General features: G+C 42.0%; 1 protein-coding gene and 1 pseudogene across 1 annotated transcript; both read left to right on the forward strand.

Moving 5' to 3' along the window:
• Positions 1 to 11,531: 11,531 nt before the first annotated feature.
• LOC128533412 (alpha-2-macroglobulin-P-like) lies at positions 11,532 to 72,243 on the forward strand. Its single transcript, XM_053507672.1, has 34 exons — positions 11,532 to 11,644; positions 12,269 to 12,449; positions 12,540 to 12,696; positions 12,810 to 12,862; positions 13,028 to 13,048; positions 13,171 to 13,336; positions 13,424 to 13,499; positions 25,345 to 25,444; positions 25,543 to 25,636; positions 26,536 to 26,645; positions 26,769 to 26,939; positions 27,056 to 27,289; positions 27,398 to 27,610; positions 27,706 to 27,855; positions 32,706 to 32,831; positions 33,027 to 33,117; positions 33,537 to 33,663; positions 33,963 to 34,188; positions 34,272 to 34,398; positions 34,517 to 34,638; positions 34,713 to 34,764; positions 35,456 to 35,539; positions 35,914 to 36,090; positions 39,430 to 39,505; positions 39,636 to 39,792; positions 39,879 to 39,953; positions 40,082 to 40,244; positions 42,588 to 42,778; positions 43,358 to 43,573; positions 44,047 to 44,168; positions 61,514 to 61,595; positions 61,757 to 61,825; positions 71,849 to 71,954; positions 72,029 to 72,243. Exons 1-34 carry the CDS (start codon positions 11,547 to 11,549, stop codon positions 72,067 to 72,069), a joined length of 4,254 nt encoding a protein of 1,417 aa, XP_053363647.1. The 5' UTR covers positions 11,532 to 11,546; the 3' UTR covers positions 72,070 to 72,243.
• Positions 72,244 to 95,637: 23,394 nt separating this feature from the next.
• LOC128533411 (alpha-2-macroglobulin-like) lies at positions 95,638 to 135,490 on the forward strand (annotated as a pseudogene).
• The last annotated feature ends 8,689 nt before the right edge of the window (positions 135,491 to 144,179 follow it).

Here is a 144,179-nt window from a genome sequence, read left to right on the forward strand (position 1 = left end):
ATATATTTGTATGTTTAATCATGAATCATGACATGGAATGCAAATTTTAGCCAAGAAGTCACGTAAGAAAAGATCTAAGCTTGAAGCCACATGTTTGTTTGCCTAGTAAGAGTACTGAAAATCATGGTTGGAGTGCTATGAACGTATGAGCTTTTCTTAAAATTTGCCACGTTTTCATTAAACTAGCTATTGCGCACTATGCATGTACTGTACAGGTATCTGTGCCAGTGTATCTGGCCTTCTACAGTAGTTATCTTTTTGTTATATGTCAGTTTACTGACCTGCTGTAGGTTCGTAATAGATTGAAACAATACGTAACATTTGACAAAAATATATTTTTTTCAAAACCCCATTTTCAAACAGAAGTTGGGACAATTAAACACAACATAATTTCAATTAAAACTTGCAGGTTAATTAGCCTTCAGTTGTATCATGTTTTGATAATACCATAAACTTGCACCAGCCTACTGTATAACCTCAACTAAATCCAGTGGTTACAACTGCAAGGTGTACAGTATATGTATGTATACTGTATAAATTTCAACGGGTGAATATTTATATGGTAAAAACAATCTGCTAATGCTACCCTTGCTATATTTATACTATCTCTTTTAAGGTGAAGATTTCTGTATAAATGTACATTACTATTTGGAACTCTTAACTCTTATTCAATCCCAAATAATTGTATAAAATGTTAGATTTGCGAGAATAATAACAAAAGTAAGTAAATCATTACAAAAATAAGTAAACCATTATATGGAAGAGGCATTCTTTTGCAGTTTTGCCATTTTACTTACTGCAATTTTAATGTACATTGAAGTATTAATATTTAAATACTTCAATGTAAATATTTAAATTATTATTTGGCTGTTTTTGTTGAAGAACCCAGGCTTGCTACCTGTGTGGATTGAGTTTTAGAAGGGTTGTTCAAAGATCAGTGAAATGGGTTAGTGACCATATGTTGTATTTACTGGAAGTAAACAGTGTGTGTTAAACATCAACGGCAGAACGTTGAACTTTTGCATGTTGACCGGAACTGAACATACAAATTACCGTCAATTAATGGCATTGAACTCAAAAATCAACCACCTCAAAAGGTCTACATGATTTTAAAAATTCTAAAACCTTTTCATATGTACATGTATTTAGACAATTGTTTATTAGTAACAGTCAAGTGTGGAAAATGTATAGTATTTTAACCAGACCCATGGTATCACAGTTATGTTTTAACACATTAACTACATAACCCACCCGAAGTGTAACCAGGGCCATTGACCCACCCCCATGTGCAAAAGATGGAAATCCAAACTCCCTAATAAACTCACATCCACTAACCAGGATTCAAGCTCATTTAACCTTTTAACAAGTATTAGCCTGTGTTATAACACCCTGTTGCATTTAAGCATCATTTAAAGAATGTATGACACTGGAGGAATGAAAAAACCATGCAAAAACACAAATAGTAATTCTACAGTATTCGCAGGCTGTCATGCTACTTGCACTGTCCCTCTAATATACTCATTCCTAATCCTAATCCTAATTCATGTTGCGCTTCAGCTGTTATTCGGGGGTCGGTATCTTTAGCCCTTGTCAGCCATTGTAGAGGATCTAGTGAAGCTCCTTCTTTGAAGTCAGTACTGTATGTACTTCTGGGGATGGTACACAGAGCTGCAGATCCACTTGATCTTTGCAAATCTTTTTGGTCATGTTTTTGATCCACAGATGTCCTCCAATCGGAGGAGAGTGAGCCAGGTTCATGACAGTGTCGATTCCAGATGTAAATCCGAAAGTGGCATGTTCCTTGAGCTGCCCAATGCAAATGGCATTTGCTCCAATCGCTTATTAATCCCACATCTCAGAAATTAAAACGGTTATCATGCCTATCAAGCACTCTCGCTTGACCCTCAACTATCTCATGCACCCTCTCCAAGCCTGCGGGCTCTTCTGGTGCTGCAGTATGGAGAGCTGCACCACGAGATGTTATGATGTTTATAAGACCCCTAATGCAGGGCTTCTGAGGGGGTAAATGAAACAGGAATTTGGGAGAGTGCTTATGAGACGCACATGAACACCTTTCCAATTAGAAATGGTGTGAAATTGTTAATTAGAGAACTCAAAAGGGAAACAAAAGAAAACCCTAAGTTACAAACAATCCGACTTAAGAACAACAAAACAAAATACACAGGTGCATATCAATACATTAGAATATCATCAAAAATGTTATTTATTTCACTATTTCAAATAAAAAGTTAAACTAATTTGTAATATAGATTTATTAGACACAGACTGATATATTTCAAGTGTTTATATATTGAGTATTATGGCTTATAGCTAATAAAAGTCCAAAAATCAGTATCTTAGAAAGTTATGAAAAAGTTCAATACTGGAGACTCACTCTAATGTCACACTCTAATCAGCTACATAACTTAAAACACCTGAAAATGTTTCCTGAGCTTTTAAATGCTGTCTCAGTCTGGTTCAATAGGCTACACAATCTCCAAAGAACCTAGCTGTTCACAGAGTCCAAACACATCAGTGGAAAGTTGAATGGGAGGAAAAGTGTTAGAAAAAGGTACACAAGCACCAGGGATAACCACAGCCATGAGCCAGGTCATCTGCTGGTGTTGGTCCACTGTGTTTTATCAGGTCCAAAGTCAATGCAGCCATCTACCAGAAAGTTTTAGAGCAATTTATCCTTCCGTCTGCTGACCAGCTTTAGGAAGATGCTGATTTAATTTTCCAGGAAAGTGGCACCTGCACACACTGCCAAAAGTACTAATAAATAAAGGAGCGAGACACCAGACCAAATAACACAAAATAACTAAAGGCCGGTATTATAGCATCTTGGCTTTTATAACACCCCAGCAGAGCCACAGATTGATGCCTCCATGCCCTGCTGCATTGCTTGTACATGTTCATGCTTTTCAGTAGTCCAACATTTCTTTATAAACAAACTTTTTATTATTAGTCTTAAGTAATATTTTTTTTTGGGATACTGAATTTTGGGTTTTTATTAACTATAAGCCATAATCATCAACATTAAAAGGAATAAACACTTAATATATCAGTCTGTGTGTAATGAATCTATTTAATATGAGATTCACAATTTGAATTAAATTGCTGAAATAAATAAACTTTTCAGTGATATTTAGTTGTATTGAGATGCACCTGTACTACATACTATATTGTATATTGTTTTTTGTTGTTGTTTTTTTAACTGTATGCTGTACACAATTTGATGATTTGCAATTGCAACTACTGTACATGTTTATTGTGTTACTATCCTTCGGGGGAATTCATTTAGGATAAATAAAATATCTACACACTTCAATATATACACACTTCAACATAAAAAAATATATGCTTCTCTTTTAATGGTCAAAAGATGGTCAATGATGGTGTGACTACTCACATCTTTAGAGAAAACATAATACTGCACATTGATGGCATAATTCAACTCAAGATTTAAAAAAGGGCATACAGTATATAACAACTGTTGTCGTGTGTATACATTTTTGGGCCCATCTGTATATATACTACTACACGAAATTTGAAGCCTTAAAGAAAGACAAGTAAAATCGTAATCTGACTCGTGCACCATAAATTTAGGCACTCTAGCATTCGGTGAATCTTCTTTGTCTTTCGGCTGTTCCCTTTCAGGTCGCCACAGCTAGCCATTTGCCTCCATCTAACTCTATCCTCTGCATCCTCTTCTCTCACACCAACTATCTTCATGTCCTCTCTCACTGCATCCATAAATCTCCTCTATGGTCTTCCTCTAGATCTTCTGCCTGGCAGTTCAAACCTCAGCATTCTTCTACCGATATATTCACAATCTCTCCTCTGAACATGTCCAAACCACCTCAATCTAGCCCCTCTGACTTTATCTCCAAAACATGTAACATAGGTTGATCCTCTGATTAACTCATTCTTGACCCTATACATCCTTGTCATTCCCAAGAAGAACCTCAACATCTTCAGCTCTGCGACCTCCAACTCTGCCTCTTGTCTTTTCTTCAGTGCCACTGTCTCTAAGCCATAGAGCATCGCTGGTCTCACCACTGTCCTATACACCTTTTCTTTTATTCTCGCTGATACTCTTTTATCGCACAACACACCTGACACTTTTCTTCACCCATTCCAACCTGCCTGTACCCGCCTCTTCACCTCCTTTGAACACTCTCTGTTGCTCTGGACCGTTAACCCTAATTACTTAAAGTCCTGCACCTTCTTTACCTCTGCTCCCTGAAGCCTTACCGTTCCTCTTGTGTTCCTTTCATTCACACACGTGTTCCGTCTTGCTGTGGCTAACCTTCATTCCTCTGCTTTCCAGAGCATACATCCACCTCTCCAAATTTTTCTCGACTTGTTCCCTGCTCTCGCTACAAAGCACAATGTCATCTGCAAAAATCATAGTCCATGGAGACTCCTGTCTAACCTCATCTGTCAACCTGTCCATCACCAAAGCAAACAAAAAGGGGCTCAGAGACGATCCTTGATGCAGACCCACCTCCACCTTGAACTCTCCTGTCACACCTACAGCACATCTCACCACGATCTTACAGCTCTCATACATGTCCTGCACCACTCTAAGATACTTCTCTGCCACTCCAGACTTCCTCAAACAACACCACAGCTCCTCTCTCAGCACCCTGTAATACGCTTTCTCTAAATCTACAAAGACACAATGCAACTCTTTATTACCTTCTCTGTACTTCTCCATCAGCATCCTTAAAGCAAATACTGCATCTGATGCACTCTTTTTAGGTATGAAACCATATTGCTGCTCACAAATACCTCTACCCTTAGCCTAGCTTCCACTACTCTTTTCCACAGCTTCATTGTATGGCTCATAAGCTTCATGCCTATACACCTATACGCCGGCACCAATACATTTCTCCTCCATTCCTCTGGAATCTTCTTACTCTCAAAGATCTTGTTTAACAAACTAGTCAGAAACTCTACTGCCACTTCTCCCAAGCACTTCCATACCTCCACAGGTATGTCATCAGGACCAACAGCCTTTCCACTCTTTATCCTTTTCAATGCCCTTCTTACCTCACTTTTACTAATATTTGTCACTTCCTGCTCAACAATCATGTCTTCTACTTTTCATTCTCTTTCATTTTCCTTAATCATCAACTTTTCAAAGTACTCCTTCCATCTTCCCATTACCCTCCTGGCATCTGTCAGTACATTTCCATCTCTATCTCTAATCACTCTAACCTGCTGCACATCCTTCCCATCTCTATTTTTCTGCCTCGCCAAACTGTACAAATCCACCTCTCCCTCCTTACTGTCAAGCCTAGCATACAAGTCCTTACTGTATATGCTCTTTGTTTGGCCTTTGCCACCTCTACCTTCACCCTACTCTGCATCCCCCTGTAATCCTGTCTACTCTCTTCAGTCCTCTCAGAGTCACACTTTTTTTTTTAGCTAGCCTCTTTCCCTGTATACACTCCTGAACTTCCATGTTCCACCACCAAGTCTCCTTGTCCACTTTTCCCTTACCAGATTATACACCAAGTACCCTCCTACCTGTCTCCCTGATCACATTGGCTGTAGTTGTCCAGTCAACTGACAGTACCTTTTGACCACCCATAGCCTGTCTCAACTCCTCCCTAAAGACTACACAACATTCTTCCTTTCTCAGCTTCCACCAATTTGTCCGCTGCTCTGCCTTTGTTCTCTTCACCTTCCTTACCACCAGGGTTATTTTACACACCACCATTCTGTGTTGTCTGGCTACACTCTCCCCTACCAACACTTTGCACTCACTGATCTCTTTCAGATTACAACGTCGACACAAATCAGTCCACCTGAGTGCTTCTGGCTCCACTCTTATACAGTATGTCACCCTTTGTTCCTGCCTCTTCTGGAAGAAAGTATTTACTACTGCCATTTCCATCCTCTTTGCAAAGTCCACCACCATCTGTCCTTCTACATTCTTGTCCTGAAGACCAAACCTGCCCATCACATTTTTATCACCTCTGTTTTCTTCCCCAACATGTCCATTGAAGTCTGCACCAATCACCACTCTCTCACCTCTGGCGATGCTCTTCATCACTCACTCCAGAATGTCTCATTCTCTTCTAACTCACATCCTACCTGTGGTGCATAGCCACTAACAACATTGAACATCAACCCTTCAATTTCCAGCTTCAGACTCATCACCCTATCTGATACTCTCTTTACCTCTAGAACGTTCCTTACAAACTCCTCTTTCAGAATAACTACTCCATTTCTTTTCCTATCCACACCATGATAAAACAATTCATACCCTGACGCTAAGCTTCTAGCCTTGCTACCTTTCCACCTGTACCCCTTTTTCCACTGCTCTGGTTCCTGTGCTGGTTCCGTGCCGGTTTCCAATTTTGGAACCAGTGCCGCGCTTTTTCACAGAAAAAAATTGATGCCGGTGCCTTAAAATAAGCACCGAACCGGCCCCTAAACTCTGCTGGTCTAGTTGCCAGAACCCGTGATGTCACGAGCGATGGGCGGAGTTATAGGGAGCGTAAAAAAAAAATGGCGGAGACCCAAAGTCCGTTAATGTGGAGCGCAGACGAAACAAAAGCGTTTTTCCGGGAAATTTTTGACATTCGCCGAGATTCAGCGGAAATTGGAAAGTGCTTTAAGAAAAAAAAAAGTGTATGAGGAAATAGAGAAGAACTAATAGTCGCTGGCTTCACCCGACCAAATAGTGTATAAGCTAAAAAAAACTGAAGAAAGACTTTCAGCAGTTATAACACGTCGAATAAGCTGCTTTTGGATACTGAAATACATTTTTATACTAGTTTGGAGAATAACCAGTAAACTGACTTCGGCCATGGTTGTTTCTGTTTAGTGGGTGTGGCCTGTGACGTATTATCATGCAGCTCCCACTGAGCTCCTGTCTAGCGTAAATGCGGGCCGGTTCTCGGTGGTACCTGGCACCAGCACCAGTGTAGTGGAAATGAGGTACTGGTCTCCTGGACGCACAGTATATCCACCTTTCTTCTCTGCATCATATCAACCAGTTTGGTGAATGCTTATATTTATATATTATCTTGTGTCTTTTTAATATTACATAGATGGTAATCTTTACTGGTCTCAGTCAACATGAGATGACTCTGATGCGTTGTCAGTGGAAATTAGTTCCTATGTGCTGCTAGCTTTTCTCACTGCTGGTCAACTTTTTGCTGCTGATTTTGGCTATGCTAATAGGATAGTCCTCTGGCTGGTAAAGCAGCAAAATCCCTATGGAGGATTTAACTCTACTCAGGTATCCAATTGATTTTTTAGCCATTATGCAAACTCAACATAAACCTCATTGCCTAATTATTAGGTTATTTAATCCACCAGGACCAACATAAAATAATCCAATTGTGTAGGCAGTTTTAATGGCCCAATTAGGTCAGTTCTTTTAAAGTTGGATTCCCCATACTCCATGTTTTTCCTGAGCCAGAGCTGATTTTAAAGGCTCAGGCAATACCTTGTCAGTCAACATTTTGCACATCCTACACAGTGGGACAAAAATTTTGTGGAAGCTGATGAACTTCTAAAATGCCCTGTATGATTTTACACAAAACTGCATTATGCAGATGCCCAATATCCGAAATTTGTTACTAATATACAAGATAAATCACCATGCTATGTACATCATGCTTTGTTGCAAGACCCATTAAAACACACTCTTTTCAATGACATAAAAAAATACCAGTCAATCCTGTCCCAAAATCAGTGAATTGATAATAAAATAACTATCACCTTTATTTAATGCTTTCTTCCCAGAAATTAGATTGTGATGGATAATTGGGTATATTCCTGCACATCCCCATGCACACAAATTACATTCAGACGGGGTGCTGTATGAAGCAAAATGTAGAAAACGGGGGAAATTTAGATCTGGTTTTAGTTCAAATTCCAGCAGGTTCGTCACAGGAAGCTGTTGAGCCACACAAAAAAGTTGATGCTTTTCGGCCATCCTGTGGTCCCATCCTGTGCACTGTTATAGCAACAACGCCGCCATCTCCATATTAATGCGATTGCTTCAGCAAGCACATATTACATGTTTTTCGGAATATTCTCTTACTCTTTTCACCTGGACACTGTTGTAGCTCTCCAAGCTTTCACTCTCTACTCCACTAAAGTGTTCAGCTCAGGCGGCTCTAGTTCAGTGACTACAAAGTCATCAGGAGGACACAGTCATTTCTTTGATGTAAACCAGAACAAGAAGTTGCTGTACTAAGAAAGATCATTGCAGATTCCAAGCAAATACAACATTAAAGCGAAGGGTGCCACCTATGTGTCAGTGCAGGTCAGCTAGAAACATTTCCACAAATTCTTGTTTTATTAAAAATAATCACACTACACACAATATTCCTACTTAAATGCAGGTATTATAATGGACAATATCTTCTTTCCCCACTTACAGACAGCACTTTTCTACAATGTCCCTACAACTACTCAAACCAGTACATTGAGCATCATGGACACAGGGGGGAACTGCACTAAATTATTCAAACACACTCTGGCTATCAATTTTACTCTCATGTAAGAATAAAAATATATCATCAATCCTTAAACTAATATGAGAAAAGTAGGGGTTGAATTTATGCTTGTGATTCACATTGCATGACTACAAATCCCATCACAAGAAAATCTTACAAATATTTATAAATCTGCTCTGTTTATGTAAGCATAACACAACCAGTCAATGACTCTGAATATATAAATAACATGGCTACATCAGGCAGGTTTATTTTGAAGGATAGAGTAAGAATATCAATTAAAAGTCCAGAAAAAGCACACGATACAAGGTTATAATTAACGTTGCATTCCAGTCAGGAAAATAAGTATTTGATCCCCAAGTAAAAAAAAAATGCCTTAGTACTTGATGGAGAAACCTTTGTTGGCAAGCAAAAAGAGAAGATGTTTCTTGTAGTTGGTTACCAGGTTTGCACACATCTCAGAAGGAATTTTGGTCTACTCTTTTTTTTACACATCTTCTTTACATCCTCAAGGTTTCTTGCCTGTCGATTGGCAATTCAACTTCCTGCCTAAATCTTTAATACTGTTGAATTAAGGTCTGGAGTCACATCCACAATTTTCAAGAGGTTCTCATTCACGATTTTACAATACATGGCTCCACCCAATGACCCCCCCAATGTAGTAAAGTGACCCTGTACCTTTAGCAGAGAAACAGCCAAAAAGCATGATGTTCTCCCTCTGTTCCTGACTGTAAGGGAAGGTGTTCTTCGTATTCCTACTCAGCATTTTTCTTTCTCCACATAAAACAAGTGGTCCTTGCCTTGAGATCGTTCACAAGCTCCTCTCATGCAGTTCTAGACTGATCCCTCACTTTTCTCCTGATCATCCTAACCCTATGAGTCAAAACCTTGCATTGGGCTCCAGAACAAAGGCGATTAATGGTTATTATGTATTCCTCCATTTGTGAAAAAACCAAGATTATTACTGATGATCTTGTAGTCTATTCCAGCCTTGTGCAGGTCTACAATATTGTCCCTGACAACCTTTGACAGGTCTTTGGTCTTTTCAGGTGTTAGGTTTGATTTGAAGATAGATAGGTGTATTTTATACACATAAAAAGTTTTTTTAGGAGCACCTTAATTAAAATCTGTGTACCACATGAGCACATAACCAGTCTGTGGGAGCCAGAATTATTGTTGGTGGGTAGGGGATCAAATACATTTTTTCCTCATTAAAATGCAACTCAAATTACTGTATAATCTTTTATCATGTGCTTTTTCTGGATTTTTGATTAATATTCTGTCTCTATCCTGTAATATAAACCTATTATAAAAAAAAAATTATAGGCCCTTCAGTTCTTTGGAGAAACTTCTTTAGGGGATCAAATAATTATTTTACCCAGCTAGTTTTGCAGAAAGAATTGTTCCCTTTGTACTTAATTTACTATACCAATTAAAGATACCAATTTGATTTAGGTCAGTGGGACTGCAGAAACTTTAGCCTCATGTTAGTCTCATATTTTCAATGATTTGTTTGCATTTTGCATCAAATTAGGCCCCAATTACTTATGTTGTACTCACATTCCGAGTAGAAAACTTCACAGTCAGTGTGCAGAGCAGGAAATTTTATAACAACCAAGATGTACTTATATGCACCTTACTTGAACAGACAATAACAGTAGAAACAGAGGAATTCAGTTTTAGATATTTGGGTAAGGGTGCATTCTGGTGCGGTGGCTATGAATTGTATTGTGCTGATTTGACATTTATATATATGGTAATTACAGTAACAGGTGAAGGTAGCAGGTACCCAGAGAATTCTAGTCTCCCTTAATAATTTAGCCTTATTGTAACATCTGTACTCCCTCAGTCCAGGGGAAAAAGATCTGGGTCACCGGATTACTGAATTGCCGCGTTGTCTCCCCATAGTGTGTCTACGTGTGTACTTGTTTCCCAGTATCTGTATTATCACCAAATCAAGTTTACCTGTGTCTACCCCTGTGTGTCTCTATATATACCAGCCTGTCTCTATATATACTGCTTATGACTCTGTTCCCTTCCCCCAGAAGTGAAAGTTGTCTGCATAACAGGGCAAGGGGCAGCCGGTACCGCCAAGCCCTACGGGCAGATCTGTACATGGACTAAAGGACAATGAGTCATCTCAGTCAGAAAACAACTGAGTTCTAAGTATAAATAATAGTACTTGTGTGTTTACTGCCTGCCTGCAGACCCAGCCGGGGAAGTCTCGACATAGCCAGCATTATCTTTGGTTTCGTTTTGTTTGTTTTGTTTATAATTCACTTGAATAAATCTTCCTTTTTTGATCCTGCATCTGCAGTATCTACAGTACACCATGACACTCATATGTATATATATATATATATATATATATATATATATATATATATATATATATATATGGGAGGAGCCAGATAGCTTAAATTAAAAATGAAAGACAACCATACATGAATATGGAAATGGACAGCTGTGTATAACACAATGCCTTCAACATGACTGTCTCCCCTCGACATCTCTGAGGGTGTTCATAATGCAATAATCTTAGTTGATAAAGTAGGAAGGCACAAGAGAGGGTCACTCAACTTTTTGTTGATGTCCAACATTGTTTTTTTTTTTGTTTTTTTTTTAATGTCCAATACAATTAGTGTGAAGGTTGATTCTTTGTACTCTTCTACACTTTCTGTTAATTAATGCCTCGGAGAGTGTAACTGCACAAATGTATGTGGGTGCAGAACCATTTTAATAATGTGAAATCTGGCCAGTGGCCAAAAAATAATAGTAGCTCTGTAAGCAGCTACTCTTGCTATATTGATTAACTATGTAAACAATTCATTAAATTAGTTAGAAAACACCATACTTTTTTGGATCATTATATTATACAATGCATGTTATTAAGCTGTGAGGTTTCCATTTCTACTGCAATACTAGGCTGGTATAAGGGGCTTATTCTCTGTAGTCAGACTGCTGTATTTGTTTTTTCTAATTGTAGTTAATTATTAATGAGCGGATGAAGTGATAACATTAAAAAAAGCATACAGGCATAACAGCTTGGCAGTGGTGATGGACTTCATCATGGCAGACGGTCAAGTCCACATAAAGATAGCGGTACTGTTAGCCAACTTATACTTTCTCTCGGTCTATGGAAACACCTCAGAACCGTAAGTCTTATATAATTTTACATTGTTGTCATAAACTATTGCAGATCTTATAGCTATAGTATAAAAATATTATACTACATTAGATACTGTTTCTATAATTTTTCCCAATTTTTTATGCATGAGTATGTAAAACTTGAAAATTGCTTATAAAACATAAAGTTATTGGATTCCAAAGAAAGAAACTGCAACACTGTACTGTGTATTGGCAATGTGTGCAAAAATTACTTGTGTACAAAAGTTACTTAAACATACACTGCAAGCAAAACTTCACTGGTCTCCCTCAAAATTACCACAAATTATGTACATTACAGATAGTATGTTTATTAAAATAATACCAAGTGGTCAGACAGACACTCTAATGAGGACCCTTATTAATATGTAATATTATATAACTGTATAAGTTTATCTGGTTTTACAAATGTTAAAAGGTTTAAATGGATTCCAATACCATAAAGTGTCTGTAGATTTTTAACTAATTATTGATTTTGCATATGAACTTTGACATCATCAGGTCTCCTGCTCTGGCTATGCTAGTTTACTTGTATAATCTCTCTTAACTAAAAAACCTTAAGTTATTTTTTTAACCAAATAATCACCTCAAAACAATTTTTTCCTTGTCTTTAGATATTTCATGGTGACATTTCCTGCAGTAATAGAGTCTGGATCCGTTGCAAAGATCTGCATGAGTGTTTTGAAGCCTAATGAGATTCTGCAAATGAGCATTTATCTGGTTCACAACAACGAGAGCAGAACTCTTTTACAAGACAAAGTGGACAAGGAGATTCACCAGTGCTTTCATTTTGAGGTCAGAAATCCAAAGCAATATATATAATTTATTTATTTGATTTTACGTATTCTTAGTGACTCATGTTTAACAGGGAATAATTCTCCACAGGCTCCACATGTTAAAGATAATTCAGTGCAAGAGATCAAAGTAGACGTCAAAGGTGAAAGTTTTAAGACGACAGAAAAAAGGAAAGTGATGTTTAAACCCTATGGCAGGTTGTTTTTTATTCAGACTGATAAGCCAATCTACAATCCAGGCCAAACAGGTGAATCCTTTGTAATAAATACAGTAATTCCCATCATTCCTACTGTAAATTCTCTATATACCCCTAAATGTACATAAGCCACATCACATTTCTTTACCTTTGTATTTCCACAGTGAATTTTAGAATTGTCTCTACGGATGTAAATTTTATTCCAGTTGAGCAAAAGGTAAAAGCAAACTCTGTGACTTGAAAACTTAAATATAAAAAATTTAAATCAGAACTTAACTAAACTGTACAACATTATTTTTTATAAGTGCAGACTAAAGTTGTACCCATCTCAGTGTAATATTTTTAAATCATTAATTAAAATCTATTGTCTTATATTTCACAGTACACCACAGTGAGTCTTCAGGTAAAGTGGAATCATACACAATATTATTTATTGACCACTTTGTTCATTTCTAGTAGTACTATGTTATGCTTTTTCTAATGGTTTTACAACTGAGCTTATTGTGTGTTTGAGGAACGTAACAGGATAATCACCAAAACAGGATTGGTCAGTGGACAAATGTGTCATCAAGTGGTCTAATAGTGCAGCTTTTTCATGAACTAAATTCTGAAGCTCCAGAGGGAAGTTACAAGATAACTGCGAACACTGGAAATAGGTTGATCACACACGATTTTAAGGTGGAAAAGTATGGTATGTGACATAAGAAGTAACACTTAAGTTTTTACAGATGTAGCCAACACATGTAACTTGTAGTAATAAACTGCATTTCACATTTAGTTCTACCCAAGTTTAAGGTTACAATAAAAGAACACATTGTCGGGGAGGAGGAATTGAAGCTTGAAGTTTGTGCACAGTAAGTATACAATTTGTGGAAGAAAAAAAAACAAATCTCTTTTGATTATTGTGAATAATATGTTCTATTAAATACATAACATAGTGCTACCTTGAAGCTCTAGCACAAGTTTATGATATGTACAATGCCGTGAAAAAGCATTTGCCTCTTCCCATTTTTTTTTTCCCAATTTGTCACTCTATAATTATCCAGATGACCCCCAAAAATTATACATAAGCATGTGTGTATCAAACACGCCAAATTTTGGCTTATATAACCTCGGTCAGGTGACGTCGTCCAACCTGAAGGTTATAAATAGAAGTAAACCAGAAACATTTCTCAGATCGGATTTTCAGGGAACAGGGTTACAGCAAAGTAACCCGAGACATTCCCTTTCAAAGGCTACACTCCATGCTGCGTAAAAACGCTATGGGAACGAGAATACCCACGCCGCCGCACTGCAAGTGTCTGGACCCCAAGGTTGTGTAGCGTGTGCGCACAAGGCCTATAAAAACAGACTATAAAAACTAGCAAATGTGTGCGGAGAGGGCCAAACTTCCGCGTCACACACTTGCTGCACGGGAATACCTCTTGCTAGTGCAATAGATAAGGCGATCCCCCTGGTTAAATGACGCCCGAGACAGAAGACCCCTCCTCACTGGAATCACCAACGATGAGCCGTCGAGGAGAGATATTAGCTCTATGAACCACACTCTGGTCGGCCAATGGGGCGCTATCAGTAAGAGGCGCAAACCCTGTTGACGACCCTCGCCAAGACTCCAGGGAGCAAAGCTATCGGGAAAAACGCATAAAGGCGTAATCTGGGCCACGTACAGGCCAAGGCCTCCAGACCCAGGAGCGCTGGAAGAGTCAGAGAGTAGTAAAGGGGACATTTGCTGTTTCTTGCGAGGCAAAGAGGTCCACCTCTGCTACCTGAATTTAGCCAGTCAGCCAGATTAACTGACTACTTCGGGGTGGGGTTTCTATTCCCCCTGTGTTTAGAGCTTGACTGGACAGCACGTCTGCTCCCGTATTCATATGCCCTGGAATGTAAATCGCCCTAAGGGACAGGAACTTGTCCTGTGCCCAAAGCAGAACCTGGTGCACTAGCTTATTCAATCGGCGCAAGCACAGTCCGCCCTGGCGACTAATATATGAGACTACTGTAGTGTTGTCCACCCGCACTAAGACATGGTAGCCTCAACTGCTGGAGGAAGTGCTTTAGGGCCAGAAATAGAGCCATCATTTGGAGGCAATTGATGTGCCGCGCGAGAAGATGACCTCTCCAGCTCCCTTGGGCTGGACGGTCATCTAAGACCGCACCCCAGACTGTGAGGGAAGCATCTGTTGTTAGCATCCTGCGATGACAAAACGGACTCAGAGTGGGACCCAAAGTCAGAAACCGGGGTCTGAACCACATAGAAAGGGTACGAAGCCCCTGGCGTTGGCCCTCGAGTGAAATCCCCTAGTTCTTAGCCCCATCTGAGATGCCCTCATGTGCTGAAGGCCCAAAGGTATCACAGTGGATGCAGCTGCCATGAGAGCTAAGATCTCTAAAAGCGATGAACATGTCACTTTCTGGTCTAGCTTGATTTCCTTGAGGGTGTTGAGAATGGATTCGAGGCAAGCGGGAGACAGCTATGCCCGCCTTACCACCGAATCCCATGTGACACCCAAATATGTTGTCCTTTGAACAGGAAGCACGATTTTTGTGGCATTGGGTATCGATCCTAAGAAACAAAAATGAGCTAGGACGACATCTTAATGTCGAAGCGCTAGCTACTGAGACTGGGCCAGCCAGTCGTGCGGGTGAGAGAGCTAGACCAATGGAAGGACCCGATACTGGTAAGCTTCGCCCCCAAAAGCGAACCTCAGGAACCTCCTGTGTTGTGGCAATAATTCTATGTAAAAGTATGCGTTGTAGCGTTTAAACGTAATAATGACCATGAATAGCATCCGGCATTCTTCATCATTAATACGTAGGGATTACATAATAAAGACAACGAATGACGGTTACATTGTCCACCAATAAATGTAGACATTTTAATGTGGACACAATGCCAACACATCCTTCACCATTAATAAGTAATGTTTAGCTTTGGGTCAGAGTTGTATCGAATCTTTAACGATTCGGTTTAATTTGATTATTTGAATCAAAATGTATAACGTACACTATATTGACTACCCGTCTAGCGTTTAGCACAGTTTAGTGTATCTTACCAGTTCTGGTCATCACATGGCCAACGGCTATAACACAAAATCTAGTATTTAGCAATTATGAGCAAGGTAACACGATCTGTGTCAAGAACTAACCTGAGATGACCAGAAGACGTAGCTTTAGCGGTTAGCCCTGTGTAGCATGACTGGTAAACCCAAACGCGGAGTGACACGAATAGGCAGGATAATCACGCAGTTAGTCTAAGGACTCTCACGATTGGGGAGCAAGGGAAAGACACAATCTAACCCGCGCCCTATAAATACACACTCAGCAAGAAAGCGAAGCCAAAAAGGTGAGTACTCACAGTTAGATGACCGCAAACAAGGCAACATCGGGCAACTCAATGACTGAGCGTTGTACTGTGGTTTGTTTACTCCTTTTATACTTCCTGGTTCGCGACCGCATTACTTCCGGGTCCTAGTGCCAGTCGCGGCTTGAGTGTGCATGACAATCTGGGCAAATGTTTAGACTTTAAAATACATAACCAAGACAACAGTACTTTATAAAGAAACGAGAATTTATTTGACTAGTCTACGATACATGAAACTACACTACTTGAACGCACGCACACACTCATACACACACGCACATACATGCAAACAGTTTGGCAAGTGAAATCCATATTCAAATTAAAATTTTATTTGTCACATACACAGTCATACACAGTACGATATGCAGTGAAATGCTTAGACAACTGCTCGTGACCTAAGAATAAAGGAATATAAATATGAAAATCTAAATAAAGGGTAAGTTTAACTAGGGAAGAATAAAATAAAAATATACAAAACTGTACACAAAATACACAATATAGAAAATATATGGAAAATATATGAAAATATATGAATACTGTATATAAAAAAATGAAAAAATAAGCGGAAAATAAATGAAGTTATTCTAGTACTGTTCTAGTACTGTTTACTAGATCAACGAAAGTCACAAGAGCAGAGTCTTGGGTTTAATCTTACGGTTTAGTTATGAAACGAGCACCAACTTCAGGAAGGTATGCAGCTTTGTTTGTTTACTTGCGTTACGTTTCGTTCTCATCCAGTGGTTCGCCTCCAGCGAAGGGAATCACGGCGTTGCTGATTGGTTGGTGCGCTGTTGTAGAGATGATGTCAGTCCGGAAAGCCCTTCGGTGAGGCGTTGGTTGCCTGGTTACCAATGGCTGTGCTCTGGAACTTCTCCTGAGGTTTCCTTCGTTGCTGGACTTTGAAGTTCTAACACCAAGTCTCGTTGAGTGTTCTTGAAGTGCGGATAACTCCAGCAGCGGCGGCGCAGCGCCCGCAAAGGGCGGAAGCCCGAGCTGCTTGGAAGATGTTGTAGGTTGCAGTTGTGATGATAACTTCTCTTCTTCTCTACACTGTGGACTTCCTAAGGGTTTTTGTCCCTTGGGGGTCAGTCCGTCCCACAGGTGCTTAGCCACGCCTCACGTGGTTCCTCCTTCCGTGCATAAATTAGCCAGGTGTTTCGGCTGTCACGTGTGACCCATCCGGTTGGAGTTTTTAATACTTTATAAAAAGTAATTTTGCATGAGCTCTGTTCATGCTACCAATTACCCATGTTCACCAACATTCTTGAAATAAAGCCAGCTTGATGGCTTGATTGTTGTGATTGACAACAAACATTACATATCTTTACATACCCACTCATTCCTTCCTTTATCTAATAAAAAGTTTGTAAATGCTGATGACACCTTTAAAGTTATGCAGAATAATCAAACATAGGAATAAAAGGAAATGAGTAAATATATGTAAATATGTTTTGCCCTACTGGCACACTTTAAAGATGTTTAAAATAGTGTCCATGCCGTATGCCTTTGTTCATGGAAAGGCATGTCTTCCGGAGGTCAAGAGGGTGTCCAGATGTGATGAGTTTTCCCCCCCCAGCTCGGGGTGAAGCTGTAAAACTGTCTTCTTCGTTTACCGGATCGCCGATTTACACCCTCGGTTTCGGGGTCTACTTCAAAGCATCTGGCCTTGTGGAGTTTCTTAGTTTTACAGATGTCCCCCTTAAGATAGCAAACCAGATAAGGTTATCAGGATGGTGCCATGCATGCTGGGAGAGGGTGTTCAGGAATGTGATCCATTGACTGTTCTCTCTGGGAGCCCTGTTATTCGCTACAGCGTCCTGCAGATCGATTGTCACAAATCAATCGCTGGGTAGGATTTAAGAATAATCATTTTGACAGTCAACATTTGAGGCTGTATTTATTTATTTTTAGATAGCGGTTCAGCCCACGAAAATCAAAAAATTGGACACAGCCCCCCGTTCCTTAAGAAATACCGACTGTAGTAGCCTGACTCTCTGCCTGGTAGGGGACATGTGCTATGGTGGGGGGGTGGGGGTGTTGGTGGTTTGGCATCCTGGAGTACAGCAGGATATGAACGAAGGACTAACGTGCTGTTGGAGATCGTTGTTGTCCGAAACACCAAACGCGGCGGAAACTGAACACCGACCCCCTGGGGGTGCCAGAAAGGGCACCTTCTTATAGGAAAGAATGTTTTGTGCCCCTCCCCGGGGGGGGGGGTCCACCCCATGGTCCTGGGCGCATAAGCTTCAGGACGACTTCTTCGAAAAGAAGACAGTGCGGCGATTTGACCTCTTTGAGGCAGCTTGTGAGGGGCGGCGAGCCGTACCCAAGTCTTTACGAGGGGGTGCCCGGCTGCTAATGCTTTCTTTTTGCGCCTCCCATCTGGCGAGAATCAGATCTGATCGAGACTGTGTGGCCGAAAGTCTCGACTCTTGAGCATGGCGTGAGAGAAATTTCCCAAAAGCCTCTTCGTACAGCCTAGCCTCGCGAAACCTGGTGGCGACGGAATTTACAGCCTCGCCGAACAGGCCGGAAGGTGAGACAGGGGCATCAAGGAGGAATGTTTGATCCTTATCCTTGATGCCTGTCAAATTTAACCACAGGTGCCTCTCTGCTGACACCAGGAAAGCCATGGAATGGCCGATAGCACGGGCCGTCTGCTTGGTCGCAAAAAGGGACAAGTCAGTGGCCCGGCGTAATTCTGTGCATGCTCACACTCAATCACAGAGCTGCTCGTGCTCAAATCTTTTAGCAGGTCGGCCTGGTACGCCTGCAAGACCGCCATGGTGTGCAAAGAAGCGCCGGCTTGACCTGCTGCTTGAAACACCTTTCCTACCAGGGTAGAAGAAGATCTACATGGCTTGGAGGGAAGTGTTGGCTTCTTTAGTGAGGATGATGTCCCAGGAGAAAGATAGCCCGTGAGCATCTCTTCTATCTGGGGCATTGCCATGTAACCACATGCTTTTGCATCAACGATATTCGCATAAAACGAAGTCGATGGTACAAAAATACGGGATGAATAAGGATTGCTCCATGAATGAGTTAATTCGTTGTGGAGGTCGTCAAAAAAGGGAAGAGAGCGGCGTTGTGGCTCCATCTCCTGGCCACCCAACAGGAATCTGTCGTCTAGTTTTGAGCGTTTGAGAAGGGCTTGCTCCTGTGGCCAATCAATGTGCAGCCGCTCGACTGCACGCATTATGACTTCAAGCAGCTCCTCATATTCTCTATCTTCCTTAGAGGAGCGTTCTGAGGTAGCTACATTTACATTTCCACAGAAGCAAGAGAGTGAGTCTCTTCTACACACTCACGAGAAGCACCAGAGTGCGCTTGTGAAGTGAAAGGAGAGACTTTCCGATCGGAAGAGAGGGCGACAGAAAGTAGGGGAGACTCCGTCACGCGCGCCTTAGCCAGATCGGCTTGTGATCCCCAGGAATGCAGCGCGGCTCGTGGCTCTCTAAAGAACGCGAAGCAGATCAAAGTGTTCACAGTCTCCTTGAAGCCCTTGGAGAGCAGGACTTTCACCCAAACATTTGAAGCAAAAAGTGTGGAGATCGCCCTCCGAGAGGAAATTCTTGCACGGAGGGACACATCTCGCTTTAAACTCCGCCATTATATCGGTGAGTTAAACACTTTTCTTTGCTTTTTAATTTGTTTGTGACACACGCGCACAATGCGGTCATGAAGACAAAAGATCTGAGGAATGTTTCCGGTTCACTCCTATTTATAACCTGCAGGTGCGTCTCATCAGACGACGTCACCTGCCTGAGGTTATATAAGCCAAAATTTGGCGTGTTTGATACACACATGCTTCAAAACCGGCAACACGAAAAGATGTTCCCATAGCGTTTTCACGCAGCATCGAGTGTAGCCTTTGAAAGGGAACAATGAATTCTGAGCTCTACCAAGAAATGCTAAAGGAGAATGTCTGGCCATCAGTTTGTGACTGTCACAAGATGGGTAATCACAGGTTACATTTTCTTCGTTACATTTGCTTAAGTAACTTTTTGAAAAAAAAATGTATATGAGTACTTTTACTGCACCATACTGTACATTACTTTTACTTGAGTAGATTTGCAAAAAAGAAACGTTACCCTTATTCAGCTATAGTACATTCGGCTAAACTCGACTCGTTACTTTTCTAACCATTTATTCTACACATTAGATAGTCTTTGTTTTTACCAGAAGTAAAAACAGTGTATCTACCACAAGACTGTGTTTCACCAATTAGACATAACAACAGTAATCACACGACTTCATTTGGCCACAATAATCAGCCACAATAACAATAACCACATGTAGTTACATGAGCACACACATACCGGCAGCATAAGAAATCTTCAGCCATGGTTGACAGTAAAGAAAACATATTGCGGTTAGTTGAACTGTTTTATTTAATGTTGCAATGTTGAGATTATTAGCAAATATTAATTAGCTAGAGGGTAAGAAATATAAGTTTCTTACATTTGTTCTGCTAGACACAGTTTGGGATAAAGTGAGACCTCTTGTACACAAGTTCTAACGTTATTTTGTTTATCTGCTGAGCCATTTGGAGGGCAACTGAATATACAGTATATCTTAAACTGGAAATAGTTTAACCTCTCTACAGGCATTTGTTTCAAAAGCTTTATGTTGTGAAAAAAATGAGATTAGTAAATTTGTGTTTCTTGTTCCTTAATTTGCTATTTTGTAAATATTTAGATTTATTCATTTATTTCATTTCATTTATTTTATTGATTTTATATTAGAAATGTCAGAATTTATACATTATTTTATCATTTTGTCTAGCTGATTACATAATTTCTAAAAAAAAAAAAATTAACATTACGATAAAACAGTTACTTGAGTAGTCTTTTCACCGAATACTTTTTTACTCTTACTTGAGTAATATTTTGGATGAGTACTTTTTACTTCTACTTGAGTAATATTATTTTGAAGTACAGCTACTCTTACTTGAGTAAATTTTTTTGCTATTTTACCCACCTCTCGTCACAGCTTGTAAAATCATGTCTAATCCATGTACCACATGCCATTGAAGCCAGCTCCTTTTCTGTCATGCTCTAGTCTGCATCTTCACTTTTACTGGCTCAGTCATCGCTCTGAGCACACCTGCAGCCACTTTGGTCTCATCATTTTCTCCTATATAAGACACTTTAAAACTTCAACTGTTCGCCAGATTATTGTGTGCCATCCACACCACATAGTCTCGTGTTTTCTTGCATCTGCTTACTGTGATGAAGACCTTGTTGTGTTTTCAACTTACCTTTGCCCCTCACCTTGGATTAATGCAGGTTTGAATAATCAGCTCTGACTTTCACTTTGCGTTACTGTCCTTTTATATTTTTGCATGTTAAGTCCGTCATCTCTCCCTTGGGTATTCAAATGAACCCATCCAAAGTAAAAGCAGTCTTGGAGTGGCCTGTCCCGTCCTCCTCCAACATTTGCTGGGATTCACTAACTTTTACAGACAATTCATCAGGAATTAAAGCTCTGTGGCAGTGCCCCTTACTACTCTCATCTCTCTAAAACACCCATTTCAGTGGAACTCACTGGAAACTCAAACGCCGCTTCACATCAGCTCCTATTCTCAAGATCCTGGCCCCCTCAATTTGCGGTTGAAGTAGATGCATCAGAAAGGTGGAATCTTGCCCTGGAGAGCACCCCTCCCCCAGTAGACTCCAAAAAAACACTTTTTTAGGACTTTTTTTAGGACCTTTTTTAGTCAAATAGTCCCTGTGTAACAGTTTAGCATTTAATAATTAGGGTTGAAGACAGTTTAAACATCCCCCACACCTGATCCGAAATATAAACCATGCGCATACAGTCTAAAATTGGGACAAGAAAGACCTCCATGTAGTCTACATTTCTGTAAGGTTTCCCCATCTCATATATAACGAGAGAAACACTTTAGACAATCTCTTGTTGTTATGAAAAAAACATTTATTTCGAGGTTCTTGAACTTTTGGACCACTGGAACAGACATAGAAGGGAGTATGAAATCCGCTCCTAATATAGTTGATTGACACTGGTGTTTTAGCAAAGACCCGCCCCGAGTGAGAAGAAAGCTGTCGGCCATTGTTTTTCGCCGCTGGAGCAAAATGTCGCCCAAGCGAGTGTGGCGTACAGTTGTTGGGTGTAATAGCGAACACAGCAGTCGTCATTCACTACCGACATCTGAGCCGCTGAGGACACAGTGGCTGAATTTTGTTTTTGAAGCTAACGTCCCCGCCGATCTACCTAAATGCGTTCATGTTTGCGCTAATCATTTTTCACCAGACTGCTTTATAAACGCGGGTCAATATAAAGCAGGTTTCGCTAGGAAGCAGCTTTTAAAAAAATAGATCTGTACTTCCTGCTTCATCTTCACCAGTCTCGGTGAGTGTAATTTTTTTTTCTATGAATCTTTGCAGATCGCCTTTTCTAATAATCACGATGAATGCGGAGTGTAAGTTAACTTACACTCTCATACAGCATGGTCTTCTCTATGTACATCCGTCTCTATATAATTTTTAATCGTAAAATGCAGGCGATTGTCTAGTTGCAAACTGTGTACATAGTTGGAAAACTATATTATGCTTACCTTTGTAACGTTAGATGATTTATAACGATGTCTGTCAAAGATTAAGAAGTCATGTAAACACATCAGTAAACACATCGCGTTCATATCTCTCTCAGTAAGCTTCTCCGCTTTTGTTGTTGTTGCTTGCAGCAGCGTAACAGTGTGCGCAGTCCACGTGTGCGATTCCTGACAGTGATCTCTTTGAGCCCTTGATAATCAATACCATGGTGTTAGGACCTGTCCTTTTTCTTGAAGAAGAAGAAGACGAACCCCAGCCGAGCAGGGGAATAGGACAGACAGATAATTTCTGTGGCAAGACCCTCTGTGATATTGTTTATGGACTTCCTTTCCTGGCATGCCAGAGAGTCCTTTTAGAGAGGAGGTACCCAGGAGAAGTTCAATAGGGCAATCATATGTTGGTGCGGTGGGTGTGACATAGCTCAAGCCTTGTGAAACAGCTGCTTGAGGTCATGGTATTCAGTGGGAACATTGGAGATGTCCAAGGTTTAACAGGTGTGGCTGAAGTAGGAGATGGAGGAAGCGATGAGTGAAGACTTGATGTGGAACATGAAAGGCCCCAGCCTGTGATGCTTGGTCCAGTCGATCTGGCGGCCATAAAGCACTAACCAGGGGAGGCTAAGGACCAAAATGGCGTGTGACTTGTCGATAATGAAGAGGCAGAGCTCCTCACAATGATTTCTCGACATTCCTGCATGTTGTGGCTGTAAAGAAGCAAGCGCTCTTGCACAGAGACATCAACCAGTGATGTCTCTGTGCTGTAATGAGGCCTAAATCCTGACTTATACATTTAGTGGATGCTATTTCTATGTAAATATGAACGTATCTGGTCAAGGTCAGGGGTAATAGAGCACGCTCACCAAATCCATTCACTGAGGTTGTGGCCTGCAATATCTTGCGGACTTGAAGGGGTTATGGCTAGATAGCAATTTTAACGCTTTACAAATACTTTGACCTTTCAAACCTTGTGCACACACTTAAGGAGACTTAACAACCATGGGTTTTTCAGCTGTGTAAGACTGAAAATGAAAGTTATTGATGCCCACAATGCAGGAGAAGGCTACAAAAAGATAGCAAAGCATTGACAGGTTACAGTTTCCACAGTAAGTAAGTAATTAAGAGATGGCAGTTCAGGGTAACTGCGGAGGTCAAGATGAGACCTGGAAGACCAAGAAAACTCTTGGAGAGAACTGCTCATATGCTGGTCAGAAGGACAAATCAAAGCCCCCATTTAAGTGCATAAAGCCTGCAGGAAGATTTAGCAGACTCAGGAGTGCTGGTGCAACGTTTCACAAGACCTTCATGGAACAGTCAGCAGAAGAAAACCTTACCTCCATCCCCATTATAAAATCCAATGTCAGAGGTATGCAACGGAATGTCCACAGAAGCTTGATCCATTTTGGAAACAAGTGCTGTGGACTAATAAAGTTAAAATAGAACTCTTTGGCCACAATCAGCAAAGGCATTTGGAGAAAAAAAAGGAGCAGCATTACATGAAAAGAACACCTTGCCAACTATTAAGCATAGGTGTGATTCTATCATGTTTTGGGGTTGTGTTGCAGCCAGTGGCACAGGAAACATTGCACGGGTGGAGTGGAAAAATTACCAAAATCTTTTAATCAAGGGTGCCTAAACTTTTGCATAAGACTACAATATATAAGACACTTAGAAACTTTATTTTCTTGCCAGATAATTGTTACTCATTTCTTTTATTTTTGCATGTTTGGATTATCTGCTAGGACCTCTGTATTGCATTTATTGACGTAGAGACTGTCTCACTCACTCACTTATCTTCTATACCGCTTTATCTTGTATTTAGGGTCGCACAGACCTGGAGCCTATCCCAGAAACCGTAGGGCATGAGGCAGGGTACACCCTGGACAGGGTGCCGATCCATGACAGGGCACACACATACTGTACACACACTCACACACCCATTCACACACTACAGGCAATTTGTGAACACCAATTAGCCTAACCTGCATATCTTTGGACTGTGGGAGGAAACCAGAGGACCCGGAGGAAACCCACCAAGCACAGGGAGAACATCCATGCACACAGCTGTAACAATTTGACTTCTGAAGGAGACATGGTGTCAGCAGAAATGCTCAAGCACGGTGGCCAGTGCCTCCTTAAATAAGTGACAGATCTTTTCAACTCCTGCTGGTCAGCAGCATGAGTCCAGGAAGATTGACGGATTGAGAAGGCTAGGGCAGTTTTCCAGCGACTTCCGCCATTATACTCAACTAAAAATGTCAAAACATCTGACTCGCTCAAAAAAAAAAAAAAAAGGTTTTGAAGTGGGCTAGTCAAGTTCTTGACTTAAAACCAATTGAGATATTTAAACAGGCCATTCATGCTCAAAAACCCTCCAGTGTGACTGAATTAACATACTTTTGCATAGGAGAGTGGGTCAAAATTAGAGTGATGTGAAAGACTCATTGCCAGTTAGCAAAAACAATTGATTGCAGTTGTTTGCCACCAGTGGCATAACCAGTTACTAGGTTTAGTGCAATTATTGTCTCACATTGGGCCAGTCTTGGAGAGCTTTTTTCCCTTAATCAGTGAAATTATCATTTAAAAACTTTATTTTGTATTTACTTGAGTTTGTATTTTCATGGGTTGTGTGATATTAAAATGTATAAGTTGATTTAAATCATTTAAGTGTGATAAATATACAAAAAAAATACAATAAGAGGCAAATGCTTTTTCATGGCACATAAGAGAATTTTTATATGTAATATATAAACTCTGTGATATGAAGCTACACATATGAACAACCAGTTCCTGGTCAAGCAGAAGTAAAGGCGTGCGGAACATCGGGGATGAGTTATCTTTGCATAGTTTCCTTTCCCGGATTAGAGGTACTGGAGTTAAATAATCCTAACGATTGTTTCTCTTTCTTTGCCTTTCTATTTCTCTCTAATAAAATAATTTTTTTTTGTGTGTGTCTTTCTCTTAGTTGGGTCAGAATGGATGTGGATTTATTATCCTCAATGTATCAAATTTCAGGAATCAGCTTGTTGCTACCATTCTCTTCAAAGAAGAAGGAACAGGTGAGTCAGTAACCAATGTCTCGAAACAAAGAAAAATAAGAAGCTAGATATAGTATAAGACTGACTCTTAATTTTAAACTTTTAATGTATTATTATTATTATTATTATTAATATAACATTAAAATGTCATAATAGGGCTGGGCCTATGTCAATTAGTTCTTTTTTTCTACACATTTGTAGTTGCATGACTCCAAATCTGTAACATGGAAGCAACATAGAGGAGACGTTTTTCATTAGACACAAATACTGTACCTACTTTTTGCGTCTGCTGTGCAATTTATGTCGTTGGTTGTCCGCTTTCGAGGTCCAAAAAAATGGACAGATAAATAAACAGCTCAATAGACCATGAGCTACACTCTCCGCTGTATTTTATAGCTTCGGTAGGAGCCAAAGATCCATCAACAAGAATTAATCACCAGCCGATGAACATTCCTGCGGCCCTGCCCCTTTGCATACCTGCAGAAGGGGAGGCCGCCTAACTAGTGAGCTCCGGAGTGAGTGTGAAGCAAAATTTAGTCGCACACCACAACATAAAAATTCCAGCATTGATCACTCACTTACTCACTTACTCATTCTCAGTACCAGTTTATCCTGTACTCAGGGTCATGGGAGGCCTGGAGCCTACCTCAGGAGACTTAGGGCACGAGGCGGGGTAGACCCTGGACAGGGTGTCAATCCATCACAGGTCCAACATTAATTGTTAAGCATATTTATAGTAAAAACCTTGCAGATGAACTATAATAAAAAAAACTAACAAACTAAAACTAAACATCAAAATACTCACTCATTAATCATAATCAAGTTAAAATATTCAATTATACATTATAGTTTTGATTTAAGATCATATCACCAAATAGTATTTTATAATTCTATATTGTCATTTCCTTCTTTTGGTTTAGATATTTCTGTGGAGAAATCTAAAGAAATAAGACTGTCTTTTCAAGTTGGTAAAGTAGAAATACTTGTTTCACAAAATAACTTTGAATGGGGGAATGCTATAAAAGGAAAGGTACGTTATTAATTTTATTTCTTTTAAAAAATATATTATTTAAGCATGCATTATTATTGCATAACACTTATGCATGTGATGAGATACCAGAGGTTTTCCCCTATTTTTTACCCTGATCAACAGGTGAAAGTTACTAACTACAATGGAACACCAATTGCAAACAAAAAGGTATATCTTCGGGAAAAAAATCAACAGGCCAAAAATATATCACTTATTCTCACTACAGATGGTAACGGATTAGCAAACTTCTCAGTTGCTTCACCTAAACCTCCCACAACATCGATAACATTAACGGTATGGTAGGGTGACCCAAACATACCCAAAAAAGTATAAATACTGTATGTAGTATATTTTCTTCCCCTAAAAACATATTTTACTGTTATTACTGTCCCTGTGTCACTGTCATCTAGGCAAGTGTTTATTCGAGGAAAAGACATCATGCATACAAAGCACCATTCTTTGCAAATGCTGAAGTAAATATAAAGCAGCTGCAACCTGACACAACTTACAGTCCAATGTTCAGTGAACTGTCGATAGAGAGCTTAGAGGAACAGCTTAGGTGTGGTGCTGAAATTCCCATAACCGTTTACTACTATATTGTTGGGGAAACTACTAGAAGTTACAGTATTGATCTTATATACATGGTAAGTGACATGATTAATGATACAGGAAATTAAAACTACATGCATCATATTATTTGCAGCAGCCTTAAATGGAGAGTGGTTATCAAATATTTTGCGTTTCTCATTCAGGTTTTATCTAAAGGAGTCATAGTCCATCATGGTCATGAGAAAGTTGAAGTGGAAGACTCTTTAGAAGCCAGAAAAGGAAAAATCTTATTAAACTTATCTATTGTTGCTGAAATGGCTCCTGTAATGCACATTGTGGTGTACTCTGTTCTGCCCAGTAAGAGAGTCATCGCTGCAAGAAAGACTTTTGATGTGGAGAAATGTTTTAGCAATAAGGTAATGTAAGGACATTTATTAGTCTCATTGCCCTGTTTTAGCTATACAGTAACATTGCTAAACTTGTCCAATCTTGTTTCCATCATCTACTCCAGGTTTCGCTACAGTTCTCTCCCACCAAGTCAGTTCCTGGTGAGAAAAACACTCTTAAGCTCTCAGCTCATCCTGGTTCACTGTGTGGCCTCAGTGCTGTGGATCAGAGTGTCTTTATCGTGGAGTCTGGAGATCGTCTAAACATTGAAAAGGTTAAATCTGCTTCTTAGATAAAAATTTACTTGCTATGGTTTTAAGTGCTGCAAGTAAAATTTTATAGCAAGTTCCTGAACATAAATTTAAGAAAGTCTGTTCAATAAAATTTTAAAAAAGCTTGGAATGAGGTTCTGAAAATACAGTCAGTAGACTGTGGAGTTTAATTATGCATAAAACAAGGTATTATTCACATTAATAAGAACATTCAAGGGATAACACAATTTCTTAAGAAAGAATTCAACAAACACAAGCAGTGTTATGTCAAGTGCAGCAGTCATGCAGTAGCCTTGAAGCAAAGAGAATGTATGAGAGCTTGTGCATACACTTGTATTGCTAAACCTCAGGATCAAGATACAAATTAACAAAGTGACACTAATGATAAACTAGAAAAGAAGGAAAGCAAAAAAAACAAAAGTAAGAGCGCAGGGCCAGCCATGATACGGCGCCCCAGGAACAATTAGGGTTCAGGACCTTGCTCAAGGGCCCAACAGTGGCAACCTGGTGGAGCTGGGGATCAAACTGCCGATCTTCTGATCAGTAACTCAGTGCCTTAACCCTTTGAGCTACCACTGCCCTACTGTACTACTACTAATATTACTACTAATATTAATAATAGTAATATTATTATTATTATTATTATTATTATTATTATTATTAATAATAATAATAATAATAATAATAATAATAATAATAATAATAAAAAGAAGAAGATTGATCATTATAATAATAATAATCTACAAAAACATAGGCAAAGAGAATAACACCCACAACAAAACCAAACAATGCAACAGAGCAAACCAAAAAGGCTTAAGTACCAACAATAGTCATGAACTAATCCAGAACGTTTGAACTTATGGAATATGAGCAAAAACCCAGAAGCAAGAAACAATGTTAACATAACATAGGTATAAACCTTTTCAAAAACAGTTTATGTCCATGGGATTATTCTACTACCTACATATGTACTGTACAACGTTGCTACATCTTATGCATGCAATGCCTATTTTTTTTGCCTAGTCAGTCTAAAATCTGAATGCTGAGGTGTTCACTAGCTGTGATGTCCTAAACGTTCGCCCTACAACTGGATGCATGTAATTAACTTTTATGTCAGTACAGTAGATTGTCTTGCCAGAGAAAGGGACCTCTAGTGGTTGGTCTGGTGCATCTGTCAAGAACTAACCTGAGATGACCAGAAGATGTAGCTTTAGCGGTTAGCCCTGTGTAGCGTGACTGGTAAACCCAAACGCGGAGTGACACGAATAGGCAGGATAATCACGCTGTTTAGTCTAAGGACTCTCACGATTGGGGAGTAAGGGAAAGATACAATCTAACCCACATCCTATAAACACACACTCAGTAAGAAAGCAAAGCCAAGAAAGTGAGTACTCACAGTTTGATGATCGTAACCGAGACGACATTGGGCAACTCAATGACTGAGCGTTGTACTGTGGTTTGTTTACTCCTTTTATACTTCCTGGTTCGGTGCATGACAGTACCCCCCTGTCCAGGACTGGCTCCTGATGGTCCTGGGGTGGAGGATACCCGACGACGGTAGTCTCGAATGAGTTCAGGGTCGAGGATAAACCGGGCCGGAATCCAAGACCGTTCCTTTGGGCTATAGCCCTTCCAATCAACCAGGTACTGGGTGCCTCCGCCACGAGGGCGTGAATCGAGGATCTGACGCACGGTGTAGGCGGGACCACCATCGATGATGCGGGGAGGAGGAGCAGGGGGGGTGGGTGGAACCATTGGAGAGGTGATGAAGGGTTTGAGTTGGGATGTGTGGAATATGGGATGAATCCGGAGCGCCGCAGGCAGCTGGAGCCGGTAGGTGACAGGGTTTATCCTTAGGGTGATGCGGTATGGTCCTATGAAGTGGGATGAAAGTTTCTTGGATTCCGTGTGTAGATGTAGGTTCTTTGTGTATACCATACCTTGTCACCTACTCTGTACAAGCGTCCCGGAGGGTGTTGACGGCGGTGGTAAGTAATGTATTGGTAATTGGTCTTCTGGATCGCGAGGTTGGCTTGGTTCCAGAGCCATCGACACCTACGGACCAACTGTTGGGCCGATCGTACGTCAACCTCCGGTTCTTGATGGGCAAACATCGGGGGTTGGAAACCATAGCATACCTCAAATGGGCTTAGGTTGGTGGCAGATAAGACGTGCAGGTTGTGAGAAAGTTCTGAGGTAGCGGGCCCAGGAGCGCTGGCGATCAGCCACAAAACACCTTAGGTAGCGCTCCAGTTGTTGGTTGGTCCGTTCCGTCTGACCATTAATCTGGGGATGGTATCCAGATGACAGACTACTGGTGGAATTGATCAGACGGCAGAAGGCCTTCCAGAACCGGGCGGTGAACTGGGGCCCCCTGTCCGAGACGATGTCTTTGGGGAACCCATGCAGGCGGACTACGTGTTCCAGTGTTAGTTCAGCGGTGGTTTTGGCTGATGGGAGTCCGGTGAGGGCCACCAGGTGCCTTGGAGAACCGGTCAACAATGGTGAGTATAGTGTTTTTCCCTTCGGAAACCGGCAGGCCCATGATGAAATCCAGGGCGATGTGCGTCCAGGGCTGTCGAGGAACGGGAAGTGGTCGGAGCTCTCCAGGGGATGGTTGATTGATGTCCTTGGCCCTGGCGCACACCGGGCACGCCTGAACGAACTCAGTGACGTCCCTTCTCATGGAGGGCCACCAGAACGCCTGTCTGATGAATGAGAGGGTCCTCCGTGTCCCTTGGTGTCCGGCGACCGATGAGGAGTGGCCCCATTGGAGGACGTCTGACCTTACATTCTGGGGTACGTAGAGTCAACCAGGCGGCACGCCTGCCGGCCCGGTCTCTGCAGCCTGTGCCTGGCGGACCCTTGTCTCCAAGTTCCATTGAAGGGGTGCAATGATCCGGGAAAAGTGGATGACAGGCACGGGATCTGCCAGGGGGAGGTCTTCCTCGTACTGTCTCGGCCTTGTTGTTCTTGGACCCCGGGCAGTACGACAGATGGAAGTCGTACTGTTCAAAAAAGAGAGCCCACCGTGCCTGTCGTGGATTGAGCTGCCTTAGGTTCCTGATGGTGATGAGGTTCTGGTGGTCGGTCCAGACGATGAACGGCTCACTGGCGCCCTGGAGCCAGTGACGCCATTCCTCCAAGGCCCACTTTATGCCCAGCAGTTCGCGGTCCCCTACCCCGTATCGCTGCTGAGTGGGGTTGAATTTCTTGGAGAAGAAACCACACGGGTGCAGTTTCTGGTCTGGACCGCGTTGGGAGAAACCGGCGTCGGCGCCCACATCCGACGCGTCCACCTCCACAATGAAAGGTTGGTTGGCGTCTGGGTGGAGAAGAATGGTAGCGGTGGTGAAACGGTGACACAGTTCTTGAAAAGAGGAAATGGCGGCGGGTGTGAGACGAAATGGGTGAAGCGAGGGCCTGGTCAATGCAGTTAATGGTGCTGCAACTGTACTGTAGCTCGGGTAAATCGACAATAGAAATTCGCAAACCCCAGAAATCGTTGAAGCTGTTTGAGGGTTCTGGGTAGGTGCCAGTGACGCACAGCTTCGAGCTTCTGTGGATCCATGGCCACACCCTGGGGCGAGATGCCAAAACCCAGGAACGTGGTGGAGTGCTTGTGGAAGGCACATTTTTCCAGCTTACAGTACCGTTGGTGAGCGAGCAATCTCTTAAGAACAGCCTGAACATGTTAAATGTGTTCCTTGAGGTTATGGGAATAGATGAGGATGTCGTCTAGGTAGACGAACACCCATCGGCCCAGCATGTCTCTGAGGATGTCATTGATAAATTGTTGGAAGGCCGAGGGTGCGTTGCAGAGTCCGAAGGGTATGACCAGGCTCTCGTAGTGTCCGGTGGGCGTGATGAGCGCCGTCTTTCACTCATCGCCCTCTCTGATACGCACCAAGTTGTAGGCGCTCCGGAGGTCCAACTTCGTGAAGATGGTGGCAGCAGAGAGGGCGTCCAGGGCTGAGTTGGTGAGAGGCAGCGGGTGTCGATTTTTTATAGTGATCTTGTTCAGTCCCCGATAGTCGACACACGGGCGAAGTTCGCCCCCTTTCTTCTTAACGAAGAAAAACCCTGCAGCAGCTGGTGAGGACTGCCGCAATGAGGAGCCGGCTCGCCGCGTCAGCAACAGCCGCGCGGTGATCCGCGTTCTCCTGCCGCAAGGCCGCGATGTCTTGGACGCTCCGACGCAGAGTATCGAGCTCTCTGGTTAGCCGATTGATAAGCGTGGCATGCTGATCCACCACATCGCATAGGCGCGCATACTCCGCTGGGTTCAAAGCGGGTGGCTCAGTCATTCTGTCAAGAACTAACCTGAGATGACCAGAAGACGTAGCTTTAGCGGTTAGCCCTGTGTAGCGTGACTGGTAAACCCAAACGCGGAGTGACACGAATAGGCAGGATAATCACGCTGTTTAGTCAAAGGACTCTCACGATTGGGGAGTAAGGGAAAGACACAATCTAACCCACGTCCTATAAACACACGTCCTATTCCCGTTCCTCGACTTAGTAAAAAAGCAAAGCCAAGAAAGTGAGTACTCACAGTTTGATGACCGTAACCGAGACGACATCGGGCAACTCAATGACTGAGCGTTGTACTGTGGTTTGTTTAATCCTTTTATACTTCCTGGTTCGCGACTGCATTACTTCCGGGTCCTAGTGCCGGTCGCGTCTTGAGTGTGCATGACAGCATCTCATACCACACAATTTAATTAAAATCCTACATGCAAAAGTCTTCCTAAAAAGGTCAGAATGGGGACATGTGCCAAGAGAAATTCAAATAATATAAATTAATTAATAATTATTATTAAAAAATAATATTTTTTTTATTATCACTTCACAGATATATAATTTGTTGCCAGTAACATCAGTATCAGGTTACCCCTTAATGGTTGAAGATAATCGGGAGTGTTTGCAGGTTAGACACAGCCGGCAAGTACAGAGTGACCGTGTTTATGATACATTAAAGGTAACAGACAGGCTAATAATTACTACTGTATTTATTTTTATGTTTTTGAAAGTTGTTAATCTAAAATAGTTTAAGAACAGAAATAGCAAAATAATTTTTTTTTATACTTGAAGAGTGAATTTTAATTTGAAACTACATAGAACTGTTCAGTGATATGCTACAGTGATTATACCATGACTTATTATCTTCTGACAGGGAGTAGGACTGAAAATGGCAACAAATTTGGCTGTTGGAGTACCTCAGTGTTTGAGGTACAAAGGTGTGATGTATCATCATATAGAGAATTGTCATAAATGTGGTATATCCAAACTTTTTTTCTCATAATATTATTAATTTATCAAAAATCTAGTATTTATTCAGGTCATGAATGAAAAAATCTAGCTGAACATATATGGCTGAAGGTTGGTGAACACATGCCTATCACACTTATAAGGTCCTGCATAAAAGATTGTGTTGAATGCCTTTCTTTATTAGGTTGTAATGCCACTTGAGGGGGACAAAATGAAAAATGTGATATTCAAGCACATATATTTATGATATTTAGCAGACTCCCTTATCCAGAGAGATAACATGAATGTGACAGTCAGGTGCCCACAAACCCTTGGCCATATGGAGTTCATATATCATCAGTGAAGTAATCTTAAGATCCCTTAGATATAAAACTTTGTATAAGTTAAAATAATTATATATAATTTTCCTGACTAGCAAGTGGTCGTGTTGGCTTAAAATCGGAGCAAATGGATCTTTATGACCCACCGGATTATCTGCTACCCATCGGTAAAGATCGAGAATTCTTTCCAGAAACTTGGATATGGCAACTTGTTGAAGTGGGGTTTGTAAATTAGCAGTCATTTATTTTCATATTTGCTTTTCTTAAAGCTAAAAAAAGTAGTTTGTCTCTAAAAGGTTGGATTTCCGCAGTGCTTCTTACACAGAAAATTTAATCAACACCCAGCAGTGTTTGCGTCCAGTTGAACTTAAATAAAATCAAAGGGTTACATCAACACTGGACATTTTAGTGTGCAGACTTTAACGACAAAATTTGCTCTTAACGAAATTTTATTAGCATTATACATTGGTAATTCCGATTTACAATAAACTCATTTACAGTACATCATTGAATTCACACAGGGACTCAGGATCAGTGCAGATTCCTGTTACTGTTCCCGACACCATCACCACTTGGGAGACAGAAGCTTTCTGTGTGTCCCCTAAAGGTCTGGGACTGGCTCCTACCATTCAGCTTACTGTGTTTCAGCCCTTCTTTCTGGAGCTCTCGATGCCGTACGCAATTATCCAGGGAGAGGTTTTTGAACTGAAGGCCACTGTCGTCAATAATCTTTCCAAATGCATTATGGTACTTCAAGACTTAGATATTGTCTTTAAAATTATTTCCATTTAATATGCACAGTAAATTAATCGCTTGTGCCTCATCTACAGGTTAAAGTGACTCCGTCCCCTTCCTCAGATTACAGGCTGGAGCCGTCTTCTGATGGCAAATATTCATCCTGCCTGTGTGCAAACAGCAGAAAGACTTTTAAATGGACTCTGATTCCCTCTGTGCTTGGTGAGACTTGATTATAGTTATAGTAATATAGGCTTTAATGGGTATATTCTAGAGAATTGAAGAAACTGTAAAGTAAAAAAGTAAATTAAAAAAATCATCCTCTGCAACAACGCCACAGGAGTCGTGAATGTGACAGTGAGTGCAGAGGCAGAACAATCTCAGACTATGTGTGACAATGAGATTGTGAGTGTTCCAGAGAGAGGCCGCATTGACACAGTTAAGCGAAGTCTGATTGTACAGGTCGGTGTCTAATCAGAAAATGTAAACTAAGGCTATTTATTATAATGATTTAATAACACTTTAATCCCATCTAGGCTGAAGGAACTGAAAGGACGAAGAGCCAAAGTTGGTTATTATGCCCACAAGGTTAGAAATGAACATGTCAACTGTTGTTTGATTTTTTTTTTGTAAACAGACCTACAAGTTAATGCTCATGTAAAACTGATAAACAGTACTTTAAGGATACTTTACTAAGCCAAAAACTACTAATGCACTTAAAAATTAGCTATTTCCAACACTTGTCAAGAGACATGTTCATTCAGGGCTCCATCTGTGAAGCTATGATCCAGCAACACACTTTTATAACATATCCAGTAAAGTATTTTACTTTATACAGTGTAGTATCTGTTAGAGAATACCATTTAGTTCTCAACAGGTTTGGATTTAGCCATTTTACCGTATTTGCTTCACTATCGTTTTAGAAGGTTTTAACAAGCTATCCAGAAGTGACACCTTAAAGCTCACCACATCAACACTAAACAATGGGTTTTGCATGTTTTTGGACTGTACAATCCATTAGAAGGCAAAACTACCTGCTAAGTCTACAAACCACCTAAAAATTGTTACAATCCACCTTGCAATAAGTTAAGAACTGGCAAAATGTTTTTAGTCGCTGGCTTCATTTCAAATTTTTAAGCCTGGTCGAATTTTTGGTACACCACAATGACATATACCAAACTACGCCTGGTGCACAGGTTCAATATTAATTTCAGGAATGTGGAAATTACCATTAGTTAGCGTACAATAAACATAAATATGTCTTTCTTTTCATTTAAAGGCAGCAGTGTTTCAGAGGAGTTCGAGCTGACACTTCCTGAGAATGTGATAGCAGGATCAGCACGAGCTTCTGTTTCAGTGCTTGGTAAGAAGAAAAAAAAGGTTTACCAATGTAATCAAGAATACATATATAGACATAAATATACTTATATATTAAATATATTTAGTTTTAAATGTATTTTAGGCAACAAAAAAATTTTAAGTATATGAAATAATAAAGGAAGTTTTACCCTCCCCCCCCAGATCATCAGAGCCACACAGTGTAAGAGAAGTTACTGCCATGACAGTGCCAAAAAAGTACTTAAACTACAGCATCCATTAGACTGTATAAAACACATGTTGTAAATGATGTACACATGTTTTAGTTCTTGTGATCACATAAAACCGAATCATGTTTATGTCTTGTTTGTAGTTGTTAGTAGTTGTATAGACTAAGAAAATCATCATGTTGTTTTGTAGGAGACACACTTGGCCGTGCTTTAAGAAATCCAGATAAGCTGCTAAAGATGGTAAATCACTGCGGCGAAGGAAACATTGCTCTCCTGTCCTCCAATATCTGCATCGTTCAGTATCTAAAGAACACTGAGCAGCTCACCACAGCTGTCCAAAACAGCTCTACTCGTTTCCTTAAGAGTGGTCAGTAAAATTATATTTTTCTGTTTGTGAGATATGGATGCCGTGCGAACAAGATATTATATACTTAACAAAGCTGTGTGGAAAACTGTAGTGGAGCCACTGTGGTAAATTTAGCTTGTAACTTCTGTTTCACTTCTTTTCGATACTTATTTTTCTCGCCACTTTTCTGCAACCACTAGCACTGGTTTTGCTGCATTTATAGCATGATGTTAATATATATATATATATATATATATATATATATATATATATATATATATATATATATTGTGGCGTGGGCGGGGCGGCGGCTAACGACCAGCATGCCTTGCGGGGATGTCGGTGTGTTCACCATATTGGGGAAAGGTGTTTTGGTTAGTGGCTTCGGCCCTGTTGTGTGTGACGTGTGAAATGTGCTCCAGTTCAGGCTGCTGCTGAATTGGATGTAGGCTCCTGAGTGAAGGTGCTGTTCATGCTATACTGCTGTGTGCTTAATAAAGTATTCCCAGCCATTGCATTGGGCAGCAAATAAGCTCACTTGTCTCTCCAGCATTCTTTCCGGCGTAAAAACGCTACATTGGTGTCAGAAGTGGGATGGAGCGTAACGGGTTCGAGCGCACAACGGAGGACCTTCTGAAAATCCAAGCGGGCCGCCGAGTAGCGGAGCGACTACTCGCGCAGAAGAAGCGCTTTCTTGACGGAGCTAGCGCGAGCACACCGCGTCAACCAACGCGGAGCGGCAAGAGGAAAATCCCGGCCCTGGATCTCGGGGCGGAGGCTGGCGGTGCGCGCGCTGAGCCCATATCGGCGGTACATCGCGGCGGAAGAGCCGAGCGACCGCCCGCAGCTCAGTGGCGCTCGGTTCGTGAACCTAGCCAGGGACCGCCGGACTACCGCTGCATCGTTCTCAGGCCTGAGGGACAGCCGGACTACCGCTGCAACGTTCTCAGGCCTGAGGGACAGCGTACACCAGCAGCCGCTAAACTAGCGCCGGGTGGACGTTTGGGGAGCCCCGCGGGGCTTTACATCGACTGTGTGCTGGACGGCGTCTTACTGCGGGCGCTCGTGGACACCGGCTCCACTGTTTCCCACGGGTTGTGGAACTGTGAACCGCTCATCGCCAGGCAGAAGGGCCCCACCCAGCGCTCGCGGGCACCGCTGCAAGACTTTTGGGTGGGGGCACCTATGGGGCGAAGGGGCGTGGACACTCACAGCCAGCTCGGCTCTCCGATGTCATCTACCGGGTGCGGTTGGCAGGGCGGGCACGAGTTTTGCCCCACCGGGACCGTCTTGCGCCTCACCAGCCGCACGCCGGGGAGACATCGAACTCTGTGGAGGCCGGACCGCCTCAGGACTACGTTCGCGTTCATCCCTCACCTGCCAAAGGACGCCGGCGTTCCCACCGCCAGCGCCGACCGCCTCCACGCCTCCAAGGCAAAGTTCGTCATGGTGACCAGGGACGGTCACAGCTCGGGTGGGGGCAGTGTGGCGTGGGCGGGGCGGCGGCTGACGACCAGCATGCCTTGTGGGAATGTCGGTGTGTTCACCATATTGGGGAAAGGTGTTTTGGTTAGTGGCTTCGGCCCTGTTGTGTGTGAGGGGTGTGTGACGTGTGAAATGTGCTCCAGTTCAGGCTGCTGCTGAATTGGATGTAGGCTCCTGAGTGAAGGTGCTGTTCATGCTATACTGCTGTGTGCTTAATAAAGTACTCCCAGCCATTGCATTGGGCAGCAAATAAGCTCACTCGTCTCTCCAGCATTCTTTCCGGCGTAAAAACGCTACAATATATATATATATATAGCAAAAAAGAAACATCCTCTGACTTTCAACTGTTTTTACTTTAAGTAAACTTAATGTGTAAATATTTGTATGAACACTATAAGAGTCAACACCATAAGACATAAACTTAAAAATGTTACACAATGTGTCCCTGGATGAAGAGAGGCTCAAAATCAAAAGTACCAGTCAGTATCTGGTGTGGCCACCAGCTGCTTGAAGTACTGCAGTGCATCTCCTCCTCATGGACTGCCTATTGCAGACAGTCTGAGCACTGATGGAGGGATTGTGTGTTCCTGGTGTGACTCGGGCAGTTGTTGTGGCCATCCTGTACCGGTGTGATATTCGGATGTACCGATCCTGTGCAGGTGTTGTTACACGTGGTCTTCCACTGCGAGGATGATCAGCTGTCCTTCCTGTCTCCCTGTAGCACTGTCTTAGGCGTCTTACAGTGCGGACATGGCAATTTATTGCCCTAGCCACATGCAGCATGCAGATGCACGTTCACGCAGATGAGCAGGGACCCTGGGCATCTTTCTTTGGGTGTTTTTCACAATCGGTAGACAAGTCTCTTTAGTGTCTTGCGTTTTTAGAACTGTGACCTTAAATGCCTACTTTCTGTAAGCTGTTAAGGTCTTAACGACCATTCCACAGGTGCATGTTAATTAATTGATTATGGTTAATTGAACATGCATGGAAAACATTGTTTAAACACTTTACCATGAAGATCTGTAAAGTTATTTGGATTTTTACAACATTATTGTTGAAATACACAGTCCTGAAAAATAGATGTTTCTGTTTTTTGCTGAGTATATTTATATATAGCCTATATATAATAATAATAATAATAATAAGCAGAAAGATTAGGTACGACACTCAAGAAATGCACAAACGCATTCTGTACAAGAGATTAACAAGCTGTGTGCACCATCGAATTCTCCATTGAGATTTTCTTAACTATATTATCTTATGGGACCACAGGTGCTTATGCAATCAGACAATGCACTAATTGATTTTAAACAGCGCTTACGTGTACAGTACTCTAATAATGCACTGTCAGCAGCTACTGAGGTGAAACTGATAGAGGAGGTGGCTGATTGTAATGGTTCTCATGATCTTTAACAATTATTTTAATTACAAAGGTTTTGGTGCGACAAAAGTCCACTACTTGCTGTGAGTCACTACAAAATCACAGTTAAAGCATGAGTTTGCTATATTTTTTATTAAACCAACATTTTTTATACCAAATTACTTAAATTACCAAAAGAAATTGCAGACTGATTTATCTAATGTGCCAAAACTGTGAAGTTATACCCTTTTGAAAAATCATAAATCATGATCCTTGATATAACAAAATACTTTTGACATTATTCGTTCACAATTTCAATATGTTGATAAGCATTTTATCATGCTTGTGACCCAAAGAAATGATTTAAATATTCACAGGTTGCTTTATTTTATTTAAAAAAAATTTAAGTAAAAATTATTTTCCTTAAAACAAAAAAAAAATTATTTTGTTGTCAAACTGTTTATATATTGTTGCTGAACTACAGTAATCAGAATCAATAATTTGATTTTACACAGGATACCAGAGGCAGCTAAAGTATAAAGACAATAATGGTGCATACAGCACATTTAGCGGAGGAAAAGGAAGCACATGGTAAGAATTTTACAGGTAGTAATTAAAAGAGTAATTAAACTTTTTTAAAACGCATGTGTTGATGTGAATGTTCTCTGAGCCCTTTTGCCTAAAAGATATTTTAATTATAGACATCAATCTTCACCACCAGGTTAACTGCTTTTGTATTGAGGACATTGGGCAAAGCACAACATTATATCTTTATTGATCCAGAAATTATTGATAGTGCAAAGCAATGGCTTATAAGTATGCAGAGATCAGATGGCTGTTTTATACATCATGGACATTTCTACGATAACAGAATGAAGGTCTGTTTGGTTCCAAGTCAATCTTTACTAGAGGACACATTTTGGAATATATCTACTTAGCCCATCTAACTTCTGGTCTATTCTAGGATGGTGTAAATGATGATGTGACCATTACTGCCTACATCACTTTGTCATTTCTCGAATTAGGCATGACAGTACAGGTAAGAGGAAAATGCTTTAAAATTGTTTAAAATTCTTCTTAAAATTCTGCAAAAGTCATAATAAAGCTCTAACTAAAACTGTTGCATTTTCTTATTTACTAATATACTGTACATGTTTTTAATCGCAGGATCCTGTTGTGAATAAAGGACTTATGTGTCTTAGGTCTTCCACTGGTAGCCTGGCAAACACCTACACCACTGCACTGTTGGCGTACACTTTCAGTCTGGCTAGAGAGAATGAAACTCGGGAGCAACTACTAAAAGAGTTGAATAGTGTTGCTATTACAGAAGGTATGTGATGGTTAGAATAATAATAATATAAATGCAATTAAAATTAAGTGTGTTAAATTAAATATACAATTAGATAGATAGATAGATAGATAGATAGATAGATAGATAGATAGAACAGAATAACACAATACAGTCTTATGCAAAAGTTTAGGCACCCTTTGATAGATAACAGATTTTGGTGATTTTTTTTTTTTTTTAAAGATGTTAACATAGTCTCTCTTGTTAATGGAAAAAATGCACAATATATTTAGCAAACATTGATGCATAGTTACTTTTTATGTCATAAATTGAACAAAGATTAAAAAAAATAAAAACATTATTGAGGCACTGTGCAAATGTTTGGGCATCCTACAGTACATAATCAGTACTTAGTAACACCTCCCCTTACAGATATCACAGCTTGCAAAAAACGCTTTTTATAGTCAGTGTAATGACTCCAATTTGCGTTGTGTGTAATTACTGCAACCACTGACACCATTTTACGCCTTGGGTGGAATATTTAATTCTGATAAAAGACATTTAAATGTAGTGGTCGATTTCACAGCATTCTTACAAGACGTATACTCTATTGCATGGCGCAAATATTAATCATGAACGTTTTTAACAGTAAATATACAACACAGTTTACAAATTACAATGATCTATAATAGAACATGTACCTGAAGACATTTAAATGTAGTGGTTAATTTTACAGCATTCTTACAAGACGTCCTGCAAAGACAGGTGCACAATAACTATTACAATATAATTTTTCAACAAGAAAATATAATAAAAAAAAACACAAAAAAATAGGTTTTCAAGAGCACTCACCCATTATAACCACTCTTGACGCAAATATTAATGACCTAACCGGAAGCAATTTCCAACACGGCACCAATCAATGAACAGAGAGTGCAGGTTTATTAATATTAAAGGTCCATACACCTAAAAAAAATAAAGCAAGTGAAAGCACATTTTTCTAACCTGTTACACCAGCTAAAAGTCTTTTAATTTTTGTACTTTTCTTGTAATTTTCTTCCATTGTTCCTTGCAAAGGGATTATAGATTTTAGTTCTATAATATGCTTTGGTCGTCTTGCATGCACAGCTCTTTCAATGATGTTTAAATCAGGGGCCTGTGATGGACATTCCCAAACCTTTAGCTTGCGTCTCTTGACATATTCCATATTGGACTTCGTGGTATGTTTAGGATCATTGTCCTATTGTAGAAGCCAACCTATTTTTAGCTTCAGCTTTTTTACATATAGTGTGATGTTTGCTTCCAAAATTTGCTGGTGCTTAGTGGAATCTTCCCTCCATCTGTGCAATGTTTTTGCCATGGGCTGCAAAGGATCCATCCCCATCTATAATAGTTGGCAAAATGTTATTTTCATGAAATGCTGCTTCTTTTTTTCTCCAAATGCTTTTGCTGATTGTGGCCAAAGAGTTCTATTTTAACTTTATCAGTCCACAGCACTTGTTTCCAAAACCATATCAGGCTTCTGTAGATGTTCTATTGCATACTTCTGACATTGAATTTTATGATGGGGACACAAGTAGGGATTTCTTTTAATGACTCCTCCATGAAGGTCTTGTGGAACAATGCACCACCACTCCTGAGTCTCCTAAATCCTCCTGCAAGTTTTTTTGCACTCAGATGTTTTTATTTTTTATTTCTAACCAGCATACGAGCTTTCCTCCACAGTTCCCCTAAACTGCCATCTCTTAATTACATTTCTCACTGTGGAACCTGCAAGCTGACAGTGCTTTGCTATCTTCTTGTAGCCTTCTCCTGCATTGTGGGCATCAATAACTGTCATTTTCAGGGTCTTACACAGCTGCTTAGAGGAACCCATGGTTGTTAAGTGTCCGCAAGTGTGTGCACAAGGTTTGAAGAGACAGAGTATTTGTAAAGCTTTGAAACTGCCATTTACTAATGACAGCTGTTGCCATGCATCCGTTCTATCGAGCTGATTAATGTCTGAAACATTGTAAAAAGAATTTGAGGTCTCTGGAACTCTTAGGGTGCCCAAACCATTGCACAGTGCTATAATAATGTTATTATTTTTGTTCAATTTATGGCACAAGAAGTGCAACATTGACTATGCATTAATGTTTGCTGAAAATATTGTGCAATTTTTTCATTTCCATCAAGAGAGACTGCGTTAACCTTTTTTCAATAAAAAAAATCACCAAAATCTGTTATTTATCAAGGGGTGCATAAACTTTTGCTGCCTAAAGTCTGTAGGTATGTAGTTGCAATTGCAAAATCGTCACATTGTGTACAGTATACAGTCCAAATAACCATAAGGTGGTGACTAGTGCTCTACCTGGTCTAAACTATCTTGTGTCTCTTTGATTTTAGACGGTAATCTTCACTGGTCCCAGTCAACATTAGATGACTCTGGTGCATTCTCAGTGGAAATCAGTTCCTATGTGCTGCTAGCCGTTCTTACTGCAGGTCAACTCTCTGCTGCTGATTTGGGTTATGCTAATAGGATAGTCAGGTGGCTGGTGAAGCAGCAAAATCCCAGTGGAGACTTTTCCTCTACTCAGGTATTCAATTGATTTTCAGCCATTATCCAAATTCTATATAAACCTTCCCACCATTTCCATGATGCAGTGATAGAGGGCAAGGGGAAAATGAAAAGAGCAAGAACTAGACAGGCAGAAGGGTGGGGCTTGTTTGAACCAGGATATGCTGACAAGTGATGCTTTGCCAGCTGGACCACCTTTTTGTGTGATGCTAGATGCTGGCATTGAACCCAATTTCCCAACTAGTCAATCAACCAACTACTCCAGCACCACAAGATCACTAAGCAGCGGAGATGCTGACAGTGCTGTTTGGGTTTGCAGTCAACTTGTTCCAAAACAGCCCTCTTTAGGTTCCGGATTTTTGGCAGGTTCATCACGGCAAGCCACAGACTGTAGCAGCAGCTGCCTATGAACCTGTGAGGCTGGTCAGCTCCCTACTACATTTGCACACTCAAAGAAGTTGATGAATGCTTCCAGGCCTTCCTGTGGTTTTATCCTGTATGCTGTTAAAGCAAAAAGGGGTCATCTCTATACTAATGCCCCTGGTTCAGCAAGCACATGTTATATGTTTTTCAGAATTTTTCCTCCTTTCTTCACCAGGACACAGTTGTGGCTCTCCAAGCTCTGGCTCTGTACTCCACTAAAGTGTTCAGCTCAGACGGCTCTAGTTCAGTGACAGTAAAGTCATCAGGAGGAGACAGACACTCCTTTGACGTAAACGAGAACAACAAGTTGCTGTACCAAGAAAGATCATTGCAGGATATTCCTGACAAATACAACATTGAAGTAAAGGGTTCCACTTGTGTGTCAGTGCAGGTCAGTGTATCCTTAGGATAGTAAGAAGTCAATTTTGAATGAAGATTGTTTATTAAATAATCTCAATACACCCAATATGCATACTCAGATTACTAAAAACATTTATTATGAACGATAATAATAATAATAATAATAATAATAATAATAATAATAATAATTTAACCAATTAAAAAATTCTGCTTAAAAAACAAAAAAAATTATTCACACAAAGAACAATGTGCGGTGAAATGCTTAATATGATTGAATGAGTGACAAGCGAAATAAATTGATACATTTTGATATGTTTAAAAAAAGATGGATACTGGATTATTATTGGAATATTATTTTAATGATTAAATAGGATTATTGATTTGCAGTATCGTTGTGTTACAAACAACTTCTTACGTTTGATTGGCTTGGTTTGATGGATTTTCTTTGGTTTCCCAGACACATCACTGCAGTTGTAAATGACACTCTTTTTCCCCCATTTGCAGACCGCACTTTTCTACAATGTCCCTACACCTACTGAAACCAGTACACTGAGTATCATGGCTACAACTGAGGAGAGCTGCACAAAATCATTCAGACAAACTCTGACTATCAAATTCAGTGTCACGTAAGAATAAATATCCTTAAACTAATATGAGAAAGATTATATTGATTTACTGATATGTTAAAAAAATACGTTAAGTAGTTTCTCTAGTTTTTCACATTGCATGGCTACAAATCATATCACATGAAAAACTTACAAATTTTATAAAATCTGCAATATTTACTTAATAGTAAGTCAACTTGACTTAGTAAGTCAACTCATTACATGGCAATATCAATCATATTTCAGGGGCAGCAAGTATCGGTGAGCAAGCATTGCTAAGCCTAAAATGAAAAATTAAAGGTCAATATATAGTTTCATTTTGTCATTCTCATATTAATAATAATTAACTCCTCTCTTTCCTAATATGGCTAACCGGAACTACAGTGGTTAATCAATCGGAATGTAGGTCCTACCGTCGCCGCGCTCGGCGGTACCGTTTGGCTTTGTGCGTTTGCTGGCTTTTACCGTTGAGTGGCGCTATATAACTACAGGCTGACGCCTCATGCCTTAGTTCATTCTCTGCTGGATTAATGAGACACAGAGTTTTAGAACTGCACGTAGTAGCGGATAAAATCAAGTAAAACATTGTAGTTAAACAAATTTATAATCACAAAACTAAAATGACGATACAAATGTAAATTTAAATTAAATTAAATCTTATTAGGATCAAATTTAAACAAAATAAATGTTAACACAGTGAGCCTTTAAATTTTATCACGTGTAATTAGAAAAGACGCGTGTAGGGTTTTGTGTCGTCTTATATCTTGTGTTCTTTAAATTTATAGTAGATTTATTAACTGAAATAAATGACCATAAAATTATAACATTGTCAGGACGTTCTACTGCGTCAGCTGATGTTGGTCATTCAGCCCCGCTTGTGTTTGTGCGTTATTATAAGAATGAAATGCAGTAGACTGTTATGATCTGTAACGGATTCGACCCATGTTGCACGGGCGGCACCATAAAGCACGGACACGAGGCGAGGTCTTACAGGAAAAGGGTAATTTATTTAGGTAAAATGGGGAAGGAAAGTGTTGAAGGAGGGAGAATGGAAAGAAAGGGATAAAGGTTGTGCATGTGCAGTTCCGGGGGCTGTGCCACACTGGCATGCGGGCACACAGCTGATGCTAAGTGTTGGTGCGAGTGGCAGAACTGAGCACGCGGAGGCAGCGCTCCTGCACGCTCCCTCGTGACGGCGCTTCTCCCGCTGTCGATGGCCGGCGCGAGTTCTCGCTGACGCAAAAACCTAACCACACTTTTCCTCTTCGGCAGCGGGGCTGCGAGGGCGGGCACGGTGCGGGAGTGAAGATGCCGCGGGAGCTCACGCAGCTCTTTCTCGCGCTGTCCTCGGCGCGGAGATCAAGGGGCGGAATTCTAGTGTCCTTGTTTAAAGCGCCTGGGCCGCGTCACATCTCCCCACTGACATGCTTTTTTTATATTCTCCATCACATCACGTACTTCCCAGACCTCAGACAAACCTCCGCGCCTTGCTTTTATAATGCGGAGCAAGCCCGAGATCATATTAACGTTAATTATCGCCAGCCGGCACAAATAGGCGGCCCCGTCCCCTTTGCTGCCTATTCAGGGAGCCTACGGAGTGAGGGAGTAGTTATAGTAGATTTGGGCGTACACCCATCACATGCGCACGCCGTGGCAGATCATCATAATTTTCCTAAACTTGTATTTCATAAGGTTTTCCGAGCGGTGGTACAGCGCAACGGGGGTCATTATTTACTATTAAACATTAAACGAATTTACAAAACTTAATGCGTGCAAATAAGCGCTGATTTTACGTAGGAAAGTAAAGAAGAAGATCCTGATGCTCAACATTCCGGAGACCAAACCCCATTTAAATTAAATTAACAAATATTGCAAGTAAATAACAATAGCCCACGTTTAAAAAAGCATTTTTATTTAGATTATAAAAAATAATCCTGCATCTGTTTTAGGTGTTCCAGCTGCCACTGTTCTAAAATTCAAATTAAATCAAATCTTATTAGGATCAAAGTTAAGCACAATAAATGTTAACACAGTGAGCCTTTTGATTTTATCACTTGTAATTAGAAAAAAAGCGTGTATGGATTTGTGTCATCTTATTTCTTGTGTTCTTTAAATTTATAGTAGATTTATTAACTGAAATAAATGACCATAAAATTAAAACAGTGTTAGGACGTTCTACTGCGTCAGCAGATGTCGGTCTTTCAGCCCCGCTTGTGTTTTTGCGTTATTATAAGAATGAAATGCAGGAGACTGTTATGATTTGTAACGGGTTCGACCCATGTTACTCAAACAACTCAGTTCAGGTGAAATGTAAATGGATAGAAAGTAAATGGCTGTGCTGTTTGGGGGAGGGACGTGCTAATGATTTGGTCGGCTCTGTGTGTGTGTGTGTGTGTGAGAGAGAGAGGGGGGTGTCGCGGTCGTTTTCAGTGAAACAAAGGCTCAGCTGAAAAATGTTAGGCACATCAGTCACTTAACCCCCAATAAAAGGTATTTGAGTGTTATGATAGTTGTAATATAACAGATGCGCTCTGAATACTAAACCTAAACCAGGCACGGAGATTAATGAACCAAGATAGCCCCCATACCCGTTTAAAAAATAAATAAAAAATACCAAAGAATATTATTGTGTATAGACTGATTAAAAACAATGCAATTTATGCTATCATAAGGAAAATAACAAGTTCTTCCATTCCAATGATTAAAAAAGGTAACAATGACAACTTTAGAATCTAGAATCCAGGAGATTAAAATTACACAAATTGAAATCAATGAAAGTCTCCAGAAGAGCCTCAGATTCAAGAGGTTTTTAAAGTGGGGAGAAGTGCACTTCAGTTCCTCTAAATGTATAGGTGAGAACAGCCGATTCACACCTGGGGAGGGTGAATAATTTGTATTTGAATGTTGTCTGGCATTGTGAAGCACTATAGTGACACTAAAAGAACAACCCAGGATTAATAGGAATTCTTATACTGCATAAACATTATTTAGCACAAAAAAAATTCCTCGCGCTCGGGAAAACTATGCGTGCGGTTGAGCGCTTTTTAGACTATAGGAAATTAAATTGGAGGGTTTTTATTTAGACTATTAAAAAAATAACCTGCGTCTATTTTTAGGCGTGCCAGCTGCCACTTTTTAGTTAGAAGTTTTCAATACAAAGTTTATAATGCCCACATGACATGACGGAATAAGGCACGGCTGGTGATGATTGGGGTTTGTTGGGTTACAGTGGATTTTACTACGCGGTGTGAGTGCAATGGCCATCCGTCTGCTCGCGCTGACTCTGCTCTCCGCGGATGGCCGTACCGCCCCCCTCCCTCCTCTCGCTCCTTTGAAGTCCATGGGGCGCGTTCCATTTGCCTTGCTTGCATGCCGCACTTCCGCGTTGTTGCACGCGCGCTGCATACACAGCACGTAGTAAAATCCACTGTAGCCCAACAAACCCCGAGTATTTTATAGCGCGGGGTGCAAGCCCGGGCAACGATATTAACGATAGCTCACCAGTCATGTGTAATTCTGCGGTCCCGCTGCTTCGCATGTCTGAAGGGGAGGCCGCCTAACTAGTCAGCGAGGAGCGATATTGATTTGGGCGCACGCCGTGACAGGCTGAAAAAACTGTGTCAGACTAATGTGCAAAAACTATATAATAAAACTATATAAGACTACATGGCGTTATAAGACCCAACTTTTATTTAAGCGCACTCACAATAACGAAAAAACGTTGTGATTTTGTAAGTGTTGTAAGCTGCGCTGTTCTGTATTGTTTTTGGTGAACTTGAGCGCGTCAGAAAATGAACGCAAACGTTTTTTTTAAATGGTCAGAGTCAGTCTGCTTGCTGTTTTCCCGACACGTTTATAATCATTAGTCTACTTCTGCCGGTGCGCTCTGGAAAACTCCATGCATGCGGCTGAGCGCTGATTAAAACTATGGAGTAAATTAAAGAGGAGAATCACGAGTCCTGAGCCCAAACCTCATTTAAATTAAATTAACAAATATTATAAGTAAAAAAACAATAGCCCACGTTTAGAAACCGTTTATAAATTCTTTCCGACATGAGTTGGCCCGGTGTTATGCGCAGAGCGCCGGGAGATTTCCTGAAGCTCAGAAATCACTGGGCATGTTTTCTAAATAGCCGCTATCTTTAATAACTGATGGAGGTTTTGAGCTGTATACACACGCATTCCTGCCTAAACAACTCTTAAAACTACACCTGTAACACAATAAACAGTAATATTTCAAACATTCTGCAGGCTGATATTTGGAGAAAGGAAAGAATAATGAATAAACCAGTTGTTGGGTCAAAATAACCCAACCAGGTGTTCATTTGTAAACTACATCTCATATGAGCCAACATGAGCAACCCAACAATGTGTTTAAAGTACCTGAAATAATCCAGAACTTAAATAACAATAAACCGATACAGAGATACGCTGTATAACGGTCACTGTTGTATTTACGGCAACGAGCGAAAATGTCACTTTGCGCCACCTGGCGGCCATTTTACGAATGACTTTGAAATGCAACTGATTTATTTTGGCCGCTGACGTTTTTACGCGGCGGTGAGCGCGACGGTAATAACCATTCCAATTGATCAACTACTGTACATGTGCAGCTTGTTCTGGAGCAAGAAAAGAGTTAAATTTGTACTTAGTGCAACATACTGTAACATTTAAAGATACTAATTTAATTTAGCTCTGTGGGACAGCAGAAACTACATATTACTCTCACCTGAACTTTTGAATGCATTTTTGCATGGAATAAGGGGTTGTGGAATTTACACTTTATTATAAAATGAACTGAAATGATCAAATCACAGACATTTTAGATTAAAACATTTCTATTGTGCCTCAGACTTTAACATGTAATATATCTTTCAATAATTTTTAATCAGCATTATTTTCCTTAAAATATCTTTTGTTAATTTTGTCATTACTTCTTGCTACATTTAATTCTACTGAACATAACGATTTCATAAATGTGCTTAAACATTGATAATGACTTGATAACCAAGGCGTTTCTGAGGTGTTAATGTCCTCCCAACACAAATGACGCTAACGAACATGACAAAATTCACACCAACGCCAAAAAAGACAGTAAGGAACCGTACCGACCTCTACAGAGCTCTCCGGTGGTCATAACGCATTTGCATCGGCCTTGATTTGTAGCAAATAAAAATCTGTGTGATTTGGGTATTCAGTTGATTACACAGAGTGGCCAAATTCTGAAATCTGTTATAGTAGTTATAAGATGTAAATGGTTATAAGGTGTAAATTACATTTGTATGGTAAAACTGTGGCTTGGATAGTAGTTTCAGTAGCAACATGAACAATAGGTTTGTGCCCATCAAAATACATTATTGTGTCTATAATAACAACTCATACACAGAGACGTGAAGAGAAAATACTGTAACAGTAGAAAATGACGAACTGTCTTTACTAATTTTGGGAAGGAAACCATGTGGTGGGATGGCTGTAAATTGTCCTGTACTGTGCGGACATTTACCTTTATGGTAATTAGCAGGTGGCCTTACCCAGAGAAACCTGTGCTTTCCACTATATTGTACCTTTTAATCTTCTATTAATAGTGTATTCTGATTCACCCGGTAGAGATCTTAGAACATCATTAAGCTAAGGTCAGCATTAATCTGACCACGTAAGTCAGGAAAGGGGGAAAAGCAGACAGTTAATTGGCAAAGCTTTTATTAAAGTAGAAATAACAGCCCATACAAGCCATCATTTGATCCACAGAATGCATATTGCTAGTGATTTATCAAATACTGTATGTTTAGCCATTAGTAAACACACGCACGGAAAGATAGCAACCTAATCACAGGGACAAAACTCGCGGTAAATCATGATGAATTATACTTACGGCTACCACGCAAAATCACGTAGGTGAGATAGGGGTATTAGTAGTTCACAGATCATGAGTGATGATGGTAGAATAACTATAAAGGTTTTGACTAAAACAACATGCGTGCGTAATCACAAAGGAGGCTTCATCTTCTGCAATAGAAAAGTAATCTAACCATTATCAGAAAGTAACACTGTAATGTAACTGATTACTTTTTAATGACAGTAATTTTGTAAAGAAATTTGTTACTTTAAAAAATTAAGTCCCCCAACATGGCATTTGGCAAGGACTCTTATCCAGTACAGGGTTGTGGGAAGCGTTGAACTTATTCCATGGGATTCGGCACTAGAGTAGGTGGAGTACATCCTGGATAGGGTGCCAATCACAGGGCACACACACTAACGCACACTCAATGGTACCACCCAATTAGTACACACCTATTAGTCTACTCAGTATTTCCACTCGGCACAGTGGTGTAGTGGTTTCACCTGTTATCTTGCGCCTCCAGGATCCGAGTTCAATTTCTGCCTTAGGGTCTGCCCCACAGTTTCACTCCACAGACAGATATATAAAAGCTTTTAACTGTTGTACAGATGCTATGCACCTTTAAATTTAACTTGCCTTTTTAAAATGATAGCCCCTTCTCTCTCAAAAAGCATTTTCTGTATGTTTTCATGTAACATTATTAATAGCTTTATACATAGTTAATGCAGTTACGAGGTCAAAGAATTTTAACATTTTAGATTGTACAAACAGTGAGTTCGTGTGGTCACAAAATCCTATATTATGAACTATTCTCATGGCTCTCTTTTGGAGTATAAACAGGGGTTTCAAATTCAAAATTCAAATTCAAATTTTATTTGTCACATACACAGTCATACAAAGTACGAAATGTAGTGAAATGCTTACACGACCGCCAGTGACCTTAAAAAGAGAATTAAAACTTATAAGTAATAAATATCAATAGAAGAAATATGATAAAAAATGTTAATAAAAATTTAACTAGAAAAAATAGAACCTGAAAATAGAAATATATTGTATACATAGAACTATAATTTTGTGCAAGTATGCATAGAAAAAGTGACTTTGTGCAATGGTTATTAAAGTGACTTTGTGTAATGGTCCAGAATGTAAACGTGAACATGTAGTGTAGATGTGATGTGCGTGGAGTTGTCCATAGTGTCCATGGATGTATAAAGATTGATTGATTGATTTTGAGAATTGTGAAAATATTGTGTTAGTTTTGCCTAGTGGTGTGGTTGAGAGACCTTATCGCCTGCGGGAAGAAGCTCCTCCTCAGTCTCTCTGTGTTGGCCCTCAGGGAGCGGAATCGCTTCTCAGACCGCAACAGAGTAAACAGTCCATTGTTGGGATGGCTAAGGTCCTTCACGACCTTCCTGGCCTTGGTCCAGCACCGCTTGGTGTAGATTGAGTGCAGGTCAGGGAGCTCGATGCGGATGATGCGCTCAGCTGATCGCACCACCCTCTGTAGAGCTCGTCTGTCCTGCATGGTGCTGTTCCCGAACCAGGTCGTGATGTTTCCCGTCAGGATGCTCTCTATGGTGCAGGAGTAGAAATTCCTGAGCACCTTGGAGGGCAGTCTAAAGTCTCTCAAGCGTCTGAGGTGGTACAGACGCTGCCGGGCCTTTTTTACCACGGTGTTGATGTGACAGGACCATGTCAGGTCCTGCGTGATGTGAACACCGAGGTATCTGAAGCTGTCCACTCTCTCCACTGGGCTCCTGTTGATGATGGGGGTCTGGTAGTTCCTCTCCTGCTTTGTACTGAAGTCCACTATCAGCTCCTTTGTCCTGCTGACGTTCAGGAGGAGATTGTTTCTCTGGCACCAGTTCTCCAGATTTCCAACCTCCTCCAGGTAGGCCGTCTCATCGTTGTTGGTGATCAGGCCCACCACGACAGTGTCGTCAGCAAACTTGATGACGGTGGTGGAGTTGGTAGTGGCCACGCAGTCAGAGGTGTACAGAGAGTACAGCAGGGGGCTCAGAACACAACCCTGGGGGGCTCCAGTACTGAGAGTGATGGAGGCTGAGACATGGCCGCCCATCCTTACTGCCTGTGGTCTGCCAGTCAGAAAATTGGAGATCCACTGACACATGGATGAGCTGAGTCCCAGGTGCTCCAGCTTGGTGGTGAGTGTGGAGGGAATTATGGTATTAAATGCAGAGCTGTAGTCGATGAAGAGCATTTTCACATAATTCCCCCTCCGAGTGTCCATGTGAGTGAGAGATGTATGGAGGAGATGTGAGATTGCATCGTCCGTGAAACGGTTTGGACGGTATGCAAACTGTAGTGGGTCCAGTGTGTCTGGTAGTGAAGAAATGATGAAGTCTCTGACCAGGCGTTCAAAGCACTTCATCACTACTGAAGTGAGGGCTACAGGGCGATAATCATTGAGGGAAGCAGGATGAGGTTTCTTTGGGACTGGAACAATAATGGACTCTTTGAAGCATGTGGGGATCACCGACTGAGATAAAGAGATGTTGAATATCTCAGTGAACACAGGTGCTAGCTGGTCTGCGCAGGCTCTGAGAATGCGGCCTGAGATGCCATCTGGTCCTGCTGCTTTCCTGGTGTTCACTCTCTTGAAGGCTCTCCTCACGTCATGCTCGGTGATGATGAACGCGCTTCCGGTGCTGGCAGTGACTTCCTGTCTGCAGCCATTAGCGCCGCTAGCATTAGCATCGCTAGCGTCTTTAGCTGCAGCCTCGAAGCGAGTATAGAAAGTGTTCAGCTCATCTGCCAGAGTCACGTCTGCGTTTATCATACCGGATGTTGGTGCTTTATAATCCGTAATTGTCGTTAGTCTCTGCCACAGGCTCCTAGAGTCACTCTGTTGGAGTTGTGACTCTAGTTTCCTCCCGTAGCGCTGCTTCGCCTCTTTCACCGCCTTCCGGACGCTGTATGACGCAGCCTTGTATGGTTCCATGTCCCCCGACGCGAGTCCCGTGTTGTAGGCAGCGGTGCGAGATTTTAGAGCGTCGCGGATGGTTTTATCCACCCACGGCTTCTGGTTGGGAAACGTTTTAATAGTCTTTTTCTCCACGGTATCATCCGCTAGTTTCCCGATGAATCCCACAACCGTTTCCGTAAACACGCTGACGTCACCATCGGAGCTGTTTCTGAACATGTCCCAGTCTGCGTCATCGAGTGCGTCCTGTAACGCGGCCACCGTTGTAGTGAGCTTTTGTATGTGTTCCCCCAGTTCTCAACACAGTAATTTAAGTAAGGCAAAATCATTAAATAAAATACAAAACAGTGTGTGTAGTGACTTCTGATTCAAAGTGTTTTACTTTTGGCCAGAATAGAAATACTTTTAGACAGTTTATTCTGGACATGTTTAATGTGAGATTTCCAGCAGATTTTGTCATTTGTTATCACACCCAAGAACTTTGTTTCATAGACTCATTCAATATTGACACCCTCTATCTGTACCTGTATTTGACTATGAGTTCTGCATTTACCAAATACCACACATTTTGTATGATCTAGTTTTAAAGTTAACTTGTTTTTGGCTAACCATTTTTTAATTAATTTTTTTTATTTCTAAAGTGATCAGGTCCAAAAGCTGCTGTATATTCTTACAGTATCCCAAATGTTTGTCATTAGCAAATAACACAAATTTCACTAGATCAGATATCATATATAGTACATATGTCATTTTTGTATAAAATAAATTATTTTGGCCCCAATACTGTGACCCCTGGGGGATGCCACACAATTTCCAAACAATTAGATTGGTGCTCTCCCATCCTCACAAACTGTTGCCTGTTAGTTAAATAATTTCTAACCCAGTCCAATACAACTCCCCGAATCACAGACATTTCCAGTTTATTAATTAATATTTAATGATTTATTCTGTCAAAAGTTTTTTTTTAGGTCAGTAAATATCACTACAAAACCTTTTTTGTCTGGAGTGTTGGACATTTCTTTTATGAATTCAGTCAATGCTAATGAAGTTGTCCGGTTACTTCTGACTCCATACTGACTGTCAGAAGTTTCTGTTTGTCAATGAATTCATCTAGTCAATTGTTAAAAAGCTTTTCTAGAATTTTTGAGAATTGTGTCAGAAAATAAACAGGCCTATAATTTGTGAAATGGTGTTCATCACCAAATTTGCACAATCGTAAATATTTTGCTATTTTGATTTTGTTTGGAAATTTTCCAGTTTGAAATGATAAGTTAATAATGTACATTAATGGTTTCGAAATCCCATCTATTACCCATTTAACTACTTTCATATCTAAACCATCACAATCAGTAGATGTTTTGCTTTTGCATTTATAATCACATATAAAATGTTTTTATAATCCCTCTTACTTATACTGATAACAAAAAAGCTGCAATCTTAACTCAATAAAACAAGCTCAGGAGAAAACAAACAGACTATGCCCAAAAGAGAACAAATAGATGCAAGACAAAAGGATTAACTCTACATGTTGGCTTCTTATAGCTAAACTAATTAACCAGTCACCTCGGTTCAGGTGAGTGACCCTATCACCTGACCGAGGTGCATTTTGGGAAACAAAGTTCAAAAACACAAAACTCTACTCTGGAGCCCCACTGGAGGTCCAGGGCACCCTTCCCAAGGTCCTGTGTTTAGCCTTCTGATACAGAGGCTGCAGATTTTGTCCCTTCGGCAGGGTGTCAGGTCGAGCAGGACAGGAGAGATTCCTTTCTATTCATGAGACATGACCGAAACGAGTTTCTTGTCGAAGCCGGGCAGCAGGGCTGGCACTGGGTCGTCAAAGCCGGGCGACAGAGCAAGCACTGGGTCGACGACCCCAAAGCCAGGCGGCGGAGCGAGCACTGGCACAACGTCCTTGAGCCGGGCGAAGAAGTGAGCTGTGGTTCAAGCAGTGCAGATCTCTCTGGGTAGACTGGGCCCTCAGCAGGGTTCTCTGGCAGGTCTGGGCCTCCACTGAGGCTAACTGGCAGGTCTGCTTTAAAGTTAACAGAAAGATCGGGGCCTACATTCGGGGTAACTGAAGGATCGGGGCCTGCATTCAAGCTAACTGAAAGATCAGTGATGGATATTGATTCACCTGTTTCCCTGTTAAGCTGGGCGAGCTGTTTTTGAAGGAGTGCACCCTCTCCAAGCAGGGTTTGCATGTGTTTAAGATCCTTCGCAGCACGGCACACTTTCAACTCTCTGATGAGCTCAATTGCTTACTGTTGGAGCGAAAATCGCCGCCGTCGATACTCCTCGCTCTCCGTCCTCCAGTGACACACAGACTGGGGTTCCTACCCGCCCTGGTCACCGCCTCTATTAGACCTCCTGGTCCATGCACTTTGGTCGGAGCGGGGAGCAACATCACCCTGAGGTTCGTCATGCTCGATCCTCGAAGGCACAGCAACGCGGTAAAAGTGACGGTAAAAACACTGATCACAACCCCTCCGACTGGTTGATCAAAATGGCAAAAGAGCGAGCTTAGTTGTTTTTTTTGTAACACGTGTTATGCGCTGGAATGCCCCCTGCCATGGATTGCCCCCCTACATAATCGCTATCAAATATTATATTCGAACATAAATTTATAGGTTAATGGTTTACAAATTACAAAAGACAATAAAATAAGCAATATGAAAATAAATACATTGTATATGAAAAAATTAAAATATTAATATTTTTTTAATTACAACATGGGTTGTAAACCTAGGGTTTATTATAATAGTAATATCATATTTGATAATAATAAACCTATGAATTTATGTTTGAATATAATATTTGATAGCGATTATGTGTGGGAAGGGGGCAATCCATGGCAGGGGGGCATGGATTGCCCACTCGAACTACCGGACTTCCGGGGACTACCGGACTTCTGGGAACTACCGAACTTCTGGTAGTTCCCAGAATTTCAAAATCTACAAAAGGGGTAGAGCATTTTCATATTTAGCTCCAAAGCTTTGGAATAGCCTTCCCGACAGTGTTCGGGGAGCAGACACGGTTTCCCAGTTTAAAAGTAGACTCAAGACGCATCTCTTTAATTTGGCATACACGTAACTCATTCCATAACCTCATACTCCAGTACACCTATCCTGAATGGCAACTACGCTTATTCTCTGCATCTGTTCTGTATTTTTCTACCCATCCCGAGGCATCGGGAGATTGTGCCAGCTTCAGTAGACAAAGGCCAACCCTACGAGGTTTCTGAGGCATACAGCAAAGAACCAACTCCAGCTGGATTCAGCTTTATGATGGTTGGAGCTACACATGCTGCTCCTGTTCTCCCAGTGATCCAGACCCCACCTACTGACTCCCTGTGCTGAACTGGACTTCATGTTAATTTAATTAGTCTGGTTCCTCTCAACGTTCCTTTCTATTGGCATTTCAGGAAGTTTTTCCTTGCCACCATCGCCGTCACCCTTGGCTTGCAAGGAAATGGCATTTCATTTATCATTCATTCATCTTATTATTATCTAGACACATTTTTCTCACATAGACACACTTCTAAATATTTTCTTTTCTAAAAATTTTTTTTTTCATTTTTGTAAAGCTGCTTTGAGACAATGACCATTGGTAAAAGTGCTATATAAATAAAATTGAACTGAAATTGAATATACACTCAACAAAAATATAAACGCAACACCTTTGTTTCTGCTCCGATTTTTCATGAGATGGACTTAAAGATCTAAAATTCATTCCAGATACACAATATTACCATTTCTCTCAAACATTGTTCACAAATCAGTCTAAATGTGTGATAGTGAGCACTTCTGCTTTGCCGAGATAATCCATCCTACCTCACAGGTGTGCCACATCAAGATGCTGATCTGACATCATGAGTAGTGCACAGGTGTACCTTATACTGCCCACAATAAAAGGCCACCCTGGAATGTGCAGTTTTTTGCTTTATTGGGGGTCTGGGGACTCAGAACCGGTCAGTATCTGGTGTGACCACCATTTGTCTCATGCAGTGCAACACATCTTTTTCTCATAGAGTTTATCAGTTTGTCAATTGTGGCCTGTGAAATGTTGGTCCACTCCTCTTCAATGCCTGTGCGAAGTTGTTGGATATTAGTGGGAACTGGTACACACTGTCATATACGCCGGTCAAGCACATCCCAAACATGCTTAACGGGTGACATGTCCGGTGAGTATGCTGGCCATGCAAGAACTGGGACATTTTCAGCTTCCAAGAACTGTGTACAGATCCTTGCAACATGGGGCCGTGCATTATCATCTTGCTGAAACATGAGGTGATGTTCATGGATGTATGGCACAACAATGGGCCTCAGGATCTCATCACGGTATCTCTGTGCATTTAAAATGCCATCAATGAAATGTACCTGTGTTCTTTGTCCATAACAGATGCCTGCCCATACCATAACCCCACCACCACCATGGGCCACTCGATCCACAACATTGACATCAGCAAAGCGCTCACCCACACAACGCCACACACGCTGTATGCCATCTGCCCTAAACAATGTAAACCGAGATTCATCCGTGAAGAGAACACCTCTCCAACGTGCCAGACGCCATCGAATGTAAGCATTTGCCCATTCAAGTCTGTTACGGCGATGAGCTGGAGTCAGGTCAAGACCCCGATGAGGACGACGAGCATGCAGTTGAGCTTCCCTGAGACGGTTTCTGACAGTTTGTGCAGAAATTGTTTGGTTATGCAAACCAATTGTTTCAGCAGCTGTCTGAGTGGCTGGTCTCAGACGATCTTGGGGGTAAACCTGCTGGATGTGGAGGTCCTGGGCTGGTGTGGTTACACGTGGTCTGCGGTTGTAAGGCCGGTTGGATGTACTGCCATATTCTCTGAAACGCCTTTGGAGACGGCTTATGGTGGAGAAATGAACATTCAATGCACAAGCAACAGATCTGGTTGACATTCCTGCTGCCAGCATGCCAATTGCACGCTCCCTCAATGCTTGTGGCATCTGTGGCATTTTGCTGTGAGACAAAACTGCACCTGTGCACTACTCATGATGTCAGATCAGCATCTTGATGTGGCACACCTGTGAGGTGGGATGGATTATCTCAGCAAAGCAGAAGTGCTCACTATCACACATTTAGACTGATTTGTGAACAATGTTTGAGAGAAATGGTAATATTGTGTATCTGGAATGAATTTTAGATCTTTAAGTCCATCTTATGAAAAATCGGAGCAGAAACAAAGGTGTTGCGTTTATATTTTTGTTGAGTGTATATACACTCACCACTCACCTAAAGGATTATTAGGAGCACCTGTTTAATTTCGCATTAATGCAATTATCTAATCAACCAAACACATGGTTGTTGCTTCAATGCATTTAGGGGTGTGGTCCTGGTTAAGACAATCGTGGCATGGTTGGTGGTGCCAGATAGGCCGGTCTGAGTATTTTACAATCTGCTTATAACTGGGATTTTCACGCACAACCATTTCTAGGGTTTACAAAGAATGGTGTGAAAAGGGAAAAACGTCCAGCATGCAGCAGTCCTGTGGGCAAAAATGCCTTGTTGATGCTAGAGGTCAGAGGAGAATGGGCTGACTGATTCAAGCTGATAGAAGAGCAACTTTGACTGAAATAACCACTTGTTACAACTAAGGTATGCAGCAAAGCATTTGTGAAGCCACAACACGCACAACCTTGAGGCAGATAGGCTACAACAGCAGAATACCCCACCGGTTACCACTCATCTTCACTACAAATAGGAAAAAGAGGCTACAATTTGCACAAGCTCACCAAAATCGGTCAGTTGAAGACTGGAAAAATGTTGCCTGGTCTGATGAGTCTCGATTTCTGTTGAGAAATTCAAATGGTAGAGTCAGAATTTGGCGTAAACAGAATGAGAATCATGCCTTGTTACCATCATGCCTTGTTACCACTGTGCAGGCTGCTGGTGGTGGTGTAATGGTGTGGGGGATGTTTTCTTGGCACACTTTAGGCCCCTTAGTGCCAATTGGACCTCGTTTAAATGCCATGGGCTACCTGAGCATTGTTTCTGACCATGTCCATTCCTTTATGACCACCATGTACCCATCTTCTGATGGCTTCTTCCAGCAGGATAATGCACCATGTTACAAAGCTCGAATCATTTCAAATTGGTTTCTTGAACATGACAATAAGTTCACTGTACTAAAATGGCCCCCACAGTCACCAGATCTCAACCCAATAGAGCATCTTTGGGATGTGGTAGAATGGGAGCATCGTGCCCTGGATGTGCTAAATCTCAATCAACTGCAAGATGCTATTCTATTAATATGGGCCAACATTTCTAAAAAAATGGTTTTAGCACCTTGTTGAATCAATGCCACGTAGAATTAGGGCAGTTCTGAAGGTGAAAGGGGGTCAAACAGGTGAGTTTATATATATATATATATATATATATATATATATATATATATATATATATATATATATATATATGCAAGATACTATTCTTTTCCCACTTGAGTCAGTCCGCGTCAGTCATGCTCTTTAACCAATGAGATGTGACCTCGCCATTTCAACCAATCATAACCCGCCTGAAGCGCAGACTGAATCCTGTGTACATGGAATAAACCTGCTTTCGAGCAGGTTTATGCTTATGGACATGTTGCTATGACAGCAAATGCGAGATGCGCATTGAAGAACGAAACAATTTAAGATCAGGACAAATCCAGCTAACTGAGTTTGCGACGTACGAAAAACGGACCCCAGGCCCAGGAGAAAACAAACAGATGCAGGACAAAGGATCAACTTAACATGTTGGCTTCTTATAGCTAAACTAATCAACCAGTCACCTGGGTTTAGGTGAATGACCCCATCACCTGACTGAGGTGCATTTTGGGAAACGAAGTTCAAAAACACAAACACTGACACTACCTTAATAAAAAAAACTATTTAACTTATTTACGGCATTTTCCATTTTTGTAATGTGTATCTTTTTCCAAGTCCTGTGAGTGGTATTCAGTGTATTGAAATGTATTCAATTCCTTATCCCTATACTCAGCAATGCTCTTTAGTAAGTGATTATCCATAGGATGTGAATAAATTGTGTTTGTTAGTATAGAAGATCGACATACCTGGGTGATGCTTCTCTGCCTCTAGATTGATCCTGACATAGGCTATTAATTGTTTCTGGGTTGTTTTGGTGAGTGCTGGTTTTCGGATGAATAATCAATTTGTCCTGCCGTATGTAAGGAATGGCCCCTCTGCTCTCAAATCTGGAATCAGATCCTTCCTTTTTCTCCTAACAGCATCCGTGAAATCCTCCTTTATGTAAATGTTCGATCCATTTAGCAATTTGGCACGTTAATTTGCATAATGGCTGATCTGTCTTTGAACCATAGGAGTTTCACCACTATGGGCCTCAGGCTTTCTCCCCTTGGTTTTCCTTTGGACCCTCTCGATCTCGACCTCCTGCTGCAGCTGTAATTTATCTTTTAATACTTCCTTCAATTTCACCTCCAACTCAGTACATTTTTCCCCCAGCGTCTCTTCAATCCCCTCGACAGCCAGGTTGTTACGCCTAGACTGACCCTTCATATAATCCATCTTCTCAGTGATAGTCAGCATGCCCTCACACCCTTTAAAAACATCTAATTGCAAAAAGTTCAGCAAACCACTTGTTTTTATATCATCCACGTCCTTTTGTGTAAACTGTTAACTTGTTTTTATGTCCTGTAATTCCCTTGTTAACACGTCCATTCTGGAATTTGTTGTGTCTATTATGACTTTGATAAATCCTTTAAAAGTGTCCTGTTGTTGCTGAAGCAGTGGCAAAAACATTTCCTTCTGCTTTTGCAATTGTTACGATATTTGGGTGTGTTATTTATTTGGGTGTGTGTTTATATATATAAGTGTGACATATTCCATGTCAGGTCCCACCTCTGTTGCTCTTGCTCTTGTTGGCACTTTTTACACTTTAGGCGCCCGTATACCTAGTGTAGGCTTGGCATTAACTTGGCATTAGCCTAGCCTAGCTAGGATGATAACAGGAATGTTGTTATAAACTTCTTCCTACCTTTCGCCTCCCAGCTTGTTGGGATTTTTGGATATTTCTAAGAGAGGTGAGAAAATTAGGCTTACACGCCTCTGCTGAGTGTGATAAATGTGTGTGCACTGGACAATCATTTTAGAATTTAACTTAATCAGCCTAGCTTGTCTTTTTTACACAAACTCCTGTCCATTTTTGCTAAATAGCAACTCTTTATTAACTTAATTTTAATAATCCTTATGAAGGAATTACACAAATATACATGTAAGGTGTGTACAGTATATGTACTGAAAGTGCTGAATACATAACCAACCAGCAGTTTGTTTGTTTTGTTACATGGAGACGGACATGGATTCAGGACAACAGGCTATGTTTACCCTAAGACATGAGACAAGCCCCTGTGCTACAAAAGTCAGCAAAAAATAATAAGAGCCATCAACCATCAGATTTCTTACAAGCATAGAGAAAATATTCTTATTCAGACTTTACCACATGGTGACAGTGAGGATTATCTGTCATTATAGTTGCTATAAAATGGTATTAACTATATTTATGTAAATTTTGCTGTTTATTTTAAATTTTCAGGTATAATGGGAGACTAAACAGCACTAACATGATCATAGTGGACATTAAACTCTTATCAGGGTTCACAGCTGATCCTGATGAAGTAAGAAGTTAAAGTCCATTCAAAAATATAAACGCTAAAATGTAATTTATTTGTGTGTGTGTCTGTGTGTGTGTGTGTGTCTGTGTGTGTGTGTGTGTGAGAGAGTTAGGTGTTGGGTATTATTTCACTAATGTTGAATAATTCTTGTGGTATGTTTTTAGCTTGAAACACAAATTTTGGTGGACAAAGTTGATTCCAAAGAAGACCATATTGTCATGTATATCAAAAAGGTAAGACAGTTTAAAAATCTATACTGTACATACAGTAGGTGGACAAGTGGTATGTTACTTTTACCGTCGCGGCGCATGGCGACAGTAATTGGGTAGTAATCTAATTGGCAGATTACCTGGCTAAGCTGGCTTTTACCGCTAAGTGTCGCTATATAACTACAGACTGACGCCTCAGGCATCAGTTCGTTCTCGTTCTCAGCTCGTCTAGAGCCGCACGTAGTTGCAGATAAAATTATCTGGCTTAGGTAGCCAGTTAGGCACATCAGTCACTTTACCCCAAATAAAAGGTGGTAAAATTAATAAACCGAGATGCGTGTTTCTTAGCCCCACCCCCGTGAACACAGCGTATTCAGAGAAAAGGACGTGCTCGGACCACTCAGCTACTGCGGATTCTAAAATTGACAGTGTTAATGTTTTTTAATCGCTGGAATAGAAAAGATAAAAAGTTTCCTCATCATTACATGCCTTGTATTGTTTTTAATCACTCTATATACCACTTGTGATTTTTATGCTATTTTAGAGATGGGAAATACTAATGAAATATTTTTTGTTTTTTTATTTTAATTTTTTATAAAATATTAATTTTCAATATTTTTATTATTGTGAGAGTGATTACAACCAATACAATTTATGTTCTGATAAGGAAAATCTTCATTTCTTTTATTCCAGTAAAACAGTTATAATGTAAATTTTAGAATCTAGAATCCAGAAGATAACAATTGCACAAATTTAAAAAGAGAGTGTATGCGTAATTAGAAAAGCTACACGTGTAGGGTCATGTGTCATCTTATATTTTGTGTTCTTTAAATTTGTAGTAGATTTATTAACTGAAATAAATTAAACTAAACGACCATAAAATTAAAACATTGTCAGATTAATGTGCAAAAACTATATAGTAAAACGTCTCTAGGGTTACGTCCGTAACCCCAGTTCCTGAAGGGTAACGAGACGCCGCGTCACGAAGTGACAGCTATGGGGATTGCTTCCAGAAATCGCGTCTTGAAGACATATCTAATCAATTTCATATATACGACGTCATCGCCTTAGCGACGCAGCCGCGTCTGACGTCGGCACGCGGAAGAGTATAAATAGGTGTCAGACAAACCTACTACAGCTTCCGAAAGCTCACAAGCGCCCAGGCGCATATAAGTATGGCAACGTGACGCGGCGTCTCGTTCCCCTTCAGGGAACTGGGGTTACGGACGTAACCCTAGAGACGTTCCCTTTCAGGGGAACTTCAAGCCGCGTCACGAAGTGACAGCTATGGGGACGAGAATGCCCACTCCGCCATGCTTATAGGTGCCTGGCCTGAGCCGAGAGCACCTGAGAGGACGGAGTTGGGTCGAGGTCGACGGCGTAAAATTTAACAAATGTGTGCGGGGTGGACCACCCGGCGGCGTCGCAGACCTCTTGAGGTGTCGTCCCCGCAGCCAGAGCCTTGGAGGCCGCCATACCTCTGGTGGAGTGCGCCCGGACTGAGAGCGGAGAGGCTTCACCAACTGCACCATAAGCCATGGAGATGGCCTCCACAATCCACCTACTGAGCGTATGCTTGGTCGCTGGTAAACCCCGCTTTTGGGGGCCGAAGCACACGAATAGCTGGTCAGACCGTCTCCACGCCGAGGAGACGTGGACATAGTGACGGAGAGCTCTAACCGGGCAGATAAGGTTTAGCCTCTCCTGTTCCGCCGTCAGGAAGGGTGGAGGACTGAAGGCCTTGAGCACCACTGGCCTGGTCACTTTAGTAGGGACCTTGGGAATATATCCAGGTCTTGGATGTAGAAACGCCTTGACTAGCCCAGGGGCAAAGTCAAGACAGGATGGTGCTACCGAGAGCGCCTCCAGATCACCTACCCTCCGGAGAGACGAGATGGCCAGGAGGAGGAGGGTCTTCAGTGTTGCACACTTCTCGTTACTGTCCGTGAGTGGTTCAAACGGAGCCCGAGACAGACCCTCCAACACCATGGTGAGGTCCCACGAGGGTACCCTGGAGTGAGCTGAGGGTCTTAACCTCCACGCGCCACGGAGAAAACGGTACACAAGTGGGTCACGGCCCAGAGATCTTTTCCCCGCAGGGGAACGGAATGCGGAAATGGCGGCCACATAAACCTTTAAAGTGGACGGGGCTGACCCAGCAGAGAACCGCTCCTGCAGGAAGTCCAGTACGGTCCCGACAGGGCACTGAGCGGGATCCAGCAGCCGGTTCCTGCACCATGAGGTGAAAACCCCCCATTTGGCAGTGTACAATTTTCTCGTGGACGGGGCTCTAGAGCTAAGTATGGTGCTGACTACCTGGGAAAAGCCAGCGTCTATGAGGTGCGCCCCTTCAGAGGCCACGCCCATAGATTCCACAGCTCGGGTCTTGGATGGAGAATCGATCCGTGAGCTTGGGACAATAGATCCCTCCTGATCGGCAACTGGAGAGGCTGTCCGTCCAGGAGAGACACTATGTCTGAGAACCATATCCGGGTGGGCCAGCGAGGGGCCACTAGAAGGAGCCGAACTTTCCGCTGGCGGACCCGCTCTAGAACCGCCGGGAGCAGTGCGACCGGGGGAAAAGCGTACAGGCGTCTGCGTGGCCACTGATGCACTAGGGCATCCAGGCCTAGAGGCGCTGGTTGTATAAGGGAAAACCAGAGTGGACAATGGGTCGTGTCGCGAGACGCGAACAGATCGACCTCTGCTCGCCCGAACTCCCTCCAGATCATCTCGACCACCTCTGGATGTAGACGCCACTCCGTTGCTGACAACCTCTGTCTGGACAGAAGGTCTGCCCCCTGATTGAGGCACCCTGGGACGAACATTGCCCGTAACGAGAGGAGCTTGCCCCGGCCCCACAGGAGGATCTGGGACGCCAATTTGCACAGTGAGCGTGAACGCAGACCCCCCTGATGATTGATGTAGGCGACCACCGCTGTGTTGTCGGTGCGAACCAACACATGCTGGCCCCTGACATCTGGAAGGAAGTATTTCAACGCTAACCAGACTGCCATCATTTCGAGAGCATTTATGTGCCAGTCGCGCTGATGTTCCTTCCATAGGTCCTGTGCGGAGCGGCCCCTGTAGATCGCTCCCCATCCTGTTCGTGAGGTGTCTGTTGTCAGTGTCACACGGTGGCACGTGGCGCCCAGAACAGGGCCTTGGGACAGAAACCCAGGCTTCTTCCATACCCCTAGCGCCCGAATACAACGGGATGAAGCCCGAATTACGCGGAACGGACTTCCTTTGGGGGAGAAACCCTTGGTTTTGAGCCACCACTGGAGCGGCCTCATGTGCAGCAGGCCAAGCGGTATTATGCTTGATGCTGCTGCCATAAGGCCCAGCAGCCGCTGGAAGCTCCTCACAGTGACAGCACGGCCTAGTCTGATGCCCCTGACGGCTAGAAGGAGTGACTGAATGCGAGCCGGCGTGAGGCGGGCTGACATCCGAGTGGAGTCCCATATAACGCCCAGATAAGAGGTGATGCATGACGGGGTAAGCACACTCTTCTTGACGTTTAGCCGTAACCCCAGCACTCTGATGTGACCGAGAACTAAGTCTCGATGACGGGCCACCATTTCTGCAGAGTGGGCAAGAATCAGCCAATCGTCGATATAATTCAGGACTCTGATACCTGACAGACGAAGTGGGGCTAAGGCCGCATCCACCACTTTTGTGAAAGTGCGGGGTGACAGAGCTAGGCCGAATGGAAGCACCCGATACTGGTACGCCTCGCTCCCCAAGGCGAACCTCAGGAACTTCTGATGTTGAGGAAAGATGGAGACGTGGAAGTACGAGTCCTTCAAGTCTATCGTGACGAACCAGTCGCCTGGTCGGATTTCGGTCACAACGTGCTTGAGCGTTAACATTTTGAACCTGTACTTCCTCAAACTGCGGTTCAGAACTCGGAGGTCCAGAATTGGCCGCAGTCCCCCACCTTTCTTGGGGACGATGAAGTAGCGGCTGTAAAAGCCGCACTCTCTTTGGGACTGAGGGATCTTTTCGATAGCCCCCTTTGCCAGGAGAGCCTTCACCTCCTCTTCCATCACCTGGGACTGCTCCGGTTTCACTAGTGTACCTAGTACACCGTTGAACCGTGGTGGGGGGCTTCTGAACTGAATCCTGTAGCCCTCTCCCACTGTATGCAGAACCCACTGAGACACACCTGGAAGAGCTTTCCACTCGTTCATGTGTTCTACTAGAGGAACCAGCCTGACGGGACTGTTTCCTGGTGATGGGGGCCCCGAAGAGCTGAGTGGAGCCAAGCTCGTAGCTCCTGGTTGCGGTCGCCGAGAAGAAGCAGTAACGGCCCCATGGGCTGATGAACGCTGAACCCCTCGGGGGAGCCGCCGCAACCTGGACCCATCAGGGTAATGGGCCTTTGGTGGCAGCGCTCCTGGCCCTGATAACTTGGCGTAGATCTTGGCCATAAGAGGGCTGCCACCCAGAGGGAGGACCTTGAGCTGGTGCTGGGCTGATCAGTGGCGGCCTGCACATAATCAGCTCGGAGAGGGAATATGCTGGAGAACGCTGCCTCGTTCTTCTGAGATTTCCGGATAGTGGCGGCAACGTCGTGGACGGCACCGCCAAAAAGCCCGGAAGGCGAGATCGGCGCGTCTAGCAGAAGCTTCCGATCCTTTTCCCCAAAGGACGCCAGGTTGAGCCACAGATGCCTGTAGGCAACCACATTGGCCGCCATAGATCTACCCAGGCACCGTGCTGCCTCCTTAGCCGCCCTAATGGAGAGATCGGTGGCGCGGCGCAGCTGCTTAATTGCATCCGGGCCAACTCCCTCTCCTTCGTCCAGCTCCTGCAGAAGGTGAGCCTGGTATGCTTGCAGCAGACTCATAGTGTGCATGCAGGCTGCAGACTGACCCCCTGCCGTATAAGCTGTACTAATGATCTTAGCAGATGTACAGCATGGTCTGGACGGAAGCACTGGGGGCCTGAGTGACGACGCCGAAGTCGGAGACAAATGTCTCGCGAGATCACCCTTGATCTCCGGCATCGCCCCATAACCTCTCTCCTGGCCCTGAATCAGGTTAGAATAATCATATGTGAAAGGGCCGTGAACGCGAGAAGAATATGGCTTTTTCCAGGAACGTGTTAGTTCATTATGCACTTCCTGGAAAAAAGGCAGACTCTTCCTTGAAGGTTTAATCCTCGGTTCTAGGATGCTTTCGCCCCATTTTCCCTGAACTCGTGCTTCCTGCTGAACTTGTGGCCAGGAAATATCTAATTTCTCTGTAGCCTGAACTAAGCACTCAAGCAGGTCTGTATCGCCTATAGGGGGGTCATGTTTCACTGACTTGCGCACTACATGCCGCGCTGGCCCCGCCCCCTCCTCCATGTCTGAATCAGACACTCGGAGATGCCGAGGTGAGCTAGCCGCTAGCGGCACGCTAGCGGTGCAAGGAGTAAACCCCACGGGATCTAAAACCTCTGAGGACCCGCTGTCCGAACCGGAGAAGGTGGAAACTAAGCTATCGTTAGCCGCCTCCTCCAGCTCGACGCGGGAGCCCCACGAACGCACGCTCCGCCTGAGAGGCGCCGCGTCGCCGGCTTTCAAGGTAAACAAACGCAGGCGAGCGCGAAGGGCTCCGCCGGAGAGGGGAGCACAACTTTTGCATTCCTCCCCGGTCAGAGCCGCTTCAGCGTGCTCGGCGCCTAGGCACACCACACACAGAGCGTGTGTATCACCTGGCTCGATGAGCCTGGATCATGGATAAATGCAGCGCTTAGCCGCACACATAGTGCCTGTTTTAGTAAACATGAGTCTACGTGTTTTATTCTCTCTTTTTTTTTTTTTTTTTGAAAGATCAGAGTTCTGTCTTTGCTTGTGAAGCGAAGGAAGCTGTAGTAGGTTTGTCTGACACCTATTTATACTCTTCCGCGTGCCGACGTCAGACGCGGCTGCGTCGCTAAGGCGATGACGTCGTATATATGAAATTGATTAGATATGTCTTCAAGACGCGATTTCTGGAAGCAATCCCCATAGCTGTCACTTCGTGACGCGGCTCGAAGTTCCCCTGAAAGGGAACTGTATACGCTACATAGCCTTTATAAGACTTTACTTTTATTTAGGTGCGCTCACAATGACGAAAAACTTTATGATTTTGTTAAATAAAGAAAGTAAACAGGGTTCTGTATTGTTTTCGGTAAACTTGAGCGCGTCAGAAAATAACCCAAAACACTGTGTATACTTGCCTCACAAACGTGAAAAATATATACTTATAGAAAGTAAAATATCTGCTTTTATATAAACTAATAAAAAGCTAATTATTAGATTATGTAATTTAAATAAAAATTTAATTGTAGGAGCGTTCACTGCTTCGGAGATGACAGAATGGAAGAGAAGTTTCTTCATCACAACATTCCTTGTATTGTTTTTAATCACTCTATACACAACCCATGATTTTTATGCTATTTTAGAAATAGAAAATACAAATGGAATCTTTTTTGTTTTTTTATTTTCATTTTTTTTATAAAATATTAACTTTCAATATTTTATAAAAATACCAAAGAAAATGATTGTGTATAGATTGATTACAACCAATACAATTTATGTTATGATACGAAAATCTCCATTTCTTCTATTCCAGTAACACAGTAATAATATAAATTTTAGAATCTAGAATCCAGAAGATGAAATTTGCAGAAATTTAACAAGAGGCCAGAATCACTGCAGGTCTTCAAAATCCAGGTCTTAAAGTAGGGAAGTGTGCATTTTAGTTTATCTGAATGTATAGGCGATAACAGCTGATTCACCCCTGGGGAGGGTGAATAATTTGCATTTATATGTTGCCTGCCATTGTAAAGCACAGTAACACTAAAAGAACAACATCCCTGGACAAATAGGAATAAGCGGTCCTGATTATACGGCATAAATATTATTAAATATTACAACAAAATTCCTCCGCGCTCCCTAGATAAGCGGCGGGTATGTAAAGGGACGGAGCCGCCTATTCAGGCCGTCTGGCAATAATTAACGTTAGGATCTCGAGCTCCGCAATATAGAAGCAATGCATGGAGTTGAGTCCGGGGAGAACGTGATGCGGTGGAGCAGGACAGAGTGGCATGCGAGTGGGCCAATGTGACGCGCCCCAGAGACTTTAAACAGGACACTGGAATTCCACCCTTTGATCTTCGCGCTCCCGCTGTGCATTTACTCCGTGCAGCCTCCGCGTGCTTTGTTCTGCCACTCCGCCCACCGCCACCTTTCGACAGCTATGTGCCCGCATGCCAGCATGGCACAGCCCCCGGACCGGCATGTGCACTTTATCCCTTCCCCTTTCTTTTCATCCTCCCTCCTTTAACCCTTTCCCTCCCTATTTTACCTAAATAAATTGTCCCACCCGTGCAAATATTTAAATTAAATGAACAAATATTGTAAGTAAACAACAAAAGCCCAATTTAGAAATTCTTTCCGAGGCTGCGTTGGGCCGGTGTTAAGCGCAGAGCGCCGGGAGATTTCCTTAAGCTCATATTTCCAAAAACGAAACTTGTACACAATAACAGTCATATTTCAAACATTTTGCAGGCTGCGGTTTGGAGAAAACAGAAAATAAAGAATAAACCATTTGTTGGGTCAAAATAACCCAACCAGGTTATTTGTAAATGACTCACTACATCTTTTTTGACCCAACATGAGCAACACAACAATGTGTTTAAATTGCCTGAAAAAAAACAGAATTTTGACCCAGCATAAACCACCCAACGATGTGCTTACAGAAACAACACCGCATTTTTAGTGTCTTTTTTAAATTATAATGTTTTATTCTGAAAGGCTATTTTACTAGTTATTTCTATATTTTAAGTTTGATGTATTTTTTAATTTATTTTTTAAAATAACAATAAATCAATACAAACAGAGATAGGCTATATAATAGTTCATTTTTTGTACAAATAAAATTATCAGCTAGTGAACTTGATATTCTGTCCAAGCAACATTTAACTAATGTTTGTTTGTTTTTACTTATTATTATACAATAAATATTAATATCTCTGGTTCAGATTTTTCATTTTTGTAGTATAAAGTTCTCAGATGTGAAAATTACAATCACTGTAGTATTTCTTCGACACAACATATTGTTAAGACTTTTTTATGACTTAATTCTATTTAAAACTGCGTAAAATGAAAAATGTCACTTTGCGCCACCTGGCGGTCATTTCACGATTGACTTTAAAATGCAACTGATTTATTTTGACTGCTGCCGTTTTCATACGGCGGTGAACGCGACAGTTATAACTATTCTGATTGTCCACCTACTGTATGGCAAAAAGACAGTATTGGTGCCAATTTTATTATTATTAATTATAATGTTATACATACAGTCATCTAAAGGATTATTAGGAACACCATACTTATACAGTGTTTGACCCGCTTTCGCCTTCAGAACTGCCTAAATTCTACGTGGCATTGATTCAACAAGGTGCAGAAAGCATTCTTAGAAATGTTGGCCCATATTGATAGGATAGCATCTTGCAGTTGATGGAGATTTGTGGGATGCACATCCAGAGCACGAAGCTTCCGTTCCACCACATCCCAAAGATGCTCTATTGGCTTGAGATCTGGTGACTATGGGGGGCCATTTTAGTACAGTGAACTCGTCATGTTCAAGAAACCAATTTAAAATGATTCGAGCTTTGTGACATGGTGCATTATCCTGCTGGAAGTAGCCATCAGAGGATGGGTACATGGTGGTCATAAAGAGATGGACATGGTCAGAAACAATGCTCAGGTAGCCCGTGGCATTTAAACGATGCCCAATTGGCACTAAGGGGCCTAAAGTGTGCCAAGAAAACATCCCCCACACAATTACACCACCACCACTAGCCTGCACAGTGGTAACAAGGCATGATGGATCCATGTTCTCATTCTGTTTACGCCAAATTCTGACTCTACCATCTGAATGTCTCAACAGAAATCGAGACTCATCAGACCAGGCAACATTTTTCCAGTCTTCAACTGTCAACTGTGAGCTCATGCAAATTGTAGCCTCTTTTTCCTATTTGTAGTGAAGATGAGTGGTATTCGGTACCCAGTGGGGTTCTCTGCTGTTGTAGACCATCCGCCTCAAGGTTGTGCATGTTGTGGCTTCACAAGTGCTTTGCTGCATACCTCGGTTGTAACGAGTGGTTATTTCAGTCAAAGTTGCTCTTCTATCAGCTTGAATCAGTCGGCCCATTCTCCTCTGACCTCTACTGTAGCATCAACAAGGCATTTTCGCCCACAGGACTGCCGCATACTGGATGTTTTTCCCATCTTTGTAACAAACTGGTTGATTAGATAATTGCATGAATAAGAAATTGAACAGGTGTTCCTAATAATCCTTTAGGTGAGTGTATAATACAGACAATATGTGTGCCAAAGAAGCTACTTCTTAAGTTTATGCAACTGAAAGGGACCAATCTTGCTTCTCTAAAAATTTCAAGTTGCTAACTTGAGCCATTTTGAAGAGATGATTTTATGTGTGCCTCAAAAATGGCCATTCTACCGCATTATCCTGTAAACAATAAAAATGACAAATGCTAATTATTAATATTTCTTTGTGTAATGATACAAAATTTGTGTAAGCTTTTAGAAGCATATGATCTGTAAAAATTGTTGCTTAAATAGCTTTTTGGTAAAAACTTAAAAAGCAAAAAATCTGTTGTGTCCGTAGCCATGTCACCTTCATGTTGCAATATCTTAACAATTTAGAATTTTAGAATAATACATTTTTTCATGTTCATGTGTTTTCATGTGAAATCTAAATTGGCTAAGTTTCATTTGAATAACAGTTAAGATCATAAAAAAGATTTGAATTTAAACAAGTTAGGAACACTACATAAAATTACATTGTATTTATCAAATGTGTTTTTTTTTTTTATCTGATAAAAATATACCATGTTTTGGCCAATACCATTAATTATCTATTACAGTATATTACACACATCTGCTGTATATGCATTTTTAAAAAACACATGTGTTTCCTTTATAAGACACAAATCCAAATATGGTGTAGTATGTTTATAATATAATGTCTGGTGTATCTCCAACAGCTCCAAAGAAATATTCCTATCAGCTATGAGCTACACATTCAACAAGTGTTTCCTGTCAAGAATATCAAGCCAGCTGTGATCAAAGTTTATGATTACTACAAAACAAGTAAGATTTTCCTAGGCTGTAGGATTTAAACTTTATTGTAACTATTGCTTTTACATACTGATTCTTTCATTTAGGTGACCAGTCTGAGACGGAGTACACCTCACTCTGTGTGTAAGCTTCCAGATCTGCATTAAAGATATACAGAAAATCATTGGACATCATCTTTGTTGGTTTGAATTTGTGCATAAGACATGCATGTTGTTAGTGTTAATAAATATACAGTTACATGTTACCATAAATAAATAAACAAATACTGTTGCATTATTTCTGTTTTTGCCATTTAAATGGGTTTTTGTTATATATCTCATATGGCTTTTCATTTATTAAAAGTCATTGTTCCCAGCACAAACATTTAAGTTCGGATTTTATTTATCACACATACATTACTGTACAGTGAAATTGGTTTCTTCACATATGAAGAATGGAAGCTGGGGTCTGATCAGATGGCCAGCTATGATACAGTGACCCTGGAGCAAAAGGGGTAAGAGGCCAACACTGTCAATTAGTGGAACTGGGGGTTGGATCGTCAACCTTCTGATCAGTATCTCAGAGCCTTATTCTGCTGAGCTACCACTGCCCAAACTTCCTGTTACCATCATACTAATACTAATAATATTACCAACCTACATATGGAATAAATCATGGACCAAGCTTTAAATAAACACACAAAACGTCTCGGGTTACTTTGCTGTAACCCTGTTCCCTGAAAAAGCGGGAGCGAGATGCTGCGTAAAAATGCTATGGGAACGTCTCTTTGTTCCACCGGTTGTGAAGCATGTGTGTCAAACATGCCAAAACTTTGGCTTATATACCCTCGGTCAGGTGCCGTCATCTGATGAGGTGCACCTACAGGTTATAAATAGAACTGAATCGGAAACATCCTCAGGTCAATTTTTGTCTGAAAGGACGTGCAGTCACACCCGCAGTGCGGCATTGGAGCTCAGCATCTCGTATCCGCTTTTTCAGAAAACAGTGTTACAGCAAAGTAACCCAAACTATTCCCATTCAAATGCTAAACTCGATGCTGAGTGAGAACGCTATGGGATCGAAAATACCAACGCCGCCACACTGCAAATGTCCTGACCCCTGGGGTTTTGTAGTGTGCGCACAGTCCCCCAAAGGGCTCTCAGACATAATTCTGGGATGCTAACTCGAGGACCCGCAAGCCTGGAGGTCCATGGACATCCAAACTATAAAATCTGACAAATGTGTGCAGAGAGGACCAACCTGCCTCATCTAACACTTGCTGCAAGGGGACACCTCTTGCCAGAGCAATTGATGAGGCAAGGCCCTTGGTCGAATGGGCCCTAATTACTAGAAGTTTGGTGGACTTGGACTTGTCAGTGTGTGGTCCTACCCTTACAAGGGGAAGGGGTCTCTCCCATCATGGGGCTATGGTGTAGGGGAGTAGGCTCTAACCACCGCCTTTCCAGGGGGAGCGAGAGGGTGCGTATTGCGCATTCCAGCGCGTCAATGGCCTTGCGCAGTGAGGTGGGGAAACTCAGTGGCAGCCTGTGACCTGGAAAGGCCACACCTTGCCAGGATTTCTGCCTTCAGCCCTTTATAGTGGTCTGCCTCCTCCAAGGGGATTAGTATAGCGCTCTATTCTTCCGGCAGCAGACCTTCTTGCTCTGCCATGCGCTCAAACGTTTGAAGGTAAGCTTCAACGTCGTCATGCGGTTTTGTCAGTATCAATATCTGTGCTTCCTTTCGTGAATCGGACAGTGAAGCATGCTCACCTCCTCGCTGCTAGTTTGCTAGTTGTGGCTTGTAATTCCTGCATGATCTGCTCGAGCACCGCATGTTCTTGAATGCTCGTCTCTAAGAGATGGTACATAACCTATTCGGAGGCGGTTGGTGTCCCTTGTCCTGTGTTTGCAAGCCGCATTCTCCATCAGTGTAAAGCTATGTAGCGTCGAGGCTGCAACACAGAGAGAGGAGGCAAGGCACAGGTATAGCACATTTCATACACAATGGTAATTCAAAGTGCTTTACATAGAAGAATAAAAATAATCATAAAATAAATTAAAAGATAATAGCAATAAAACTTATTAACGAAAACTTTTAAATTTCATTTAAAATAAAAATAAAAACAGTTTGCAATAAAACTTAAACAAAATAAATCTTAAATTAAATTTAATTTAAAATTAAATAGAAAACTAATTAAAACTAATTAAAACATAATTTAAAATAAAAATAGAACAGTTTAAGATATTAGATAAACATAAAATAATGCAGTCGGTTCGGACGTACAGTAGCACAGTGCTAATTGAATAAATGCCCAGCTAAACAGATGAGTTTTGAGTCTGGATTTAAATGTAACTAATGTTTTAGCACATCTGATCTCTTCTGGAAGCTGGTTCCAACTGCGGGCAGCATAATAACTAAAAGCTGACTTCCCTTGTTTTGTGTGAACCCTTGGTATTTCTAACTGACTCGATCCTAACGAACTGAGTGGCCTGTTAGGTTTATATTCAGTGAGCATATCTGTAATGTATTTATTTCCTAGGCCATTAAGTGATTTATAAACAAGTAAAAGTACTTTTAAATATATTCTAAATGTTACAGGAAGCCAATGTAAGGACCTGAGGACTGGTGTGATGTGCTCAGATTTCTGGTTCCAGTCAGAATCCTGGCAGCAGCGTTCTGGATGAGCTGCACCTGTCTTATGGTCTTCTTAGGAAGGCCGGTGAGGAGACCATTACAATAATCCACCCTGCTGGTGATAAAGGCATGGACAAGTTTCTCTAAGTCTTGATTAAAAACAAAACATCTAATTCTTGCAATGTTTTTAAGATGATATTATGCTGATTCAGTTACTGCTTTGACATGACTACTGAAGCTAAAGTCTGTCTCCAGAATCACCCCAAGATTCTCGACTTGATTTTGAGTTATCTGACCCCTAGAGTGAAGGTATGCATTCACCTTCAGAGCTTCATCTTTGTTTCCAAATGCAATGACTTCAGTTTTCTCCTTGTTTAATTGAAGAAAATTCTGGCACATTCAACTGTTAATTTCATCAATGCATTTGCAGAGGGAGTCTATGGGGCTATAATCATTTGAAGATAAGGCTAGGTAAAGCTGGGTATCATCAGCATAGCTGTGATAGGCAATTTGGTTATTTCTCATTATCTGACTTAGAGGGAGCATATACAGGCTAAAACAGGAGCGATGCAAGAATTGACCCTTTTGGGACTCCTATACCCACATAATAACCTCTCCCTTCTAAGTATGACTTGAACCATTTGATTACCATCCCAGAAAGCCCGACCCAGTTTTCCAGTCTTTCTATTAGTATGTTATGACCGACAATGTCAAACGCAGCGCTAAGATCTAGCAGTACCAACACTGATATTTTGCCGGAGTCAGAATTTAAACGAATATCATTTATTATCTTTATGAGCGCTGTCTCTGTACTGTGATGCGCTCTGAAACCAGATTGAAAACTGTCTAGGTGTCTATTTTCATTTAAGTATTTGTTCACCTGATAAAAAAACAACCTTTTCAAAAATCTTTCCTATAAAAGGAATGGTCTGTAGTTATTTAATATGGGGTTATCAAGATTATTCTTTTTTAGAAGTGGCTTAACAACTGCAGTTTTCAGAGAGACAATTTAAGTGATACAGATGATAAATAAATCACATCACATCAGAACCTAGAATACTTTACTTCCCTTGAAGCGAGTGAACTAATTTCACTCATCTCCTCTTCAAAATCGTCAACCTGTGAATTAGATCCTATACCGACACATTTTCTCAAGCAGATAGTTCCAGCAATAACAGAACCCCTGTTAAAAGTAATTAACTGTTCACTCAGCAGTGGGTATTTTCCTAAATCCCTTAAATTAGCAGTTATTAAACCACTAATCAAAAAACCTGACCTTGACCCCTGTCAGCTTTCCAATTACAGGCCGATATCAACCCCCCTTTATCTCTAAAATTCTGGAAAAGGTAGTATCACAGCAGCTATGTTCATATCTACATAGGAATAGCATACATGAACTGTATCAGTCAGGATTTAGGCCTCATCACAGCACAGAGACAGCACTCGTTAAAGTAGTAAATGACCTCCTAGTGGCCTCTGATCAGGGTTGTGTCACTATACTTGTGTTACTCGACCTCAGTGCAGCTTTTGACACTATCGATCATAGTATTCTCCTTCACAGATTAGAAAATGTAGTAGGAATTAAGGGAACATTCTCTTATGGCTCAGATCCTATTTGACTGATCGTTATCAGTTTGTATATTTAGATGGTGATCATTCCTCATGTTCTCAAGTTGAGTTTGGTGTTCCACAGGGTTCTGTTTTAGGCCCACTGCTTTTTTCCCTTTACATGCTTCCTCTAGGCAACATAATTCGTAAACATGGTATTAGTGTCATAGAACTAACCTGAGGTGACCAGAAGACTTAGCTTTAGCAGTTAGCCCTTTGTTGCGTGATTGGTAAACCCAAACGCGGAAGCAAGCGAGTAGGCAGGATAACCACGCGATTTGGTCTAAGGACTCTCACAAAAGGGGAGCAAGGGAAAAACACAAATTTAACCCACGTCCTATAACACACACTCAAATCAGAAAGCAAAACCCAAAGAGGTGAGTACTCACGAATTGGTAGACGAACAGCTTGAACCGACATGGGCCAAACTGGTTTTGCGACCGCCTTACTTCCGGGTCCTAGTGCCGGTCGTGTATTGAGTGTGCATGACAGTACCCCCCCGTCCAGGACCGGCTCCTGACGGTCCTGGGGTGGAGGATACCCTGCGACGGTAGTCTTCCCGAACTATGCCCGTAGCCCTCCCAATCGACCAGGTACTGGGTGCCTCTGCCCCGAGGTCGGGAGTCAAGGATCCGACGCACCATGTAGGCGGGACCACCGTCGATGATGCGGGGAGGAGGAGCTAACCATGGGAGAGGTAGTGAAGGGTTTTAGTTGCGAGATGTGAAATACAGGGTGGATCCGGAGCGCCGCAGGCAGCTGGAGCCGGTAGGTGACTGGATTTATCCGGAGAGTGATGCGGTATGGTCCGATGAATCGGGGTGATAGTTTCTTTGACTCAGTGTGAAGATGGAGATGTTTAGTATAAAGCCATACCTTGTCACCTACGTGGTACAATCGTCCCGGAGGGTGTCGACGGCGATGTTGGATGGTATAACGGCTGTTGGCCTGGTGGATGGATCGATTTGCCTGGTTCCATAGCCGTCGACACCGGCGGACCAACTGTTGGGCTGACGGCACATCAACCTCCGGTTCTTGATGGTTGAATATCGAAGGTTGGTAGCCATAGCACACCTCAAATGGGCTTAGCTTCGTGGCTGAAGATACGTGAAGAATGTGTGAAAGTTCGGCCCAGATGAGGTAGCGAGCCCAGGAGCGCTGACGGTCGGCGATAAAACATCTCAGATAGCGCTCCAGTTGTTGGTTGGTCCGCTCTGTCTGACTGTTAGTCTGTGGATGGTATCCCGATGATAGACTGCAGGTGTTGTTGATCAGACGGCAGAAGGCCTTCCAGAATTTGGCAGTGAACTGGGGCCCTCTGTCCGAGACGATGTCCTTAGGGAACCCATGCAGACGGACTACGTGCTCTAATATCAGCTCGGCTGTATGTTTGGCTGACGGGAGTCCGGCGAGGGCCACCAGATGCACGGCCTTAGAAAACCGATCAAAGATGGTCATGATGGTGTCTTTTGCTTCGGATACCGGCAGGCCCACGACAAAGTCGACGGCAATGTGCGTCCAGGGTCGACAGGGAACCGGAAGGGGTTGAAGGTCTCCCCGCATAGGTTGGTTGGTGTTCTTGGCCCTGGCACACACTGGACACGCCTGAACGAACTCTTTGACGTCCCGAGCCATAGATGGCCACCAGAAGTCTTCGAAAGTCAGAGAAATTGAAGGGAGCGTCTTGTGCCTGGGTGTCCTGAGAGGGGGGAGGAGTGTCCCCATTGGAGAACCTCGGATCTCATGGTTTCAGGTACGTAGAGTCGTCCAGGTGGTACACCTGCCGGTTCGGTCTCTGTGGCGTGCGCCTGGCGGACCCTCGTTTCCAAATCCAGTTGAAGTGGTGCGACGATCTTGGATGAAGGTAGAACAGGCGCAGGGTCTGCCCGGGGAAGGTCCAGCTCGAGTTGCTGAGAGAGCGCATCAGCCTTAGTGTTCTTGGACCTCCTAATTTTCAAAAAACAACGCCCACCGCACCTGTCGGGGGTTCAGCTGTTTCAGGTTCCTGATGGAGATGAGGTTTTGATGATCCGTCCAGATGATGAATGGCTCTCTGGCGCCCTGGAGCCAGTGATGCCATTCCTCTAAAGCCCACTTTATGGCCAGCAGCTCGCGGTCCCCTACCCTGTATCGCTGCTGAGTGGGGTCAAATTTTTTGGAGAAGAAACTACATGGATGTAGTTTCTGATCTGGACCTCGTTGAGAGAGAACAGCTCCAGTGCCCACATCTGAAGCGTCCACCTCCACAACGAATGGTTTACTGACGTCAGGATGAAGAAGAATGGGAGCTGTGGTGAACCGGTGGCAGAGTCTTCCGAAGGCAGAGATGGCAGCGGGGTTGAGGTGGAAAGGGAGGGATGAGGGACGGGTCAGGGCGGTTAGGGGTGCGGCAACTGTACTGTAGTCCCGGATAAAGCGACGATAGAAGTTCGCAAACCCGAGAAACCGTTGAAGTTGTTTAAGATTCTTGGGTAGGGGCCAATGACGCACAACCTCTAGCTTCTGCGGGTTCATGGCCACACCCTGGAGCGAGATGACAAAAACCAGGAACGTGGTGGAACGCTCATGAAAAGCGCACTTTTCCAACTTACAGTACAGCTGATGGGCGAGTAGTCTCTTTAGGACTGCCCTGACGTGCTGGGTGTGTTCCTCAGCGGTACGGGAGTAGATGAGGATGTCTTCTAGATATGCAAATGCCCACCGTCCTAGCATGTCCCGGAGAACATCATTGATGAGGTGTTGAAAAGCGGCGGGGGCATTGCATAGTCCAAATGGAATCACCAGGCTTTCATAATGTCCTGTCGGGGTGATGAAGGCCGTCTTCCACTTATCGCTCTCTCTGATGCGCACCAAGTTGTAGGCGCTCCGAAGGTCCAACTTTGTAAAGATGGTGGCACCAGAGAGGGCGTCCAGGGCTGAGTTGGTAAGAGGCAACGGGTGTCGGTTCTTGATGGTGATGTTATTTAGCCCCCGATAGTCAACACATGGGCGAAGTTCGCCTCCCTTCTTCTTCACGAAGAAAAACCCCGCTGCGGCAGGTGAGGAGGAGGGCCTGATGGTACCTTGGCGAAGAGCGTTGGTTACATATTCCTCCATCGCCTGCGTCTCCGTGGGTGTCAGCGAGTAGAGATGGCCGCGGGGTGGAGTCGTGCCGGGTTGGAGGTCAATGGCGAGGTCGTACGGGCGACGTGGAGGCAGGTGGGTGGCTCCTCGTTTGCAGAAAACTTCTGCTAGGTCTCGATATGCCTCTGGGATGGCATTGGTGTCGACGTCGGGGGCCTCGGACTCCCTAGAGCACGTCCCAGCCGACGCCCTTAGGCATAGTTCGGTGCAGGTCGCGCCCCACTGTAAAATCCGGTTTTGTCTCCTGGAGATGAGGGGGGCAATTTGAAGGAGCCATGGATGTCCAAGGATGATGGGAGGAGAGGAGATGGTGGTGACATGAAAACTGATCTGTTCGTGATGTTGGTCGATGATAAGAGTGATGGGTTGAGTTTGGGTGGTGATGGGACTGGTAGATAGGGGCCGACCGTCGACAAATGTAATGCGAACGGGCTGGGATAACGCCTCAAATTTTACCCCCAATCTTTTGGCATAAGAAGAGTCAATAAAGTTACCTGCTGCCCCGGAGTCGATGAATGCAGTACTTCTGACCCGTTTGTGGCCAAATTGGAGGTGCACTTGGACCGTGAGACGGGAGGAGAGGATGAGGTGGCCCGGTGAGTGACTCCCATCTCTCACCGGGCCTGCGCGTTTCCCGGCCGGAGAGGACAAATCGCCCAGTGGTGCATAGCCGACCCGCAGTAGGCGCAGAGCCCTTCTCTAAATCGCCGCTCCCGTTCTGCAGCGGTCAAGAAGGTGCGTCCTACTTGCATGGGTTCCCCGGCTCCGGTGTCAACCACGGCAGGAGGTGGAGATCCGACAAAACCGGTGTTAGCAGTGGTAAGCGTGGTCGGTGGTTGAGGTGCTGTGTAGAAGGGGATGGAAGCAGGCGGCAGGGTCCTGGGGGGTGGCTTCGGACGAGAGAGAAGGCGCTGATCAATGCGGAGGGCTAGCTGAATCAGACCCGCCAGGGTGGCAGGAAGCTCTCGTCCGGCAAGTTCGTCTTTAATACGAGACGCCAGCCCTTCGAAATAGGATGTCCGGAGTGCGGCGTCTCCCCATGATGTCTGCACCGCGAGGGTTCGAAATTCCGCTGTATAACGGCTCACAGACGATCCTCCCTGCTGCAGGTGATAGAGCTTGGTGTCGGTCTCCACCTTGCCCGCTGGGTGTTCAAATGTGAGCTTGAGTTGACGGGTAAACTCGTTATATGAGTGGGCGGTGTCCATGTCTGCCCGGAGAACTGCCGTGGCCCACTCAGCTGCCTGCCCTGATAGCAACAAGACGAGAAGCGCAATGCGTAGCCGATCGGTGGAGTACTTGGTGGGATTGAACTCAAACACCAGCTCGAGCGCTGTTAGAATCACACTACACTTCCCGTCCGTGCCATTCCACTTCTCTGGTAAAGAGAGAAAAACATCCGAAGGGGGGGAGGGGGTTTGGTGCGGCGCCGCGGCCGCTGCGAGGGGAGGCCGGCGCAAGGCCGCGACGTCTTGGACACCCTGGCGCAGAGTAGCGATCTCTCCGCTTAGCTTGGTCCGATGAATCGGGGTGATAGTTTCTTTGACTCAGTGTGAAGATGGAGATGTTTAGTATAAAGCCATACCTTGTCACCTACGTGGTACAATCGTCCCGGAGGGTGTCGACGGCGATGTTGGATGGTATAACGGCTGTTGGCCTGGTGGATGGATCGATTTGCCTGGTTCCATAGCCGTCGACACCGGCGGACCAACTGTTGGGCTGACGGCACATCAACCTCCGGTTCTTGATGGTTGAATATCGAAGGTTGGTAGCCATAGCACACCTCAAATGGTCAGTAGGCGCAGAGCCCTTCTCTAAATCGCCGCTCCCGTTCTGCAGCGGTCAAGAAGGTGCGTCCTACTTGCATGGGTTCCCCGGCTCCGGTGTCAACCACGGCAGGAGGTGGAGATCCGACAAAACCGGTGTTAGCAGTGGTAAGCGTGGTCGGTGGTTGAGGTGCTGTGTAGAAGGGGATGGAAGCAGGCGGCAGGGTCCTGGGGGGTGGCTTCGGACGAGAGAGAAGGCGCTGATCAATGCGGAGGGCTAGCTGAATCAGACCCGCCAGGGTGGCAGGAAGCTCTCGTCCGGCAAGTTCGTCTTTAATACGAGACGCCAGCCCTTCGAAATAGGATGTCCGGAGTGCGGCGTCTCCCCATGATGTCTGCACCGCGAGGGTTCGAAATTCCGCTGTATAACGGCTCACAGACGATCCTCCCTGCTGCAGGTGATAGAGCTTGGTGTCGGTCTCCACCTTGCCCGCTGGGTGTTCAAATGTGAGCTTGAGTTGACGGGTAAACTCGTTATATGAGTGGGCGGTGTCCATGTCTGCCCGGAGAACTGCCGTGGCCCACTCAGCTGCCTGCCCTGATAGCAACAAGACGAGAAGCGCAATGCGTAGCCGATCGGTGGAGTACTTGGTGGGATTGAACTCAAACACCAGCTCGAGCGCTGTTAGAATCACACTACACTTCCCGTCCGTGCCATTCCACTTCTCTGGTAAAGAGAGAAAAACATCCGAAGGGGGGGAGGGGGTTTGGTGCGGCGCCGCGGCCGCTGCGAGGGGAGGCCGGCGCAAGGCCGCGACGTCTTGGACACCCTGGCGCAGAGTAGCGATCTCTCCGCTTAGCTTATTGATAAGCTCGGCATGCCGATCCACCACCTCGCAGAGACGTGCGTAGTCCGCTGGGGTTTACCGCGGTGGGCTCAGTCATTTTGTCATAGAACTAACATGAGGTGACCAGAAGACTTAGCTTTAGCAGTTAGCCCTTTGTTGCGTGATTGGTAAACCCAAACGCGGAAGCAAGCGAGTAGGCAGGATAACCACGCGATTTGGTCTAAGGACTCTCACAAAAGGGGAGCAAGGGAAAAACACAAATTTAACCCGCGTCCTATAACACACACTCAAATTAGAAAGCAAAACCCAAAGAGGTGAGTACTCACGAATTGGCAGACGAACAGCCTGAACCGACATGGGCCAAACTCAATGACTGAGCGCTAAGCCGTGGTTTGTTTACCCCTCTTATACTTCCTGGTTTGCGACCGCCTTACTTCCGGGTCCTAGTGCCGGTCATGTATTGAGTGTGCATGACAATTAGTTTTATTGTTATGCTGATGACACACAAGTATACGTTTCAGCAAAACAAGATGAGAAAAACCAGCTTACTAAAGTTAAGCAATGTGTGCAGGACATAAGAGATTGGATGTTAATTAATTTTCTTTCTGCTTAATCCTGATAAGAAAGAAGTTCTAGTCATAGGACCACAAGCAGCTAGAAGTAAGCTTTCTGATCACACTGTGATTTTAAATGGCCTTTCTGTTCCATCAAGTGCAACAGTAAAAGACCTCGGTGTGATTATAGATTCAAGCCTTTCATTTGAAGCACATGTAGATAATATTACCAGGATAGCATTCTTTTACCTCAGAAATATTGCCAAGATAAGAAATATATTGTCACCAAATGATGCAGAAAAACTAGTTCATGCTTTTATCACGTCTAGGTTGGATTATTGTAACGCCTTACCTGTCTGGTTGTTTAACAAGGTGCTTAAACAAGCTTTAATTAGTCCAGAATGCAGCAGCGAGAGTCCTCACTCGAACCAGAAGATATGAGCACATCACCCCTATCTTATCCACATTGCATTGGCTTCCTGTGAAATTTCGCATCGATTTTAAAATACTACTCTTGACGTATAAAGCATTAAATGGTCTCGCGCCGCAGTATCTGAGTGAACTGCTAGTGTCTTACAATCCGCCGCGCCTACTTCGATCAAAGGATGCAGGCTGCTTGTCAGTACCGCGTATTATTAAAACTACAGCAGGGGGCAGAGCTTTTTTTTTTACAAAGCCCCAAAGTTATGGAATAGTTTTCCAAATAGTGTTCGGGACTCAGACACAGTCTCAGTGTTTAAGTCCAGGCTAAAAACCTATTTATTTAGCCAAGCATTTTTATAAACAGATTTGCCTTAGGTAAAGGAGCAGATCTGGGGGACTCATGGACGTAGAGTATTAGGTGAACTGGTATGTTTAGATGCTGTCTTCCCCACTCTCATTAATCACTCAGGTTTGTTGACGGTGAGGTGATTGGTTGCTTTACATCTCTGGAAGCCCTCATGTCTGTGTTTCCTTCTGGCTCTCCCTTTTTAGTTATGCTGTCATAGTTAGTCCTGCCGGAGTCTCTGCTTGCACTCTGCACTAAATATACATTTACCTTTTACATTGTTCGGCAGTGACCATACCTAACTGTTATTTCTCCATGTCTTTTGCTCTCTCCTTTTCTGCTCTCTCCTCTCTCTCTCTCTCCCTCTCTCCTTTTTCCTCTACCTATCTCTCTGTAAAGCTATACATGTCGCTCCTGAGCTGCCAGTGATCCAGACCCCCTCTGCCCGCTGGACCTCTCTAACTCATCCTGGAGTCCTGCTTCTGGTTGGAGATCTCATCACATGGATGCCCCGTGTGGTCTGCCTGGAATGCGTGTGGTGACTGGGGTTGGTTCCACTTTTCCAAGAAGGTGGTCCTGTCCTCGACTGATGCAGACAGCTGTTCTCTGAGGACCTGTGACTTCAGTCGCTCAATAGTTCAGGACTGGAATTTCTCACAGTCTACCTGAGCCTCCAGGAACAAAATGGACTTTAATCTTACACATCTCCTCTTATACTGAACTTTCAGTCTCGCATATTATTATGCACATCAATCCCTGCTATCTGTTTTCACCCAGATGAGGATGGGTTCCCTGTTGAGTCTGGTCCCTCTCAAGGTTTCTTCCTATTACCATCTCAGGGAGTTTTTCCTTGCCACTGTCGCCGTCGTCCTAGGCTTGCACATCAGGGACATTCATATAATTTTGCTTCATACACATTCACATTTCATACAAACTTAATTCTTTTGATTGTGTAAAGCTGCTTTGTGATGATGTAAATCATTAAAAGCGCTATACAAATAAAATTGAATTGAATTGAATTAATGCATATTTTTTTTTGACAGACACAGATCTAGATTTGGTGGTAACAGAGATCAATATATCAAAGAAAATACGGAAATGATCAGATAGTGCTACTGATGAGTAAGTCTAGAGTGTGTCCACGATTATGTGTGGGCCTGTGCACATGCTGAATCAGGTCAAAAGTGTTTAAACCACTTATCATTTCATTTGTAATATTGATCTCTACATTATCAATGTGAATATTAAAGTCCCCTGCCATGGCAAAACAGTCAAACTCTGACGAAATCATTGATAGCAGTTCTGTAAACTCTTCAATAAAGTCTGGAGAATATTTTGGAGGTCTGTAAATAATGATAAACAGAATGCGTGGGGCACCTTTCAGCAAAATATCTAGATATTCAAAAAACAAATACTGACCAAATGACACTTGCTTGCATTGATAGACATCTTTAAATAGAGTAGCTACACCTCCGCCTCTCCTAACAGTTCTGCAGATACTCATGAAAGTAAAGTTAGGAGGGGCTGTTTCATTTAGGACTGTTGCACTATAGCTATCATCTAACCACGTTTCATTAAAAAAACAGACAACAGAGGGCAGACAACAGATTTTAGTGGGGAGCAGAACCAAGGTAATTTATTCAACTCATGCAAAAAGTCCACATGGACACACACAGTAAATAAGGCAGGGGAGAGACGTCGTCTCCCAAGAAAGCACAGCAACAGCGACAAACCTGACGCGGTGGGAGAGCGGGCTACAGCAGAAATTCCTCCGGCGCGTGGTCCTCTGGGGAGTGGGTTCTCCGGAACTGGCAGAGTTTACAGAGAACAAACATACACTTGACGTTAGTTTAATTCATTTTAACATCTCACCTCCCTTGCGGGCTTCTTGTCTTCCTTTTACATTTCTTCGCGCTCTCCCTGCTTACGGCGCCCTGCCCTTTTTTCCTGTGCCTTGCCAGTGGTCGTGAACTTAATGTTTGTCCACTGGGGGCACGGAGCTGTGCACTACACGTAGTGATTATGCGGTTTACCATGACCCTGGACAACACCAGCTGCTTTTCAGGGTTTTTTTATTTCAAAGTATCCATTTTTAAAAACTATCAAAGATGGAACAGGATGAGTCTTTGTTTCCCCCAAAGTGTCAGACGTTTTGTAATTTTATGTCCAGAATATAGATTGAACCAAACATCATCCTAAAAACACCCAAAACAGCTCCTCCAGTAGCTCCAAAAGGCCTGCCATCACCCGTCTGATCCAATCCTCCACAGCAGAGCTATGCTAAAAGAGAACTAGAAAATTTTGTAAAAACAAGCAAAATAACCTAAATGAAAGTAAATATCTAGTTTGTAATAAAAGTTAAATATAATAAAATGAATGTGTGCCCATCCCATTTCTTTGCCCAATTAGCAGCGTTTTTGACATCACTTTGCATTTCTTGTAGCAAAGACACATTAATATGCTTCTGCTTTAATAGCTCATAGTGTTTATCTGTTTTTACATATGCTCTTGCTCCGTTAATATTTAAGCTCACAACATTCATCACATTCATTAAAATTTGTGTAGATAAAACATATATTAAAAAAACATTCTAGGGTCTTTGAGTGGCGCAGTGGTAAAGTGCTCGCCCTATCATCCTGAGATTGCTGGTTCGGTTCCCAGGTGATGCTGTAACCTCTTAGTACCTCTTAGAGGTGCTTAGTGCTCACACATTAATCACGGCTCTATAGCCAATCAGGGGCGTCTGTGAGCTCACGCAAGCGGAAGGAGCGGATAGCGCTGTCCTCCGAGCATGTTACGCCCCCAATGGAGCGTGAACGAGCAGTTTAAAAAAGATGCGGTTGGCTGGCGTCATGTGGTTCGGAGGAAACACGCGATAGTCTTCGGCCCTCCCGACTGAGTGGTAGTAGTAGCCTTAATGTGGGAGCCCCCTAGTGACGGGGAGGAATTGGACACGAGAAAATCGGGGGAAAAAAAAAACATTTTAAAGTTTCTCCTCAGAGAATTATTTATTTATTGTAGTGCTTTTGCTTTAATAGTTCATACATTTTTTTAGGTTTTATTTATGTTATTGCAGATAAAGTGTAGATAAAAAATATATTTTAAAATCTTTATACATTCCAACATCCAGTGCAAAGGAAAACATTCTTAAATTCTTAAAATTTATTTATGTCTGTGTCAATAAAAGCTTTTTTTCTGAAAAAAAATTGAAATCATGCATAGACAATTTGGGGAAAAACTCTTTTACCATATGGTTTTGTTCCTACACCCAAAAACATATAACTTATGAATTTTCAAGTAGGCCCCTTGGATAGTTAATGTCAAAAATATAAAATGTCTTGGAGCACACATCCCGAGGAAATGCATTGTCATAGCTGGTGTCATACTGGCACATTACAGTAACCCAAATATTAATACTTCCATCTAGTAGTTATCTGTACAGTTGTGATACTTTTTCAAAATTACTAGCTAATGAAAAACAGGAGTCTCCAGGGAAAATTTGGGAGGGTTAGCAACAGTAGCATTTCTTTAAGACTGCAAGGGAAGCTCAGCTTCCCCTATAATATTACAAAATTAATGGTCAAATTATGTACTATTGTATTAACATTTTATTGACTAAAAATGCGTTAGAAAATGTTCATCTCAAAGACGAGTTCGTTCAGAATTAGTTAGATATAGCAGGTCGGCTGACCTGATTTTATTCTCATACATTCCCGTATCGTCACAGTGCATTTCCCCGTTGAAGCCCAGCGTCCATTGACTTCAATGCGGCTGCTTTGAAAAAATTTTTTTCAGTCCTTTGAAACTAGACGGTCATTGGATAAATGCTGCGATTATGTCCCGCCCACGGACGCTCAGCGTCTCTGGGGGTGAATGAGGAGCAAATAAGGAGTGGGCTGGCCTGGACTCCGAGCTTTTGCGTGATGATTGGAGGGTCTGTCGAAAGATTGCATCTTATTTTGACTGATAGCGATTGTGTACTATAAGGAATCGCTGAAGCTATTCGCTCTCAGTCCCATCGCAGATTTCTCAAGTTCAGTCGAAATAAAAACAGCTGCAACCTTTCTTTATATTTGCTTGGCGAAATTGCTTGATGTTCATCATACATTTCACACAATTATACACCACATTTTTTGTTTCACTTTTACAGAGTTTAATATTCTTTTAGATCGTTCATTCATTCATTCATATAGTAGGCTAGGCTAGCGTCGTGGGTGAAACTGCACACAATGGCAGACAGTGCTAATATTGTCGACCTGATTTTGGCGAAGCCATTTGAAAGTGTTCCTTACGAGGAAAAACAGCAGGGCAGATTAAAACCTAAGATTGATTTAGTGCAAAAGATAGGGAAAAATAACAGGTCTTTTCAGCTTTCCTGGTATAACAAAGTTAGCTGGCTGACATGAAGTGCTGTGACAAATAAAATGTACTGCTGGCCATGCCTCTTGATAAAACCATCTCACGGATGTGTCGTTTGGTCAAAGGTGGGGTTTGGAGATCTGTCTAATTTTGACAGGGCATATAAAAGACATGAAAAGAGCAATGAACATGTGAGTGCATGTGCAAGATTAAGTTGCATGGGAAGGATCAGGGTTGAGCATGCAATAAATGAAGGTGCTCGCATTGAAGTGGCTAAACATAATGAAACAGTCAAACAAAACAGGGCCTTCCCAAACTGCCTTATTGATGTGACATCCTTGCTAGGCCGGCAGGAGCTGTCATTTAGGGGACATGATGAGAGTACTGAATCATCCAACAAGGGGAATTACAGCGAGTTCACAGAAACATTAGCTAAATATGACTCTGTCCTGTCCACACAATTCGAGTCCTCAACTGTGTTTTCTGATATGTCCCATACTATTTAAAATGACTTGATCTCCGCTCTGCTTGATGACATCGCTCCTACTCGATGGAATTTCACATCACCGATAGTGAGCACTGTGGCAAACAATTATGATGGCCTCCTGCAGACATTTGAGAACATCACTGCAGATACAACAATGGATGATGATACACTGTATTGTGCCAAAGGCTTTGTGAGGAAACTGGAGGATTTTGAGTTTGTGTTCATGTTGTACACATATGAACAAATCTTCTCTGAGACTGATGTGGTCTTTGATATTGTCCAGCAGAGGGCGATGGATGTTCTTTACTGCAAGAAAAGAATTGAATCTCTTCTTGCATTTGTCAAAGAGAAGAGGTCAGAGGGGGCTTTCCAAGCCAAAACAGCAGATCTCACATCAGACCCATGAGATGAGTCCATGAGAAAGCGCCGTCTGACCCAATTACAGGATCCCCAAGAGCGATACAGAAATCTGTACATGGCCATCCTTGATAACATCTTGGAGCAGATTCCTCAACGTTTTTCAATTTCGGGAAGCATGCTCTTCTTAGAATTAGCCATTTCAGAGAAATTTGATGACATGAGACAAGTATTTCTAGAGGAGGCCTTCCAAAGTGTCCTAAAAAGTTATGGCCATCACTTTGATTCAGGGAGACTGAGGTCAGAACTTCAAGTCCTGTATTCAGATCAGGACTTGCAGGGTAACAGGGGAAAGTCCATCGAGTAGGAGCAGACCTTACTTTTAAATAAATAGACAATTTTATGATGTAGGCCGAAAATGAGCTTCCCCTATTTGACAGTCCAGTAGCCGCCACTGGTCAGCAAGTATGCATATTTGTGAGAAGATAAGTGTTTTGTAACACCCCAGCATTTTATTGTCTCAAGCAGTGAGATTAATAAAGTTCTAATGTTAATGTGGTTGCTAATGCTGGCAACCTAACTAAATGCCTGCGTCATGCTAGCACTACAGTTAACAGTTTAGTGTTCATTTATCACTTCACCATCTTCGTCACCCTGCAAGCATTCTACAAAGAAAGATAAAAAGCTCAGACATCTTAGCCTCTTCTTTCATACACAGGTGGGGTTCTTTGGCTAACTAGCAGCTATTGTCAGCTAAACTATCATACCTCAGACCAGCCTGAAAGTGTGAGTGTACTGTAACTTTAACACGGTAATAAATGTTGCAAATAGTGATAATTTTTCAGTTATATGTGAGTAAACGTGTGTATACAGACCTTGTATTTATCGGCATTTTCCCTTAAATTTATGAGAAGGATGAACCGTCATCAGCGGTGTGGGAGCTCAAAAGAGTAGACACGAAGCTGACACAGCCGCTGAATACACCGGTGAACTTCAGGGGAGGGGCCAATCAAACTTCTAGGCCAATCTACTTCCCATCAAGCTGGGTTACACACAAACTACCCAACTCTCTGTAAATAACCCAGAAAAATTACCCAACAGGGACAACCCAGTATGACCTCATCATTGTACAGATTCTGATATGTATCTATCACTGTCTGATTCTAATTCAGGGTCTTTTTTTGACAGTTTTTTTTTTCTTGTTCGTTTCTTTTTGGTGCTTTGGTTTATCCTATCCGTATCTGATGCAGAAAAGCTAGTTCATGCATTCATGACCTCCAGACTGGACTACTGTAATGCATTACTAGGTGGTTGTCCTGCATCCTCGATAAACAAGCTACAGTTAGTCCAAAATGCAACCGCCAGGGTTCTCACTAGATCCAGAAAATATGATCATATAACACCTATATTATCATCCCTGCACTGGCTACCGGTTCAGTTTAAAATTAATTACAAAATAGTACTACTTACATACAAGCCTTTAAATGGTTTAGCTCCCACATACCTAACCAGTCTTCTGATACGCTATAATCCACCACGTTCCTTAAGATCACAAAACTCCGGACTTCTGGTAATTCCCTGAATTTTAAAATCTCCAAAAGGGGGTAGGGCATTTTTATATTTAGCTCCAAAACTTTGGAATAGCCTTCCAGACAGTTTTCGGGGAGCAGACACGGTTTCCCAATTCAAAAGTAGACTTAAGACGCATCTCTTTAATCTGGCATACACGTAACTCATCCCATATCCTCATACTTCAGTACACCTATCCTGAATGGCAACTACGCTAATTCTCTCCATCTTTTCTGTATTTTTCTACCCATCCCGAGGCATCTGGAGATTGTGCCAGCTTCAGTAGACAAAGGCCAACCCTGCGAGGTTTCTAAGGCATCCAAAGAAGGACCAGCTCCAGCTGGATTCTGCTTTATGATGGCTGGAGCTACACATCCTGCTCCTGTGCTCCCTGTGATCAAGACCCCATCTGCCCTCTGCACCTACTGACTCCCTGTGCTGAACTGGACTTCATGTTAATCTACACAACTTCTGTTATATTGAACTTTCACCTGCACAACACACATGATGTTATTTCTATCTGTTATCACCCAGATGAGGATGGGTTCCCTGTTGAGTCTGGTTTCTTCCTATTGCCATGTCAGGGAGTTTTTCCTTGCTACCGTCGCCGTCACCCTTGGCTTGCTCATCAGAGACATTTCATTCATCATTTATTCATCTAATTATTATCTAGACACATTTTTCTCACACATACACACTTTTCTAAAAAAAAAAAAAAAAATCTTTAATTTTTGTGAAGCTGCTTTGAGACGATGACCATTGTTAAAAGCGCTATGTAAATAAAATTGAATTGAATTGAATTAAGTTTGGGCTGAGTGGTGGCTCTGCACCCCTGCACCTGCCACTGAAAAACGCAAGTAGCTACAGCACTGCACCCAAGAGCCATGCCGGGCCTCTTCTGGACTGGTCAGATGAAGCAAATATGCTGTAATCAAAGTCATTAACTTTGAATTTAAACACTTTATTCAGTTCTTCTGTGCAAAAGACCAGTTTGATTGTTTTTTCAATAGTATTTAGAAACAGAGCAAGAGCGCTTTTTATTTGGGAAGGAGAGAAAATGTTATTATGCCCCACCCCATCTTCAAATGCTAAACAGCACTCCTCTACACATCACACTACCCCCTACGAACACCATTTCGATGTGTTCTCAAACTCTCATACTGCAGTGTGCTCAGAGCTGCCATGCCCCTGCAACATAAAAACATTGAGGTGCTCTACACACCACCCTCACTCTTCTACCTTCTAGAGAGAGAGAGAGAGAATGCAAAACTCTGTAATTGTCTTTTTAAATTCAGAGCTGTTAATCTCGCCAGCATCTCCAGAGTTACCAACTTTGCTTATTTCTCTAATGCCTTCATTACCCTGACACTGAGTTGTGGTGCGTAACCGCCTTCAGGTAAAGCAGATAGTGCCTTTACATTTATTAATAAGGTATATGATTATGAACATTCACATGCTTATTTCCTAAATATACAAAAAATAAATTGTTAATGTAACAACCTCAGCAGCAACCTCGTTTCCCCTCTTGTCTTTTCTCATCACTCCGCATTCAGAATTACCAGTATTCTAGTCACCGGCCTGATCTGTGCCTGTTTCTCACTGATTCTTACTGGTGAAATTATGAGGGTGAATATGTATGTGGTAAACAATCTGCTAATGCTACTCTGGCTATAGATATAAAATCTTTTCAGTTAAGGTGAAGACTTCTTTATGCATTTAAAATACTATGTGAAACTCATAACTTTAATTCAGTGTCAAGTAATTGTCCATAAAATGTCACATTTGAAAGAATATTGACAAATGACTGGAAACACAAGGTAAACATTATAAGGAATAATCCTACCTTTGCAGTTTTATGGTTTAATTGACTGCAAATATGGATTTTAATGTACATTGGAGAATTTATATAAAATTTATACATTTATATTTTAAACTTCTATAAAAATTATTTCTTGGCTGTTTTCTGTTGAAGAAACTAAAGACTGTTACCTATGTTGGTGAGAATTGTTTGTGCTTTAAGTTTAAAGATCAGTGAAATAGGTTAGTGACCATACATTTACTTGGAAGTGAACAATGTTTGTTAAACACCAAGGGCAGAACTTTGAACTTTTACATGTTAACCATAAACGAACACGCAAATTACAGGAAATAGTTGCCAATGAACTCACATAGTTAAAAGATAACTTTTAACATTTTAATTAAAAAGTCTTTATAATAAAAAAAAATCATAACATGAGAAAGAAAAAAATAAACCCTTCATATGTCTATTTTGACACTTGTTTATTAGTGACAAGCAAGTGTGGAAGAGCTTGGAAAAATTCTACTAGATGGCATAGTATAACAGTTATGTTTTGACACAATAACCAAGTCTGTAGTGTAGCCAGGAGCATAACACTGACCCACCCTCATGTGCGAAAGATGAAAATCCAAACATTCTGTTAACCAGGATTCAGGATCATTTAGCCTTTGACAAGTACCAGCCTGTGTGTTATTACATTTGGTTGCATTTAAAACAGAATTCATAGTAGGCATGACCCAGGAGCAATGGAAAACTATGCAAAAACAATATATACAGTATAAACGGTATATTAATATTCACTATATTTGCAGCCAGTGTGTGCAGGTGTGTTATTCCACAGTATGAATGAAGGAACCTTTACTACTAATAACATGCAGTCACAGAAAAAGCAGGTTCACCGTGAGCTTTATTTAACACTGTTGTAGGGTTTCAGCTCTGGGTCAGAGGTGAATTAAATCTTTAATGATTCGGGTAAATTTGATTAAACTGAATAAAATTTATTTCATACACTTCATCTATCCGTCCAGCGTTTAGCACAATTTAGTGTATCTTACCAATTCTGGTTATTCCATGGCCACCATTGATCAGACAATAGTTGGTACTTATCAATTATGAGCAAGGTAATGTAAGATCTGGGCAATGTTTAAACTGTAAAATACATGACCAAGACAACAGTTCTTTATGAAGAAAAAATAATTTTTTGAACTAATCTATGATACAATAAACTATGCTACCTAAACACACACGCACACACACATACACAAGAGCAGAGCCTTGGGTTTAATAATTTTTAATAAATTTTCAGCAAGGTATGAAGCTTTGTTTGTTAACTTGCGATATGTTTCGTTCACATCCATTGGTTCGCCTCCAACGAAGGGAATAACGGTATTGCTAACCCTTGGTTGGTGCGCTGTTGTAGAGATGACGTCTTTCGGGAAAGCCCATCGAATGGTGGCGATCTGGAACTTCTTCTGTGTGTTTCTTCGTTGCCAGACTGGCACAAAGTCTTGTTGAGAGTTCTTGAAGAGAAGTGTATTAACATTAGTTTGGTTCATATTAAGAACTTTTCATAAACATCAATGCTCTTTGAGTACAATAAGCTTTCCTTTAATACCAAACATCCGATATTTTGCATACCTATTCATACCATTGTCTATAGAAAGGGGTTATACATGTTGATTACCCTTCCTAAGTTTAGGATAAACACTTTAACATCAAACATCCTATATGAGCACATACATATAATTGTATATTTGAACTACTGGGATATTTTAATTAATTAGCATTATAGGTGTCCCTAAAGCAGGTATGTTTTCTGTTCTTGAGCCAAGAGATAAGAAAATGCAGGAAACGCATTCTGGTGGTCAGCAACAGCCAGGGGGCTTGCAAAACTGTTTTTTTTTTCTCATTGCAGGGATTTGCTTGCTGATTTACACTATTTGAGTAGGGATGTGTAACTGCTCCTTCTAGTGCATGGGGGCTCTTTTGATCAGGTCAAGCTTCCAGCTGCTTTGTATCACCGGAAGAGGACATTGTCACCATGGCGCCGCTGGCTGGAAGGTGACAGATTTATGGCACCCTTTGAGGTGGCCCGCTAGTCCCTACACTGTATTACATAACACTAATATAATATTTGCTTGCACTGAAATTCATTTATTACAACATTTGAAAAACCTTTAGCCAAGTTTGGAGAACTTGTTAGGAGAGTTGCAGTTTACATTTACATTTAGGCATTTGGTAGACGCCAATTACAAAAGTGTATTGAAGTTTTTATGATTGGACAGATCCTTACACTTGTTACTAGGTTACTAACTAAGTACCATCATCCAAACACTTTGTACACCCTTGTATGGTTGTCTACAATAAACATTAGTGCTGTCAGAATAAATGATAAATCCAAGTGATAAAAAAGAAAATTAAAAAATTAAAAATTATATATCATTCCTGTTACCTTCCTGGTGCTGTTCCCTTCCTCGCTGGTGCTTGGTTGTGACATTTCGCTCGAATCTTGAGTCTCTATCACGGACATCTTCGTCTACTTATCACAACCTTATCAACCGTAAATGCTATTTTATATTACATCAAAGTAAATGCTATATTTTAATACGTCATGTGGAGGTGCGATGGATCGCGTACCAACCAATAGGGTGTCGGAATGGTATGTTTATACTTCTCATCCAACCACAATCAAATTTGCTCCATCCGCATGATAAGCCATAAGAAGTCCCGTTTGCAGTTTGCCATAAGCCATGTGAGACCAAAATTGAACTTTTTGGCCAAAATGCAAAATGCTATGTGTGGCGGAAAACTAACATTGCACATCACTCTGAACACACCATCCCCACTGTCAAATATGGTGGTGGCAGCATCATGCTCTGGGGGTGGTTCTCTTCAGCAGGGACAGGGAAGCTGGTCAGAGTTGATGGGAAGATGGATGGAGCCAAATACAGGGCAATCTTGGAAGAAAACCTCTTGATGATGATATGCTGAGTTTCTTCAGCTGATAGTATGGAATATTCTGCAGTTTATTAAGTTTTACTGCAGGGGGTAGGTGCTTCTATTTTCCTATCGTAGAATATGGTGAGGCAGCATGGTGGTGTAGTGGTTGGCTTTGTTGCCTTGTACCCCCAAGGTAAGGGTTCGATTCCTGGCCAGGCTCAATTACCATCTCTGTGTACATGGAGTTTGCATGTTCTCCCCGTGCTTGGTGGGTTTCTTCCAGTTAATCCAGTTTCCTCCCAAAGTTATGCAGGTTAGGCTAATTGGCATTCCAATGTACCACCACCTCTGCCAGTTTCTTGTGGAGAGTAAGATAATGCATTTTTTTCCCTGAAATACCAGTACAATTAGGCATAGCGTGAAGGTTGATGTACATGTAGTGGTTGTCTCTTTTTGTTTATTAGTAGCTTCCACAAATTGTATCGGAAAGTGTAAATTCACAAATGTACTTGGGTATAAACCCATTTTAATAATGTGAGTGCTGGCCAATGGGGGAGAGGAAAAGAGGGAGCGATAATAGTGACATTCATACTGTATATGGAAAAAACATCATGGGGGCTCTGTGAGCAGCTATACTTGCTGTATTGCCTGTCTATGTAAACAATTGAATAAATTATGAAGAAAACACTATACTTTTTTGAATCATTATTTCATACTGTAGAATGCCTATAATTAAACTGTGCGATTTCCATTTCTATTGCAATATTAGGCTGGTATAAGAGGCTTATACTTTGTAGTCAGACTGCTATATTTGTTTTTTTCTGATTGTAGTTAATCATTGATGAGTGGATGGAGTGGTAACATTAAAAAGGCATACAGGGATCACAGCTTTGTAGTGGTGATGAGCTTCACCATGGCAGCCGGTCAAGTCCACATAAAGATAGCGGTACTGTTAGCCAACTTATACTTTCTCTCTGTCTATGGAAACACCTTAGAACCGTAAGTAACAAATAATTTTACATTATTGCCAGACCTTATAGCTTATATTACTATTTTGAACTAAAAAATTATTTATGAAAAAAATAAAAAGCTGGAACATTTGTAACTTACAATATATAAAGTTATTGGACTCCAAAGAAAGAAACTGCAACACAGTAGTGTGTATTGACAATGTGTGTAAAAGTTACTAGTGTACAAAAGTTACATGCAACCATACACTGCAAGCAAAACTTCACTGGTCCCCCTTAAAATGACTACAAATTATCTACATTACACAAAGGTGGAATTAAATATATATCTCATCTGGAACAGGGGAATCTCTTCTGTTGTAGTTGTTGTTGGTTCAGGAAAAAAATGAAGGATAGAAACATCACAAAATCTATTACCCAGTATTACTTTGAATGTTTATTAGAATAATACTAAGTGGTCAGACAGACACTCTAATAAAGACACTCATCAATAAAAATAGAATGCAACAATACAATAACGATATGTTATTTAATACAAGTCCACAAACATCAGCTATAAGTTTATCTGGTTTTACAAATGTTATAAAGTTTCAATGGAGTTGAATAGCATTAGTGACTGTAGATTTTTAACTAATTATTGACTTTCCATATGAACTTTGACATCATCAGGTCTTCTGCTCTGGCTATCCTACTTTACTTGCATAATCTCTCCTAACTGAAAAACCTTAAGTTACTTTTTTAATCAAATAATCACCTCAAACCAAATTTTTTCTTTGTCTTTAGATATTTCATGGTAACATTTCCTGAAGTAATAGAGTCTGGATCTGTGGCAAAGATCTGTGTGAGTGTTTTGAAGCCTAATGAGATTCTGCAAATGAGCATTTATCTGGTTCACAACAACGAGAGCAGAACTCTTTTACAAGACAAAGTGGACAAGGAGATTCACCAGTGCTTTCATTTTGAGGTCAGAAATATATATATATTTTATTTATTTGTTTTTACTTATTCTTAAGGACTCATGTTTGACAGGGAATAATTCTCCACAGGCTCCACATGTTAAAAATAACTCAGTGCAGGAGATCAAAGTAGACGTCAAAGGTGAAAGTTTTAAGACGACAGAAAAAAGGAAAGTGATGTTTAAACCCTATGGCAGGTTGTTTTTTATTCAGACTGATAAGCCAATCTACAATCCAGGCCAAACAGGTTAATCCTTTGTAATAAATGATTCCCATCATTCCTACTGTAAATTCTCTATATACCCTTAAATGTACACACACTACGTCACATTTCTTTATCCTTGTATTTCCACAGTGAATTTTAGAATTGTCTCTATGGATGTAAATTTTATTCCAGTTGAGCAAAAGGTAAAAGCAAACTCTGTGACTTGAAAATTTAAATATTAAAATTTTTCTGAACTTAACTAAACTGTACAACATAAGTCTGTGATTGTAGTTTTATAAGTGGAGCCTAAAGTTGTACTCATCTCAGTGTAATACTTTTAAATCATTAATTAAAATCTATTGTCTTATATTAACATTGAGACCAACATCAACTGCAACATCATAGCTATCACCACTCTCATTTTCTTCAGGAAATGTGCCTCTCTAGTTAAAATCTATTGTCTTATATTCCACAGTACACCACAGTGAGTCTTCAGGTAAAGTGGAATCATACACAATATTATTTATTGACAACTTTGTTAATTTCTAGTATCCAAAAGTACCATGTCATGTTTTTTTTTTAATGGGTTTTACAACTGAGCTTATTGTGTGTTTGAGGAACGTAACAGGATAATCACCAAAACAGGATTGGTCAGTGGACAAATGTGTCATCAAGTGGTCTAATAGTGGAGCTTTTTTATGAGCTCAATTCTGAAGCTCCACAGGGAAATTATACGATAATTGCGGACACTGGAGATAGGTTAATCACACACGATTTTAAGGTGGAAAAGTATGGTATGTGACATTAGAAGTAACACTTAAGTTTTTACAGATGTAGCCAACACATGTAACTTGTAGTAATAAACTGCATTTCACATTTAGTTCTACCCAAGTTTGAGGTTACAATAAAAGAACACATTGTCGGGGAGGAGAAATTGAAGTTGGAAGTTTGTGCACAGTAAGTATACAATTTGTGGAAGAAAAAAACAAATCTCTTTTGATTATTGTAAATAATCTGTTTTATTAAATACATAACATAGTGCTACCTTGAAGCTCTAGCACAAGTTTATAATATGTACAATGCCGTGAAAAAACATTTGCCCCTTCGCAATTTTTGTTTTGCAAATTTGTCCCGCTAAAATTATCCAAACAACCCAAGTACATACAAAATGATGATTTCCAAGGCGAAAACCATGGCTGACCAAAAAGAACATAAAGGCTCATCCCACATTTATCGAAAGACGTTTGGGCAGCTTTAGGCCCAGGGTGACTTTCCATAATTGATGAAATCATGAATTCTGAGCTCTACCAAAAATAGTAAAGGAAAATGTCTGGCCATCAGTTTGTGACTGTCACAACCAGAGGTGGGTAGTCACAGGTTACATTTACTCCATTACATTTACTTAAGTAACTTTGTGAAAAAAATATTTCTACGAATAGTTTTATTTGAGTAGATTTGCAAAAAAGAAACATTACACTTACTCCGCTACATTCGGCTAAACTCGACTCGTTACTTTTCTAACCATTTATTCTACATTAGTCTACGATAGTCTTTGTTTTTACCAGAAAAAAACAGCCGGTGTACCTACCACGTGACTGTGTTTCACCAATTAGACGTAACAACAATAATCACACGACTCCATTTGACCACAATAATCAGCCACAATTACAATAACCACATGTAGTTACATGAGCACACACATACCGGCAGCATAGGAAAAAAATCTTAAGCCGTGGTAGACAGTGACGGAAACATATCGCGGTTAGTTAAGCTGTTTTATTTAATGTTGCAATGTTAAGATACTGTACTCTACTGTTCAAAAGTTTTGGGTCACTTGCAAATTTCTTTGTTTTTGTTTAGTGATTTGTTTTCTATATTCTACAACAATACTGGAGATTTCAAAACTATAAAATAACACATATGGAATTAATTAATTACGTAACAACAACAAAAACAACAGTTAGTTGTTATTTTAGGACACACAGGTCAACCTTTCTGTAATAGTTCTTGCAAGAACAGTATTGTCAAGTGCATTTGCAAAATCCGTCAAGCACCATAATTAAACTGGCTCTCATGAAGGCCATCCCAGGAGGGCGAGACCAAAACCTACCTCTGCCGCAGACGAGAAGTTCATTTAGAGTTATCATCCTGAAAAATGACCAATTAACAGCACCTCAGATTAGAGGCGTTATGAAGTCTTTACAAAGCATAAGTAGCAGACACATCTCACCATTAACTGTTCAAAGGAGATTATTTAATTTTTTGGACGCCTTCAGCATTCCTTTACAATGTAGAAAGAAATAAAAATCAGGAACGATCATGGAGTTAGAAAGTGACCCCAAACCTTTAAACGATAGTGTATGTATTAGCTAAAGGGTAAGAAATATGTTTCCAGAAAGAAAATTGGACATTTTGATGAACCAGTTACTCAGTACTTGAGTAGTCTTTCTACCGAATACTTTTTTACTCTTACTTGAGTAATATTATTTTTAAGTACAGCTACTCTTACTTAAGTAAATTCTTTTGCTATTCTACCCACCTCTCATCACAGCTCGTCATACCATGTCTTAACCATGTACCACATGCCATTGAAGCCAGCTCCTTTTCTATTATGCTCCAGACTGCACTTTTTCTTGACTCAGCCACCGCTATGAGCACACCTGCAGCCACTTTGGTCTCATCATTTTCTTCTATATAAGACACTTTAAAACTTCAACGCCTCGCCAGATTATTATGCACCATCCACGCCACATATTCTCGTGTTTTCTTGCATTTGCTTATTGTGATGAAGACTTTGTTTTCAACTTACCTTTGCCCTTCACCTTGGATTAATGCATGTTTGAATAATCGGCACTGACTTCCACTTTGCGTTACTGTCCTTGAGCTATATTGTTTTTAGATTTTTCCATGTTAGATCTGTCATCTCTCCCTTGGGTATTAAAATGGACCCATTCAAAGTAAAAGCAGTCTTGGAGTGGCCTGTCCACTCCTCCTCAAACATTTGCTGTGATTAACCAACTTTTACAGACAATTCATCAGGAATTAAAGCTCTGTGGCAGTGCACTTTACGACCCTCATCTCCCCAAAACACCCATCTCAGTGGAACTCACTAAATGACAAAGACTCACTGGAAGCTCAAACGCCGTTTTACATCATCGCTCTTCACCCCCATTCTCACGATCCTGACCCCTCAATTTGCGGTTGAAGTATAGGCGTCGACAAGCAGAATCTTGGCGGCACTGGCTGGCTGGAACAGAGCACCCCTCCCCTGGTAGACTCCAAAAAATAGAATGCATGCACAAAATGTAAAACGAAATAAGAGATAAAAAAAATTACAGTGATTTTAAAAAAGCTGACAAAACATTAAAAGCAGCGTGCCACATTTTTCATGCTAGATCTACAGTGCATCCGGAAAGTATTCACAACGCATCACTTTTTCCACATTTTCATGTCACAGCCTTATTATAAATTTACACACAACACCCCATAATGACAACATGAAAAAAAGTTTCCTTGAGATTTTTGCAAAAAAAATTTAAATAATAATTAAGAAAGCACATGTACATAAGTATTCACAGCCTTTGCCATGAAGCTCAAAATTGAGCTCAGACACATCCTGTTTGCCCTGATTATCCTTGAGATGTTTCTGCAGCTTTATAGGAGTCCACCTGTGGTAAATTTAGTTGATTGGACATGATTTGGTAAGGCATACACCTGTCTATATAAGGACCCACAGTTGACAGTTTCAGAGCACAAACCAAGCATTAAGTCAAGGAATTGTCTGTAGACCTCCAAGACAGGATTGTCTTGAGGCACAAATCTGGGGAAAAGCATTTCACTACATTTCGTACTGTGTATGACTGTGTATGTGACAAATAAAATTTGAATTTGAATTTGAATTTGAAGGTTACAGAAAAATTTCTGCTGCTTTAAAGGTCCCAATAAGCACGGTGGCCTCCATCATCAGTAAGTGTAAGAAGTCCGAAACCACCAGGACTCTTTCTAGAGCTGGCCGGCCATTTAAATTGAGCGGTCGGGGGAGAAGGGCCTTAGTCAGGGAGGTAACCAAGAGCCCGATGGTCACTCTGTCAGAGTTTCAGAAGTCCTCTGTGGTGAGAGGAGAACCTTCCAGAAGGACAACCATCTCTGCAGCGATCCACCAATCAGGCCTATATAGTAGGGTAGCCAGACGGAAGTTATTACTTAGTTAAAGGCATATGGTAGCCCACCTGGAGTTTGCCAAAAGGCACCTGAAGAATTCTCAGACCATGAGAAACAGAATTCTCTGGTCTGTTGAGACAAAGATTAAACTGTTTGGTGTGAATGCCAATGCATCACGTTTGGAGGAAACCAGGCACCGCTCATCACAAGGCCAATACCATCCCTACAGTGAAACATGGTGGCCGTAGCATTATGCTGTGGGGATGTTTTTCAGCGGCAGCAACTAGAAGACTAGTCAGGATAAAGGTAAAAACTACTGCAGCAAGACCCTTCTGGATGAAAACCTCCTTCAGAGCGATATCAAAGGAGTGGCTTCAGGACAACTCTGTGAATATTCTTGAATGCCCCAGCCAGAGCCCAGACTTAAATCCGATTAAATATCTCTGAAGAGATCTTAAAATGGCTGTAAACAAACACTCCCATTCCAACCTGATGGAGCTTGAGAGGTCCTGCAAAGAGGAATGGGCAAAACTGGCCAAGGATAGGTGTACCAAGCTTGTGGCATCATATTCAAAAAGAACTGGGGCTGTAGTTGCTGCCAAAGGTGCTTCCACAAAGTTTTGAGCGAAAGCTGTGTATACTCATGTACATGTAATTTCTCTTTTTTTTTTTTTTTTAATAAATTAGCAAAAACCTCAAGTAAACTTTTTTCATGTTGTCATTAAAAAAATTAATTTAATCCATTTTGGAATAAGGCTGTAACATACAGTAAAATGTGCAAAAGGTGATGCGCTGTAAATACTTTCGGGATGCACTGTATGTATACAAGATGTTGAGCGTTCTTTGATATAATGCCCAACAAGTACACAGCCCATGTTTGTCTATTTATTATGTAAGGAGGATTCCAGTGGTTGACTAACAGTTTTTTGCTGCTGTGATAGCAGCTAACACAAAACCTTTGTTTGATGGACAAGGTGAGGTCCCAGAAATTATTCAGGAAAAAGGACATGGAGTCAAACATATATCAATATCCAACAAGTCATGTGAAAGGTAAGTCCAAAAAGGTGAGAGAAAGAGAAATTCCGCAAAAATGTAAAAATGTACCCAAAGATCTTTGAGAGCGAAGATTACATTTTGGGGAAGAGGACAGATATAAAAACATTTTTTAGGAGTCACATCATCCCTATGTAACAGTTTAGCATTTAATGATTAGGGTTTTTTTTGAAGACAGTTTAAACATCCCCCACACTTGATCCTTATTATAAACCGCATACAGTCTAAAATTGGAAAAAAGAAAGACCTCCGTGTAGTCCACATCACTGTAAGGTTTCCCCACCTCCAATATACCGAGAGAATGACAATTTCTTGTTGATATGGAAAAACATTTATTTCGAGGTTCTTGAATTTTTGGACCACTGGAACTGATATAAAAGGAAGTATGGAATCAGTTTCAGGATGAAGTGGGAGTAAACACACTAATCAATTTTAACTCAATTTTCAAATAAATTCAACACCTGAGGGATAAAATAAACAAAAACAGTGTGTCATCAGCAAACACAGAAATATGACAACTATTCCTTATATTTATCGGAAAATTTGTTTTAGATTATCAGACTGCTTGAGCTAGGGGTTCCAAGTATAGGGCAAATAAAAGAGAAGAGGGGACTTTCGGGTTAGGCATTACATGGAGTAGTGTGTGTTTACGAAAGGCCCAGCGGAATTCCACAAAAAAATCGATATTAAAGCACCGTGTTGTGTATTATGGAGTATCTGTATTAAAGTTCATTTGGTCGAGTTTACTTTGATAATAATAATAATAATTATTATTATTATTATTATTATTTTTTTTTTTTTATTTATATAGCGCCTTTACACAGTTTAGGGACACTTTACAATGAGGAAAAAAACAGTCAACAAACAGAACCAACCAAAAAAAGACAGACATGCAGAGGACAGGTGGATTCAAGTGTAACATTCAGAAAACAAATTAGTTTCGAGTAAAGATTTAAATATGGAGATGTTGTTAACAGAACGTCTCGGTTTACTTTGCTGTAACCCTGTTCCCTGAAAAGGCGGGAATGAGATGCCGCATGAAAACGCTATGGGAACATCTTTTTGTGTTGCCGGTTGTGAAGCATGTGTGTGTCAAACACGCCAAATTTTGGCTTATATAACCTCGGTCAGGTGACGTCATCTGATGAAGCGCACCTGCAAGTCATAAATAGGAGTGAACCGGAAACATCCCTCAGATCAATCTGGTCTGAAAAGGACGTCCAGTCACGCAGGCAGTGCGGCATTGGAGCGCAGCATCTCGTTCCCGCCTTTTCAGGGAACAGGGTTACGTTCCCTTTCAAAGGCTACACTCGATGCTGCGTGAAAACGCTATGGGAACGAGAATACCAACGCGGTCGCACTGCAAGTGTCTGGACCCCAGGGTTGTGAAGCGTTTGCGCACAAAGGCCAAGGAGGTCTCAGAACAATCTCTGGGAGGCTGACTCGAGGACCTGTGAGCCCAAAGTAGCATGAACGTCCAGACTATAGAATCTCACAAATCTGTGCGGAAAGGACCAACCTGCCGCATGACACACTTGCTGCAGGGGAAACCCTCTTGCCAGCGCAAAAGATGAGGCAATCCCCCTGGTTGGATGAGCCCTGATTCCTTGAGGCGAAGTGAGACCACGCGCCTCGTAGGCTAGGGCAATAGTATCTTTCCCTGATGTGATGAAAAAGGCTGCTCTGACTTACGCCACTAGCTAGTGCGGTGGACGTAAATCTGAAAAGTGCGTACTGACGATAGTAGGTGAAACCTATTCTGCTCCGGAGCTGTAAAAGGCGGAAGACAGAAGGCTTCGAGGAACTGGGTGCATGGTCAAGAATGAAAATAGTTCGGGTGAGGATGCTGAATAGCTCTGTTCATGCAGGACTCCAGCACTGAAACAATTCGACAGTGGACTGGGTCTACATGTTCCGCCATGCACCACTTTCAAATACCCTCTCCTTGAGGGTATATGTCCTTCTAGTGCGTTAAAGGTACCAGGGCTCCCAACTCTATATGCCCTGAGTGTACATCCCCCTGAGGGACAGGGCCTCGCCCTGTGCCCAAAGCAGAACTGGTGCGCTAGCTCATTCAAGCGCACCCCAGCCTGTGAGGAAAGCATTTGTCGTTAGCATCTGCGATGACAAAAGGACGCACCTAGAGTGGGACCCAAAGTCAGAAACCGGGGTCTGAACCACATAGAAAGGGTATGAAGCCACCTGGCGCTTAACCCATATTTGCCTCCAGGGGTTGGCCCTTGAGTAATCCCCTTGCTTTTAGCTATAATTTACATCGCCCTACGGGACAGGAACTTGTCCTGTGCCCCCATGGGGAACCTGGTGCGCTAGCTATGCAAGCGGCGTGAGCACAGTCCGCCCTGGCGATTATGTACGAGGCTACCATAGTGTTGTCCACCTGCACTAGGGCGTCGTAGCCTCAACCCATGCCCGTGAGGGAAAACGTCTGTCGTTAGCATCTGCAACCACCAAAAACACACGTAGAGTGGGACCCAAAGCCAAACCCGGGGTCTAAACCACATAGAAAGGGTACAAAGCCCTTGACGCGTAACCCTTATTTGCCTCTGGCGATTGGTTCTGAGTATAAGCCCCTTGCTTTTAGCCATGTGCAAAGGCCCAAAGGTGTTACCGTGGACACAGCTGCCATGAGACCTAAAAATATCCAAAAGTGATGAACAGTCACTTTCTGGCCTAGCTTGGTTTCCTTCAGGGTGTTGGAATGGATTTGACATGCGCAGGAGACCCCTGTGCCCGCATTGCGATCGCATCCTAGGTGACACCCAAAATGTTGTGTTCTGAGCAGGAAAGAGAACGCTTTTATGGCGTTGAGTCTCAATCCAGGAACAGAGATGAGCTAGGACGACATCCCGATATTAAAGCGCTAGCTCCTGAGACTGAGCCAGCATAGCTAGTCGTCTAATGTGCGGGTTAGCTAGACCAAATGAAAGAACCCGATACTGGTAAGCTTCGCCCCCGAGAGCGAACCTCAGGAACTTCCTGTGTTGTGGCAATATTTCCGTGTGAAATATATGCGTCCTTCAGATCGATTGTCACAACCAATCCCTCGGTTGGATTATTTTGGTCTTATTTTGGATAACGGTTCAGCCCGCAAAGATCCAAAATCGGACGCAGCCCCCCCGTTCCTTTTGGGAACCAATAAAAAACCGACTGTAGTAGCCTGACTCTCTGCCTGGTAGGGGAACATGTTCTATGGCCCCTATTTCCAGGAACATCTTGTAACTCCAGAGTCAGCAGATGCGCCCTTTCCGGTTTGACGGAAGTGGAGACCACGCTGTTGAAACGCGGAAGGTGATGTGAGAACTGGATCCTGTAGCTCTCACTACAGTGCTCAGTACCCAAGGAGATATACTTGGCAGTAGCTTTCACGCTGCCAGTTTCTCCGAAAGGGGGAGAGTCTTTGTGGTTAGACGGGGAGGTGTATTAGCTGTTCGGCATCCTGAACATGGCAAGGAAAAACCGAAAAACGAACATTTCTTGGAGACCGGTGTTGTCCGAAACACCAGTGGTGGCGGAGCAGGAACACCGACCTCCTGGAGGTGCCAGGGAGAACACTTATACGAGAGAATTATACGTGCCCTTCCCCGGGGGGAGCCACCCCCACGGTCCTGGACGACCTCAGGACTTCTTCTTTGTAAAAGACTTCTTCGAGGCTGATTGCAAAACGTGGTGCGCCGCACCCCAGTCTTACGAGGGGGTGCCCGGCTCATAACGCTCTATTTCTGCGCTTAGCGCCTCGCGAGAGTCAGACTCGATCAGGGCTGGGTGGCCAACAGTCCCGACCCTTGAGCATGGCGGGGAAGGACTTTCTCGAAGGCTTGTTCATATGATTTCGCCTCCCGAACCTAGTGGTGATGTTAACAGCGTCGCCAAACAGGCCAGAGGGCGAGATGGGGCATCAAGGAGGAATGCCCGATCCTTATCCTTGATTCTCCCGTGAGATTTAGCCACAGGTACCTCCGCGAAACACTATCACAGCCATAAACAGCCGATAGCATGGATCGTCTGCTTTGTTGCACGAGAGACAGGTCTGTGGCTCAGCGTAATTTCAGGAACGACGTTGTAGAGCCCCGCCAGTGCTCAAGTCTTTCAGCAGGTCAGCCTGGTAAGCCTGCAAAACCGCCATGGTATGCAGTAGAGCACCAGCCTGATCAGCTGCCTGAAGCTCTTCCCCACCAGGGAAGATGTCAGTCTACATGGCTTGATGGGGAGTGTATGCTTCTTTTTAGGGAGGATGATGTCCCAGGAGAGATAGCCCAAACGTCTCTTCTAACTGGGACATCATCATATAACCACGCCTTCGCATCAACAACATTCGAATAATTCGAAGATGATGGCACGAGAACACAGAATGAATAAGGCTATTCCATGAAAGAGTTAACTCGTCATGAAGGTTGCCAAGAAAGAAGGGAGAGAGAGAGCGCCGATTATCTGAGGCTCCTCCCCCCGGCCACCCGACAGCAACCTGTCGTCTTTTTTTTTTCAAACGCTTGGGGAAATCCCGCTTCCGCGGCCAAATACGAAACGCGATCGCTCGATCGCATGCGTTACTTACCTGCAGAAGCGAGAGTAAGTCTTTCCTATGCATTCACAAGAAACGCCGGAGCGCGCTTGAGAAGTTGCTGGAAACTTAGGATGGATCTCCTAACAAACTTCACCATATCGGTGCGTTAATATTTTAAAATTTGCTTGCACACATCACACGCAAACACAATATTCGGTCCTTTGAAGACAAAAAGATCTGAGGAATGTTTCCGGTTCACACCTATTTATAACCTGCAGGTGCGCTTCATCAGATGACGTCACCTGACCGAGGTAATATATGCCAAAATTTGGCGTGTTTGACACACACATGCTTCACAACCGGCAACACAAAAAGATGTTCCCATAGCGTTTTCACGCAGCATCGAGTGTAGCCTTTGAAAGGGAACAACTTTTCCTTTTCCAACTTTTTCTTTTACTTGCTCTGGATAAGTTAAAATGAAAACCAGAGCTAATAGACTCGATAAGGAACAGACACCACAACAGGTAGGCATGCTACTGTACCATTAGTCCATCCATGGCAATGAGTGAGACAGCTAGCGCAAAGGAGTGTACCGGATTCGAGATGACTTTAGATGACACTCAGCATCTAAAAGTTAAAATATTTCCTCACTTAATCAATGAAATTATCATTTAAAAACTGCATTTTGTATTTACTTGGGTTCACTTTGTGTGATATTAAACTTTATTTGATTATTTAAATAGTTAAAGTGTGATAAATATACAAAAAAATAGAATATGAGGCAAATACTTTTTTATAGCACATAAGAGAATTTTTATATGTAATATATAAACTCTGTGATATGAAGCTACACATATGAACAACCAGTTTCTGGTCAAGCAATGGTGCAGGTGTGCCGGACATTGAGGATGGGTTCCTTTTGCATGCGAACACCAGCATTTGAGGTATTGGAGTTAAATAATCTTAACAATTGTTTTTCTTTCACTGTCTTTCTATTTCTTTCTAACAAAATAATTATTTCTTTTTTCTGTCTTTCTCTTAGGTGGGAGAGACTGGATGTGGATTTATTATCATCAGTATATCACATTTCATGAATGCTAAATTTGAACATAATTTGGGGAATCAGCTTGTTGCTACTATTTTCTTCAAAGAAAAAGGAACAGGTGAGTCAGTAACCAATGTCTCAAAACAAAACTCGAAAAAGTAAGAAGCTAGAGATCGTATAAGACTGACTCTTAATTTTGCACTTTTTAATTTATTATTATTATTATAACATTAACATGTCAATAGTCTGGGCCTATGTCAATTAGTTCTTTTTTTCTTATGTTAATACTTTCCCCAATGTTTATGTATTGTCTCTTTAAAAATATATATTTGTAGTCGCATGACTCTAGTCTAGTCTGTAACATGAAATCAACATGGAGGAGTTTTTCATTAGACACAAGTACCTACTTTTTGCGTCTGCTGTGCAACTCACGTCGTTGGCTGTCCGTCGCTTTCCAGGTCCAAACAAATGGACTGACAGATGAACAGCCCAACAGACTCTGAGTCTAAGACTCTACACTCCCCGCTATGTTTTATAGCCTGGGGAGAAGCCAGAGTTCCATCAGCGAGGATTAATCACCAGCCGATGGCCATTCCTATGGCCCCACCCCTTCGCACACCTGCAGAAGGGGAGGCCGCCTAACTAGTGAGCTCCGGAGTCAGCGAGAAGCAATAGGAAATTTAGGCGTGCGCCACAACATAAAAATTCCAGCATTGATTACTAACTTATTCTCAGTACCGGTTTATCCTGTACTCAGGGTCATGGGTGGCCTGGAGCCTATCTCAGGAGACTTAGGGCACGAGGCGGGGTAGACCCTGGACAGGATGTCAATCCATCACAGGTCCAGCATTAATAGTTGAGCATATTTATAGTACAAACCTTGCTGGAGAACTATAATGGAAAAAACTAACAAACAAAAAACAAACATCAAAATACTCAATCATTAATCATAATCAATATAAAATATTTAATTATACATTATATCGATTTGAAGTCATATCGCCAAATAGTATTTTATAATTCCATATTGTCATTTCCTTCTTTTGGTTCAGATATTTCCGTGGAGAAATCTAAAAAAATAGGACTGTCTTTTCAAGTTGGTAAAGTAGAAATACTTGTTTCACAAAATAACTTTGAAAGTGGGAAAGCTATAAAAGGAAAGGTACGTTTTTATTTCTGTTTTTATATTATTTAAGCATGCATTATTATTGCATAACACTTTTATGCATGTGATGAGATACCAGAGGTTTTCCCCTATTTTTTACCCTGATCAACAGGTGAAAGTTACTAACTACAATGGAACACCAATTGCAAACAAAAAGGTATATCTTTGGGAAAAAAATCAACAGGCCAAAAATATACAACTTATTCTCACTACGGATGGTAACGGATTAGCAAACTTCTCAGTTGCTTCACCTAAACCTCCCACAACATCGATAACATTAACGGTATGGTAGGGTGACCCAAACATACCCAAAAAAGTATAAATACTATATGTAGTATATTTTCTTCTTCTAAAAACATATTTTACTGTTATTACTGTCCCTGTGTCACTGTCATCTAGGCAAGTGTTTATTCGAGGAAAAGACATCATGCATACAAAGCACCATTCTTTGCAAATGCTGAAGTAAATATAAAGCAGCTGCAACCTGACACAACTTACAGTCCAATGTTCAGTGAACTGTCGATAGAGAGCTTAGAGGAACAACTTAGGTGTGGTGCTGAAATTCCCATAACCGTTTACTACTATATTGTTGGGGAAACTACTAGAAGTTACAGTATTGATCTTATATACATGGTAAGTGACATGATTAATGATACAGGAAATTAAAACTACATGCATCATATTATTTGCAGCAGCTTTAAATGGACAGTGGTTATTAAATATTTTGCGTTTCTCATTCAGGTTTTATCTAAAGGAGTCATAGTCCATCATGATCATGAGAAAGTTGAAGTGGAAGACTCTTTAGAAGCCAGAAAAGGAAAAATCTTATTAAACTTATCTATTGTTGCTGAGATGGCTCCTGTAATGCACATTGTGGTGTACTCTGTTCTGCCCAGTAAGAGAGTCATCGCTGCAAGAAAGACTTTTGATGTGGAGAAATGTTTTAGCAATAAGGTAATGTAAGGACATTTATTAGTCTCATTGCCCTGTTTTAGCTATACAGTAACATTGCTAAACTTGTCCAAACTTGTTTCCATCATCTACTCCAGGTTTCGCTACAGTTCTCTCACACCAAGTCAGTTCCTGGTGAGAAAAACACTCTTAAGCTCTCAGCTCATCCTGGTTCACTGTGTGGCCTCAGTGCTGTGGATCAGAGTGTCTTTATCGTGGAGTCTGGAGATCGTCTAAACATTGAAAAGGTGAAATCTGCTTCTTAGATGAAAACTTATGGTTTTAAGTGCTGCAAGTTAAATTTTATAGCACGGGTCCAGAACTAAAATTTAAGAAAGTCTGTTCAATAAAATTTTACATTTTACATGCCCTCACCTCGCACAGCTGCGCTAGCTGGCAAAATAAATAAAAAAAGCTTGGAATGAGGTTCTGAAAATACAGTCAGTGGGCTGTGGAGTTCAATCATGCACAAAACAAGGTATTATTATTCATATTAATAAGAACATTCAAGGGATAACACAATTTCTTAATAGAAAATCCAACAAACCAAGCAGTGTTATGTGAAGTGCAGCAGTCATGCAGTAGCCTTGAAGCAAAGAGAATGTATCAGAGCTCATGCATACACTTGTAATCTCAGAATCAAGATACAAAATAACTGTCACGAAAACACCAGGCTCCACCCTCAGCCTCTGTTCCCAATCACCTGAGTTCTGAGCACACACCTGAACCACATCAGCACCACCCCTTAAATACACCTCACTTCCCCTCACTCGGCGTCTGACCTCGCATATGAAAACAGATTTCGCAACATACCTGATCAAGCTTCGCTCCCCGTCTCCGTATTGTCTCCTGACCCCACATCTCGTCTCCTGGTTCCCCGTCTCGTCTCCTGATCTGTGCATGTTCCATGTACTACATCTCACCTGTTCATCTCCACACATTCATCAGCTCCATCATCTTCACAGATAAGACAGTTCAGGTTCTCATACGATCATTGTCTGTTTAGTCTATCCGTAACAATAACAAAGTGACACTAAAAAGAAGGAAAGACAGTCGCACGTAGCGGTGACAGGTCGAATGACAGCCGATATGTGAAGACACCATGTTGAGTGACAGGTTCCTGTGGCCGTGTCGGGTCCCATGAAATGCGCGCATGGCCGTGCCTGGTCGGTTGCCATGCGCATATACCAGTGAAAGATCGAGTGCCATGCTCATGTGGAATGCCATGCGCAAGTAGCGGTGACATATGGAGTGCCATGCGCACGCAGCGGTGACATATGGAGTGCCATGCGCACGCAGCGGTGACATATGGAGTGCCATGCGCACGTAGCGGTGACATATGGAGTGCCATGCGCACGTAGCGGTGACATGTGGAGTGGCAGCTGCCAGTGGCACAGAAAGATTTTACTCTTACTGTAATTTTTACTAATCTTTTACTAAAACATTTACAAAACATTTAGCTTAGTTGACTTTGGGGAACTGAGCAACTATCTCTAAAATCTGAATGCTGAGGTGTTCACCAGCTGTGATGTCCTAAACGTTCGCCCTACAACTGGATGCATATAATTAACTTTCATGTCAGTACAGTGGATAGTCTTGCCAGAGACAGAGACCTCTAGTGGTTGGTCTGGTGCATCTCCTACCACACAATTTATGTAAAATCCTACATGCAAAAGTCTTCCTAAACAGGTCAGAATGGGCACATGTGCCAAGAGAAATTGAAATAATATAAATTAAATAATAATAATTATTATTTTTTTTTAATTATTATCATTTCACAGATATATAATTTGTTGCCAGTAACATCAGTATCAGGTTACCCCTCAATGGTTGAAGATAATTGGGAGTGTTTGCAGGTTAGACACAGCCGGCAAGTACAGAGTGACCGTGTTTATGATACATTAAAGGTAACAGACAGGCTAATAATTACTACTGTATTTATTTTTATGTTCTTGAAAGTTGTTAATCTAAAATAGTTAAAGAACAGAAAAAGCTAAATACTTTTTTTTAATACTTGAGTGAATTTTAATTTGAAACTACATAGAACTGTTCAGTGATATGCTACAGTGATTATACCATGACTTATTATCTTCTGACAGGGAGTAGGGCTGAAAATGGCAACAAATTTGGCTGTTGGAGTACCTCAGTGTTTGAGGTACAAAGGTGTGATGTATCATCATGAAGAGCATTGTCGTACATGTGGTACATCCAAACTTTTCTTTCTTATAATTTTATTCAAAAAATCTGGAGTTTCTTGCTCTTACAAATAAACTAACTTATATGGCTGAAGGTTGGTGAACACATGACCATCACACTTATAAGGTCCTGTTGCTGCATTAACAATTGTTTCGAATGCCTTTCCTTATTGGGTTGCAATGACACTTTAGGGGGACAAAATGAAAAATGTGATATTCCAGAAGCACATATTTACCTTTTACATTTATGGTATTTGGCAGACTCAACTATGCAGAGAGATAACATGAATGTGACAGTCAGGTGTCCACAAACCCTTGGCCATATGGAGTTTATATGTTATCAGTGAAGTAATTTTAAGATCCTTTATATATACAACCTTGTCTAAGTTAAAATATCTTATTTGATTTCCCTGATTAGGAATACATTATTCTGTCTCAAGTTTGGATCATACCGATCCCCATGTCCCACTACTACCCATCGCTAAAGATCGAGAATTCTTTCCAGAAACTTGGATATGGCAACTTGTTGAAGTGGGGTTTGTAAATTCGCAATCTCTTATTTTCATATTTGCCTTTTTTAGAGTTAAAAAAAGTAGTTGGTCTCTAAAAGGTTTTATTTCCGCAGTGCTTCTTACACAGAAAATTTCAAGAAATTGAATTAACACCGAGCAGTGTTTGAGTCCAGTTGAACTCAAATAAAATCAAATGGTTAAAACAACACTGGACATTTTAGTGTGCAGACTTTAAAGACAAAATTTGCTCTTAAGAAAATTCTATTAGCATTATACATTGGTAATTCCGATTTACAATAAACTCATTTACAGTACATCATTGACTTCACACAGGGACTCAGGATCAGTGCAGATTCCTGTTACTGTTCCCGACACCATCACCACTTGGGAGACAGAAGCTTTCTGTGTGTCCCCTAAAGGTCTGGGACTGGCTCCTACCATTCAGCTTACTGTATTTCAGCCCTTCTTTCTGGAGCTCTCGATGCCGTACGCAATTATCCAGGGAGAGGTTTTTGAACTGACGGCCACTGTCGTCAATAATCTTTCCAAATGCATTATGGTACTTCAAGACTTAGCTATTGTCTTTAAAATTATTTCCATTTAATATGCACAGTAAATTAATCACTTGTGCCACATAAACAGGTTAAAGTGACTCCGTCCCCTTCCTCAGACTACAGGCTGGAGCCGTCTTCTGATGGCAAATATTCATCCTGCCTGTGTGCAAATGGCAAAAAGACCTTTAAATGGACTCTGATTCCCTCTGTGCTTGGTAAGACTTGATTATAGTTATAGTAATATAGGCTTTAATTGGTATATTGTAGAGAATTAAAGAAACTGTAAAGTAAAAAAGTAAAAAAAAAACAATCATCCTCTGCAACAACGCCACAGGAGTCGTGAATGTGACAGTGAGTGCAGAGGCAGAACAATCCCAGACTATGTGTGACAATGAGATTGTGAGTGTTCCAGAGAGAGGCCGCATTGTTACAGTTAAACGAAGTCTGATTGTACAGGTCGGTGTCTTAAAAATGATCTAATCAGAAAATGTAAACTAAGGCTAATTATTACAATGATTTAATAACACTTTAATCCCATCTAGGCTGAAGGAACTGAAAGGACGAAGAGCCATAGTTGGTTATTATGCCCACAAGGTTAGAAATGAACATGTCAACTGTTGTTTGATTTTTTTTTTTCTTTGTACATACATACCTACAAGTTAATTCTCATGTAAAACTGGTCAACAGTACTTTAAGGATACTTTACTAAGCCAAAAACTACTAATGCACTTAAAAAATTGCTATTTCCAACACTTGTTAAGAGACATGTCTATTCAGGGCTCCATAACCTGTGGCTGTAAAGCTATGATCCAGCAACACACTTCTATGACATAAGGAAGTATTTATAAGTACCACTGAGCATATACATCAAATTCCACCAAGCTAGGATACTTCCAGATTGATACCAATTCGGATGTATCTTGCTGAGGAATCCTTCCCCATGGTACAGCCATTTGTTGCCATGGCAAATAATCTAGGCAAGGATTTTGTCAGGAGACATTCACACCTCAAGCCCCATTTGCATTTTACACCTTTGCCCAACTCTGCTCCTTCCTATTGGTTTATGGCAGGCATGTAGATAGACCCTATCCACCCCCACACACACACACACACACACACACACACACAATACTATATATCCCCCACATCCTTTAAAAATGACAATAGAGTGTATTCAGAATTTTTTTTTTATGAAAATCAAACTGAACACTAATAAATATTCAAAGCAAAATAAGAATAAGGGGAAAAAACATAAAATATGGAAAAAATGAACAAATGTGCATTTATGAAGGTGCAATTAAATTAAAAGCAACACTAAAACAAACACGCACCAGTGCTTGTTAGATGTCCAAAATAAATGTCCTTATAGCTCGATCCCATTAGATATTACACGCTGATGGCATGACACGCAATGGCATCCTCCTCATGGGACATCAGTTCCAGTATTGCAGTCTGCCACAGTTCTCTCTCTGCATCTGTTTGAACAACTCTACACCTGGACTCCAGCAACTGCAAAACACACCATACGTTAACCCCTAAAAACACTCAGAGATGTACCGAACTTAATACATAGATGAATTTATACACTTACTTATCAGTTTTTAGCCCCTGTCTTAATGAGTCTCTTAGCTGAGACTTTCCTGGCTGGGACAAAAAGTATTTCCTCTGCAATGTTTAACATGTTAGTAAAAACAAAAATCCAGATAAGTGACAGAAACAATTCAAATTATTAGAGAGACAAAAATAAAGAGACATGAAAATAATTACAATAACAATTTCTGATTACCCTTTATACACTCAGGGTCTGCATCTGCAAAAATCATCTTTAATTCCTCCAGATCATAAAGTAAACTTATTCTGTGTGGAAAGAGAGTCATGTCATTAATTACATTTAAAATAATTATGTAAAACCCCAAACATAGCATGTAAAAAAACAAAATTCTTACCCAGTTTGTGGATCGTATTTATGTGGGTTGTTTTCTGAATTCTGGAGGCTCCTTACAGCTTCCTGTAATGTTTAATTAAAACCGCTTTAATACATACATTTGTAAACCACATTGTATGATTCAGACGTGATAAATTTTTAAATATGCTGGACATCTACAACAATGCAAGTAACAAAAAGTAGATGTGTAGCCAAATGCTTAGGCTAACCTGGCATGGTATAATTTACTGTATTGTCAGGTAACATAAAGGTCAACTTACCGCAATGCCCATGTTATGCGTCTTCTTAGTTCTTTTATGCACATAGCTTGACTCTTCCTGCGGTCTTCTCTTATCAAACTTGCGCTCAAATGCATCAAGACACTGGATAACCTCTTTAAGAAGAGCAGTGTGTGCAGCTTGCTTCTCCTTCAAACCATCAAGCTAAAGAGACAAAAGCACACCATGGCTAATATCCCCACCAGGCTATAATAAGAAGGACAGCACCTCTTCCTGCTAGTCATTAACATATAAAAGGCCTTTACACCTCACAGTACGGTGTCCCTGAGGTGCAAAACAAATTAACAAAACCCAAAACAAAATAACAAATTATAAACCAAATTAAAAAATCCGAAAACAACCCATTAAAAAATAGTTTTGGGTTTTGTTTTTTGTTTTTTAATTTGTATTGCACTTCTCGGCCAGTCAGATATTAGTTATTTTGTTTTCCGTTTTGTTCATTTGGTTTTGAATTTGTTATTTTGTTTTCAGTTTTGTTAATTTGTTTTGCACTTCACGGCCACTGTATCACAGCCATCACCTCTCATTGCTAGAGAAAGATTCATGGAAAGTTTTACCGATTCCCATATACATCCACATACATGAGGTATCTGGTAGTTTCACAAAATTTCCTACCTTTCCAAGCACTCTGCCTCTTACATCTGGCAAACTTAAAGTTTAGCAGAGATTTCCCATACCATATTTGTCCAGATACAGCTCTTTTCATGCAGTGTTATACAGTGTAGTATCTGACAGAGAATACCATTTAGTTCTCAACAGGTTTGGATTTAGCCATTTTACTGTATTTGCTTCACCATCGTTTTAGAAGGTTTTGACAAGCTATCCAGAAGTGACAGCTCAAAGCTCACCACATCAACACTAAACAATGGGTTTTGCATGTTTTTGGACTGTACAATCCATTAGAAGGCAAAACTACCTGCTAAGTCTACAAACCACCTAAAAATTGTTACAATCCACCTTGCAATAAGTTAAGAACTGGCAAAATGTTTTTAGTCGCTGGCTTCATTTCAAATTTTTAAGCCTGGTCGAATTTTTGGTACACCACAATGACATATACCAAACTACGCCTGGTGCACAGGTTCAATATTAATTTCAGGAATGTGGAAATTACCATTAGTTAGCATTCAATAAACATAAATATGTCTTTCTTTTCATTTAAAGGCAGCAGTGTTTCAGAGGAGTTCGAGCTGACACTTCCTGAGAATGTGATAGCAGGATCAGCACGAGCTTCTGTTTCAGTGCTTGGTAAGAGAAAAAAGTTTTAACAATCTAATTAAGAATACATATATAGACATAAATATACTTATATATTAAATATATTTCGTTTTAAATGGATTTTAGGCAACAAAAAAATTACAAGTATTTGAAATAATAAAGGAGGTTTGACCAGCTCCAAGCCCAGCTGAGCACTGACAGTGGCGTACCAGTGATGTTTGAGCCAGAGGATGTTCCTGACCTTATAAATGTCCCACTGAGAATATCACTGCTCCCCACTTCTTCAAATTAGTTTCATTTCATTTATATATGGTTTTTAACAATGTTCTGTGAGATACATTGCTCAGCCCCTTTGTTTTTGTGGGGACCAGCAATCCTTTCTAAAGACTGTCAAGGACCCCCCCTCCAGAACATCAGGGCCACATAGTAAGGGCAGATACTGCCATGACAGTGCCAAAAAAGCACTTGGACTACAGCATCCATTAGACTGTATAAAACACATGTTGAAAATAATGTACACATGTTTTGGATTAGTTACTGATCACATAAGACCGAGTCATGTTTATGTCTTGTTTGTAGTTGTTAGTAGTTGTATGGACTAATAAAAAAATCATCATGTTGTTTTGTAGGAGACACACTTGGCCGTGCTTTAAGAAATCCAGATAAGCTGCTAAAGATGGTAAATCACTGCAGCGAAGGAAACGTTGCTCTCCTGTCCTCCAATATCTACATCCTTCAGTATCTAAAGAACACTGAGCAGCTCACCACAGCTGTCCAAAACAGCTCTACTCGTTTCCTTGAGCGTGGTCAGTTAAATGATATTTTTCTGTTTGTGAGATTTGGATGCCGTGCGAACAAGATATTATATACTTAACAAAGCTGTGTGGGAAACTGTAGTGGAGCTACAGTACTGTGGTAAATTTAGTTTGTAACTTCTGTTTCACTTCTTTTCGATAATATAATAAGCAGAGAGATAAGGCTATGACACTCAAGAAATGCACAAACGAAAGAGATATGAGATTAACACGCTGTGTTAATCACAATTAAAGCCCGAGTTTGCTATATTTTTTATTAAATCAAAATTTTTGATACCAAGTTGCATACTTAAATTACCAAACAAAATTGCAGGCTGATTTATCTAATGTGACAAAACTGTAAGGTGGAGTTACAGTATAGCCTTTTAAAAAATCACATTGATATAACAAAATACTTTTTACATTATTTGTTTACAGTTTCAATGCTTTGATAAGCATTTTATCATGCTTGTGACTCAAATAAATTACCTAAATATTCTTAAGTTGCTTTATTATATTGATTTTTTTAATTAAAACTTATTTTTCTTAAAACTAAAAAATTGGAAAATTCTTATTTTGATGTCAAACTGTTATGCCTATATATGCCAAACATATATTGCTGTACAGTAATCAGAATCAATAATTTGATTTTACACAGGATACCAGAGGCAGCTAAAGTATAAAGACAATAATGGTGCATACAGCACATTTAGCGGAGGAAAAGGAAGCACATGGTAAGAATTTTACAGGTAGTAATTATTAAACTCTTTTAAAACGCAAAGCTAATTTTACCCAACAGTGTTAATGTTGATGTACTCTGAGCCCGTTTGCCTAAAAGATATCAATCTTCACCACCAGGTTAACTGCTTTTGTATTGAGGACATTGGGCAAAGCACAACATTATATCTTTATTGATCCAGAAATTATTGATAGTGCAAAGCAATGGCTTATAAGTATGCAGAGATCAGATGGCTGTTTTATACATCGAGGACGTCTGTTTAATAACAGAAGGAAGGTCTGTTTGGTTCCAAGTCAATCCTTACTAGAGAACATATTTTGAAATTTACCCATCTAACTTCTGGTGTATTCCAGAGTGGTGTAAATGATGATGTGACCATTACTGCCTACATCACTTTGTCATTTCTCGAATTAGGCATGACAGTACAGGTAAGAGGAAAAATGCTTTAAACTTGCTTTAAAATTCTTCTTAAAATTCTGCAAAAGTCATAATAAAGCTCTAACTAAAACTGTTGCTTTTTCCTATTTACTTATATACTTTAAATGTTTTTAATCGCAGGATCCTGTTGTGAATAAAGGACTTATGTGTCTTAGGTCTTCCACTCGTAGCCTGGCAAACACCTACACCACTGCACTGTTGGCGTACACTTTCAGTCTGGCTAGAGAGAATGAAACTCGGGAGCAACTACTAAAAGAGTTGAATAGTGTTGCTATTACAAAAGGTATGTGATGGTTAGAATAACAAAAATATAAATGCAATAAAAATTAAGAGGGTTAAATTAAAAATACAATTAGATAGATAGACCACCACTCCTGAGTCTGCTAAGTCCTACTGCAGGTTTTTTGCACTCAAATGGGGGTTTTGATTTTCCCTTTCTGACCGGCATACAGTATGAGCAGTTCTCTCTGAGAGTTTTCTTGGTCTTCCAGATCTCATCTTGACCTCCACAGTTTCCCTGAACTGCCATCTCTTAAATATATTTCCCACTGTGGAACCTGCAAGCTGACAACGCTTTGCTATCTTCTTGTAGCCTTCTCCTGCATTGTGGCGCATCAATAACTTTTATTTTCAAAGTCTTACACAGCTGCTTAGAGGAACCCATGGTTGTGCAAGGTTTGAAGAGTCAAAGTATTTGTAAAGCTTTGAAACTGGCATTTACTAATGACAGCTGTTGCTATGCATCAGACTTAAAGAGCTGATTAAGGTCTGAAACCTTGTAAAAAGAATTTGAGACTCTGGAACTCTTAGGGTGCCCAAACTTTTGCACAGTGCTATAATAATGTTTTTATTTTTGTTTAATTTATGGCATAAGAAATAACTATGCATCAATGTTTGCTGAAGATATTGTGCATTTTTTCCATTTCCAAGAGAGACTGTATTAACATCTTTTCAATTAAAAAAATCACCAAAATCTCTTATTAATCAAGGGGCGCTGTAAGGGACTGCCCCTAGAGGGCACTGTGGCTATGTTTGTTTTTTGTTTGTAGTTTGGTTAGAAGACCCAGTTTCCCAGAAGGCACCTCGGTCAGGTGATGACGAAGTTCACCTGAGCCGAGGTGGCTCATTAGAGACATTATAAAAAGCTGCTAGTTCTGGGAAACTGGGTCGAGCATTAAAATTGTCTAGTGGGCTTTTGTTTTGTTTTGTTTTGTTTTGTTTTGTTTGAATTCAGTTTTGTGTTGAACTGGCTCTGAGGGTTTGTCTTTTGTGTTGTATGTGATTAAGTGTATTGTTGATTTTGCCTTTTGTTCATGTGAGTATTAAGTATGTGATTATTGTCCTTTTGTTTCTAGTCACTCTTACTTGTTTCTTCTGTGTGTACCTAGCATCTTTTCCCCTTCTCTAGTGTATTTCCCAGTGGTCGATCAAAGCTCTAGGCCTGGGTATGCTCTAATAGCGCGTGTGTGAAAGGTCCGCTCGTAGGAGCGCGTGTGTGAAAGGTCCGCTCGTAGGAGCGCGTGTGTGAGAGGTCCGCTCGTAGGAGCGCGTGTGTGAGAGGTCCGCTCGTAGGAGCGCGTGTGTGAGAGGTCCGCTCGTAGGAGCGCGTGTGTGAGAGGTCCGCTCGTAGGAGCGCGTGTGTGAGAGGTCCGCTCGTAGGAGCGCGTGTGTGAGATGTCCGCTCGTAGGAGCGCGTGTGTGAGAGGTCCGCTCGTAGGAGCGCGTGTGTGAGAGGTCCGCTCGTAGGAGCGCGGGTGTGCGCGGTCCGCTCGTAGGAGCGGGGGTGTGCGCGGTCCGCTCGTAGGAGCGCGGGTGTGAGAGGTCCGCTCGTAGGAGCGTGCGTGGGTGTGAGAGGTCCGCTCGTAGGAGCGTAGGGTGTGTGTGCGAGGTCCGCTCGTAGGAGCGTAGGGTGTGTGTGCGAGGTCCGCTCGTAGGAGCGTAGGGTGTGTGTGCGAGGTCCGCTCGTAGGAGCGTGCGTGGGTGTGAGAGGTCCGCTCGTAGGACGTGCGTGGGTGTGTGGAAGCCGCTCGTAGGAGCGTGCGTGCGTGTGTGGAAGCCGCTCGTAGGAGCGCTTGCGTGCGTGCGTGTGTGGAAGCCGCTCGTAGGAGCGCTTGCGTGCGTGCGTGTGTGAAAGCCGCTCGTAGGAGCGCTTGCGTGCGTGCGTGTGTGAAAGCCGCTCGTAGGAGCGTTTGCGTGCGTGTGTGAAAGCCGCTCGTAGGAGCGTTTGCGTGCGTGCGTGTGTGAAAGCCGCTCGTAGGAGCGCGTGCGGAAGCCGCTCGTAGGAGCGTTTGCGTGCGAGCGCGTGTGTGGAAGCCGCTCGTAGGAGCGCGTGCGTGTGTGGAAGCCGCTAATAGGAGCGCGAATGAGCGTGTGTGGAAGCCGCTCGTAGGAGCGTGAGTGAGCGTGTGTGTGTCATAGGGCTGCAACAACTAATCGATAAAATCGATAATTATCGATAATGAAATTCGTTGTCAACGAATGCCGTTATCGATTAGTTGGGCTGCTTACGTCACTGAGGCGCGCGACCACAAGATGCACAAATACACACACATACACAGCTGCTCGCGCAATGGAGGTTACAGAAGCACCGGCAGGAAAAAGCGCGCGCCCCGAGTCCTCCAAGGTTTTATAGCAATTTACATTAAACTCCTCTAAGAAGACGGTAACCTGCACGCTATTCAAGACCGAGATTTCATTGCATGTCATGCACGAACACTTAAAAAGAAAACATGTTGGCGTTACGGATGGCGAAATGTCAGCAGGGTCGGTAAAAACTGTATCTCTTCATCGTGTAAGTTGTGTAAGTTGTATAGTTTAAGTGCTTTTATTTAAACTGTTTGCTAACTTCGGGACAGTCGCGCTAGATCTGTTCACGTGTATCTCGCTCGCATCGCATTGCGCAATCACCTCATGAACAATAGTGATTAGTTACATGGCGCTATTTTAGATAAGCTTAATTTACACGGTGCGAATAACAGTAGAATATTACATTTAGTGATTGTTGTGGTTTTCAGTGAATGCAAATAACAGTATATTTGTGACTATTAGCTTTTTGCATTTCTACAGTTTTTTTTTATAGTCCAATAGATCAGTGTATTTTTTAAACTATATATATATATATATATATATATATATATATATATATATATATATATACTGTATATATTATATACTACATTTCATTTAAGGTTTAAAATGTCAAAATTAAAAATTATTAAACTCTATATGTGGCTTTTGCATTTTTAAAAGTTTTTTTATACATAAATAATACCCTGATTTATGTTTTTTTTTTTTTTTTTTTTAAATAGTTATAAGCAAAATATCAAATTAAAGAAGCGGTTAAGTTTTATCCGATTAATCGATTAATCGAAACCATAATCGCCCAACTAATCGATTATCAAAATAATCGTTAGTTGCAGCCCTAGTGTGTCATTCGTAGAAACATAACCGGGATAATTCCACCTTAAGGATCTTTGGTCACATGTTTAAGTGATGTATTAGCGTCTGTCTGTTAACATAGAACTATTGTTATACAGTATGTTTCAGGTATTAGAGCCTGCAAGTCAGAATCTGTGATACAAAACAGAGCTAATGTTACATGTGTCGAGTATTAGAGCCAGCATGTTAGAGATCCAGTGATACTACACTGAGCTGGAGAAAAGTACTAGTGGTTTCCAGAATCCCGGTGTATTACGCTCCTTGAACCTATGAATGTGTTTTCCTGAATCCCTGTGTGTGCTTCGTTTTCTGTCTGATTAGTTTGTTTGTTAATAAAAGACTCTTTATTTTGACAACCCTCTGCGTATATGCCTGCCCTTTTTAAGCCCACGTCGATAACATCAGCCCGATACACCCGCATTCATGACAGGCGCATAAACTTTTGCATAAGGCTGTAGGTACAGTATGTAGTTGCAATTGCAAAATCATCAAATTGTGTACAGTATACAGTTCAAAAAAAACTTAAGGTGGTCTATCTCAGTGTATCCTAGGTAACTATCTTGTGTCTCTTTGATTTTAGATGGTAATCTTCACTGGTCCCAGTCAACATTAGATGACTCTGGTGCATTGTCAGTGGAAATCGGTTCCTATGTGCTGCTAGCCGTTCTTACTGCAGGTCAACTCTCTGCTGCTGATTTGGGCTATGCTAATAGGATAGTCAGGTGGCTGGTGAAGCAGCAAAATCCCAGTGGAGACTTTTCCTCTACTCAGGTATTCAATTGATTCTCAACCATTATCCCAATTCTTCCCCACCATTTCCATGTTGCAGAGATAGAGGGCATGAGGAAAATCGGAAGAGCAAAAACTAGACAGGCAGAAGGGTGGGGATTGTTTGAACCAGGATATGCTGCTACAGTAAGTGATGCTTTGCCAGCTTGACCACCTTTTTTTGTAATGCTGGATGCTGGCATTAAACCCATTTCCCCATCTAGTCAAGCAACCAACTACTCCAGCACCACAAGATCTTTAAGCAGCGGAGATGCTGACAGTGCTGTTTGGGTTTGCAGCCAACTTGTTCCAAAATAGCCCTCTTTAGGTTCCAGAATTCCAGCAGGTTCATCACGGCAAGCCACAGACTGTAGCAGCAGCTGCCTATGAACCAGTGAGGCTGGTCAGCTCCCTACTACATTTGCACACTTAAAGAAGTTGATGAACTTCCAGGTCATCTTGTGGTTCTATCTTGTACTCTGTTAAAGCAACAAAGGGGTCATCTCTATATTTATGCCCCTGGTTTAGCAAGTACATGTTAAATATTTTTCAGAATTTTTCCTCCTTTCTTCACCAGGACACAGCTGTGGCTCTCCAAGCTCTGGCTCTGTACTCCACTAAAGTGTTCCGCTCAGACGGCCCTAGTTCAGTGACTTTACTGTCATCAGGAGGAGACAGGCACTCCTTTAATGTGAACCAGAACAACAAGTTGCTGTACCAAGAAAGATCATTGCAGGATATTCCTGGCAAATACAACATTGAAGTGAAGGGTGCCACCTGTGTGTCAGTGCAGGTCAGTGTATCCTTAAGATAGTAAGAAGTCTACAGTATTTTGAATGAAGATTGTTTATTAAATAATATCACAATACACCCAATATGCATACTCAAATTACTAACAACATATGAAGGATAATAATAATGATGATAATAATAATAATAATAATAATAATAATAATTTAACCAATTTTAAAAATTCTGCTTAAAAAATAAAACATTTATTCACACAACCACACAAAGAACAATGTGCAGTAAAATGCTTAATATGATTGAATGAGAGAACTTATTAGCCACCTCAGTTCAGGTGAGTGTTCTTAGAAATGAAGTTCAACTATAACGAAACCACAACAAAAACACAAAAAGAGTCTTTGGGCGTTATGTTAGGGGTTAACCCTGACATAACTTCCCCTTAAAAAGGCGCTACACCTGGAGCGCCTTCGGAGGTCTAGGGCTCCCTCCCCTAGGTTCCATGTCTGGCCCTCTTACACAGAGGCTACCGATTCTGTTCCTTGGGCAGGGTGGCAGGGCACACAGAATAGGAAAGATTCCTTCCCTTTTTCGAGGCTTGACCGAAACGAGGTCCTCAAAGCCGGGCAGCGAAGCGAGCACTAGGGCGGCGGAGCTGGGTGGCGGAGTAAGCACTGCGGCATCGGAGCCGGGCGGTGGAGCGAGCACTGGTGCATCTGAGCCGGGCGGCGGACCGAGCACTGGGGCGTCAGAGTCAGGCAGCGTCGTCGTCTTCGAAGTCGATCGGAGGAGGAGGAACTGGGCCCGCAGCGTGGCTCTCTGGAAGATCTGAGCTCGCAGCGTGGCTCTCTGGAAGATCTGAGCTCGCAGCGTGGCTCTCTGGAAGATCTGAGCTCGCAGCGTGGCTCTCTGGAAGATCTGAGCTCGCAGCGTGGCTCTCTGGAAGATCTGAGCTCGCAGCGTGGCTCTCTGGAAGATCTGAGCTCGCAGCGTGGCTCTCTGGAAGATCTGAGCTCGCAGCGTGGCTCTCTGGAAGATCTGAGCTCGCAGCGTGGCTCTCTGGAAGATCTGCGCTCGCAGCGTGGCTCTCTGGAAGATCTGCGCTCGCAGCGTGGCTCTCTGGAAGATCTGAGCTCGCAGCGTGGCTCTGTGGAAGATCTAAGCTCGCAGCGTGGCTCTGTGGAAGATCTGAGCTCGCAGCGTGGCTCTCTGGAAGATCTGAGCTCGCAGCGTGGCCCTCTGGAAGATCTGAGCTCGCAGCGTGGCTCTCTGGAAGATCTGAGCTCGCAGCGTGGCTCTCTGGATGGTTAAGCTGGGCTTTAAGAGGGTCTTTGGAGCTGTTCCACCTGCTCCCGCAGGGTTTGTATGTACTTTAAATTTCTCTCTGCTAAGCACATATTGAAATTCTTTGTATGTTCAACTTCCCAGCTCTGCTGCACCCCTTGCTCACTTACAGTCTCTCTCCTGCGCGCTCTGCAGGATTCTGCTCAACTTGCTTCTGCATGCTCCTCGAAGTTACGCCGGATGGCAAGCCGACCGCTCCCCCCAGTTTGCCCCAGTGTTACCATCATAGCTCCCCCCAAAAAACATCCAGGGGATGCACCTTTGCTATGCCACTATAAAGGTCTGGCATTCTGTCACGATGGGCACATTTGTGCTGGCGTTGACGAGCATAAACGCAGAGGCAAAGATGATTGGTAGATGGTTTTTAATGATAATTACAATTAAACATACTTTACTAGAGCACAACAGAAGACTTTAATATAACAGAAACTATATAACTAATCAGTCACCTCGATTTAGGTGAGTGCTCTAATCACTTGACCGAGGTGCATTATGGGAAATGAAGTTCAACTATAACAAAGCCACAACAAAAACACAAAAAGAGTCTTTGGGCGTTAGAGGCCCTCTAGGGGTTAACCCTGACACAAGCAAAATAAATTGATAGTAATTTTAAATACAATTATATTAAAGTAAGATTAAGGATAAAGGTTAAAGGTAAAATTTGTATAAAATGAACAGAAATTTATATTAAAACTTTAACTAATAGAAAATAATTTAAAAAAATGAAATATTTAAAAAAGATGGATACTGGATTATTATTGGATTATTATTTTAATTATTTAATGGGATTATTGATTTGCAGTATCCTTGATCTACAGACAACTTCTTACTTTTAATTGCCTTGCTTTGATGGATTTTATTTGGCTTTCCAGGCACATCACAACAGTTATAAATTACACTCTTTTTTTTTCTCCCACTTGCAGACCGCACTTTTCTACAATGTCCCTACACCGACTGAAACGAGTACACTGAGTATCACGGCTACAACTGTGGCGAACTGCACAAAATCATTCAGACAAACTCTGACTATCAAATTTACTGTCATGTAAGAATAAATATCCTTAAACTAATATGAAAAAAATTATATTGATTTACTGCTTTTATTAGGTGATTTAATATATGTTAAGTAGTTCCTCTAGTTTCCTTTTAAAAGCTACATTCGATGCGGCGTGAAAACGCTATGGGAACATCTTTGTGTTGCTGGTTGTGAAGCATGTGTGTATCAAACACGCCAAATTTTGGCATATATAACCTCGTTCAGGTGACGTCATCTGATGAATCGCACCTGCAGGTTATAAATAGGAATGAAGCGGAAACATTTCTCCGATCTTTTTGGCTTCATGACAGCTTAGTTGTGTTTGCGTGTGTGTGTGTAAACCAGCAAAAATAAGAAAGTGTTTAACTCACCGATATGGCAGAGTTTTAAACGAGATGTCCCTCCGTGTGTGATAAATCCATATCGGAGGGCGATCTCCACACTTACTGTTTCGATTAAAGTGCTTCGCGCGCGGCTCGCATTCCTCAAGAGAAGTTTCGAGCCGCGGCGCATTCCTGGGGCTTACGCGTGAATCTGGCAGATGTGCGAGAGACGGATTCCCCTCCTTTTTCTCGCGCACTCGCCGGATCAGGAAATTCCTCCAACCGCTCTCAAGCGCGCCCTGGCGCTTTTTGTGAATGGACAAGGATGAGGGGGGGTGGGGGCGGAGCCTCGACGACGCTCTCTTCCTTTTCTTAGCAATCTCAATGATAACCCTTTTATGGAGTAATCTGTATTCATCACGTGTTTTCTTGCCATTGACTTATTTATTTAAATATAGTTGATGTGGAAGCGCAGGGTTATATGATGACGCCCAGATGGAGAAGATGCTTCCAAGCTATCTCTCCTCTGGGACATCATCCTCTCTGAAAAGCTAACACTTCCTTCTGTGTAGACTTTTATCTTCCCTGAAGGGAAAAGCTTTTCAGGCAACAGGTCAGGTTGGTGCTCTACTGCACACCATGGCAGTTTGGCAGGCCTACCAGGCTGACCTGCTGAGAGACTTGGGCACTGGCGGGGCTCTTGAAGATAGGGCGTTCTGGAATTACGCCGGGCCACAGACTTGTCTCTTCAACAAAGCAGACGGCTCGTGCGATGGTTTCCGCGGAAAGGCACTTGTGGCTGAATCTTATGGGCATCAAGGATAAGGATTGTGCATTCCTTCTTGATGTCCCCATCTCGCCTTCCAGCCTGTTTGGGACGTCGTTAACTCGGTCGCCACTAGGTTCGTGAGGCGAAGTTATATGAACAAGCCTTCGGGAAATTACTTCCCCGCCTAGTCTCCCAGTCTCGACCGGGTCTGACTCTTGGGAGGCGTGAAACAAACAAGGAGAGTGTTTTGAGGGCTTCACAATCCACCTCAAAGAAGTCAAACCAGCATACTGTCTTCTTCTCAAAGAAGTCCTGCGGCTCATGTGCCCAGGACCATGGGGGTGGCCCCCCAATGGGAAGAGGCACATAGAATTCCTTTCGAGAATGCATCGAGTAGTGTTTTCCCTGGCACCCCCAGAAGGTCGGTGTTCATGCTCCACCACCACTGGTGTTTCGAGCAACATCGATCCCCAATAAAGTGTTAGTTCAAAGGTTTTTTTCTGCCATGTTTCAGGATGCCAAACATCTAACATCCTCCCCTACCCTTCCTTTCCAGGGGCTTTGTACCCTTTCTATGTGGTTCAGACCCCGGTTTCTGACTCTGGGTCCCACTCTAAGTCCGTCTTGTCATTGCAAGATGCTAACGACAGGCACTTCTCTCACGGGCTGGGGTGCGGTCTTAGATGGCGGTCCAGCCCATGGGAGCTATAGAGGTTATCTTCAATCGCCTCAAAATGATGGTTCTATTTCTAGCCCTAAAGCACTTTCTCCAGCAGTTGAGAGGCTACCATATCCTAGTGCTGGGGGAACAACACTACGGTAGTCTCATATATGAATCGCCAGGGCGGACTGCGCTTGCACCACTTGAATAAGCTAGCGCACCAGGTTCTGCTTTGGGCACAGGACAAGTTCCTGTCCCTCAGGGCGATTTACATTCCAGGGCATATGAATGTGGGAGCAGATTTGCTGTCCAGTCAAGCTCTGACGCACGGGGAATGGAAACCCCACCCCGAAGTAGTGCGTCAATCTGAGAGGGATTTCATGTAGCAGAGGTGGACCTCTTTGCCTCGCAAGAAACAGCAAATGTCCCCTTTACTACTCTCTGACTCCTCCAGCTCCCCTGGGTCTGGACGCCTTGGCCCGTACGTGGCCCAGATTACGCCTTTATGCGTTTTTCCCGATAGTTCTGGTCCCGGGAGTCTTGGCGAGGTTCGTCAACAGGGTTTGCACCTCTTACTGATAGCGCCCCATTGGCCGACCAGAGTGTGGTTCTTAGATCTAATATTTCTCCTCAACAGCTCACCATCTGTGATTCCAGTGAGGAGGGATCTTTTGTCTCAGGCACAGGGGGCAATATTTCATCCCCAACCCGAGCTCTGGAACCTTTACGTCTGGCCTCTGATTGGGGCCAATTAAGAGATACTGGTCTTAATCAGCCAGTGTATTTGAAACAATTTTATGTGGTAGGGCTCCCTCCTCCAGAAGAACTTATGATCGTTTTAGTGCTGGATTTTCTGCAAGAAAAGTTGTCCTCGGGCTTATGCCCTACTTCTCTTAGAACGTACGTAGCCGCTATTTCGGCTTGTCATGTTCTGACTGAAGGGGTTTCTGTGGGAAAGCACCCTTTAGTTGCCCGTTTCATTCATGGAGCTAAATGGTTGAGGCCGCCCACTAGAGGGGGACTTATCTATTGTGCTCGAAGGTCTGATTGACACCCCTTTTGAACCACTAAAGTCAGCACCTGTTAGGTTTCTGGCTCCTAAGATGGTTTTTCCCGAGGCCGTTACTTCTCTGAAGAGAATTGGAGATCTGCAGGCTTTGTCAGTCTCTCCATCCTGCCTAGACTTTGCCCCTGGGCTAGTCAAAGCTATTCTGCATCATCACCCAAACTATCTTCTGAAAGTTCCATTCTTAACTATTCACCCAGCTGTTCTCGAAGCATTCTGTCCTCCGCCTTTTACAGCTCTGGAGCTGGAAAGACTTCACTTACTGTGCCCAGTACGGGCTCTTCAAATTTACGTCCACTGCACTAGCCAGTGGCGTAAGTCAGAGCAGCTTTTCATATGTTACAGGGACCTCAACCGGGGGGCAGCCACCACTACACAAATGTTGTCACATTGGGTGAGAGATGCTATTGCCCTAGCCTATGAGTCTCACTTCGCCTCTAGGAATCAGGGCTCATTCGACCAGGGGGATTGCCTCATTAATTGCGCTGGCAAGAGGTGATTCCCTGCAGCAAGTGTGTGATGCGGCAGGTTGATCCTCTCCGCACACATTTGTCAGATTTTATATTCTGGATGTTCATGCTATGCAGGGCTCTCAGGTCCTCGAGTCAGCCTCCCAGAGCTAGCTCTGAAACCTCCTTGGCCTTTGTGCGCACACGCTACACAACCTTGGGGGGTCCAGACACTTGCAGTGCACCGGCGTTGGTATTCTTGTTACCATAGCGTTTTCATGCAGCATCGAGTGTAGCTTTTGAAAGGGAACGTGTCGGGTTACTTTGCTGTAACCCTGTTCCCTGAAAAAGCTTAATTTACTAAAAATCTATTTACTTTATTAGTAAGTCAACTTGACTTAGTAAGTTAACTTATTACATGGCAATATCTGAATTTCTTAAATACATAAAGCAAATATCCTTATTCAGACTTTACCCTGTAGTGACAGAGAGGATTATCTGTTATTATACTGTAGTTGCTATGGAATGGTATTAACTATATTTATGTACATTTTGTTGTTTATTTTTAAATTTTTAGGTATAATGGGAGACTAAACAGCACTGACATGATCATAGTGGACATAAAACTCTTATCAGGGTTCACAGCAGATCCTGATAAAGTAAGAAGTAGCAGTACATTCAAAACTTTAAATGCTAAAAAGTGTGTGTGTGTGTGTGTGTGTGTGTCTTGGGTATTAATTCACTAATGTTGAATAATTATTGTGGTGTTTCTTTAGCTTAAACCACACCATTTGGTGGAACAAGTAAATTCCAGAGATGACCATATTGTCATGTATTTTAAAAAGGTAAGACAGTTTAAAAATCTATACATACGGCAAAACACAGTATTGGTGCCGATTTTGTTATTTTTTAATCTAATGTTATACATATAATACAATGTGTGTGCCAAATAAGCTTCTTAAGTTTTTACAACTGGAAGTGACCAATCTTGCTTCCCTAAAAATTTCAAGTTGCTAACTGCCATGTTTTTGGCCGATACCATTAATTATCTATTACTGTATATCACACATCTGCTGTATAGGCATTCTAACAAAACGAATGGTTATGACTATAACCTCTGTTCCCTGAAGAAGAGGAACGAGGTACAACACATATTGTATGGGATATCACGCCCCCTCGTGTCCTGGCTGAAGCCACCGTTATTCACGCCGTAAAGGCAGGCAAATCTGTGGTGACGTAGGTGTAGCCCCGCCTACTTCTATAAACCATCGTCGCTACGGTTGACCCTCAGTTCGATAGCCGCTCTTCGCCGAGCGTAACTATGAGGCGGGGCAGCAATGTGTTGTACCTCGTTCCTCTCCTTCAGGGAACAGAGGTTATAGTCATAACCATTCGTTCCCTTTCAGTCGATTCACTCGGTACAACACATATTGTATGGGACATATATTCACGCCCCGCCGAGTATCTACCAAAGTTAGCCACAAGAACCCTGATAGCTACTCTACTGCATCATGGACCCCGCAGAGAGGACACAATGAGCCACCGAGGGGGCCGTTATATCAAGTCGGTAGAACCGGACAAAAGTGTGTGGTGAGGACCAACTGGCTGCCGCGCAAATATCACCCACGGACATTCCTTTGAACAGAGCCCATGATGTTGCCATAGCTCTCGTTGAATGTGCTTTCACACCCAGAGGCAATGGGACACTCTTACTGCTATAAGCTAGTGTAATAGCCTCCACAATCCAATGAGAAAGCTGCTGTTTAGACAGCGCTTTACCCTTTACTCACCTGGCAAAGCAGATAAACAGTTGATCACATAAGCGCATATCTACTGTACGGTCCATGTACACCCGTAGTGCACGTACGGGGCACAAATTATGCAATTTTCTCTGCTCATCAGAAGCAAAAGGAGGAGGAAAAAAGCTATAAAGGTCAAAGACCATAGAGCTATAATCAGTGGAGACGACCTTCGGTACATAGGCCGCGTTCGGCCGTAGAGTAACCTTTAACCCATTAGCAGCAAACTGCGTACAGGATGGATGCACGAACAAAGCATTGAGATCACCCACTCGTTTAGCAGACGCTAAAGCAAGAAGAAGTGCCGTCTTATATGAAAGAATTTTTATATCTATATACTCAACTGGCTCAAAAGGAGGACCACCGAGGGCCTCAAGCACTAACAATAAATTTCAAGACGGAACACTGGACCTCGCAGTGGGTCGCAGACGTTTTTAAAAATCGTACTGCCAGCGGATGAGCCCCTGGTGACACTCCGTCAAAACCAACATGACAGGCTAATATAGCTGCCAAATATACTTTAATAGTAGAGAAGGAAAGGCCTTTCTCTAATAGTTCTTGTAGAAAAGACAAAATCTCCACCATGGAGCACTGAAATGAAAGAACATTATGTTCTTGACACCATTGCTCAAATGCTCACCACTTGTAAGCATATAAACCTCTAGTAGACGAGGCCTGAGCACTTTGGATTGTCCCAATCACATTCGGGGGAAGCCCTTTTGCTAACAAATTGGACCTTTCAACAGGTAAGCGTGCAAGTTCCACAGCTCGGGACGCGGGTGCACTACTTCTCCCCCTGCCTGAGACAGAAGGTCCCTGAGGAGAGGAAGTTTCCATGGTTCTGCTGCTAGCACCTTCTATACCACAACTTCGCCGGCCAATGAGGTGCCACCAGGATTAGTGACAGGCCCTGCTGACGTACCCTCTCTGTGACAGGCAGAATCAGTTCTACCGGAGGGAAAGCATACAATAGAGCTGGGGGCCATGAGTGTGCCAGCGCATCGATCCCCAGTGGGGCATTGCGATCTGTTATGGAGAAGAATAGTGGGCAGTAAGCATTCTCTTTGGATGCAAAAAGATCCACTGCTGCCCTGCCGAAGCGCCCCCAGATCTGAGCTACCACCCATAGGTGTAACCTCCATTCCCTCACACGCAGGCCCCCTCTGGATAGAAGGTCCGCCCCCAAATTCAGGTGCCCTGGAATGTGAGTGGCCCTGAGTGACAGAAGATGAACACTGGGATGAACGAGTCCCCCCTTGTCTGTTTATATACGACACCACTGTTGTATTGTCTGTCCTGAACAGAACATGATGGCCTGTCAGAGCCAGATGAAAATGTCTCAGGGCTGAAACACTGCTAACAGCTCCAAATAGTTGATGTGAAGCCTGCGTTGTTCCTGTGACCACGCCCCCCTGACCACAGAGCCGTCGCACAGAGCGCCCCAGCCGCTGAGGGAGGCATCTGTTGACACCACTTTGCGAAACGATACCCTGCCTATCGGAGAGCCCTGACGTAATAGCCTGGGTTCCCTCCAGGGCAGAAGGGCTGACATGCATGACGGTGTCACCGTCAGCCTCCTGTTGAGGTGGCGCGCCGCACATAGGCGGTGAGAGCGCACCCAGCGCTGAAATGCACGCATGTTCAACAGCCCGAGAGGCACCACAGTGATCATAGACGCCATCATTCCCATAAGTTGTAAAAACACTCGGAAACTAAGTTTGTGTTGCAACTGAAACAGAGCAAGGCAGCGCTGAAACGCGGCTATTCTGTGCTTTGAGAGACGTGCTCGGCTGGTAACGGAGCATATCTCCAGACCCAGGAATGAACACTGTTGACTCGGAGTCAGTGAGCTTTTCTGCATATTTACTGAGAACCCTAAAGTCTGAATGTGAGACAGAACTAGTGCTGTCTGTTTCTCTGCCTGCTCGCTTGAGCTCGCTATTAGCGCCCAGTCGTCTAAATAGGCTAATATGCGAATGCCTTTCTCCCGAAGAGGAGACGGCGCCGCCTCGGCGCACTTCGTGAACGTTCGGGGAGCTAGTGACAGGCCGAACGGCAGCACTAGGTACTCGTAGGCCACGCCCTCGAATGCAAACCTCAAAAACTTTCTGTGGCGCGGAAAGATCGCTATATGAAAGTAAGCATCTGTGAGATCGATCGTAGTGAAACAATCTCCCGGGCCTATTGCATTTAGCAGTTGCCTCAGGGTAAGCATTTTGAACTTGTACGTTCTTAGAAACGTGTTCAATATTCTCAGATCCAAAATAGGACGCAGTCCTCCCCCCCTCTTCGGAACGACAAAATACCGGCTGTACCAACCTGAGTTCATTTCCGAAGGAGGCACCACTTGAATCGCCCCTTTGCTCAGAAGAGAATTTATCTCTTCCCGAAGCACCGCTGCGGCGGCGTCCGACACCTCGGTGTTGATTATGGAAGAGAAGCGCGGTGGCTTTATGCGAAACTGTAGTCGGTATCCCATAGCGACTGTGTTTTGCACCCATGTCGAGACTGCGCTTGCGTGCCACTCGAGAACGTGGGACGCCAACCGGCCCGCATTGATTTCTGAAAGGGGGCACTTTCAGAAATCGATTCCTCATCGATGGCACTGGGGTTTTTTGTTTTGCAACATTGTAAACAGGAAAACTCTTTATTGGTTTTAATAATGTAAAATTCACATGGCTTACAAAAGGCACCATTTTTGGGGCAATCAAACTGTAAACATCGAGGGTACTTGCTGTAAGTCCCTGAGAATTTTTTAACACGCCCCAACTGGGGTTCATAACTCGAACATAAACACTTGTGTGTGAGGGGGGGGGATTGTGCTTGGGAGACTGTGTTAGGGAAGTGCAGCGCCGTTTGGGACTGATCGCGGTAAATCTTCTCCAGCTGGGCAGAGGAGAATCTACAGTGTTTAGACGGAAGGAGAGTAGGGCCAGACACTCCATGATTATGCGAGGGTGCCAAATAAGCAGCAAAAGATGGCTCCATTGGTGGTGGGCTAGCTAGTCCTGCCTTCTCAGCTCCGTCTAATTCCAAATATTGTCCGTAACCGGGCACTGATACACGGGTCGACAGCGGCTTGCTCCATGACGACGTTAACTCGCCGACAAAGTCAGGAAACATGGGCAAGCAGTTCTTAACGGTTGTCGGTTCAGGAGGAAAAAAAAATCCCGCAAACCTTGACGGTTTTTGAGCCGGCTGCGGGGAGGGCCACTTCACCTCCAGCTTCTCGGCCGCTCGGCGGTAGAGAGCAAAAAATGAAGTGTCGTCCCGAGCGGCTAACGCAGTAGCAGCGGAGCTCTGAGCAGGCGGCAAAATTTCATGCTCGTGCTCCGACAAGCCCTGTATCTCTAGGCCGATGTCGAGCACGTCATCGTCCTCGAAAGCATGCTGCTTGGTGCCTGGCTGCTGGCCAGCGCTGTAGGAGAGCCCACGGTCCTCCGACCCCTCGAGATACTCCATCTGGTCCGCCCAGCTAAGTGCGGGGACTTCTGACGGAAATTCCTCGTCAGCAGACACAGGCGAAGCTGGGACTGCTGATTCAGAAAGGAGGGGGTCCTGCTGAGTGACTGTATTTCTCCCCAGGGTCCTTTCCACGAACGTGACCCGTCTTTCCAGCGTTGAACGCCGGAGCTGGCGACAAAGCGCACATGACTTTGGCTCAGCTAGAGCTCTCCTAGCATGGAGAATCCCCAGACAGACGGGGCACGCTTCGTGGAACTGGGTGTTGGACTGTCAACTTTCCTTCTCATGCAAGGAGAAGCCGCACTCCTGAGGACAGGGGCGAACAGCGGACCTCTTCTTAGCTACATTAGCTTCCATGTTCATGCTAGCTAGCGCTGTTAGCACAGCTAAACAGAAGCCAACTAAACTGAGATGTCGCTAATGTTCTGACTGACAGAAAACTTAAAAGTCAGCGCTCCGCGTGTAGACGACTCACCAAAATGAGGCTGTTGTCGCTAACGCCAACAAGAGCAGTTAAGCTGATTTTAAGCGCAGTCTTAAGAAAGCGCAGCACCTAGAAAACTCTACGGAAAAGGTGTTCACAGCGAGGTGAAGAGCGTAAGAACTGAGGGTCAACCGTGGCGACGATGGTTTATAGGTGTAGGTGGGGCTACACCTACGTCACCACAGGTTTGCCTGCCTTTACGGCGTGAATAAAGGTGGCTTCAGCCAGGACACAAGAGAGCGTGATATCCCATACAATATGTGTTGTACCGAGTGAATCGACTGAAAGGGAACACACGTGTTCCCTTTATAAGACACAAATCCAGTATGGTGTAGTATGTTTATAATATAATGTCTGGTGTATCTCCAACAGCTCCAAAAAAATATTCCTATCAGCTATGAGCTACACATTCAACAAGTGTTTCCTGTCAAGAATCTCAAGCCAGCTGTGATCAAAGTTTATGATTACTACCAAACAAGTAAGATTTTCCTAGGCTGTAGGATTTAAACTTTATTGTAACTATTGCTTTCACGTACTGATTCTTTCATTTAGGTGACCAGTCTGAGACGGAGTACACTTCACTCTGTGTGTAAGCTTCCAGATCTGCATTAAAGATATACAGAAAATCATTGGACATCATCTGTGTTGGTCTGAATTTGTGCATAAGACATGCATGTTGTTAGTGTTAATAAATATAGTTACATGTTAACATAGATAAATAAACAGATACTGTTGCATTATTTCAGTTTTTTGTTTTTTGTTATAAATCTCATATGGCTTTTCATTTATTAAAAGTCATTGTTCGATAAATAACACTTTTAAATTAACCAGTTGTCGCACCAAAACCTAAATCAGTATCACACTACATCTCCCAGAATACCACAAAGCCTACAAATCCAGCACAAGCATTTATGTTCAGATTTTATTTATCACACATACATAACTGTACAGTGAAATTGGTTTCTTCACATATACCAGATAGGAAGCTGGGGTCTGATCACATGATATAGTGACCCTGGAGCAGACAGGGTTAAAGGCCTTGCGTAAGAGGCCAACAGTGTCAATTAGTGGAACTGGGTGTTGGACTGTCAACTTTCTGACCAGTATCTCAGAGCCTTAATCTGCTGAGCTACCACTGCCCAAACTTACTGTCCTCATCATACTAATACTAGTAATATTACTAACCTACATATGGAATAAATCATGGACCATACTTTAAATAAACCCAAAAGTTTTTTAGAAATTATGCACTGTGCCCATACTACCAATCCTTACCAAGCCTTGTATTTAGTGATTCTTGGAGATATTATCATATTTCTATTTAATTATTCTTTTCTTGTTCTGCATTAGCATAACCAGCGAATGGCTAGTGTCCCTCTGATTGACAGAAGAGAGAAAGAGTAATGGCTTTCTTGGCTCTCATGCTCAGCTATGGCATCGTTAGGATTAGAGCTTGTGATCACAACTTTAATAACATTTTGTTAAGTGATACTGTGTGTGTCCAAAAAATAATGCTTGCACAAGTGGCCATTGTAAGAAAGTTCTGGTACTTCTGATATTAAAACTTTAATTTTAAAAATAACTATTTTGGCAAAATTTTAAGAATTATTCTGTAACGTAACGGGGCTCATGAAAGGTAAACCCACGGTCAGCTGCTCCACAGGTTTCCAGTCAGGCAAACCTGCGGCCGCCCTCACATGCTGCCACAACGCAACGCTTCCAAGATGGCAATTAAGGACAATGCACAGCACGCATGTCTATATACTTTAGGTCTCTAGGGACAAAGCAGTGGACGTGTGGACATTTAGGAAGCACCAGGTCGTAAAATAAAGAGAAAAGTTAAAACTGAATAGAAAAGAAAAAAGAAAGGAAAAGAAAAAAAGAGAAAACTGAAAAGAATAGAGAAAGCTCAAAACAAAAGGGAAAAGAAAAGATAAGGATACGCCCTGTTTCAAGAAAGCAGGGCATTTGTGTTAACGTTTCTGTTTACGTTTAGTTTTATTAACAAACCACGTTATCTCTAAACTAGAAACTTTCACCAAAAGTTTACACAAGCACTTGCAGCATACACTTACATAGCCTCCCCTCCGACACCCTGCATAAGGGCTTTGTATACAATCACCCAGCATGCTAACACCACGCGCTCTCTCTCTACAACATAACATATTCATATTAAATACACACATTTTCTAAACTAATTTTTTAAGTGCCAAACAGAGGTCCTCTGGTACCTTTTAATATCCAACACTATAACCAGCAAAAAAAAATATAAATGATACGGTTGTCATGAATTAATCACTGTCTAGCTTAGAGGCACCAGTTCGATAAAGGTTCTAAACTGGAGAACCAAATAAAGTTGGAATTTCTGTTCTGAAATGTTCTGAATTGAAACTGCCTTTTCGACCAGTATTGAAGCGAAATATTCTAGCGGGAAAAATCCTAGTCATAACCCACTAGGGAGCAAAACGTAGCAATAAATACTGTGCTCTGTAGGTACTATAACAAAATCTTATTCCATTTTTTATTTATAGATTTGGTGTAATTTATTGGACCTTTTTATTTATGCTGTTCCCTCCCACTTGGGCGCTAGCTTAGCAGAGAATCTTTGCGACATGGAGGAGAGTGGGTGAGTCTTTATTCAAACCAGTTAGCTAGGCTGGAAGTGTGTATCTTTCCTCCGGGTATTGTAGTATCTGGCTTGTTTGGTTTTATGTTTAATCACCTGGTGTTTCACCTCCTCCGCGATGGTCCTTTGTCTTTCCAGAGCCTTGGACTAGTACAGGTGGGTTCTGAAGGGCTTGCTTTATGGTGTCTATGCTGTTGTGGCACTTTTCGGTCCAGTCCTATTTTTCTTCTTTTTTTTTAAAGTATTTAGCGGGGAGGTTCTATCAGCAAAAAATCGGAATGAATTAGATGAATTCGAATTGTGGTACCAGCTGGCGAGACCAGGAAACGTTGAAAAGGAGAAACAAAATAAAGTTTCGAAATCAATATAAGAATCTTGTCCTGAGAAAATTACTTGTCACATAAATCCACACGAGGCGCTTCAGGCTTTTTTTTATTAAAAATTAATCATCATGCTATTTTTACTGTTCATGTCAAGCACTGAACAATTATTTGACCAAAAGGCTGAAATGTGGTTGTGAATTTATGACTGAAATCGGCGCACAATTTCACTTAGTAAAACGCAGCCTTTGTTTAGTGAGTATATATTTGTGCTACGTTGTTTTCTGTTTTCTCTTTTTGATGTTAAATTTCATCTGCTTTGCAAAAGGTGCCACTCTTTGTGATCTGCGTATATTATGACTGAAATAAAGCTGCTTACATCAGCCCGCTATTCACATTGCAAAAGGTAGTGTTTTGATTAAAAGGCAGATGAAAACATGCGGCTTTGTTTTAGTTACAAAGAGTGGCAACTTTTGCTAAGCAAATGTAAAATTAGTAATAGTTCCCCCGAAAAACAAAACACAAATATATACTCGCTAAATAAACTCTACCTTTTGCAAAGTGAAAGTGCGTGCTGATGTGAGCAGTTATTTTAGTCACACAGACAGCACTCAACCAGACGGCATTAGGGGTGTGCGTTTACTGTGTTGCCATATATATATATAGACTTGGTTCATTATCCTAAAAATTAACGAACCGCAGCTCACGTGGTAGCAGATAAATTCAAGCGCAACATTATAATTGAACAAGTTCATAATCACAGTACTAAAATTACAATATCAAATTTAAGTAAAGTAAACATCTTTATTTTTTTGTGGTAAACTTCGTTTGCCGTTCGATGTTTGTTGGATATTTACCGTTTGCTGCCCCTCTACATGCAACACAAAGTTTTGAAATGAATATTAAGTCTTGTGATATGTTCACTTATTGGAAGTGTGTGCACAGAGCATGGGGGGGTTAGCCAGATGAGTGTCGAAAAACAGAGATCCAGCTTTGAGAACAAACAAATCCGGAGGTGCAAGTCCAAAGCCAATGTGTGTATGTGTGTGAGAAAGTGTTGGTTTTGTGTTTTGGCCCTGTGGTCCCGCACAAGGTTCCCATTCCTTATCACAACTTATCAAGATGGCCAAAAGATTCTCTGTTTGGAAGACATTGCAATTAAATTTGGAAGAGAGAGATGCTTGATGTTTACATTTTTAAACATTCAGAGTCTGACAGTGACTTTAAGGGAAAGGTTGAGACTAATTAGCGAGTTCCAAAACAAAGACGGGATGCAGAACCAGACCATCAGTAGCCAGTTTCAGTAACAGAAGCCCATCAGCAGGTACCAAGTAAAAAATATGGATGTCAACAAATGGTAATACTGAATGGTCTTCTTGCCCAAGAAATGTACCACCCAGCATGGCTGCCAATGTGATAAGAATGCACCCAGGGCCAACAGGAATGGCAGTTACTCATGTGCAGGACATCAAGTCTTATTTTGAGCTTTCCGTCCCAAATTTAACCCAGAAAATTATTCTTGATTGCAATAATTTAGAAAGAAGGCGTGTTTTTTGGAACACCCACTTTTTTTGCCCACTTTGGGGCTCTTTTTCTTGCTGGAGCTTTCAGGTCGGAGGGGGAATCCACAGAAACTCTAGGATGCAGAAACTGGCAGAGAACATTTCCATGCAACAATGTCCCTGGAAAACTTCTGTATAATTTCCAGGATTATCCACTTTAATAAACAAAATGACATACCAGCTTGATGTTGGAGGACGGTGTGGGTGCACCGCCTCCCCCTATTTTACAACTTTGGGCCTATTATTCTAGGTTGCAGCCAGCAACAACAAAAAATGTGCTGTTGTTGCTGGCCGCAACCTAGAGGGTTATAGGAAATAAGAACTATATATCTTATGTCTATTGCTTTTATATTGCATCAGGATGAAGTTAACATCTGTTGAGTATTTTAATATAAAATTGATTGATTGTGTTGAATTAAAAACTACAAAATGCAGCGGGTCAATCAGACTTGGAACATTGGCAGAGTAACAAAAATATACACCACACAAGGGTTAAATGTGCTTTAAAAGGAAATGTCATGTTTCTACATTTTTTAAGTCAATATAAACAAAAATATTTATTCTAAAAGTGGAGCGGAGCTGTGTACAGCGTAGCGACCGCATAAAATTACATACACTCTGTGAAAACAGAGAAAACTGCAAGTATAGTCAGTCATTAAGGGATACTGGCAGATGCTATTTACACAGCTCTACTATAGCTGAAGTGTATGGATAATTAATTTTTTTTTACAATAATCAATTATTAAAAGCCCAGTCCGTCAACCCCTAGCTCCCCGTCCGAGATGCCCACCTCTGGTATACCTTAACAGCCTGTGAGAGCTCCCTAAGATGAATCCAACGGGGAAGTCAAAGCCGGTAATCCAAACATATGGTAAATCCAAAGCGCTAAACTGTCTCGTGGTCGGTATTCAAAAAGGTAAAAGGTAAGAGGTAGGGGTAGCTCAGTGGTTAAGGCATTGAACCATGGTCTTCAGAAGATCCCAGGTTCAATCCCCACAACCACCAAGTTGCCACTGTTGGGCCCTTGAGCAAGGCCCTTAACCTTCAACTGCTCAGATGTGTAATGAGATAAAAATGTAAGTCGCTCTGGATAAGAGCGTCTGCCAAATGCCTAAATGTAAATGTAAGATGCGTAGATGTGGCTTGACGGGTTATAACAGTACCCCCTTTCCTACAGATGCCACCAGGCGTTCTACAGTCGATAGTACCTCAGGGTGGAGTCTGTGAAATTTCCTTATCAAGCATTAGTCCAGGATAAATCTGGCAGGCACCCAACTTCTCTCTTTGGGGCCATAACCCTCCCAGTCCACAAGCTATTGGAGGCCTCGTTCTCTGCGACGGGATTTGTGATGTCATCAGATAGTAAATGCTTCATCCCCCATCAAGAAGGCAAGGCAATGAAGGGGACAGGGAGACAATAAATTTAAGAGACATGGAATGTAGGGTTAATACGACACATAGATAATGGTAGAGACAGTCTAAAAGAGCGCAGGTTGATGACTCGGGCAATGGTGAATCTGCCTATATACTTAGGGGATAGTTTACGTGAACTGGTCTTGATGGGTAAATCATGAAAGGCTTTTCGTTGGAAGGCGCCCGCTCAACACCTTGAAGTGTTAAAAGTTCAGCTGTTTCCTTGTCAAATAGAAGTTTGGGTAGAGGGATAAAATGTGCAGACTTGGAAAAACAGCCGACCACTGTCAAGATACAGGTATTCCCTGGGGAAAGGTAAGATGTGGACTAGAACATGGAGGCTCATCTACACTATGGTGTAGACGTGGCTTGGCAGGTTGTGACAAAATCATGTTCTTATAAAAAGTTTTCACTTTTTAAAGCCTCCCATTTATAAGGGATAAAACTGTTAGCAAAGAGCAAGGCAATTCCACCACTCACTAATGTATTGTGGCTTAAGAATGTGTGCCCATCCCACTTCTTTGCCGTTTCTGACATCACTTTGGATTTCTTGTAGCAGAGCCACATCGATATGCTTCTGCTTTAATAGATCATAGTGTTTAACTCTTTTTACACATGTTCTTGCTCCATTAATTTTTATGCTCACAATATTCTTCACATTCTTCACTCATAAAACATATATATTAAAAAACATTCTAAAGTTCCTCATCAGAGATTTATTTATGTCTGTGTCAATAAAAGCTTTTTTTCTGGAACAATTTGACATCATGCACAAACAGGTTTGGAAAATAGTCTTCTACCATATGGTTTTGTCCCTATGTTGTCTGTTTTAATAAACTATGACTTCATCATTGAACAAGACCTGGAGGGTGAGAATCAGTATGGATTCTGATATGTATCTATCACTGTCTGATTCTAATCCAGAGTCTTTCTTGGCATGTTTTTTCTCTTGTAATTTACTTTCCTTATTTCTTTTTGGCGCTTTAAATATGGGCTCATGCCTCTGAGTGGTGGCTCTGCACCTCTGCACCTGCCACTGAAAAAAACGCAAGCAGCTCCGGCAATGCACCCAAATTCTGTGTTCTTCTCAGCCACGCCGGGCCTCTCCAGGGCCAATTTGGCCACATTTTATATCAGTGTCTGATAAGCAAATATGCTATAATCAGAGTCATTAACTCATGAATTTAAACACTTTATTCAGTTCTTCTGTGCAAAAGACCTGTCTGATTGCTTTTTTAATAGTATTTAGAAACAGAGCAAGGAGAGAAAAGCCCAATCCCAATTCTACCCCTTACCCCTACACTTAGCCCTACCCCTCCGTTTGGCGCGTTCACGTGAAGGGGTAGGGGTGTCTCATTTTTTCTTTTGGTTGGAGGGGTAGGGGGAAGGGGAAGGGCCAGATAGCCCTCCAAACAAAGATTTTTCGGGACCTCACTTTAAACGAAGGGCTAACGAAATTTTCAAGATGGCCGCTCACTCAAGCGAGCAGACCCATAAATTTTGAGAATTTTTGCCATTAATAAGGATTTTTATGACAAGTTTTCATTATATGTATATTAATTTTAGTCTTGTGTTTGTGTTTATGGTGATGTTTTGTAAAAAAACGTTTGCAAAAAAAACGCTAAAGTTTGCTAGCGGATAGCGCCGATTGCGCAATATTACAAAAATATATTTTTATGTCATATACACTTTACTGCATGCTACAAACAAATATGAAAGTTCAGTAGCACGGCCGAGCTTTTGATAACGCATTGTTTATTTTGCTGACGGCCATACTGTATGTGTACATGTAAATGAACGGATACGTTGGATGACGTATAACAGTGTTGTAGTGGTGTCCCATTTCTTAGGGGAAATATTTTAACCCTTCCCCTTTCCACTTCGTTTCAAGGGACAAGGGGAAGGGGCGAGGGGTAGGGGAAGGAGTAGAAAATAGAATTGGGATTGGGCTAAAATGTTCTTATGCCCCACCCCATCTCCAAATGCTAAACAGCACCCCTCTACACACCACACAAACACCATTTCTCAAATGTTCTCAAACTCTCATAACATCTCACAAGCACAACAAAAGTAAATACAGTGGAACCTTGGATTATAAGCATAATTCGTTCCAGAAGCTGGCTCGTATTCCAACACTCGTAAACCAAATTTAATTTTCCTATAAGAAATAATGAAAACTCAAATTATTCGTTCTACAACCCCAAAAAAATACATAAAAATAATTAATACAAAATATAAAGTCAAAATAAAACTAATTAACCTGCACTTTACCTTCAAAAAAGGTAAAAATAAATCCCGACAGATAAGTGTTTTTGTTTGTACACACATACACACACACACACACACATTAACAGAAAGACTGTTTTATCAGAAAAATTTGGAACATCGCTAATCACACTCGCGTGAGCGCATACTAACGGAATCAAAAAAAAAAAAGAACCTGCAGTTTACCTTTAAAAAAGCAACGCAACAGAGCGGAAGTTTCTGTGTAAGGCAGAGAGTGTGTGTCTGTATGTGTGTGTGAAACAGAGAAGAGGAGGGGGGTGTGAGGGCTGTAAATGTGAGATAGAGAGAGAGTGTGTGTGTTTTACTTGCCTTAACAGCCCCCCTCTCACCCCCACCTCCTCTCACCTTCCCACACAAACACACACGCACACTTTCTGCCTTACACAGAAACTCTGCAAGCACTAAGACCCAGCAGGGGAGGCGATAATTCACAATTCCGCAGCGCAAGAGAGAGAGAAACTGTTGGCTCAGGTGTGATCACGTGACACTCTGTGTCAAAACAAGAAGCGCATGCATAAAACATGACACTTGATGCTCGTAAACCAAGACAATGCTCGTTTTTCAAGTCAAAAATTATTTAAAATCTTTGCTCGTCTTGCGGAACACTCGCAAACCGCGTTACTCCTAATCTGAGGTTCCACTGTATAAATAACCAAAAGGTGTGTTAAATCCTGAAAATGAAAAAACAGAAAAACTTTAGTTGCTCTAAACATCACCCTCACTTTCCTATCTTCTAGAGAGAGAGAGACTTTTAATGTTTTAATTAAAAGAAATCCTATAATGAGAAAGAAAAAAATTAACCCTACATATCTCTATTTCAATTGTTGATTAGTGACAAGCAAGTGTGGAAGAGCTGTGCAATATTTCAACTAAAGGCATAGTATCACAATTATGTTTTAACACAATAACCAAGTCTGTAGTGTTGCCAGGTGCATACATTGACAAAGATGAAAATCCAAACCAATTATTAAATTTAGTTGCATTTAAAACAGAATTTATAATAGGCATGACCCAGGAGCAATGGAAATATATACAGTATACAGTATATTAATATTTACTTTATTTGCAATCAGTGTGTGCATATGTGTAATTCTACAGTATGAATGAAGGTAGCTTTTACTACTAATAACATGCAGTCATAGAAAAAGCAGGATCAAGGTGAGCTTTATTTAACACTGTTGTAGGGTTTCAGCT

Source organism: Clarias gariepinus, chromosome 11 (genome assembly GCF_024256425.1).
Source record: "Clarias gariepinus isolate MV-2021 ecotype Netherlands chromosome 11, CGAR_prim_01v2, whole genome shotgun sequence".
In the NCBI taxonomy this organism is placed as follows: domain Eukaryota; kingdom Metazoa; phylum Chordata; class Actinopteri; order Siluriformes; family Clariidae; genus Clarias; species Clarias gariepinus.

Coding starts and splice junctions, on each gene's coding strand:
- LOC128533412 (XM_053507672.1), top strand. CDS start 11,547: ATGGACTTCATCATGGCAGACGGTCAAGTCCACATAAAGATAGCGGTA. Junction 34,189..34,271: donor ATCTTTCCAAATGCATTATG/GTACTTCAAGAC, acceptor CCTCATCTACAG/GTTAAAGTGACTCCGTCCCC. Junction 34,399..34,516: donor TCTGATTCCCTCTGTGCTTG/GTGAGACTTGAT, acceptor ACAACGCCACAG/GAGTCGTGAATGTGACAGTG.